General features: G+C 49.1%; 2 protein-coding genes and 1 pseudogene across 7 annotated transcripts; all 3 read left to right on the top strand.

Moving 5' to 3' along the window:
* The first annotated feature begins 38,656 nt into the window (after positions 1–38,656).
* Positions 38,657–39,517, top strand: LOC307062830 (methylsterol monooxygenase 1-like; annotated as a pseudogene). The gene has a single exon. The product of its transcript is annotated as a methylsterol monooxygenase 1-like (transcript).
* A 25,108-nt stretch (positions 39,518–64,625) lies between these two features.
* Positions 64,626–90,218, top strand: ELMO2 (engulfment and cell motility 2; the record flags this gene model as incomplete). Of its 3 annotated transcripts, XM_079720100.1 has the most annotated exons (21): positions 64,626–64,703; positions 65,017–65,057; positions 65,522–65,594; positions 65,969–66,019; positions 69,395–69,576; positions 71,127–71,226; positions 72,330–72,481; positions 74,971–75,049; positions 76,210–76,245; positions 78,193–78,243; positions 82,181–82,303; positions 82,619–82,753; positions 83,350–83,454; positions 83,639–83,747; positions 84,089–84,225; positions 85,620–85,783; positions 85,895–86,007; positions 86,195–86,302; positions 87,054–87,136; positions 88,765–88,842; positions 90,018–90,218. In XM_079720100.1, the coding sequence occupies 21 exons, from the start codon at positions 64,626–64,628 to the stop codon at positions 90,216–90,218; spliced, it is 2,199 nt and encodes a 732-aa protein (XP_079576226.1). The 3 variants fall into 3 exon arrangements, with proteins under 3 accessions (XP_079576226.1, XP_079576228.1, XP_079576227.1); XM_079720102.1 differs by lacking the exon at positions 76,210–76,245 and having other exon boundaries at positions 71,133–71,226; XM_079720101.1 differs by lacking the exon at positions 76,210–76,245.
* A 6,971-nt stretch (positions 90,219–97,189) lies between these two features.
* On the top strand, positions 97,190–105,395 carry SLC35H1 (solute carrier family 35 member H1; the record flags this gene model as incomplete). Of its 3 annotated transcripts, none has more annotated exons than XM_079719430.1 (9): positions 97,190–97,312; positions 97,695–97,845; positions 98,767–98,830; positions 99,454–99,556; positions 100,071–100,239; positions 100,316–100,399; positions 102,709–102,884; positions 104,003–104,132; positions 104,461–105,395. In XM_079719430.1, the coding sequence occupies 9 exons, from the start codon at positions 97,193–97,195 to the stop codon at positions 104,592–104,594; spliced, it is 1,131 nt and encodes a 376-aa protein (XP_079575556.1). In that variant the 3' UTR covers positions 104,595–105,395. The 3 variants fall into 3 exon arrangements, with proteins under 3 accessions (XP_079575556.1, XP_079575555.1, XP_079575554.1); XM_079719429.1 differs by having other exon boundaries at positions 97,193–97,312; positions 99,484–99,556; positions 100,134–100,239; XM_079719428.1 differs by having other exon boundaries at positions 97,193–97,312; positions 99,484–99,556.
* Between the last annotated feature and the right edge of the window lie 37,548 nt (positions 105,396–142,943).

The following is a 142,943-nucleotide window of genomic DNA, read 5'->3' as shown; positions in this document are numbered from 1 at the left end:
TATTAAGTATAACGTAAAAGTATTGAGATACACTACAAATATCAATGGAAGAATCCATTCGTGGATGAGTAACTGATTTTGAACAAAAGGACCAATGGGAGTACCTCCCAAGTATCTGACCAGTTCAGCTATTCATACTCCTATCCCTTCAAAATTTTTAACCAGCACACCATTTAGTACCCTAAGACTGGAGGAACAAGGAGAGGAGTACAGGGGGAGGGATGAATGTGGGATAAAAATAAGATTTCTTTAGAAGCCCACAGGGGAGCTCTTCTCCTGTCACCTGAGGGGTCCAGCTTAGTCTGACCAGTTGGGATGTGAGCTGTGACGGCCTCCACCTGCTTGTTGCTTGTTGCTTGTCAATTACCTGGGCAAGGAGCACTTGTCACCTCTCTCTCCACCATCCAGGGCTCCTTCCCTCGCCTCAAAGAGGCTATCACTTCTGCCTTATAAGTCCAGTGTCCTAAGAAAAATAAATGACCTTGACCATGCTGTGGTTATTACAGAATTCAGACCCATACTTTTGGTGATAATGAATCTCATATCACCTAAAAAATCTCTCAGGAACTGTTCTGTTTTAAAAAAAAAAAAAAAAAGCCATTTACATTTTTAACAGTTCCCCAGCTATTTCTTAGGCAGACACGAGCCTCAGCAGCATGGTTTTTAAGGAAGGTGTGATGGTTTGGAGAATATGAAGCTTCCGTCATCACGAGATGAAAATGCCTATCACCACCCAGGGCCAATACTTTACCGAGGAATATCAAGGTGAAATTCAGCCAAGCATTTTCAGGGACTTTGCAGATGGTCCCACGGAAGGAAAAATTTTACCCTGGGCAGTTTTAAACTAACAAAGAAAGCTCTCCTTACCCAAAAACACAAGGTGATCACAGGTATCCAGCATCACATCCCGGTACAATTCTCTGTCTTCAGGGCTCAGATGAGCCCACTGGTCCGGAGAAAAGACCACAGCCACGTCTCTAAACTTTACTGACTCCTGAAATAACAATTTATTCTTTATAGGTGTACATGCTTTCCTGTGGCCCTTGGTAGATATCTTTCAAGTTGTCCATAATAGGGAGGCAGGCAGAATATAAGGAATGAATATATACGTACATATACACGCACACACACATATACACAATGGAAACTGTAAGAAATAAACTTTGTCCTTGTAGGGTCTGGAAGGCAAAATTACCTATCCTCATGAAAAAGTAACAGCTAAAGAAACATACGTTTTGTGTATGTTTGGCTGAGGAGTCAACGAAGTGAAGCTACCATCTGCAGGATTATGACTGCCAGCCTCTGATCAGACTCCCAGCCAGGTGGAATAATAAAGACACTCCTGCCCGACCATTGGACTGGGACGTCGTTCTCTTCCTGCCTTCAGACTTAAACTGAAACACCACTCGAATCTCAAGCCTGCCAGACTTCAGACTGGAACTTACACCATCGGCTCTCCTGGTTCTCAGCCTTTCAGACTTGGACTAGAACAAAACCGTCGGCTTTCCTGATCTCCAGCTTGTTGACTGCAGATCTTGGTACTTCTCAGCCTTCATAATTACATTATTCTCAGCCTTATAATTAGTCATTATATCTATATAATATACCAATATCTATCTATATGGATGGATATATCCTGTTGGTTCTGTTTCTCCAGAGAACCCTGATTAATACAATCACTTGTTCAATGCCATACAGTGTGGATTGATAGAGATTATATGGGCTTGAGGCATCAAGGGAGACCTTCAGAAATGAAATCAGTTTGAACTGTACTTTATATGAAAGGACAGACACCTTTGGTTCTAGCCATGATGAAATAGTTGCTCTGAATTACCCTCTCACTGTGAAAGGGCGGAAAAAGCTAGATAAATATACAACCACTACTTTTACACCCCGGAAAGCAACCTATTCAGGGTTGTGATCCTTGACAGAGGAAAAGCACGTCATCCTGGCTTTCTCTTTGATGGCATTTCTAGAGCCACAGTGCAGGGACATAGAACCCAAGTAGAAAGCAGTGACCTTGCTGGATGTAGGGATTGGGCATCAGAGTTTGGAGCTTCCAAAACAGCTGGGATTTGGAGGGCAGGGTGCTACACAGGGAGCCTTAAACGCTTGTATGAAAATTTCCCTTGGGTCCTTGGCTGTCATTGGAATTGTGCCTACACGGGGCCAGGCTTGTAAGAACAGCTGCTGGGATACTGAGTCAGACAGAAGTTTTGAAGGTCATGCAGTGCTGGTAAGAAAGTGGGATTCCAGCCAGAGTGGAGAATAGGGTGATGGGGCATTTTGTTGAGGCCATGCACCTGGAGTTCTATACCCAGTGAAGATATCCTTTAAAAACTAAGGCAGATATAAATGTATCAATTTGGACTTGAAAGCTGAATGACCAATGACCATAACAGAAATGGAAAACTTCTCTACCAGAAGAAATAAGTCTTGTTAATTTTTCTTGTATCAGTCTGTTATGGATTCATAGTGGTCCTCGGAAAAAGATACATGGAAGTCCTAACCCCCAGGACCTCAGAAATGTTATCTTGCTTGAAAATAGGGTTTTTACAGAAGTAATCAGGTTAAAATGAGAAACAGATGGGCCTTAATCCAATGGTTTAGGAAAGGGAAATCTGGATACAGAGGCTGACATGCACTGAGGGACAACTATGTGAAGAGACACGGGGAGAACACAACGCGAGGATAAGAGCAGAGACCAGGGTGACGCACCCACAAGCCAAGGAACGCCAAGGACTGCCAGCAACCACCAGAAGCCAGGGGAGAGGCCTGCAAAAGATACTCCCTTACAGCCCCAAACAGCCAAATGTTATTAGGCCTGTAAATTGGTATTTGGGAAGGAACTCAGAAGTAAGTGATTCACCTGTGATGTCACCTTTAGAAATGAAAGAACCATGTTTCTCCTCTTCCTCCTTCTGTTCTCAGGGCAAAACAGGCTCCAGAGAGCTCACTCCTTAAAACTGAGGGCAGAAATAAGTGAGATCAAGCACCCAAGTCCCCCGTCCCCACCCCAAATCACATACCACATACACTACCACATACCTCAGCCACATACACAGAGGAAACCAGGAACGCACGACAGCCTCCCAACCTGGGCCTGAAGTTTCCCCTCTTCTCCTGGGCCCTACAAGGAGCCCACACACGATGCTGCAGTAGCTGGGATTTCAGTTATATTGGGCCTGTCCCCACGTGCCAAAGTGTGCTACTCTATTTCCCAGATCTGCAGTGAACAAAACTTCCTCTGCCTTGCAGTGAAACAGGGCGTGAACTCATCCTCTCAGAGAGGTCAGCCACAGCACGGCCAGCAAGCCTGGCACACACCTGAGCCTGCTTATATAGAGTTCAGACCATCACACCCAGGATCTTCTCATTTCCCAATCAAAGCCAGTCACTGCCTACAGGACTGGGATACTGGGTCAAACAGAAGTTTTGAAGGTCACACGGTGCTGGTAAGAAAGTGGGATTCCAGCCAGAGAGGAGAATGGGGTGATGGGGCGTTTGGTTGAGGCCATGCACCTGGAGTTCTATACCCAGTGAAGATACCCTTTAAAAATGAAGGCAGATATAAACGTATCAATTTGGACTTGAAAATTAAAGTCATGAAGTCATTGGTCATGACCGTAACAGAAATGGAAAACTTCTGGTCCTGAGTATATTGGAAACAGGAAGGATTAGGGGATGTAGGATGGTCTGGTCAAGGTTTAGGGTGGAAATTCCCCAATGATCTTATTCATGCCTGCTGTGTACCCCGATCATGATGTCATATAACACACTCCACTTGACACTCTTCCCACTTGGATCTTTGAGATGAGGGGTCCCATGTGGTGCCCCTCCCCCACGTGAGGCAGCTGCGGGAGGAGGAGAGGCAATTACCCGCATTTGGCAGGGAAATGGTGTCAAATAGCACCTCCACTTTCCCATGGCCCATCAGTGACGTGGAGGAATCCAGCATGTGCTGCCTGCCCCACACGGGCTGGGAACGATGGAAGGGCGTGGTCCACAGAATAATGACCGTCACCACCCCCAAGGGGGCCACATCCTGATTCCCAGAACCTGTGAATATGTTACCTTACATGGCAGAAGGGACTTTGCAGGTGTAAGCTAAGGATCCTGAGATGGGGAGAGTATTCTGGAATATCCAGGCGGTCCAGATAGAATCAAAAGGGCCCCTATAGGGCTTCCCTGGTGGCGCAGTGGTTGGGAGTCCGCCTGCCGGTGCAGGGGACGCGGGTTCGTGCCCCGGTCCGGGAGGATCCCGCATGCCATGGAGCGGCTGGGTCCGTGATCCATGGCCGCTGGGCCTGCGCGTCCGGAGCCTGTGCCCTGCGATGGGAGAGGCCACAGCAGTGAGAGGCCTGCGTACCGCAAGAGAAAAAAAAAAAAAGGGGGGCCCCTATAAAAAAGAGGCAGGAAGATCAGGTGATGAAGCCAAGAGCCCAGGAACGGTAAGCAGCCTCTGGAAGCTGAAAAAGGAAAGGAAATGGATCCTCCCTGGAGCCTTCCAAAGGAATGCAGTCTTGCCAATACCTTGGTTTTTTCACTGATTTCAAACCGATTTCAGACTTCTGACCCCCAGACTGTAAGATAACAGATTAGTGTTGTTTTAAGGCCCTTGTGTTTGTGGGGGGTTTTGATAGCAGCAGGGGAAACGTGCAGAGGGCCAGAGACTGAGAATGGCCTAGGTTGGGATGAGGCGGGCATAGAGGGTGGATTCATGGACCAGAGGCCGTGAAGGGGGAGGTCAGGTCCAGATGCTCACTCCCTCTAAAAGCCAGGGGGACCAAACGCTGCAGCAGGACAGAAGCCAAAACCGAAGCCCAAGCAAGGTGAGATGCCCCAGGCAGAGGCCAGCCGGATCTGGACACTGAATCTGCCGGCACCTTGATCTTGGACTTTCCAGCCTCCAGAACTGCGAGAAATGTTTGTTGTTTATAAGCCACTGAGTCTATGACATTTTGTTCTAGTAGCCCCATCAGACAGCACCCACCCCTGAGCCATCCGCCTGCTCCTTCCCTTGTTTGGCCTTCATGCAGGGAACACTTAATTCAGAGGCACAATAGGAGGAAAGGAAAAGAGCACATGTGGGGAGAGGATGTGCCTGAGAGCTTCTCTAAAATCAGAACCTCATTTCTCAATCAACTGACAACTTCAGAGGAGTCTGTTTTTAAGAACGAAGATGAGCTATTTGTAATGAGGTGGAGGGACCTAGAGTCTGTCATACAGAGTGAAGTAAGTCAGAAAGAGAAAGACAAATACTGTATGCTGACACATATATATATGGAATTTAAGAAAAAAAAATGTCATGAAGAACATAGGGGTAAGACAGAAAGACACAGACCTACTTGAGAATGGACTTGAAGATATGGGGAGGGGGAAGGGTAAGCTGTGACAAAGCGAAAGAGAGGCATGGACATATATACACTACCAAACGTAAGGTAGATAGATAGTGGGAAGCAGCCGCAGAGCACAGGGAGATCAGCTGGGTGCTTTGTGACTGCCTGGAGGGGTGGGATGGGGAGGGTGGGAGGGAGGGAGATGCATGAGGGAAGGGATGTGGAAACAGATGTATATGTATGACTGATTCACTTTGTTATAAAGCAGAAACTAATAAAAAATATATATATAAAAAAAAAAAGAACAAAGATGTGAGATTACCTTAGAGTCGTATAAATACATGTTTTCTGCCATCATCTGTGGCTGAGCAAGTAGAGTTGGATTATACAGAAAGTAAAGACGGTGACATTTTGCATCTACTGGGGCCATTTTAGCCGGCTGCAGGAAGATACTGAGAACCTAGCAGGTGCTAAGCGCTTCCATACTCGTGATCTTATTTCCTGACAGTCGCCCTCTAAGGAAATCATTATTCTTATTTTGGAGACAAAGTAAGGGAGGACTCAAGATATAAGCGATTTGCCCAAGGTCACATAGCACTGAGGGGCAACACAGGGCTTCACCCGCTGATCTGTCCGACTCTAAAAGACTGGGCTCAGGACTTCCCTGGCGGTCCAGTGGTTAAGACTCCTCGCTTCCACTGCAGGGGGCATGGGTTCGATCTCTGGTGGGGGAACTAAGATCCCTTGTGGTGTGTAGTATGGCCAAAAAATCGGGAAAAAAAATTTTTTTAATTAAAAAAATAAAAGACTGGGCTCTTTGGCACTCCCCTCAAGGGCATAATCTTGGGCATAGTTCACATTTCTGAGGCTGTCCCCTCCTCACCTGGCCACATTTTTTCTTAGCCAGGCTCATCAACTCCCTGCACCCACTTATTTTTTATACTTCGCGCTGCACAGTTTTTAAAAATAGATGTTATTTTCTCTTCCAAGGCTTCGCTCATGGAGCCAGGACTGTACCTTTTATCTTTCTATACAAAGCCTTTAGTTATAGCATCTAGCACTTAATATGCCCCCCAAAAAAGGGTTATTTTGAGAGCCTCCTACCACGCATCCATTGTACTAGCATGAATTATTTTTATTTCAGCATCTTGAAATCCCACTGGTGTAGGTACAATTAACTCATTTTAAGGAGTAGAAAATCCAAACAGATTAGTTTTCTAAGATCACACGGCCAGTTGTAGTACTGATGGGATGTATCCCAAAGGTCTTTGAACCCAGGGCTGGAGATCTTGACAGTTGCCACCAAATTCTCCATCATTGTAATTATAGAGGCAGAAATCATGATAATTTGTTTAATATTAACAAGCTTTAGGGGCTTAGGTACCTAACCTTGATGTACTTCTGTTTTCTCATCTTTAAAGTAAGGGTGTTGGGTTCTTTCACATTGTTTATCAGGAGCTTGATACAAACATACCTGAGCTTCTGCAGGTGTGACCTGAGACTGCACAAAAAAGTGAAGACCTTTTGAGTCTCTTATTTTTTATTTTTAATAATTGACAATTTATTCAGATATTTATAGATTCATATGTAGTTGTAAGAAATAAGAAAGAGATCCCATGTACCATTAGATCAGTTTTCCCTGGCTTAATGGTAACATCTTGCAAAACCACAGTACAGTATCAAAACCGGGATATTGACATTGATAAAATTCTCCATTCTTTTTCAGATTTCCCCAGTTTACTTCATGTGTGTTAGTTCTATACAATTTAACCACATGTGTCGGTTCGTGTATCCACCACTATAATAATGTCAGACATTTCCATCACCACCGGGATTTCTGGTGTTGCCCTTTTATAACCACACCCACTTCCCTCCACCCCCCTCCCCAATCCCTGGCAACCACTAATCTCAGGTGCTAAAATTTTCTCATTTCAAAAATACTATAGAAATGGAATCATATAGTATTGGCTTTTATCACTCAGCATAATTCCCTGAAGAGTCATCTAACCTGTTATATGTACCAATAATTTGCCTTTTGTTGCTGAGTAGTATTCCATGGGATGGATGTACCATAGTTTGTTTAATGATTTACCTCTTGAAGGACATCTGAGCTGTTTCCAGTTTGGGGCTATTACAGATAAAGCTATTATAAAAATTAGTATATAGGTTCTCGTGTGAGCATAAATTTTTATTTTTCTGGGATAAATGCCCAGGAGTAAAATTGCTGGGTTGTATGACAATTGCGTAGGAGAAATTGCCAAACTATTCCAAGTGGTTATACCATTTTACGTTCCCAACAGCAATGTATGAATGATCCAGTTTCACCACAGCTCTACCAGCATTTGATGTTACTATTGTTTATTTTAGCCTTTATGATAGGTGTGTGGTGATACTTCATTGTGGTTTTAATTGGCATTTTCCTAATGGCTAATGATGTCAAACATTTTTTCATGTGCTTATCTTCTATCTGAATATCCTTTTCAGTGAAATAACCTTGACTTTTTCCTACTTTCTAATTGGACTATTTCTACTGTTGAGTTGTGAAATGTCTTTACATATTTTAAATACCAACCCTTTGTCAGATGTCTGGTTTGCAAATATTTCCCCCCAGTCTGTAGCTCGTCTTTTCATCCTCTTTACAGGCTCTTTTTTTTTTTGCGTTACGGGGCCTCTCACTGTTGTGGCCTCTCCCGTTGCGGAGCACAGGCTCCAGACGCGCAGGCTCAGCGGCCATGGCTCACGGGCCCAGCCGCTCCGCGGCATGTGGGATCTTCCCGGACCGCGGCACGAACCCGTGTCCCCTACATCGGCAGGCGGACTCTCAACCACTGCGCCACCAGGGAAGCCCTACAGGCTCTTTTTGCAGAACAAAACTTTTTAATTTTGATGCAGTCAGTTTATACATTTTTCCTTTTATAGATCATGCTTTTTTGGGTGTCAAGTCTAAGAATTCTTTGCCTAGTACTCAATCCTGAAGACTTTTTTCCTAAAAGTTTTATAGTTTTACATTTAAGTCCATGATTCTTTTTTTTTTTTTTTTTTTTTTTTTTTTTTTTTTTTGCAGTACACAGGCCTCCCACCATTATGGCCTCTCCCGCCACGGAACACAGGCTCCAGACGCACAGGCCCAGCGGCCATGGCTCACGGGCCCAGCCGCTCCGCGGCATGTGGGATCCTCCCAGACCAGGGCATGAACCCGTGTCCCCTGCATCGGCAGGCAGACTCTCAACCACTGCGCCACCAGGGAAGCCCCATGATTCATTTTGAATTAATTTTTGCATAAGCGTATGAAGTTGAGGTGAAGGTTTATTTTTTTGCCTGTGGATGTTCAATTGCTCCAATAGCATTTGTTGAAAAGGTTTGGTTTTATTTTAAAAGTGCATGATGATCTTGTAACTTACTCCATGTTTATATTTTTCATAAAATCATGGCTTATATTATGTGACAAAATAAAGTTGATCATCTAAGATGATGTGTCAAGTAAATCCTGTGGTTTTCTTTATTTGCTGCATAGATCCACCAATTCCTTAGGGCATGTAAATCACAATGTGAGAATAAGTGCTGGATGATATTGAAGGTTCCTGTCAGCTCTGATAATCTCTTCATGTCTCTGTCTCTCTCTGTCCCTCCCAGTCTCTCTATCTCTGTCTCTCACGAACTTCTCTCACTGAACTACCATTTATTGATAGGGTTGCCATGTATTCTGATTTAACCAAGGCAATAAAAGTTTATGCTGCTTGGTGAAATTATTACTTGTGCCCCTTTTCGGTCTCAAAGGTATCCTGGTTAGAGCAATAAATTATACAGTCACCTTATTTATTGAAGACCTTCTGTTAAGCACTTTACTCTTTACACACTTTACCCTTAGCCTTAACAACAGAGCTTTGATTAAGATATGCACTAGCCCCAGAATGTAAATGAAGAATATAAGCAAGAAGATTTCAAGCATCTTGTAGAGAGGTAGGGCTTCTTATGAGACTTTAAACTCCTTGGGCTTCCCTGGTGGCGCAGTGGTTGAGAGTCTGCCTGTCGATGCAGGAGACACGGGTTCGTGTCCCAGTCTGGGAAGATCCCACATGCCGCAGAGCGGCTGGGCCCGTGAGCCATGGCCGCTGAGCCTGCGCATCCGGAGCCTGTGCTCCACAATGGGAGAGGCCACAACAGTGAGAGGCCCACGTACCACAAAAAAAAAAAAAAAAAAAAAACAAACTCCTATAGCTGTGGACTTTAACCAGCATAATCTAATTATTCTGGTTATTGACTCCTTCCCATCAATATACATGGTGGCAATAAGTTCTGGATACGTATAATGGTTTATTGGTGTTATAATACATGATATATTTAATGACTTATGTGATATATTCAAATTCTTATCCCTCCTTAGCAACATGTGGTTCCATATGCTTTGCAAAATTGCATTGAACATAGGACATTAACATAGCATTTTCATCAGCCTTTCTAATTGCATATGGGGTGCATCCTTCAGCTGATTTGTGTCTCTTTCACAAGATTAATCCTTGCCTTTAGCATCCCTCAGAAGTCAGAGTTTCAGATCTAGACAATGTGCAGCCAATTCCACATGACCATATCATCCAACCCAGCTTTGGAAATTAATTATCCATCCAGTTCCTCTCCATTCTGGCATAATGAGGTAGCACATCATCCTGTTAGACTCACGTTGTGTGACCTCCCCCTACCCTGTCGGAGTGTAGGCATTAATTATGTAACATGGTCACATAAATCAGATACTTACCCATGTTTCCCAACTTTTTGGCTACCCTATATATTTGTAAATGGTTTACAATGAACATTCCATAAAGGAGTAGAATTTGACCTGCCCTTTAATGGACATATCAGCAGCAGTTAGGAACATGGTCTCAATTTTTAAAAGCACAATTAAAATATGGGAAAGTGAGGAAGGAAGTGGGTGAAGAGGAAGTAATCCTGAACATGACTGTCATCAAATTGAAGGGGCTGAGCAAGCATTCACTGAATTGGATGGAACTGACCTGCATGTTATGAGAGTTCAGTGTCAGGAACTTATAGGAAATAAAGCCTATTTCCAGCTATAGCTTATCTGTATTTGAGTATAAGATTTTTTTATATATTCTGACACAAAACAAGAGGAAATGTCTTCCTCTAATGGAAGAGTGGAAGAGACATTGAAGAATGGGGATGAAGCTGGAAATGGAGGACGGAAGATCAAATTCTGAGGGACTGCCTGAGTTTACGATCTGTGAAAGAAGAGAAAACATCAGAGGGTGAAAATAGCCTGTGAAATACGGTAAAGGCTATAACCGTTCCGAAGGAGAGTTGGAAAAGGAACTGCTCAGATAAAGTTTGAAGTCTGTGATGACCTGCACATCATCTTAATCATGGAATCAAAGTTAATATTACCAAAAGTGGGACAAGCTGACATCATGTGTGTGAAACTCATCTGGGATAATTTACTGAGAAGAACATAACATCCATTATGTTATGCCAAGAAATGTATAACCTGAATTTAATTGTGGGGAAACAGTCAGACAAATCCAAATGAAGGAACACTTCAGAACAAGTCTGTCCTCTTCAAAGTTACCAATGTCATAAAAGACAAAAAAGGCCGAGGAACTAGATGAAAGAGGTCTAAATGTCATGACAACTGGATGTAAGGACTCTGAATCAGATGCTAGATCAGAAAAAAAAAAGTTATAAAGGACATTATTGGTACAACGGGTGAAATTTGAATATGGTCTACATATTTGATAATAATAGTATATCAGTGTTCACTTTCTTGAATTTGATTTGTGGTGGTTATGTAAAAGGATGTTCTACTCTTAGAAAATATATGCTAATTTTAAGGGTGACAGTTCGTGTTTGAACTTACTCTCAAATGGTGAGGAAGATGAGAGACAGGAATTGAGAGAATGCAATTGTGGCAAAATAATAACAATTGGTGCTAAGTAAACATTTTACAGGTGTTCATTCGAAATGAATCATTCCTGCAACTTTTCTGTTAAGTTTGAAAATTTTCAAAATAAAAATGCAAAAAGAATAAGAAAATTATTACCCACTTGTTTAATGACAAGGTCAGAATAACACACCACTTTTAGGGTCCTATTTTAATAAAGGTATCACCTAACATGGTCATTTCTGGGAGAGGAGATTATGAGTACTCTCCTTTGATCAAATCTTCATTAGATTTATGTGTATCTGCCGTTTTAGCCACAGTTTTGGTGTATTACTTTTGAAATCCAGTTTTGAGTGGAGGTGGACAAATTATCCAACTCACCAAGTAAAGCAAGAGCTCTTCTGACATTCTCTAAGGAAGGGGACGCTGAGACTTATGGGAAACGGAGTCCCGAATTCGATGGATTACCGGGAGGAGAGCGCAGGGAACTGGCCCCTCACGGCTCCTTCTGCGCATGTGCAGTTCTCCTCATTGTTCGCCCGCTCCCTGGTCTCCAGCTTCGTGCGGCAGGTAATTCCGGAGCCTTCCGGTCTACGCATTGCTCAGTGAGGGGTCCTGCACGAAGGATGTGCGCTACAGGTGAGAACCTAGTTTGGAGGGGTTTTTTTTGCTGAGCTTGGGGTAGGTTTTGTGCCCACACCTGGTGCAAACAAAAAGTTGCGCGAATCCCACGCAGGCTGAGACCCTATATAGCACTTGTTCCTGAGTCTGGTCTGCATTTGCCGCTAAAGAAAGCCAAGTGACAGAGCAGCTTGGCTACGGACCTACAGGTTCCACGAAGAGGCTAAGGGAGAAGCGCGGGTTACTAGGTCAGAATGAAGTGCGCTGAGAAAAAGCATCCAAATGGTAACGAGCTGTTTCCAGAAGCTCCTCGAATTTGCATGTGCCCTGGCCAACCATTCATTATCGAGTCAAATCCAGGACACCGGCGGGGGTGAGAATAAATTCTGATAACATTTATTATGTGCAGGCTGATTTAAGAGCCCTGAATTTGAACTAAGACAAGTTCAAATTCTAGCCTGGCCACTGGGTCTCCATGGACAAAATGATGAGCCTCTAAGTCTCAGTTTCCCCATCTGCCAAAGGAAGTTATTCCAAAAACCTGTCTCAGAGTCGTTTTGAGGATTGAATTAAGATAACCTGTAAACACTTAGCAGTGGTCCTGGCATTCACTAAGCACCCTGGAAATGTTAATTGCCTTTATCACTGTTCTTTTCATTAAGATCGTTGTTGGTTCTCATAGACCCCCTGGAAAGTCAGTATTACCCATCCCATTTTTTTTTTTTTTTTTTTTTTTTTTTTGCGGTACGCGGGCCTCTCACCGCCGTGGCCTCCCCCGCCGCGGAGCACAGGCTCCGGACGCGCAGGCCCAGCGGCCACGGCCCACGGGCCCAGCCGCTCCGCGGCACATGGGATCCCCCCAGACCGGGGCACGAACCCGCATCCCCCGCATCAGCAGGCGGACTCTCAACCACTGCGCCACCAGGGAGGCCCTACCCATCCCCTTTTTTTTTTTTTTTTTTTTTTTTTTTTTTTTTTTTTTTTTTTTTTTTTTGTGGTATGTGGGCCTCTCACTGTTGTGGCCTTTCCCGTTGCGGAGCACAGGCTCCGGACGCGCAGGCTCAGCGGCCATAGCTCACGGGCCCAGCCGCTCCGCGGCACGTGGGATCCTCCCAGACCGGGGCACGAACCCGCGTCCCCTGCATCGGCAGGCGGACTCTCAACCTCTGCGCCACCAGGGAAGCCCCATCCCCTTTTAACTGACAAGAAAACCAAGACTCTGGAGGGGAAGTCTCCAGGCCAGTAATTGAAGGAGCTGGGATTACAAACCTCAAACAGTTTTATTTCCAAATCCCGTGCTGGGTTTTGTCTAGCAGCACATCCTTCACAGGACTAAGCGAGTGGCACGTCCCTAAGAGCCACAGGGAAGGAACTGGAGTGTACAGGGACTGAGTCTTCTCCAGAAGCTCTGGAGATTCCTTGGTATCTGTTCAGAGCCCTTGGGTTACTGCATAATTGAGGCTTCTAGACTCTCCTCTCATTGTTCATCTGTCCTCTGCCCGCAGCAGTTTACAGACTCCCAATCCAGATTTTCTGGCAGTGGTTCTCAAAAGAGTATGTATCAGAAACAGCTGGAGGGCTTGTTAAAACCCAATAGCTCTGTTGGGCCTCACCCCCAGAGTTTCTGGTTCAGGAGGTTTGGGGAGGGGCCCAAGAATTTGCATTTCTATCAAGTTCCCAGGTGACACTGATGCTGCTGGTTGGGGACCACTCTGAGAACTTCTGTTGTAGAGGATGATGAATTCATTGCAAGAGAGAGTTGGGACTGGGGCTGAAGATTCCAGTTGTTTGAATTTACCCTCCCCCCGCCCCAGCCAGGTACAAATTTTCCCTGGATCACACAGCTCTTGTGAGGAAAGAAGGAGGGGGTACCAGGAGCAGGACTCTCACCTGGGAGACCCTCACGCTACCCAGACACGCTCACCACAGCTGCAGGGCAGAGATCCCAGAAACAAGCAGGTTCTCTGTTTGCTGGCTTGGAAGCAATTCCTGATCCTTCTGCCCTGAGTAACACCGCCACACCAGAGGTTGTGGAGAACCATTGGTCCATGAGGTGTGGGCCAACTTTTCAAAGGGAGGGGGAATTGGGCTGAGGGTGGTGGACAGGAGGCAGGCTTCTCAGGAAGAGGAAATTCTGAGGACGGTTGATGAGGACACGTCTGGGAGGAGGGCTAGGGAGGCACTCTCTCCACTCCTCCCAGAAACTCCTCCCGGATGCCCTTAATTCTCCAGCCCCTCTTCCAGGATTTTGCACAGCCCTCAAGCCACACCCATCATCACATAAATTTAGAGATATGCCCCCCCATCCCTGACTTTATCCGGGTACAGGAAGAGTTTTCAGGAGTTCTGTAATCCTGCCTCAGTTGGGGGCCTGAGGAAGTAATTAGCTTGGGGTTAAATACAGGGTTTCTGGAGCCACACCACCAGGGTTCAAAGCCCAGCTCTACGGCATTACTTTAACTTCTCAATTTCCTCTTCTATAAAATGGGATAATAATAGTACCTACAGCTTGCTCTTTAAAAAAATTTTTTTAATTGAATTGCTTTATTTAGTTTGTTAATCCTTGTTAGGATTTTTGCATCTAAGTTTATATGGGGAAACAAGTGGCTAAGTTTTTCTCCATTTATCCTAAACTGACATTGGCCTCAAGAGTACAGGAGCCATACAGATTGAATTGGGGAAGTTTATTTTTCTGTTTCTGGCATGTATTCTGTAGATTATTGTTTTTCTTGAAGGTTTGGGGAAAATTGCTTACACAAATGGACTTGGACTTCTGTAGGTGTGTGTTAAATTTTTAATTTCTGCTTTAATTTATTTTTTGTTTTGGGTTTTTTTGTTTTTTCTATTATATATATATTTTTTATTGAAGTATAGTTGATTTACAGTGTTGTGTTAGTTTCAGGTGTACAACAGTGATTCAGTTATACATATATATATTCTTTTTCAAATTCTTTTCCCATATAGTTTATTATAAAATATTGAGTATAGTTCCCTGTGCTATACAGTAAGTCCTTGTTGTTTATCTGTTTTATATACACTGGTGTGTAGATGTTATTCCCAAATTCCTCATCTTGCTCCATTTAAGGAATAAGTGAGGTAATATATGTAAAGGACTTAGAACAATGTCTGTTACATAGTAAGCACTATGCAAGTATTGTTGGTATCACTAATATTATTATACCCACATTCTTATCATCTAGCTTTGTATTATTCGTAAGTGGTGGAACCAAAAGGCGCATCCAGGGCCCCTGCCTCCCCAGCCACTGTTCTGCCCACCGCATCTCAGTTTAGTCAAAACAAGTGTCTTAGTAAAACATCCTTTGAAGACACTGGAACCAAAGGAGAATAAATCCCTTTTTTAAAAAACAGACTTGTTAAAGCACCCCTATCCCTGTTGTCAGAAGTTCCTATTAATTCTTTAACTTCACAGAGTTAAAAATATCAGTAGAATTTCTATCAGGTTTTGGTTGTTGCATCATTTTATACACTTTTTAAAATGGAAATATTCAAAACATACAACAGTAAAGAAAATAATATGACTCTGTATACTTGTCACAGCTTCAGCAATGATCAACATATATATCCTCCCTGCTACCAACATGCACACACGTATGCACGCATGCATACACTTTCCTCCTCCACCTTCTTCTACTGGATTATTATTATCTCGTTGCGGAGCACGGGCTCTAGGCGCACGGGCTCAGTAGTTGTGGCACGCGGGCTCTAGAGCGCAGGCTCGGTAGTTGTGGTGCACGGGCTTAGCTGCTCCGGGGCAGGTGGGATCTTCCCAGACCAGGGCGTGAACCTATGTCCCCTGCCTTGGCAGGTGGATTCTTAACCAGTAAGCCACCAGGAAAACCCTCTACTGGATTATTTTACTGTAAATCCCAGACATCAAAAACTTCAGAAATGTAACAGGTTTAATAACAGCCAAAAGCACAGCATGGCATCGTTGCTATGCTATCTGGGTTTAACCAGGTCTTTCTTAGTTGGATTTTACCTTATTTTATATTTGTCTGCTATTAAATCAAGGAAGACTATAAATTGTAAGAAACCAATAAGGAAAAAATATTTACTCTCCACAATGAAAAGCCTGCTTCTTTTAGCTCCCCCTGGTTATACCAGGGTTGCCAGAGTCCCCTCAGCATGCCTGCGCCTTCTGAAGGGTCAGAGACAATCTCCCACCATGTGACGGTCAGCTAATACGTGGGGATTTCTAGGCAAGTGCTATAAGGACCTTCAAGGTTGATCATATTTCTCACAATTTCTTTGCTCTTTCCCTTTCCTTCAGCTCTGCCTTCACAGTTCTCTAAACTTTTCCAGGAGCAGGAGAAAATGAACACAGCCCAGGTGAGTTGTTTACTTATTACTCAGTATTTTTCAGTGACATCTAAGAGTTGCTTTGCATTTTTAATAACCATGCTTTCTTGTCAATTGTCCTTCATTTTTTCGTTTCCCAATGTTTTCCTGTTTTATTATTTTACTTCCCTTCTTTCTTCTTCTACTGGTTTTGAAGGTCTACATTTTATTTTTATTCCATTATTACCTTTGATGTGTTTAACACATATGTGAACACATTTTTCTACCAACAGCAGGAATCATTTTCATCTGTAGTTTCATCCAAATAAGATACACTCCTCCCTTACCTCGGGCTTTGTGGAAATGCTCTAAATATTTTTTTTCATTTTCTCTTTACATAATAATTATGTATTCTTAGAATTCTTTGTTAACAATCGTATCACATCTTCTAGCTACTTAAACAATAATTATTTCAATTCTAATATACATTTCCCGCTTATTTTTGCTGTCCCAAGTTTGAAGATAAAGTGACAGAATTATAGTAGTATAATAATCAGTTATAATATTACCTACAATTTAGGGCTGCTTATTATGCTCCAGTCACTCTTAAATTCCTTACCTGGATTAGCTCATATAATTCTGATAACAGCATTAGGAGGTAGGCACTTTTATTATCCCCTTTTCACTGAAGTAAAAGTAAATAACTTCTCAAGAGCTTGTAACTGCAATCATTCTAAGGATGCATCATTAGAAATTTGGCCAGGTGGAGACCTGGAGTCCAAGTCCACTGCAAACTTTCCACCCTTTGTTGGGAGTAAGTTATCCTCTGCTTGTGTTCCAACCAGCCCAAGATCTTGGAATGGGAGACCTCTTAGGCCTAAGGTTGCCAGATAAGACATAGGACGTATAAAATAAAGTAAATCTTGCATGGGACATACTTATACAAAGAATGTAATTGTTGCTTATGTGAAATTCAGATTTAACTGAGAGCCCTGTATTTTTATTTACTAAATCTGGGAACCCTACTTAGGTAGAAAGACAGTGTGAGGTGCCTTCTGCCGACCTTCTGCTCTGGCAGCCCCAGCCCATCCAGAGGACCAGCCATTCTGTCTTCAATGGCTGATTTTACTACCTGACTCCAGATGGCCTATTGTTGAACTGGGCATGGCCTGCTTCAGCATCACTGTCAATCACTGTAACAGCTCTTCTTCCAAAGTTTCAGGAATCCTCAGGCTTGGTACCCACGATAGGAAGCTTTATCCAAAAATGTAAAATCTTTTTTTTTTTTTTTTTTTTTTTTGCAGTACGTGGGCCTCTCACTGTTGTGGCCTCTCCCCTTGAGGAGCACAGGCTCCGGACGCACAGGCTCAGCGGCCATGGCTCACGGGCCCAGCCGCTCCGCGGCATGTGGGATCTTCCCAGACCGGGGCACGAACCCGTGTTCCCTGCATCGGCAGGCGGACTCTCAACCACTGCGCCACCAGGGAAGCCCCCAAAATGTAAAATCTTTGCCTGCATACCCTTCATAAATAACTTCCAAAAGATGTTTCCTGTTGTGTTAGCTCCATGCACGCTTCCCTTTCATAGTCTATAAGTCACCCACCCTCTCTGGCCGTACCAAGAACCAGTTCCTGTAGCTCTGTCTGTCCACCACGAGTTCGTATGGCATGCATTCTTTCCCAGATTCTGCTGAGTTTTGATAGAGGCCTCTGGAGCGGTCTACAGAATCACTATGTGGTTATACGCCTTCTGAGTCTGGGTATCTGAAAGGGCCTTTATTCTGCCCCACTCCATGAATGAGTGACTGGTTATAGAATTTGGGGTTGAAATCCCTTTCCTTCAGAAGATCATAGATGATCTGCATTATCTCCTAGTGTTTGGGGAGACTGAGAAGTCGTGTGGCAGCTTGATTCTCATTCCTTTGTAGTAACCGGTTTTATTTTTTCTTCTTGCAAGTTTTTCATTATCCTTGGGCTTCAGATATTTCCGCAGGCAGTGTGTCTGGCTGCCTGTCTTTTTTCAGAGTGCCTGCTTGGTAATTGGATGGATCCTATGGAGATGAAGACTGACTTGCTCTGGGACATTTTCGGTTCTTTCTGTGATTATTTCCTTCCCTCCACTCTCTTTGTTCCTGCCACGCAGAAATCCCATGATACGGTCAGTGCCTCTCCACAGTCGGCCCTCTGTGCTCCTTTACTTTCATCATTTCCATTTTTCTGTGTTTTTATTCCGTGCGTTGAGAGATTTGCTCATTTTTGTCATTTGGGTCATTTTGTATTCAAGTCTTATCTTAAGAGTTTTTGGTTTTTTTGTTGTTGTCCTAAGTCAGCAAAAGAATATTTAATATCTGTAACCTTTTTCTGTGTACATAGCCAACTTTTCTCCTTTTAGGGAAATAAGACTCTCTTATATGATTTGCAGACACCAATGGGAATACTTAAAAATTATTCTCATCAGTATCTTTACTTACATTTGTGTTCATAGTCTTCAATCTTTTGGTCTTGGTACTTATCTTTCAGGCTGTTGCTTTTTACTGGCATTAAATTTGTTTAGCAGTCTTCAAATCTGTTATTGCTGATGCTTCTTTCTCAGATCGTTGTTTTCCCTCCAGCATCTGGACCCTTTGCTGTTTTCTGTGTGAGGAGAAAGGTAAAGGCCTCATTAGATCAATGTAGGCAGCTGATGTGTGAGGCTCAGCAAGGCAGAGGTCTGTTTCCTTGGCAAGATTTTCCTTTGAACGAAAGGACTGACTTGGGGCCTCTTATACGGATTATTGGGTTATGTGTACAGAACAGGCTTCACTTAGGCTCTCCAGAGAGGGACAAAGCTTGAGGGGACCCCCTTCCGCTTGCCAAGGGGGGTAGTGCCTTACCTGATGGCAGAGCATGATAGTCTGTTTCCCCAGAGTTGCCTTAAAGCAAAAGCTGTGACCGAATCAGGGGACTAAGCACAGTACCCTGCTGCTCTCTTTGGATGCAAAGTTCACGCAGACACCTACAGGCAGTTCCTTGCTTTTTTTTAAATTTTAATTTTATTTTATACTGGCGTAGAGTTGACTGACAATGTTGTGTTAGTTTCAGGTGTACAGCAAAGTGATTTAGTTATACATGTACATATATCTATTCTTTTTCAGATTCTTTTCCCATATAGGTTATTACAGAGTGTTGAGTAGAGTTCCCTGTGCTATACAGCAAGTCCTTGTTGAAGTTTCTTGCTTTTTACAGGGAATGTTCTCCTGAGTGTTAACCCTCAGCCCACCCCTCCTGGGGGTCAGGAGTGTGGCAGCCCTTCCGTGACTCACGTTCCCTGTTCTTCAGCCCAGAGCCCATCTCGGCTTCCAGCTGCAGCTGCTGCTGAACTGGGAGGTCTCTCCGGGCTCTGAACAGAACTTGAGACTTTTGCGCGTTCTATGTTTGCATTAAGGGGAGAGCACAATGCCTCCAGTATCTGCCTCCTACTCTATATCTTCCAGAGACTTCCTCTGATCTGAGAAGTATATTGGTGTTTTTATGACTCTCCCTGCTGTAGTTTTGGAGGCAGAGGAGGTTAGGTTGTGCAATCAAAGCTTTTTCTCCTCCATGAAGCACACCCTGAAAAAGCTGAGATTTAACCCGCCTCTCCCTTTGTGACCTCACTCTACCTCGTACACACATTTTTTCATGGTTCCTGTAATTTATTACTGCATGTCTATGTTTATGTAGAAAGTACCATCATTCTGTAAACTCCTTAAAGACAGGACCAGTGTCACACATACACAATGGAATCCTACTCAGCCGTAAAAAAGAATGAAATCATGCCATTTGCAGCAACATGGATGGACCTAGAGATTATCATACTAAATGAAGTCAGAAGGAGAAAGACAAATACCATGTGATATCACTTATATGTGGAATCTAAAATATGACACAAATGAACTTATCTGCAAAACAGAAACAGACCCACAAAGAGAACAGACCTGTGGTTGCCAAGGGGGAGGGGGAGTGGGGGAGGGACGGATTGGGAGTTTGGGATTAGCAGATGAAAACTATTAATATATAGGATGGACAAGCAACAAGGTCCTACTGTATAGAACAGGGAAGTATATTAAATATCCTGTGATAAACCATAATAGAAAAGAATGAAAAAGTATGTATATATATGTATAACTGAATCACTGTGCTGTACAGTAGAAATTAACACAACATTGTAAATCAACTATACTTCAATAAAATAAATTAAAAAGACAAAACAGGACAAGTGTCTTACCTTAGCATCCTCGATGGCTAGGACAATTGTAGGCCTATAGAGGAACTCAAATTGTTTTATGAATCACCAACTAAAGATAGAAGCAGAGTATTTCTGCTATGATTTCTCTTTCTCCAACAAAATACAGGTAGACTTCATTTTATTGTACTTTGCTTTATTGAGCTTTGCAGATAGTGCTTTTTTTTTTTTTTTTTTTTTTTTTTACAAATTGAAGGTTTGTGGCAACCCTGCATCAGGCAAGTCTGTTGGTGCCATTTTCACAACAGCATTTGCTCAGTTCGTGTCTCTGTGTCACATTTTGGCAATTCTTGCAATATTTCAAACTTTTTCATTATTATTGTATTTGTTAGGGTGATCTGTGATCAGTGATCTTTGATGTTACTATTATAATTGTTTTGGGGCACCACGAACTTTGCCCATATAAGATGGCAAACTTAATCTATAAATGTTTTGTGTGTTCTGACTGCTCCACTGACCAGCTCTTCCCCCATCTCTCTCCCTCTCCTTAGACCCCCCTATCCCCTGAGATACAACACTATTGAAATTAGGCCACTTAATAGCCCTACGATGGCTTCTAAGTGTTCAAGTGAAAGGAACAGTTGAATGTTTCTCATTTAAAATCAAAAGCTATAAATGATTAAGCTTAGCGAGGGAGGCATGTTGAAAGTTGAGACAGGCTGAAAGCTAGGCCTTTTGTGCCAAACAGTTAGCCAAGTTGTGAATGCAAAGGAAAAGTTCTTGAAGGAAATTAAAAGTGCTACTTCAGTGAACACGCAAATGATAAGAAAGCGAAACAGCCTTATTGCTGATATGGAGAAAGTTTTAGTGGTCTGGATAGAAGATCAAAACAGCCACAACATTTCCTTAAGCCAAAGACTAATCTAGAGAAAGACCCTAACTCTCTTCAATATTATGAAGGCTGAGAGAGGTCAGGAAGCTGCTATCTAGGACTTTCATAGCTAGAGAGGAGAAGTCAATGCCTGGCTTCAAAGGACAGGCTGACTCTCTTGTTAGTGGCTAATGCAGCTGGTGACTTGAAGTTGAAGCCAGTGCTCATTTACCATTCTGAAAATCCTAGGACCCTTAGAATTATGCTAAATCTACTCTGCCTGGGCTCTATAAATGGAACAACAAAGCCTGGATGCCAGCACATCTGTTTATAACATTGTTTCCTGAATATTTTAATCCCACTGTTGAGACCCACTGCCAAAAAAAAAAAAAGATTCCTTTCAAAATATTACTGCTCACTGACAATGCACCTGGTCACCCAGGAGCTATGATGGAGATGGACGATGAGATTAATGTTGTTCTCATGCCTGCTAACACAACATGCATTGTGCAGCTCATGGAGCAAGGAGTAATTTCTTTAAGAAGTACACTTCATAAGGCGATAGCTGGGCTTCCCTGGTGGTGCAGTGGTTAAGAATCCGCCTGCCAATGCAGGGGACACAGGTTCAAGCCCTGGTCCAGGAAGATCCCACATGCCACAGAGCAACTAATCCCGTGCACCACAACTACTGAGCCTGCGCTCTAGAGCCCGTGAGCCACAACTACTAAGCCCGCGTGCCACAACTACTGAAGCCCACGTGCCTACAGCCCGTGCTCCGCAGCAAGAGAAGCCACCGCAATGAGAAGCCTGCGCACCACAATGAAAGAGTAGCCCCCGCTCACCGCAACTAGAGAAAGCCCGCGCACAGCAACAAAGACCCAAAGCAGCCAAAAATAAATTAATTAATTAATTAATTTAAAAAAAATAAGGTGATAGCTGCAGTAGATAGGTATTCTTCTGATGGATCTGGGCAAAATAAATTGAAAACCTTTTGGAAAGCATTTACCATTCTAGATGCCATGAAGAACATTTGTGATTCATGGGAAGAAGTCAACATATCAACATTAACAAGAGTTTGGAAGAAGTTGATTCCAACCCCCAAGGATGACTTTGAGGGGTTCAAGACTTCAGTGGAGGAAGTAACTTCAGGGGTTACTTCAGGAAAGTACTTCATCTTTCCTGGGAAAGATGCTGCAAAGATTGTTGAAATGACAACAAAGGATTTAGAATATTACACATACTTAGTTGATAAAGCAGTGGCAGGGTTTAAGAGGATTGACTCCGATTTTGAAACAAGTCCTACTGTGGGTAAAATGCTATCAAACAGCATTGCATGCTAAAGAGAAATCGTTCGTGAAAGGAAGAATCAATCAATGTGGCAGAATTCATTGTTGTCTTATTTTAAGAAATTGCCATGGTCACCTCAGCTCTCGGCAGCCACCACCCTGATCAGCCACCAACATCACGGCTAGACCCTCCACCAGCAAAAAGGTTACAACTTGCTGAAGGCTCGATTGTTAGCATTTTTTTAGCAATAAAGTGTTTTTAAATTAAGGCATGTACGTTGCTTTTTTAGATATAATGCTATTGCATGCTTAGTAAATAGCATAAATATAATGTTTATATGCACTGAGAAACCCCCCAAAATTCGTGTGACTCGATTGCAGTAGTCTGGAACCAAACCTGCAATATCTCTGGGGTCTGCCTGTATAACATGATGGACGGTATGTGGTAGAGGACCTTTATAACATTTTCTGGTCAACTCTTTGCAGTGAATATGGTAGAATCAGTACCCCCTACATATTTCCCGTGCCATCTGGTCTTGAGCACTGCAGACTGAGCAGCCTTGGGCTATTACAGGGATCGGTGTTGTTCGAGGATGTATCAGTGGACTTCACCCAGAAGGAGTGGCAGTTGCTGGACCGTGCTCAGAGGCTCCTGTACAGGGGTGTGATGCTGGAGAACTACGGGCACCTGGTGTCCCTGGGTAAGCCCAGCTTCCCGTGCCGCTCCCGACAGCATGCATTTCCTGTCTTAGGAACCAAGTCACTGTAGCGCATCATGCATTTTGGGTTTGAGATTTTGGATTCAAAAACCTTTTAGGGAACTTGAAAGGATATTGTATTCTCACCTCCCTAGTGAAAGGGTCCCCATCATTCTACAGCTCCTAAAGCTTCTCCCTTCTGATTCTTCAAAGGGCTTGACTCCTAAGTAACTTTGCCAAGTCCCATGTCATTTCCCACAACAGGTCACTGTGTTTCCAAACCTGAGCTGATACTCAAGTTGGAACAAGAAGAAGAACCATGGATATTAAAGGGACAACTCCCAAGTGAGAGCCATCCAGGTGAGTTAATGAGGTCATCTGGAAGGCAGCCAGGGGAAACTGGATCCAAAGTGGCCAGTTCAGGGGGTAGTATCTTTGAAATGGCTTTTAGGAATCTCTTTTAGAGGCTCCAAACTTTTAGGAGTGACTAAAGGCAGATGACTACCATACCTTAGATATTAGGCTTCCATATATCACTCTCATATATAAATACTCTTTGTTTTCTGTTTGACTTTTATAGAGAGAGATTCGCTTGGTTTTTGCAGAATCCAGTTGCTGCCTTCCTCATCCTAGACCTTTATCTCTCTGTTTTTCTCTCTGTTCAATAATGGCCATCCTTTACGTTCCCTCCTGTGCCAAATGTTCTGTGAATATGCATTTGTTGATGGATCATTTTATTCAATAAATATTTACGAAGCACCAGCTATGCACCAGTCACGTTCTAAGTCACAGGAGATACAAAAGCGAAGTCTCTGCTCCTATCAGTAGATCCAAATAGCAGATCCATATATAACATGTCTGGTAGTAATTGGCACTCTGAGAAATTAAAGTCAGATGAAGGGGATGGAGACCTACAGGGAGTCCTTTTTCAGAAGGAAGTCAGGGAAGGCCCCTTTGAGGAGGTGGACATTTGAACAGGAGAGTAGAATGGAATCTTGAATGAAGGGATGGAGTGAGCGACGGGTTATCTGAGATTCCAGATCAAGGAACAGCAGATGCCAAGCCTCTGAGACAGGAGCGTGCCTGGTGTAGTCAGAGAACAGCAGGGAAGTTGGTGGGACTGGAGAGGGTTCAGTGAGGAGAAAGCAGCAGATGATGTCAGACAGTTAGCTAGAGGCAAAGCTTTATAGGCCTGGTAAGACTGAATTCTACTCTGAGTAAGATAGTAGGTAAGAGAAGAGGTCAGGGACTGCACCCTTGAGCATTACATTTGGAGGTCACGGAGACATAGGGCTCTAGCAAAAGAGACCAAGAAGGAGCACCCACTATGGTAGAGGGAGAATCAGGAGTCAGGGGTTTCCCAGGAGCCACGTGAAAAAGGTGTTTTTTAGAAGGAAAGAGTGAATTCCCAATATGCAGATGCAAATGTAGTCAGCATCGCCCTTTTTTTCCCCCTGCAAATTATCCAAAGGCCACAAGGAAAAAAATTTTAATGTCAATTCCATTTTTTTAAGAGGTTGGAGGCAACTGAAATCCCAAACTTTAAAAAAAGTGGAAAAACTGCCAAAAGCAATGAAAGTCAGGCTTGTTCGCAGAAATAGGAAGTATCGTAGCTGTGGAAATAGTGTTAGAATATATTATACAGACAGTATTTACTTGCCAATTTTACCACAAATGGAACTTAAAGTGTTGAGATTTTTTTTTAACAGTGGGATAGTAGCATTACTCTGAAGGATATCTAGGTTCTGAGTAGAGCTAAGGACGTAATATGTGCTAAGTGAAGACCATGAGAGTGTATTTGTTGTTGGAAACACACAGTTGATGGAATTAAATACCCTGGTCTGATAGGAGCTGACAGTACTGTAGGCTTGTGGGATGATCAGTTGAACATGTGTTGTGAATTTAGGTATAAAAATCTAGTATAAAGTCTAAGTATGAAAATTCAATATCAGATTTTTCTTGCTAGCATATTGGCTTCTATTTGTTTTATCTGCTACAGAAAATCTTAAGTTTTTAACCATACAAACAATGTTATTGCATAAAATGAAAATAGTAGAAGATAATAATAATCACTCATAGCCAAAAATTTTTAAGACAAAGATTAATAAAGGTCCTAAGACCAAGTCGAATAGCCAGGTGCTTGAGTTCTCACAAAAAAAGAGAAATCAGAGAGGAATAAAAAACGACGTGAAAGTAGAATTAAACAACAAGGTTTTACTGTATCACACAGGGAACTATATTCAATATCTTGTATTAAACTATAATGGAAAAGAATAAAAAAAAGAATATAAGCATATACATATGTACATGCATAACCGAATCACTTTGCTGTACACCTAAAATTAACACAATATTGTAAATCAACTATACTTCAGTATTTTAAAAGTGAAATTAAAAATCAGTATTGTGACAGGGCACAGTCAGTTGGTACAGTACATCAGCAGATTGAAAGAGGGAAAAGTAAAGTTGTCAATCAAGACAAATAACTATTGATTAGCTCTGATAGAATCAAATGATATGCAAACATGGCTTATCTATCTCTGCTCTGACCCTTCCCTTGATCACCCTTTAGTCTTCCTTGTCTCCCTACTCAGTGTCCCTTATCTTTGCCCCATTCTTTTAATACCCTCCATCCTCGGATCAGTTGTTTTCCTGACATCCTTTGGACTCACTTCACCACTCCTTGTGTTTTATTTCAAACTCTCTGCCCATTTTGAGGTAATTTTTGTAACAAGCCAAAGCTTCTTGTATTAATTTTCAGCTTTCTCTCCCTTTTTCTACTGCAATATGTGTTTTTGTTTTTGTTTTCATGTACCAACTAAAAGAGTAGGATAAATATATGCTTAGGAGTTCTTTCATCCCAGGAGACTGTGTCTGAAAACCTAAGAATTAACTCAACTTAGGGCATTTGTATACAAGCCTATTCCTTAAGAAATGTGTTAAGATTTATAATGTATGTTAATATTTTATATTTCTAGAAGTCCAAAGAACCAATAACATGGAAGAGATAAGCCAAGAAAATGAAGACAAGTATTTGAGGCAAGGTTCATTCATCAACAACAAAACATTGACTGAGGATAGAAATAAGACCTTCAGAGAAACACTTAATATGACCACAAATCTAGTGCCCTCAAAAAAAATATCCCATCAATGTGACCCATTTGTAACAAACTTGAAAAGTGTTTTTGAATTAGTTATTAGTAATAGAAGCAGTGTGAGAAAAAAATCTAATGATTTCAATGGATGTGGATTCCTTACTACTGTGCATGAGAAAACCCATACAGGGAACAAGCCCGGTGAAAATGATCAAAAGGGGAAATCCCACAGACAAATTGAGGACTTTATTCAGTGTCAGAAGAATTCAGCTTTGGAGCAATGTCTTGAATATAATCATTGTGAGAAAGCTTTTCACAGAAAAACAGCCTTTGTTGCATGTAAGAGAGCTCATACAGGAGAGAAACCCTCTGAAGGTAACAAGTATGGACAAGCCTTCCTCCAAAAGTTAAAGCTTGGTGCTTGTCCAAGAACTCTTAAGGAAAGGAAACCACATGAATCCAGTAAAAATAGGAAATCCTCATGCTTGAAGTCAAAACGTGCACATCAGAGAGCTCACTGTGAATGTAACAAATTGGGGAAATCTTCTGGCAAGAAGTCGAACCTTACTCAACATCAGAGAATGCACACAGGAGGAAAACCTGTTGAGTATAACAGAAGTGAGGAAGCCTTGCAGAAGTCATCCCACACTCAAAATGAGCGAACTGATACAGAAGAGAAAATCTATGATTGTAACCAGTGTGGGAAATCCTTCCACAAAAAGCCACACCTGACTCAACATCCGAGAACTCACACAACGGAAAAACCCAGTAAGTGTAATGATAGTGAGAGAGCTGTGAAAAAGGAGTCCTACCTCGCTCTAAAGCAGAAAATTAACACGAGCGAGAAAAGCTTTAAAGGTAGTAAGTGTGAGAAATCATCCCACAAGATGTTGAAACTCAGGCAACATCAGAGAACGTGCTCGGGGGAACCAAATAATGAGTGTAGTGAAAGTGAGAGCGTCTTAAGTAAGAAATCACACCTCACTCAAAATCAGAGGGCTCACAAAGGGAAGAAAACCTATGACTGTAATAAATGTGGGGACAGCTTCCCTAAGAAAATGGACCTTTCTCAACATCAGAGTATGCACACAGGAAAAAAGCCCTATGAATGTAGTGAATGTGGGAAGTCCTTCTTTGTAAAGTCCAACCTCACTGAGCATCAGAGAACTCACACAGGAGAAAAACCCTACAAATGTCGTGAATGTGGAAAATCCTTCTGCCAGAAGTCAGCCCTCACCGTACATCAGAGAACTCACACGGGAGAGAAACCCTATAAATGTAATGAATGTGGGAAAACCTTCTGTGTGAAGTCAAACCTTACTCAACATCAAAGGACCCACACAGGAGAGAAACCCTATAAATGTAATGAATGCTGGAAATCTTTCTGCGTGAAATCCAACCTCATTGTACATCAGAGAACTCATACAGGAGAGAAGCCCTACAGATGTCCTGAATGTGGGAAAACCTTCTATGAAAAGTCAGCCCTCACAAAACATCAGAGAATTCACACAGGGGAAAAACCCTATGAATGTAATGAATGTAGAAAAACCTTCAGCCAGAGGTCAGCCCTCACCAAACATCAAAGAAAAAAACATAAGAAGAAAACTCCCACCAACACTCTCCACATGCAGAAGCCATCCTCTGCAGTTCATAGCCGTTGAACATCAGCAAAATTATAGGACAGAACCGTTTAGATGTCAACACATGTAGGAAAGTCTTTATCAATAGGTTAGAGCCAATTGGAATTAGAGAAGTAATATAGGAGTGAAATAGGAGCTCTCTATGAATGCTTTGATTGTGTGAAAGCTCTCAAGAAGTATTCAAAAATATGGAGGGCAAATGTATTATTTTAAGGAATATGGATAAAAATGTTCTTGTGGGAAAATGTTCTTGTGGAAATAGAAGTATTTCAGATGTGATACCAAACTTGTTACAAAAAAATAATAAAATATTCAGTTCTTAATAGAATGTGAAAGTGGAGCTTTTGTCAGGAATAAGTTAAGGTCATTGGCACAGCAGTGTTAAATATATATGTGAAGACCTGAAGTATATGGATAGGTATATAGTGCATGAGTGTATTATATAACATGAATTACGTGTATGTTGGATTTACATAGGGAACCCACCTCTCTCTGAATCTCGACAATACAGTATATAAGTGAAAATTGAACGGTGACATAACGTGTGCCTCAACAATTGTACTTCTAGATACACCCTAAAACAACTGGGCATTCTAAAGGGTGTTTGGAAATACTGGGATGATTAGTTGTCGCTATGATTGAGGGTGCTTCAGGCATTTAGTGTGTGGGAGGACCAAAGATACCCAATACCCTGCACCATGTCAGAGAAAGGACAGGAAAAGGGGCTCATCCAGGGTGCCAGCAGCGCCATCACAGGAAAACCTTGCCCTAAAGAAACTCTTGCACATCTGCACCAACAAACATGTACAAGAAGGCTCATTGCAACCTTTCAGAGTTTTGTAATGACAATTGAAAAAAAGAGAAAGTAGCAAATGTCCATTAACAATAGACTAGATAAATATTGGTATGTTTATACAATGGGAATAACATACACCAATGAAAATGAACCTCAATACCAAGATTGTTATCTTAAAACAATAATGTTTAATAAAAAAGGAAAATATAAATACCATGTTATTGCATTTATATAAAGTTCAAAAACAAAGAATTCAACACACTGTTGAGGGATACATATATAAGCAGTAAAACTACAAAGGAAAGCCAGTGGATGGTTAACACAAAATCTAGGATAGCAGTTACATCTATGGAGGAAGGAGGGGCTTACAATTAGGGAGGAAGCTTTATGTGGGAAATAGACCCACACAAATATGCCCAACTGGTTTTTTACAAAGGTGCAGAAGGAATTCAGTGGAGGAGAATAGACTTTTCAACAAATGATGCTGGAGCAGTTGGACAGCTATAGGTGAGTAAATGAACCTCAACCTCTTGAGGAGGAAAGTATGGGCTTTGGATTCAGACAAACCTGACTTTGAATGCCAGCTTTACCACTTACCACTGTGTGGTTCTGGCATTAATAACCTTTTCTCATAAGGTTATTAAACCTTGCTGAGCCTCGAACCCAAGCCTAGAGCTCATCAATGACAAGTTAGGGATGCTGGGGAGATAGAAGGTAAATGAATGGGCTACATTTAATTTACTAGGGTATGTTCCCAAAATGGCCAGCAGAGGGCTCTAGTCGCACATGAAAGACTCCACCACGTCTCTGCTCCGGCTGAAAGCGGTCTGCCTTCCAATCCCCACTCTCCTTATTTCAGCCACCCATTTTCATTAACCCACATTAATGCACAGTGCTGGGGAGACATTTTTCACAGTTACGTGTGTCACTGCGTTTCTGTCAAAGAAACATACCAGATAATTTAAATTATAATACTGCTTTTTTCCTGCCTGCTTTAGTTTTTTTCTTAATGGAATAGACATGCATTCTCAACAGGGGCAATATTGCCCCCAAGGGGGTGAAAGTTTGTTCTTGGAGCCTGAAAAAATTCTTAGCTATTACAATGGTTTGTGGCCCTCAAAGGACCATATTACATAAACAGATATGCAGTATATCTGTGGTATTAAATTTTTATGGAGAGGACAATTAGGAAAAATAATATCTAAAAAGTCCCCTTGGAGGAGCTATAACTTAAAAAAATAAAGGTTGGGAAACACTGGAATAAGGGGAGATGAATCAAGAGAAGACGCCATCGTTGTACCACACCTGAAGTTAGGGACACGTAGCATAATTCTTTCTCCTATAATTTGGGGACTGCCATGGCAGTGTCCAACCTCAACAATTCCTAACTGGAGGTCTTGTCATTGTTCAGAATGTCCCTCTGTCCCTTTCCGACTCCTCCGAGAGACACCACTTTCAGTGATTCAAGAGGAGTCTCTCCTGGGAGGACTTCTTCAGAGAGGCCGCATGCCCTCACCCTCCCACCGGAGTTGCCAAGATTGAGCAGAGGAGGGCCAGATGGCACAAGCAAGCTGAGTGAGTAAGCAGCCCTGACCCCCATTTCATCCACCTGTTGCCTGCTCCTTGGCTTAAACCTATGGCTGAGGGAACTCCCTGGCTGTCCAGTGGTTAGGACTCCAAGCTTCCAGTGCTGGGGGCCCAGGTTCAATCCCTGGTCAGGGAACTAAGGTCCTGCAAGCCACTTGGCACTGCCAAAAGAAAACAAAAAACCTGTGGCTGCCTGCAGTGGGAAGTGGGTCCCTTATGACCAGTTGACAGAGGAGGAAGAAGCCTGAGCTTGGTATATGGAGGAGGTGCCCAATTTTGATGGTAGATGGACATATCCATCCATCATGGCCTCAAACTGAGAGCAGCATAGTTACCAGGAAGGGCTCAGATCCCTTAGGAATGAAGGTTGAAGGTCACACCACCAGGTAAGCCACCATACCCAGCAGAGGTGCCAAGGGTGAGGGAACCTAGAATTGACAGTAGAGATTAGAGCTTTTCGGAGCAGCTGCCCCAGCTCAGCACCTACCTCTTGTTACACAAGGGAAAACAAATTTCTCATATGTTTAAACCACTGTGCTTCAGCTTTCTGTTACACGCATTTCTGGCTGATGCAGTATTCCTAACAATAGCATATGCCTGGGTTTTGTTCTCTAATCCTATTTAGCACACCTTGCATTTTAATAGGACAATTCAGTCCCTTTGAGGTTACTGTAAAAATGGATATATTTTATTTTATTCCTTCCATTTTAATTCGAGCTTACTATTTATTTACTTTGTTATTTCTGTTCCTTTTTCTTGTTTTTGCTGGCTTGATAATATGGCCATTTATTATCTCTTTTTCTTTTATTTTTTTTAAAGTATAATTTACATACAACAAATTGCACACATATTAGGTATACAGTTTAATGAGGGTTTTTTGTAGTTGTTGTTTGGGGTTTCTTTGCCTGGGCCTCATAGCTTGTGCAATCTTAGTTCCCCAACCAGGGATTGAATGCAGGCCCTTGACAGTGAGAACATGGAGTCCTCACCACTGGACAGCCAGGGAATTCCCTCTGTTTTTCTTTTAGATTTTGGTGTTCTATAGAGCTAGCAATTACCTTTTCTTTTTCATATTCAGAAAAAAATACATAATCACAATTATATAATCTTCCATTATATGGAAAACACCATCAATTTCTTCACATTAAGATGACTGATTGTAATTCTTTTACATCATGCTCCCCAAGCCCCAAAGAGATTTAAATGCTTTAATTTTTTTCCTCTCCACCTGTCCGTCCCCAAGTACCAGGCTGAGATCCTTCAGTATTTATAGTCACATATTATTATTAGTCTTCCTTTAGGATTCCCTTTTCCCCTCAGAAGTCTGAAGATATTATTACATCATCATTTAGTTCCAGTATTGCAGATGAGAAGTCCAGTGCCAGCCTCATTGATTTTCATTGTAAGTTACTTATTTTCCTTCTCTGGAGGTTGGTAAGCTTTATATGCATACTTGGTGTTCGGTTTTTCTTTTTTTTGGTGGGGGGTGGTTTGGAATTCAGTGACTCCTTAAAATCTTCTGATCAGGTCTTTGTTGGAAAAATTTCAGGGAAAATTTCCTCCATTGTTTTGTTTCATTATTGCCTGCCTCCCACTTCCTCCATTTGATGAATTTCCATTTTTCCAATAATAATAATTCCAATACTGAATAATTCAAATAGACAGATATTTGGTTGTCTCCATCATCCCCCCAACCTCTCTGATTTCACTTCATCATTTCCATCTCTTTAAATTTTTGATATGTGTTTTATGTCTCCATTTGGTATTCCACATCCAGTTGCACCAGTAACCTTCCTCTCCTTTGATCCATCTCCTGAAATGTTTAGTCTGAATATGAGATTTTCCTTCGATCCAGAACATGAGTGTGTGTGTGTGTGTGTGTGTGTGTGTGTGTGCGCGCGCATGCATGCATGTCACACTGTATCTGTGGCTCCTTCGGGTGTCGTTTTCATCATCAGTTTCTGTTCAGATTACCTTCTCTCTTCTCCTGTAGGTTTGTACTGGCTGTTCTCTGTGATACACCAGTTCTCTCTCTTTCTCATTTCGAAGACCCCGCAGGTACGTTGGTATTTTCCTTCGCTGGCTTCCCGGGGTGCGTGTTCAGCTGCTGGGGATCTGCGGCAGGTCAGGCTCTTGAGTCATGGACCGCCCAGCAGTCTTTGCTCCTCTGGGTCAGCAGTGCTCCGGCTGGTGGGTCGCTGGTCCCAGAAGGACTCCCTCTACTCCTTAGTCTCCTCAGCTGGCACTTTCCCAGGGTAGAAAGGATTGAGCACACCGATTTCCTCCCCCTCAGCTTTCTGAGCAGTGGAGCAGTGAGGCTGAAGAATACTCACAGGGGCAGGCATACAGCTCCCTCAGGAAGTTCTTGGATTTGCATAAGCCAAATGTTCCCAGATGTTACCTCTTTCCTTCTGACCATCACTCCTGGGGCCTGGGCCTCTGGTGGCCCGGCTCTCACTGAACTCAGACTAGCCCCCAGAGATCACTAGATCTTGCTTCTACCCTAAAACCTCAAAAAATGCTGGCCTCAAAAACAAAAAAGCTGCTGGCCTCAAAAAATGTTCAGTAGCTGGTTTTAGATTGAAAGATGAGGGCAGCAAGGATGTATTCAAGCAACCATTTCCCCAGAATTCAGAGGATACTTCCATATACAGTAAGTCCCCTACATACGAACCTTCAAGTTGAGAACTTTCAAAGATGCGAACGTGCGTTCCATCACCATCAGGCGGGAGTGAAATTGCAGCTCACCCTCCATATCCTACTGCTGACGATCCTTCAGCTCTGCCATCTCCCACCTCTTCTCCCTCCTCCAGTCAGTAACTCTTCTTGCCTGTTCACTTGATGCCAGCCCCTGTATGCCAGCTGTTGTGCGGTACTACTGTACTTTTTTTTTTTTTTTTTTTTTTTGCCGAACGCGGGCCTCTCACTGTTGTGGCCTCTCCCGTTGCGGAGCACAGGCTCCGGACACGCAGGCTCAGCAGCCATGGCTCACGGGCCCAGCCGCTCCGCGGCATGTGGGATCTTCCCAGACCAGGGCACGAACCCGTGTTCCCTGCATCGGCAGGCGGACTCTCAACCACTGCGCCACCAGGGAAGCCCACTACTGTACTTTTCAAGGTACTGTACTGTAAGATTAAAAATGTTTTCTTTATTTTTTGTGTTTGTTTTTTACGTACTATTTGTGTGAAAAGTATTATAAACCTATTACATTACAGTGCTGTGTAGCCAGTTGTGTTAGTTGGGTATGTAAGCTAACTTTGCTGGACTTACGAACAAATTAGTCTTATGAACTTGCTCTCAGAATGGAACTCATTTGTATGTAGGGAACTTACTGTAGTCAAAAGGCAGAAATACTATAGGCCATTTCACAGACTATAATGCAATAAAACCAAAAAACATCAACCAGAATAGCCAAAGAAAAAACAAAAACCTCACCACCACCAAGATCCCTATAGACATGAATATCCAAAATTCACTCTTTTAGCTACCATCAGGTTAGAGAGAAAATCAGAATAGAAATTATAAATTATTTTAATGAATAACAATGAGAACACAGAATATAAAAATCTTTGAAGTGTGACCAAACAGAAATTCAAAGGAAGAATTACAGATTTAAATAACTTTATTAGAAAAACAAATAAAAGATTTAAAATAATGAAGAGGTCCCAGGGAAAGATAGCAGATGGAATATTCAAGTCTAATTTTGGTCCCACTGAGACACCTATTAAAAATAGAGTAAAGGGATCTTATTTTCACCTTTATATTTTATAAAATTTCAAATCCCCAGAAAAGGCAGAAGAATGCTACGATAAACATCTCTATACGAACCATTTAGATTCACCAATTGTTATGATTTTGCTGTATTTGCTTTATTTCTCTCTTTTTATACATATATACACATTTTTTTCTGAATCACTTGAAAATAAGCTACCAATACTATGACCCTTCACTCGTTAGCATGTATCACTTAAGAATAAGGGCAATCCACAAACTCAAATAAATAAATGTTTCTTCAAATACAGAATGTACATTTTTATACATACATGAGCATTTACTAAAATTTATCATCCACTTGGCTATAAGGAAAATCTTGAAAAATTCAATAAATTAGATATTTCATAGGCTATCATCTCTGCTCATCATTCAATAAAAATGAAGTAAATAGTTTTTAAAGTCACCAAAATATGCTAACTACGTGGAAATTAAGTCTAAGAAACACACTGTTTGGGAACACTTGAATCAAAGGAAAGAAAAATGAAATTACAAATTATCTAGAAAACAAAGAAATGGAGAATTCTTCATTGGAAAACTTATGGGAGATAGAAAAAATTTCAAAGGAAATTTTTTAGCCTTAAGTAACTTCATCAATAAATAGAAAGAACTTGATACTTTATATGATTCAGTTTAAGCATTGCTCAGATCCATAGCCACACCCTACACCGTACTCTTCTCCCCACCTGTCACCCCTTACTCTCTCTGTCCCCAGGCACTGGCCTGCTTCAATGAACAGCTACCACCTTGAAAGGCTGACTTGTATCTTCCCTCTTAGAGAAGAAATGAGGGCATCTTGTTCTTGTATGTGCTCCATAGGTTACAAGAGGGTGAAAGCAGATCTGAATGGTGCAAGGGGTAGAATTGCTAGCCTTAGGTTATGCACCACCACAGATCTCTGTGGCATTCCCCTCTCAACCCCACTACTCACCAACCTCACCCCTAAATCATTTGCCTTGACTCCTAGATGGAGAGGCTCTACAGGGAACAGCAAGCTATTCCCTGGTCATTAAGCTAGGTCATGGCCTCTGCCATCAGCTGCACTACAGACTGAGGAACCCCACAGTAGCACAGACAGAAAGGGAGAGACAGACCACTATATGCAGTGGCCAGATTGGTCCAGGAGGCTCTGGCTTCCCCAGAGGCCAGGTAATACTGCCTGGATGCATCAGGTTAATGCCCTGTGGGGCAGACTTTGAACCACAGGAGATGGGGGACAGGAAGGACCCAATGGATAAATTCTTCTCACCGTCTCCTCTTGAGGGACGCTCTAAGACAGAGGAGTTCATACAACCTCTCTGAGGATGTACTGTGAGCCCAAGGAATTAGCCACACTGATTACAAAACTGTGAGCCTCTCAGGAATGCAGCCTCTTACCTTTGCTCTCCTCCCTCCCTGCCTCACTTCTTCCTTCAACCTGGTTTCTGTTGTTCCACAAACCCGGTGAAGTGTTAGCATGTAAACTCTTGACACAGGCTCTATTTTCTGGGGAACCCAGGCTAAGACAATAGTCTCCTTGAGAAATAGAAAAAGAACAAGAAAATAAGCTGAAAAAAAAGTAGGAAGAGAGAAATCATTAAGATGGAAGATATTTTTTAAATAGTAAGAAAAAATAAATCCCAAATCTCTTCTTGGAGGACAACCATCCCAGTATACCAGTCAGGATTCTACAGTGAGTTCTATATTGCAAAAGAAGCTGATTCTGATGATTAAGGAGCAAGCAAGTTTTTAAAAGAGATATCGAGTAGCTCACAATGTCATTGTGAGGGCTGAAAAGCCAGACTCAAGGTTAAGCAATGCCCTGAACCATACCCAGTTCTGCCCGATGAGGAAACTGCTGCTGCTGTCACCACCCTCCCAAAGCCAGGACCTTGACCTTGAAACCACTGTTGGGGCTGCACTGTCAAAGCTCATTGCCTGTGCCATCTGGACCCATGGAAATGGAAACTCCATGTAGAACCTGATTCCCCGTGTAGCTCACTTCCCATTCATTCCATGAAGGTCAAATACACACATCCTAATGGTGAGGGAGGCTGAGAATTTGAGTTCTGATGAATAATTTCTCCAAATATAAAAGGGCTATTCAAAAGATGATGGGAAGTGATGAATCAGACAGATGTCTACTATAAGCAATAAAATAGATGCACCTCTCAGGAGGCAGATAAAAGATAAGTGAAAGGGAACAAAAATGTTTAAAAAATAGTTCTGGCATGACCGATGATCTGGAATAGTGCTGTGCAATGGGAATATAATGTAAGCTGTGTATATAATTAAAATTTTTCTTTGAGCCACATTAAAAAGTAAAAAAGAAATATATGAAGTTAATTTTAATACTTTATGTAATCCAATATATCCAAAATATTATGATTTCAACACGTAATCAATATAAAAGTTATTAAAGAGACATTTTTCTTTCTTTTTTCTTATATCAAGTCTTGGAAATCCGGTGTATATTTTAAACTTACAGCCCATTTCAATTCAGACCAGTCACATTTCAAATAACGTAATTGTCACCCGCAGCTAGTGGATAGTATAGTGGATAGTGTAGAGATTGAAGAAATAAAATCAGAACCCTATTTCACATCATTTAAACAAAAATAAATCCCAAATGAGTTAAAGACAAATCTAAAAAATCAAACCATTAAAATCTTAGAACATCTGTAACACTATACCTACTTAGCCCTCAATCAGATCTTGTGACCCATCTGCAATGCAGATGGCAGATAAAGGGTTAATATCTATATATACAAAGAGCATCTGCAAATTAGTATCAGAATTAAGCTGGCTAGACGCTCTCACTAGACTATTCATAGAAGAACAAATCCAAATGGTGAGTAAACCTAAAAAAATGTTCAACTTCACTAGGAGTCAGGGAAATGCAAATTACATAACAATGAGATATCACTTTACTCACATCACACTAGCAAATCATTCGGGAGCATGATAACACCTACTACAAGCTGGGAAGGGCCTCTCTTCACCACATTCCAGTAGCGATGACCTTGTTGGAGAGCAATCTGGCAATGTATATCAAAATAAAACAACTCCACATATTCTTTGACCCAGCAATTTCATGCCCGGGAATCCATCCCATTGAAATAAAAGCACCAGAATATATGTGGCTGTGGTTATTCACATCAACAATCAACATGATTGCAATAAAACCCTAAAAACAAAGTGTATACTCAGAAGAATAGTTGAATACTTTGTGGTACATTTATATCAGGACATGTTGCACAGCCATTAAAAAAGAATTTCTTAAACCTCTATCTAGTGACTTGAGGGAACTTTTATCTTTCATCTCTGCAAGATGCAGAGAAATGTACTATAAACTGCGGTTCTATTTCTGTAAGAGATATGGACAGAAATCTACATAGGTGTATACATTTGCATCTGAGTTTATGAGCATGAAAAAATATAGAAGAATATAATCCATCTGCTAGCAAGGCTACCTGGGAGGAGGAAAAGCAGATGGTACAGATGGAGAGACAAACAGGAAGGGAGGAAAGAAAATATGAGAATAGGAGAAAAGTGAGAAGGGGGGTTAAAAGGAAAAAACTATTATTTCAAATAAGGACAATTTTTGTAAAAGTTATCACGTGTGTGTGAAAAGGGAAACCGTATCTCCATATAACTCTATTCTATACATCTTGTTAATCATGGTAACACCTTACATGACTTTCTGACTACTCGTTCTGTGGATTTCTAACAGGTAAGTTAAAAGTTTCTCACAAAACTGTGGATTTGTTGTTTTTTCTTGTAATTCTATCAGGTTTAGTATTATATGTCTCAATTCTATGTTACTAGGCACATATAAGCACAAAGACTAAACTTATTGGTAGATTAAATATTTCATCCATATCTATTTTTGTCTTTTCAAATCATACTGATTATTTTTGCCTTGAAATCCATTTTGCCTAATGCTAAAATTGATGCTTTCCCTTTGCTGGCATTTGCCTGGAATACCTTTTTCCATCTCAGTGTTTTCAGTTTTTCTATATTGCCCTGTTTTTGCTGTCTCTTATAAAACATCACACGGTTTGACTTTTTAAACTCAATTCAAGAGTCTTTGTCTTTTAACAGTGAATGTAATCGATTTACATTTATTATGGTTATTGATATATTTACACATGTTCTACCAATTTACCATGGCTTTTCTATTGCATGTGCTGTTTTCATGCTTCCCTTTCACCCCTGCTTTTTGGTTAGTTGATGATTGAGGACATTTTGTTTGTCCTCAATTAATTTTTCTTCTGATGACTTGGAAAATATATATTCTGTTCCTATTATCTTTATATCTTTGACACACATAGTTAAGCATATTCTTAATCAACATCTAGAGTTAATTAACATCTGTATCTTCCCACTAAATAAAATGAGAATCTTAGCATGCTTTTACTTTTCTCTCCTACCTCCTTCCCAGATTTCATACCTCTCAACCCCATGTTATCATCTTAGCTTTTAGTTAATTATTATAAGTAAAGATATTTATTTAGACTTAAAAATAAACCTTTCCCAGCAGCGTGCAGAATTATAAGGCTGTCTGCAGAGATTTGAAAAATGGCAACAAATGAAAGTATCAGCATCTTTAGTTCAGCATCCTTGGCTGTGGATTCACTTTTACCTGAGAATCCTCTGCAGGAACCATTTAAAAATGCTTGGAACTATATGTTGAATAATTATACAGAGTTCCAGATGGCAACATGGGGATCCCTCATAGTTCATGAGGTCCTTTATTTCTTGTTCTGTTTACCTGCATTTTTGTTTCAATTTATACCTTACATGAAAAAGTACAAAATTCAAAAGGATAAACCAGAAACGTGGGGAAATCAATGCAAATGTTTTAAAGTACTTCTCTTTAATCACTTTTGTATCCAGCTTCCTTTGATTTGTGGGACCTATTATTTTACAGAGTATTTCAATACTCCTTATGATTGGGAAACAATGCCAAGATGGTACATGCTTTTGGCAAGATGGTTTGGCTGAGCAGTGATTGAGGATACCTGGCACTACTTCCTGCATAGGCTCTTACACCACAAAACATTATATAATCATATTCATAAAATTCATCATGAGTTTCAGGCTCCGTTTGGAATGGAAGCTGTATATGCACATCCTCTGGAAACCCTAATTCTTGGAACTGGATTTTTTCATTGGAATCATGCTTTTATGTGATCCTGTTATTCTTCTTTGGGCCTGGGTGACCATTCGTTTGATAGAAACTGTTGATGTCCATAGTGGTTATGACATTCCTCTCAACCCTTTAAATCTCATTCCTTTCTATGCTGGTTCTCGGAGTCACGATTTCCACCACATGAACTTCATGTTTCGACATTTACATGGTGGGATAGACTTTTTGGAACAGACTCTCAATTTACTGCCTACAATGAGAAGGTGAAGGTTGAGAAAAAGACTGAATAAACATCTCACATAAACCTTCCTGAAGATACACATTTCCTGAACTGAAGCTAGTAGCTAACATTGCTTCTGGGGAGGGGAAATAAACATGTCTTGGTTGCTAAGTGATAAAAAGAACATTAACAACTTTTAATTATCTTCCTAGTGGGAACTTTTATATGTTTAAGTACAGTTTCCCTGAGGAAGCTTTAAAGGCCATGTTGCTAACCTCACAAAAAGGATTTAAGTAATGGAAGGAGTATTAATGTAGGTCTTTTCCCCAAGTTGTACTATGGGCCTGAAGCTGAAATTGGTCTTCAAACCTTTTATTTTATTTTATTTTTTAAATTTATTTTTATTTATTTATTTTTGGCTGCATTGGGTCTTTGTTGCTGAGCGAGCGGGCTTTCTCTAGTTGCAGTGAGCGGGGTCTACTCTTCGTTGTGATGCGCGGGTTTCTCATTGTGGTGGCTTCTCTTTGTTTTGGAGCATGGGCTCTAGGCGCGCGGGTTTCAGTAGTTGTAACACATGGGCTCAGTAGTTGTGGCTCGCGGGCTCTAGAGTTCAGGCTCAATAGTTGTGGTGCACAGGCTTAGTTGCTCCGTGGCATGTGGGATCTTCCCAGACCAGGGCTCGAACCCGTGTCCCCTGCACTGGCAGGCGGATTCTTAACCACTGTGCCACCAGGGAAGCCCTCTTCAAACCTTTTAAATATATAGTGGCCATTTCAAGAACTCTTAGTAGCATTGAACTTTAAACACTTTTTTGGAATTTGCTTAAAGATCAAATGCCATGGGTTGAACCACACCAATCTGTATAGTGTGAGTGAGTGCTAACTCTGAAATAGACAGCACCGGGAATTTCTACTCTTATCTGGAGCTGACCAGTTTGGGGTGATTCTCTTTCTTTGAGAAGTCCTTTTTGATTACAATGTACTACTCTTATCTATAAATTAAGGCATTTCTGAATTGATGAAAGACTATTTTAGTCTAAAGGTTTTCAGGTTACTTGAATTTTTTAAACACTGGGCTTTATTTCTGCCACTTACCCTTTCATTTTTGTGTACCAAGTTTTCATTATACTTAAAGCTGTATCTTGAAACTTTGTGTACTGACTTGCTGTATTTGCACTTGAAGCTATTGAAACAAATGATTTTGTTTGATTAAATAAATAAATAAACCTTTCTGGTTTCCTTGCTTACCTGTGCTTCTTATATCACACATTTTCTTCCTAAATTCATTTTCTCTTTGTTGGAGTATATCTTCTACACCAGTGGGTTCTCAACCAGAGGCTATCCTGCACCCCTTCCCAATGTAGGGGTGTTTTGTATTGTCGTAGTGATTGAGGAGGAATGCTACTGGCATTTAGTGGACGGCAGTGAAAGACACTAAGCAACCTGCAGTGTGTGGATCCGTCTTACACGATGAACAATTGTTCCACCCAAAAATGCCAGCAGGACCCTGTTGAGAAATGCTGTTCTGTATGGACTGTGAGTTGCAAACTTTTTTAGTCTGCTTGTGTCTTAAAATATCTTTATGATGCCCTTACGTTTGCTTGATAGCTTGGTTGGGTAAAGAATCCTAAATTCACAGTATTTGGCCAGAGAAATTTGGAGATATCATTCTGTTGTTTTCTTGCTTACAAAGTTGCAAATGAGAAGACTGGTGATTGTATTCTCATTCCACCCTAAATAATTTTATTTCACTTCCTTTTTATCCTTGGTGTCCTGAAATTTCATCATGATGTAATTAGATGTAGGCCTTTGACAGTCTTCTTATAAATTACAGGACACAATTCCTGTGAACTGTAGAGGACCTAAACTAGGTCCTCTCAATATAAGAGCTCATGTATTTAAGTTTTAAGAAAATGGCTTGAATTATTGCCTTGCTTCAGGGATTCTCTCCTTCCTTTGTTTTCTTCTCTTATTCTGTAACTCATGTTAAGCAGACAGTGAACTTGTGCATCTCTTTCTTAATACTTTGTTCATACTTCCCATGTATTTCTTCTTTTGCACTGCATTTTGGGAGACTTCCTTAGCTTGATCTTCTGGTTCACTAACTAACTCTTCAAACTATTTTTTCCCTTCAACCCATCTATTGAATTTTTATTTTTAAAAGAATTATTAGTTTTATTTTAAAAAGAAAAAACTTTTTCATTTACAAAACTTTGGGGTGCTTTTTAAAAAAATTGATGTGATAAGCTCTCTCATGTGACCAGGCTTTTCATGATACTTTTCCTATAGTCTGGTTCTATTTGCTTTCTTAACTCTGTTTCATCACCTGTTAACCAGGAGTAATAATACCTACCACTCCATTTCATTGTGATGATTAGAGTTAACATAACACGATGCCTGGTATGTACTGAGCTAAATACCTATTGGCTGAATATACAAAGCAGAATAATAAATGTAAAATACCTGGCACATATATAGTAGGCCCTCGTTAAATGGAAGCATGTTACCATTATTATTATTATCTCTGTTAGTATTTGCTGAGACAGTGGCATTCAAGGATTTTACATTCTTGGTTTCAACCAGGTGAGAACACCGCCACATCTCCCACGCCCAGATCCACGACACGGACTGCTTTGTAACTTTGCCGAGGCACGAACTTGAACTACAAATTGGCAGGCTGGTGAGTGGGAGTGGGAATCTGCCCAGCATCTGTCTCCCAAAATGGCTTTTTATGTTTTTATTTAATATGTGAAACCAGTTAACCCTCACCACCACCCTGAAAGGCAGATGTCATTATCCCTATTTTATAGGATGATAAACCTGAAGAAATTACAAGCTCTATTCACAAGGCAGTGGTTTAGGCATCTGGGCTCGGCAGTCAGACAGATGGAGTTCTTTCTGAATCAAGAAATGGATGCTCTGAACCTCGGTTTCTTCTGTAGAGTGGGCCTTACAGGGCCTCTTGCGTCAAATCCGTTGGAATGCCACTTGTCACACATCATTCAATGCCAGCACAAAGGCCACTTCCAAGGATTAGAACCATTCGGGCTGAACTCTTGCCACATCCTACCACTTCCTCTGTTCCTTCATTCACTGGAGGCATCACGCTTTGCTGGGAATCAGCTAACCTGTGGGTGCTTCTGTGCCCACCACCGGAGTGGGGACAACCGGAGAGAAATATGAAGTGACTTCCCCAAATCTTAGAAGTAAGGCTGCCCTCTGGTAAGTAAATGATAAGACAAACCAAAACACGGGCTAGAAACAGAAATATAGAATGTCACCTATTCAGTTATCAAGCTATTGTCTCTCAGCTGAAATCCAACTTTCCACACGCTGCTTTGTGGTGCTGGCGCTGGGATTCTGAGAACTGCACTGCGGCTTTGCCAGCAGCCCCCTTCTAGTCTCTGCTGAGGGGAAGGGGGAGTACTCACAGGAGCTGCAAGACTAGAAGAGGAAAAGGACCTGCTCTTCCCCATTTTTTTTTTTTTTTTTTTTTTTTTGCAGTACTTGGGCCTCTCACTGTTGTGGCCTCTCCCGTTGCGGAGCATAGGCTCCGGACGCGCAGGCTCAGCGGCCATGGCTCACGGGCCTAGCCACTCCACGGCATGTGGGATCTTCCCGGACCAGGGCACGAACCCGTGTCCCCTGCATCGGCAGGCGGACTCTCAACCACTGCACCACCAGAGAAGCCCTAACCCATTTTTTTAAAAATTTATTTTATTTATTTATTTTTGGCTGCGTTGGGTCTTCGTTGCTGTGCGCGGGCTTTCCCTAGTTGTGGATAGTGGTGGCTACTCTAGTTGCGGAGCACGGGCTCTAGGCATGTGGGCTTCAGTAGTTGTAGCTCACGGGCTCTAGAACGCAGGCTCAGTAGCTGTGGCGCAGGGGCTTAGTTGCTCTGCGGCATGTGGGATCTCCCCGGACCAGGGCTTGAACTCATGTCCCCTGCATTGGCAGGCGGACTCTTAACCACTGCACCACCAGGGAAGCCCTCCCATTTTCTTTCGTGGGATTCCTGTGAGCATCACACCAGCATCACTCATTGACCTTGGCAGTGGCCATTTCTTCCTGTAACACCTGTTGAATCCAGTTTGCAGGTTTTTAAACACTTACAGAAGGCTTCTTATGCCCCTGTAGACACCAGCACCTGCCGTGCAGCACCCCGTCGTCAAAGGTCTGCATCCCATACTCATAGCCCCTCCTCTGAGCTCAGACGCCAGCACAAGCTGCCCAGGAACCCCTCCTCAGAGGTTTCTGAAACCACGTCTAAGTTTTAATAACGCCATGTCTTTCCTTTGTTTCTTGAGCCTTAGAGGTGGTAGATGCTTCCTGCAGTCACTGCCTCTGTGAGAACTTCGAGTTCTTTGGATCCTTTTTTAGTTATCTACTTAACAACTTTATACCTAGTTAACAATGCTTTATATTGATTGATCTCTTTTAAATAACTGGTGTGGTTTCTAACTCCTGACTGGATAAACCCTGACTCATACATAGCCTGGAAGGGGTGGACCATCCCCCAGGCCAAGATGTGACCGTACATCTAAATGAAGACATAAAATCTCCATGGAAGTGGGTGAACTTCAAAAGAGGATTGGTCGGGCTTCCCTGGTGGCGCAGTGGTTGAGAGTCTGCCTGCCAATGCAGGGGACGCGGGTTTGTGCCCCGGTCTGGGAAGATCCCCCATGCTGCGGAGCGGCTGGGCCCGTGAGCCATGGCCGCTGAGCCTGTGCGTCCGGAGCCTGTGCTCCGCAACGGGAGAGGCCACAACAGTGAGAGGACCGAGTACCAAAAAAAAAAACAAAAGAGGATTGGTCAGCCATTGAAGACTGGACCAGCGAGAGCCAGCAGGACATCCTCAGCAGTGACAAGAGGACAAACCATCGTCATCTGTAGCCTGGATGACTGTAAAGAGCTCTGCTGGAGGATGAGACCAGCACTCAGTACGGCAACCAGCTAGATTTAGTGCTTCCTTATGTACAGGAGCACATGGCTGCTCAGCATAGTCTCATGAGCAAAGCAAACGGTTAATCTTACATAGGTTTGGGGAAGAGTTTGCTTCGGGATTATGTTGGTTCCAAAAGCAGGAGTGGGGTGATGCCAGCCTTAGAAGCATGTTCCTTTCAGTGAATCCACTGCAGATTGGCTGGTTTTCAAAGCACAGACTGTCACTGATTGGTTGGTTTCAGAGTCAGGATCAGTGACGTGAGTTGCCCTTGACCTGTTAGGCAGGTTTAAGACCAGTTCTGTTGTTTATTGATTACTAAGACTATAGAAAAATCAGTCTTTTCCTAGGAGTGCACAGGCTTTTTAATATTCACATCCCATTTGGTCCTCCTGCTTCCATCTTTGAATCCTGCCAGCCATTCTCAACACAATCTGATCACAGCACCCAAGAGATCTTTTTGCAAAACTCAGATTGGATCGTGTCATTCCCCTGCTTCCAACCCTCTCATGGATTCCTGTTGCACGTAGAACAAAACTGAAACTCGGGCTTCCCTGGTGGCGCAGTGGTTGAGAGTCCGCCTGCCGATGCAGGGGACGCGGGTTCGTGCCCCAGTTCGGGAAGATCCCACATGCCGCGGAGAGGCTGGGCCCGTGAGCCGTGGCCGCTGAGCCTGTGCGTCCGGAGCCTGTGCTCCGCAACGGAAGAGGCCACAACAGTGAGAGGCCTGCGTACCGCAAAAAAAAAAAAAAAAACTGAAACTCTCCACAGCAGAGCTGACAAGACCTGCATTGGCTGGCTTCTCCCTGCCCTTCTCTTCCCTTTGTTTGATCTAACGACCCAGTTCAAGTCAGGATCTCTCCTACCTCCAGGTCTTCCCACATTGCTGGCCCTTCTGCCTGGAACACTCTCCCCTTCACCCTTCACCTGGAAAACTCCTATTCATCCATCAAGTCTCAATATAATCATCACCTCCTCAGAGAGGACCTCCATGGCAGTGCAGTCCTCCTGCTTTAGTTGCTGAAATGTGGGGAAATGAGCCTAATCATTCTCCTATAACATTTATCCCTGTTTATAATAACACATTTTAAAATTAATTAATTAATTAAGCTAGTTATTTGCTTGTTTGTTTGCTGTCTATCTCCCCTGCAGGGCTATGAATGCTCTGAGGGCAGAGACTGCGTTTGTTTTGCTCACCACTATACAACCAGTGGCTGGTGTACACTTAGCACTCAGCAAATATTTGTGGAAAGAACAGATAAACTCTCAAGTAGGGGAGTCTTCCTACAATAAACAGGAGCCCCTCCACATGGTCTCCTCCGCCAGCCAGACCTCCACGGCCAGGCCCTCTAGCAAGATTAATTTTCTGACCACGGCATGTGGGATCTTAACTCCCCGACCAGGGATCAAACCTGCGACCTCTGTAGTGGAAGCATGGAGTCTTAACCACTGGACCTCTAGGGAAGTCCCAAGAGTGGGTCTTCATTTCTTCTACCATGGCCACCTCAGCTTCTCAAGAAACAGGCACCTGCTCCAGACAAACCAGGCCAGTTCAATAACACTCATGGAGGTGTTTAGGGAGCAAAGGAAGCATCGGCCAATATAGGAACCCTCACCCCACACCCAGGCTCTGATCTCTAGGGCTGGGCTTACAATTAGAGGGATGAAGGCAAGGGATGAGGAGTCAAAGGGGCCCTGGGGGGCTTCCCTGGTGGCGCAGTGGTTGAGAGTCCGCCTGCCGATGCAGGGGACGCGGGTTTGTGCCCCGGTCCGGGGGATCCCACGTGCCGCGGAGCGGCTGGGCCCGTGAGCCATGGCCGCTGAGCCTGCGTGTCTGGAGCCTGTGCTCTGCAACGGGAGAGGCCACAGCAGTGAGAGGCCCGCGTACCGCAAAAAAAAAAGGGGGGGGGCCCTGGGTCAGCAAGGCTACCTCACTCTCCCCCTACACCCAACACACACACACACACACACACACACACACACCACATCTGTTTGGCCATTAATAACAACCCCCAATGACCGAATGCCTACTTAGAGCTACAAGCAGAAACTTTACTTGGTTTTACCTCATATCCTCCCTCACCAGCCCCACGAATCAATTTCTAGTATTATCCCTATTTTACAGATGAGGATAATACATTTCAGAGAGGTCAAGCAAACTGCCTGAGGACCCACGGTAAAGATGGCAATACTCAGCCTGCATAGCCATAGCAGTCGTTAAAGTAGTGAAATTCCCACGCATTATCAGCTGGTAAATAGTAGATGCCTCAAACCCCTGAGCGTTTTCTCCACTCCCCCAGCAGCCCTGACCTCTCCCGCCACCTCTAACCCCTTCACCTCCCCACATTCCAGTAACTAAAGGGTTAAAGCAAAGCGGCCCTGGAAGGGGCAGAGAAATCCTCTAGGAATCTTCTCCAGGAGCTGTCTGTTCTGGTCCGTCAGAAGTCAAGCCTCACTGGCTGCTAAGTATTTCACATTATTATTTAGGATGCTCTGCTTCTGTTGTAACTAAGATCTTCCCGCTGGAGAAGTAGATCCAGGGAGCCCAGCTTCGCGTTGGCCAGGGGCTTATCTCCGGTTTGGAGGGATGCAGTGGGCTGTAAGAGCAGTCCCCCGCCCCCTTCCCCGCCCTCACTTGAGTCCAGAAAGCAGCAGATTCACCACCAAATCCTAGTATGCTTACCATTTTCTAAGAAATTATTGAGCCATTGCTGTGTGTCCGCTCTCAGTGAAGCCATTTACAGGGTACTTGCTGGGGCGGGGGCGCGGGGAGGGCGCTTCGGATCTAAAGAATGGCCATTTGGTGGTTTCCAGGGCATGGACGCCAAGGTTAGAGTCCACTTGCTCAAGCCCCAGACCTGCCACTTAAGAGCCGTAGAGCAAATGACTTAACCTCTCTGTGCTTCAGTTTCCTCATGTGAAAAATGGGAGTAATAATAATAATAATTCTGACATCAGCGGGTTGGGGTGAAGGTTCAATTAGATGCAGTATGTAAAAGTCCCTAAGAGTAAATAAAATTAATGTAAAATCCTTAAAACAGTGCCTGTCCCTACCCTAATGGTATATTGGTAAGTGGTAGCTATTAGTTCTGTTTACTAGGTGTGCTAGCCATTTTGCAAATCTCCCTGAATACACTGAATACGGTCCCCTGATGCCCTGCCGCAACACGCGCCCGCGCGCGCGCGCACACACGGAGCTACGGATGCTGGTAGACGATTTCCTACGCCAGCAGAGGGCTCCGGGCTCACACAAGTGGCTGGAGCAGGTCCCTGCTGGGACTGACAGCTGACAGCTCACCAGGGCCTCCACCTCTCACGCCCTGTTCCGCTTCCGCTCACACACATACAAGGTAAGCCCCCAGTTCCTGGAAGAACGATCTTCGCAAATTAAGTTATCGTGAGTTATGTGAGCCCCCAACCTGCAAGAACTGAAGCTAGACTTGCTGTCTGCCTCCTGCCCTTTGCTTCCCACTGAAAGAACCAAGTCACCATGACTTCTCTTAATGACGCTTTAGTCGCCTGGTTTAGTCATTTTTCTTCTCTTTCTGAGGCAGAGAGATGTCTTAAGGGAGACAGCGCAATGTTGCAGGAGAGACCCAGGTCCTGAAATTAGAATTGGATTTTAATATTGGCTTCATCACTCCACCACATAACCCCGGGCAAATGGCTAACTCTCTGTGCCTCAGTATCTTCATTTGTATAATAAAGGTAATAAGAGTATGTACCTCATAGGAATGTGAGGATCGAAGGAGATGAACTTGGGTACAAAACAGGCTGTGTGGCAAGTTTCTTTGCGTCTCTAAACCTCAGTCTTCCTCATCTGTAAAATGGGCACCCTGGGGCTTCCTTGGTGACGCAGTAGTTAAGAATCCACCTGCCAATGCAGGGGACACGGGTTCGAGCCCTGGTCCGGGAAGATCCCACATGCTGCAGAGCAACTAAGCCCGTGTACCACAACTACTGAGCCTGTGCGCCACAACTACTGAGGCTGTGTGCCACAACTACTGAAGCCCGCATGCCTGGAGCCCGTGCTCCGCAACAAGAGAAGCCACCGCAATGAGAAGCCTGCGCACCGCAACGAAGAGTAGGCCCCGCTCGCCGCAACAAGAGAAAAGCCTGCACACTGCAACGAAGACCCAATGCAGCCAAAAATGAAATAAAAAATAATACTAATAAATAAAAGGACACCCCAGAGCACCATTGAAAATTGGCAGTTTTTTTTTCTTTTTTATAAATTTACTTATGTATTTATTTTTGGCTGCGTTGGGTCTTCGCTGCTGCGCGCGGGCTTTCTCTAGTTGCAGCAGGTGGGCTACTCTTCGTTGTGGTGCGCGGGCTTCTCATTGCGGTGGCTTCCCTTGTTGAGGATCACGGGCTCTAGGCCCACGGGCTTTAGTAGTTGTGGCTCACGGGCTTAGTTGCTCCGCGGCATGTGGGATCTTCCTGCACCAGTGCTCAAACCTGTGTCCCCTACATTGGCAGGCAGATCTTAACCACTGTGCCACCAAGGAAGTCCCTAAAATTGGCAGTTTTAAATGAGATCATGTATGTAACAGTCCCCAACATAAGTCTTGGCACATAGTAGACCCATAATAAATATGGGTTCTATTCCTTTTAGCAGATAAATGTAAGTTTTGATTTTTATGAGCCACGATATCAGAAATCCTTCTGATATGGTGGCAGGAATTGTATTTCAACAATAATTGTTTGTGAGAAGGGACATGCTTAACTTATGAGTGTTTAGGAAGATTCAAACATAGCATGAGTCAAGTTCATAGAGACCAGTTATCCATGGTGTCTTTTTATTTGATGGTGCAATACATAAGATATTGACCATGTACTATGTACTAGATATGCTCTAGGTGCTGGGAATATAGCCAGGAACAAGACTATCAACATCCCTGCTATCATGGAGTCTATAAGTAATGTGGAAGTCAGAAAACAAAGTAGTAATATGACATCAAGTGCAATAAAGGAGATTGGAGCAGGATAAGGAAACAGAGTGGGGTTGGAGGGGCTGGATCAGAGAAGATAGGGTGGTCAGGGAAGACTTGCCTGAGGAGGTATTAGAGCATGACCTATTGAATAAAGTGAAGAAGGGAAGCCCAGCCACTGGACTCTTGCTCCAGGGACCTTGACTCTGATCAAAGAAAGGTCTGATCTGATGGGTTTCCCTGGTGGCGCAGTGGTTGAGAGTCCGCCTGCCGATGCAGGGGACATGGGTTCGTGCCCCGGTCCGGGAAGATCCCACATGCCGTGGAGTGGCTGGGCCCGTGAGCCATGGCCACCGAGCCTGCGCGTCCGGAGCCTGTGCTCCGCAACAGGAGAGGCCACAACAGTGAGAGGCCTGCATACTGCAAAAAAAAAAAAAAAAAAAAAAAAAGGTCTGATCAAGAAAGGGGAGAAAAGGATGGAGCTAATGCATTTTGCCTACCTAAACGCCCAAAGCATCTCCAGGCTCTGTGCTTTTCTAAGCCTAGTCCTCCAGCTTCCTGTCACCTCTGTGAATTAGCTACTAGCCTGCCAATATACTCCTTTTCTACTAAAATTAGCCAGAGTTGGTTCCTGAAACTTGCAATTAAAGAACCTGCACTGGCAAATCAGGGGGGAAAAGAGACAAAGTATTGTAAAGCTAAAGTGAATGATTTATTCCTTGGATAAATGTGTACTGAGCAGGGCCAGGACTAGGGTGAAGCAAGTGAGATACCCAGGGCACAAAATTGAAGGAAGCGTTCACTCAACACCCTCCCCCCGCCAAAAATCAGTGGCTTAAAGAACAAGGATTACTTCTCTTTCACATGAGAGGATGAAGTGATCTAGAATTGTTCCAGGTCAGCAGGTAGCTCCATTCAGGGACACTGGCGCTTTCTATTTGGTGATCCTGTCATCCCCTAGCACATTATCATCATCACAAGGCCGGGAGAAGGGGTTTTGGCGGACAGCTAGCAGACTCCACAGAAGTCATTGCCCACGTGGAGCCTATTTTCCAGCAGATTCTATTCTTAGTAATAAAAGGCTGCTGGGGAAACATACTCACAGACCAGGGAACGAACTTATGGTTACCAGGGGAGGGGAGGTGGGAGAGTTAGAGAGTTGGGGATTGACATGTACACATGCTATATTTAAAATAGATAGCCAGCAAGGACCTACTGTATAGCACAGGGAACTCTGCTCAATATTATGTAACAACCTAAATGGGAAAAGAATTTGAAAAAGAATAGACACATGCATATGTGTAACTGAATCACTTTGCTGTACACCTGAATCTAACACAACATTGTTAATGAGCTATACTCCAATGTAAAATAAAAAGTTTTTGGAAAGTGATAAAAATATAAAAGGTTGCTGGGTATAAGCCCTTGGGGGTTCAGGGAGGGAGAGGTGTTTATGGGCTGCAGTAAATGGGGAAGGCAGGAAGAAGTGGGAGAATGTTCCTGAAGAGGGGAACTACAGGAGTTACCCCTGGAGCCTGGGAAAGGTAAAATGAACTTGGCCTCTCATCTTGCAGTGGGGCAGGAAAAAGATCTGCTAGACAAAGGTGGAACTCTCATGCCTTCTCACAACCCAGTTTTGTAGTCAGAAGATGAATTTGGGAATGAGGAAAGCTGGACCTGAGTTCTAGTTCCTGAGTTGACCTTAGGTATACTCCCTAACTTTGCCAAGCCTTTGATTTTTCTTTGTAAAATGATGAGGACGATAACATCATCAACAATCATAATTCAGGCTTCCCTGGTGGCGCAGTGGAGAATCCGCCTGCCAATGCAGGGGACACAGGTTCGAGCCCTGGTCCAGGAAGATCCCACATTCCGTGGAGCAGCTAAGCCTGCGCGCCACAACTACTGAAGCCCGTGCTCCACAACAAGAGAAGCCACCACAATGAGAAGCCCATGCACCACAACGAACAGTAGCCCCCGCTCGCCGCAACTAGAGAAAGCCCGCGTGCAGCAACGAAGACCCATTGCAGCCAATAAATAAATAAATAAATTTTTTTAAAAAAATAATTCATTAATAATTAAAAAGAAGAGTATGAATAATAACAATGTTGCTGTGAGGATTCCACAAAGCAATGGTCTGTAAAAGGCTTTGGTAACCAAAGCACTGTAGACTGGGGGTGGGCAACTTACAGCCACAGGCCAACGCCTATTTATTCTGTAAATAAACCTGCATTGGAACACAGTCACCCTCATGGGTTTACATTGTCTGTGGCTGCTTTCACACTACAACAGCACAGCTGAATAGTTTTGACAGATACTGTATAGCGAAAAGCATTCACTATCTGGATATTTATGGAAAGTTTGCTGGTGACTTCTGCAAGGGCTGTAGTGATGTTAGCTATTACTAAGCCTCAACCTCCGTAAGCATCGTTGTATTCACCAGTAAAAGAGGACTAATAAATACCATCTTCAGTTCCAAGATGTTTTGAGGATCAAATGAAACAATATATGTAAAACTGCTTTTCAGATGCTTTGCAGACTGTGAAGTGCTATATAAATGGCAGTCGTTATTTAGTGTCTTTGCTGAGTATCAGTTTCATTATTTAGTCTCTCCCTTGAGCATCTATAAAAAGGACAACAAAATACCCACCCCTCGGGGTGGTTGTAAGGATCTGTGAGACAAAATGGTTAGAGCATAGACTTTAGAATCAAACAAGCACGAGCTGGCCTCTTGCTCTGCCCATCACTAGTTGTACGATCAGGGGACCCACATAACACCTACATCATAGTTGCTGTGAGTGTAAAGGGACGTGGCACGAGTGAAGCGCTGGAGCAGTGCCCGGCCTTGTTCCGATCTGCAGGTGCAGTGACGAATACCACCTCCCACGGGTCCCTACCAACAGTACAGCTGAGCTGTAACCCTCTGCCTCTGCTCCGCGCCCACGGTCAGCCCTGGGTGCAGGTATAATTAGCTCCGGCTCGGTGGTGAGCAGCCGCGGCTGCTCAAAGCCTCTGACACGACTGTCACCTCCCACTCAGTTCTCCAAACCACAGTTATCCCACTGTTGAGTGCGTTACATGCCTGCTGGGCACCGGGCTGAGTGCCACCAGAGGACATCTGAGCCCTCAAAACCTCTGATTTATCACAAGGAACACGGATTGTGCCAAAAGAAAAGTTTCGGGGAGCGATAGGGGGATGGGGGGAAGAAATGCAGCCTCTTGCGTTTGCTGAGAAATCCCATTCTTCCAAAACCCATAGCCCGCGGCGGGGGAGACAGCCTGTGTCTTTAAGAGGCCTCCGCTAGCAGGGCGGGGACCGGCGGCTCCTCACTCCCAGCCCCGGCAGCTGGTCCCGCCCTCTTTTGAGTGACAGGCAACCAACCCAATTGAAGAAGGAGAGTTCAGCGTGACGGCGAACTAGAGCAATAGGAGCCCGGGTCGGCCTGCGTGGGGCGGGGCCCCGGGAAGGCGGGGCCGGCGGAGGCTAGTGGAGCGGCGGCTGGGAGACCTGGGCGCGGGAGCTGGGCCTAGGTCGGCTCCCTGGTGAGTGTGGGACGCGCCGGGGGTTGGGGCGCGCCAGGCCGCGGGGAGGGCCCTGGCCCGAGGGACGCAGGGCGGAGAGGCCGGGCCGGGAAGTAGGCGGAGGGCTGCGGCCTGCTTCAGCCCAGGGGCCTGGGGGGCTGGAGAGGGCCGGCCTGGGATGCACCGCGCAGGTTCGACAAGCCCCTGAGGGGTCGCGCGGCCCAAGTGGGTCCGCCGGGCCCGAGGGTCACTGGGTCCCCGACCCAGAAGGGTCGACGACCAGGCCTAGAGGAGCAGGGGCTGGGCCGGGTAGGGGTCGCGGGGTAGGGGAGGAGGAGGGTGGGAGGATGGAACCCGGGGGCGAGACGAGACGGTGCGGGGAGGGAGGGGACGGGAGAGGGACCAGATAGATGGGAGAGGGCTTGATAGGAGCCCAAAGGGTGTTTGGGGCTGGGTGGCACCCACCCGAAGCCTCGGAGCCTCCCTTGACATCGCCACCCCCTCCTACACACACAGACACTGCTCATCACCCCGCCCCGTCGATCCGGCCGGCTCAGTGACCCCCCCAGACCGTCTACTTGCATCTCCGCCGCTTCCCTCTCAGTTCAGGCCTCTCTCGCCTCTTAGCTGCATTGATGCAGTGTCCATAACCGATCTGCACGCAGGCACTTGCGCCGCTCCCCAGCGGGCCTCGCACCGTGGTCAGAGGGATCTTTTCCAAATACAGATCTGATCCGGACGTTCGGTTGCTTGTAACTGGCTGGCTTCCACCTCCTGCAGGGCCAGCCCCAGATCCTCACCCAAGCCCTGGAGATGGACTCCCACCGACCTCTCCTCCCTAGTCTCAGTCTACTAACCTCTCTTGCCCAATTCTCTTGTCACACTGGTCTTCTCGTGTTCCTTCTACATACCAAGCCCTGGCCCAACTCAGGGTCTTCACCCTTAGCCTTCCTGCTCCCTGGGCTTATCTTCCCCGCCTGGCTTATTCCAGTCAACTCCTCTTTATCTTTCAAATCTCCACTCAAGTATCACTTCCCCAGGAGGAGTCCCTGGTCCTCGATTCCCCCACCAAGTGAATTCCCCACTTTCATCACCCTCTGTACTTCTCCTTCACAACACTTGAAGAGCTGCAGTTTTACATTTATTTATGAAAATATTCTTGTCTGTCTGTTCCCACCAGATAATAAGGTCCACAAGGAAAAAGATAGTGTCTGCTTTTGCTCCTTCTATCTCCAGCATCTTGCCCAGAGCCAGGCACTGTAAATATGTACTAAATGAATGGAGGACTTGGCTCTGGCAGGAGGAAAAGGTGTGAGTCGTCTCTGATGTCCTACACAAAAACTGTGCCAGGCTCTGTGCTAGAATAATGCTGTCCAATGGAAAGATAATGCAATATATGTAGTTACAAAATTTTTAGTAGTCACATGAAAAAAGCAAAAAGAAACAAGCGACATTACTTTTTGTAATGTATTTTACTTAACCTAATAGATTCCGGAATGATATTATTTTGACATATACTCAATGTTAAAAACATTATTAATATTTCACATTTCTGTGTGTGTACTAAGCCTTTGAAATCTGGCCTGTGTTTTACACTTAAAGCCCATCTCAGCTCATGGTAAACACATTACAGGTGCTCAGTAGCCACACATAGGGGTGAGCAGTGCTAGAAGCTTTATATACCTGTGGCATTTAATTGCCCTTAACCTTTTGAGATAATTATTGTTGTCTGCATTTTACTAATAAACATAATGAAGCTCCTAGAAGTTATGTTGCCTGCCAGCAGTCATCCTAAAGTTTGTGAGTGGAGGAGGCAAGATGAGGACCAGGACCTCCATCTGTTCATCTGGAGTTTGGTCCTTCTGTACCCTATGCTGCCTCAAGGAGGTGCCAGGGGAGTTTGGGGGTGCAGGAAGTGGGGGCTAAACTTCTAGAAAACAATGGCACCTGTGGGTATATGCATATTCGGTTTCATCCATGCAGAGACAGTGTGTCTGGGTGCATCAGTACCACCTGCCTAGGTGGCTCAGGAACAAGTGGATTTGATGCAGTTGAAGAAAAAACCTGCAAGGCCAGTGCTTCTTGATCCAGTCACCGGAGCTCAGCACAGTCAGCACCAACTCAGCCTGGTCCCAGGACCTGGGTAGAAAAATGTACCCAGACCGCAGCATCTTGTACAGGGCCTGAGTTAACAGTCTGGCTGTTCAGTTCAACAGTTGCTCACTGAGTTGAGGTCCCCACTACCGGGAGGCCAGCACTGTTCTAGGCCATTTAGGGTGATTGGGGAGTATAGATCACAGCCCTCATCTTCAGGATGCCTACTGGGTACTTGGAAAGACAAGACCAGACCACAAAATGATTAGATGAGGTGCAGGACACCGGGCAGTGTAATGAAGAACCCGAAACAGTGGTGTGCAGAGGCTGCAGTGGCTGTCCAGGCCATGCTGGGTAATGTGTTTCCAAGTGTGGATTTGGATTCCTCTGCAGGGGTAGGGGAGTACTTCGTAGTTTGCTACAGTTCCCACATAGATGCTGCTTGGCATATTTACTTACCTGTCTGGCTGCCTAAGCAGCCAGAGTTTGTAAACCCATTAGACATACTGGTTTTAACTGAGTCACTAGAAAAGATTTGTTGAGCACCTGTTACGTGCCAGGCATTGTATAGGCCACTGCTCTGGAACTGACTTTGAAGCTCTCCAAGGTTCTTCTGCTAAGAGAATAATAATAATAATAAAAATAATAATTTTATATTGATTTTCCTCCCCAATTGCCTTCACATATGTTCTCTCATTCTGTCATCAGTATACTAAAGCCTGGCAGGTAGGGCTTTTTTATGCCAGGGAAACATGGTTACAGTGCTTTTGCAACTTCTTCAAGTTCACACTGTTGGAATTCTGCTTACTCTGTGTCAGGTATTATGCTTAAATGATTTACGTGTATTATCCCACCCTATGTTCACAGCAACTTCATAGAGTAGGGTTGATTCGAATCCCCATTTAACAGATAAGGAAGTTCTTAGAACTGGGATCCAAACCTAGATCTGTTCCACTCCAGAACACAAGCTCCTTACCTTGTTAAGTTACTCTGACTCGCTAGAAGGTCAAGGTTGGACGAGACCTCACAAAGGTCTCGTCCGGCCTCCTCATGTATATCAGGACCTGAAGTCCAAAGAGGCTTGTGCTCATGGCAGAGCTGGGCAGTCAGGTCTCCTGTGCTGCAGGGGCAGGACTAACCCAGAAGGGAGGGCCGAGGCCTTCTTTGGTTCCTGACTGCTGGTGTGGCCTTGCCAGCTTCTTTGGACCTCAGTTCCCTTATCTGTAAAATGAGAGGCTTGGCCTGATTTTGCAGTGAGAACAATGCTGTGTGGTTGGGGTCAGTATTGAAGGAGTCGGGCCCCCAGCCCGGGGTTTCAGCCATAACCCGGGGCTTCTCAGCCCCATGCACCCCGTCCCCACACAGGCTCTGCCTTCCCGCGGCAGCCGCGGTCCCGTGAAGGCAGACAGTACTTCTGGTTCATCTGTGTTTTCCACTTCGGTTTCTGTTTCAGTTCCAGAAACTGAGGCAAGTGGGCTGGAAACACAGACCCCCTTCTGCATCCATCTCGATGACTGTAGGGCTTTGTGGAGTTCTAGGCAATGGCTCGTCCTCTGTCATTAGAGTTTTTGTTCTCTTTTAGAGGCGGTCAGGTCTGGGGGCATCCTGGAGGGTATTTTTGGTGTGGAATTCTGTGGGCACAGCTGTGTGCCAGGCACGGTGGGCAGGGGAGTAGATGCGGACTCGATGAGTCCCTGCCCTCAGCTAGCAGCCCCTGAGCTGTGGCTCCCAGCCCTGGCTGCCCATTAGAATCACCTCGGGGTGGGGGGGTAGGGGGGTGGTTTGCAGTGACCTGGGGTGGGCACGGAGGAGGCACAGCCAGAGCTGAGACCCACTGGTGTAGAGTCTGCACCTGGGGATCTTGTTTGAAGGCAGGTTCTGATTCAGGGGGTCTGGGCTGGAGTGGGTGATTCTGTGTTACAGGCTCCCAGGCAGCATCGGTGGTGCTGGAGTGCAGATCACACTCTGAATGGCACGAGGAAAGGCTGCACACAGAGAGTTGTGAATCAGTGAGATAGTGACTGTGTAAAAGACGGGAGGGCAGATGAGGGCGCAGTTCATTTTGTCTGAGGGGAGAGGACCAGGAAGGCCACACAGAAGAGTGACTGTCTGAGCTGGGCCTTGAAGCTCGAGTAGAAGTTGGCCAGCTGGACCAGGTGGAGGGAGTAATGGCAGAGGCCCCAGTAAGACTTAGAGGAGCCTCATGTTCGGGGGAACAAGGTGGTCTGCTGGGACATTCGGAGTATCTGCAAGGGCGGTCTGAAGGCCATGGTGGGCCTGGAAGGGGCTGGTGCTCTCCTGCGGAGTCTAAGCTCAGCTCTGTAAGGATAGACCTTGCAGAAGGTTTCTAAGCCGAAGTGGAGAGCTGAGTGCTTCTTAGGGTAGGTGTTACGTGAGAAGAAGCCCAAACAGTTACCCTGTTCCCACGTGCTTCCTCACTGCACTTGTGGCTCTAAGTTAGTGGCTCTTAACTACGTGTTTGGGTGAGTCTTGTGTCCAACAAATTTCAACAGAAGGGAGAAATCTCAGCTGCCATTGGTATGATGGTCCTTCTCGACGTTTCTAGCAGTAAATGTCAGGACTTGAATCTTTGAACCCAGTTTCCCTCCCTGTACCTCAGAGTCTCACCCTCATTCAGGGGTCTGAACTAAGGGAAGTTAAGTCACTTCTCACTGCAGAAGATTTCAGAGGGAGAAGCCTCTGTTGAGATTGTGCTCTTGATTAGAAAGAGGGTGTGACCTCTGGTTGCCTTCCTGGAGCAGCGCTTTCTCTTGCAGGAAACATAAACTGAACTCACCCATGCCTCCCCCACCGAATCAAAAGCAAAAGAGCAGAACAAAAGCACCCTTCAATCCTTATCCTTAAAGGAATGAGGGGGGGCAGAGTGCGGAGCTGGAACCTTCTGGCCTTCCTCCATCTGAATTCCTTACTAATGGGAAGGGATTGTCTTTCACTTCCTTTCCGCTGGGCTCTCAGAATCCAGCTCTCTGGAGCCGTCCCTGCAGGGGTGATTGATTGATGGAGCTTTGTGGGGCCTTTTGTAACTGTGCTGATTTTATAAGCACACCTTCCAGAAGCCACTTAAAGAACACCCATTGGGGCTTCCCTAGTGGTGCAGTGGTTGAGAGTCCGCCTGCCGATGCAGGGGACACGGGTTCGTACCCCGGTCTGGGAAGATCCCACATGCCGCGGAGCAGCTGGGCCCGTGAGCCATGGCCGCTGAGCCTGCGCATCCTGTGCTCCGCAACGGGAGAGGCCACAACAGTGAGAGGCCCGCATACTGCAAAAAAAAAAAAAAAAAAAAAAAAAAAGAACACCCATTGGAGACACGGAAGGTCCTGTTTTTCTCGTTTCCCCGACTTTGCCTTTGAAAACCTGGGCTTTCCTTTTCCTGCCTTAGAGTAGAATTATCTTCCCCAGATCAGTGTGTGCCTCTCTCCTGTTTGGTGACATGCAGAGCTTTCCCAATCATCTTTATGTCTGTAATACTTGAAAGGGGGTGGGAGGGTGGGATGCAGAGTCGTTTAATCAGAAGGGGTTGATTACTTCTTTGCCTTCTGGGCCTGGATGTGGAACCACCGCTCCCTCATCTTGGCTGTTCGCTCTTGAACTCTGTAGTGATGCTGAACAGTAGAGCAAGAGGCTATTTATAGCCCTGAGAATTTTGCAATGTTACTGAATTGCTTCGACCTAATTTCCACTTCCTTTCTAAAGTGAAAATGAAAAGAGTGAGCAAACGAGAGCTGAAAGGGCTCCGCACAAGGAGATCCTTTATCTGGGGACTGTTACCTGGAGAATATTATTCTTCTAGTCTCCTATCTCCTGACGTTTCCATAGGGAGAAAAGCGGAGGGATGTTTTCCCCCATCTTTTAACTAGAGTCAGGGGTGCTAAATCTGATTTTCCAGTGAGACACGTCCTAATGTTAGACGTGAAAACAGTGAAAATGCTGTGGAGTTGGAAGGTGGTGGGTCGAGGAAGGAACACACAACCAGAGTGCTTCCTGCCCGTCCACTGCCGTGTGGAGCCGGCCCTAGTTTGTAGGAGTTGAGGAAGTCAGAGCTGTTGGATTTGAGCAGATGCTCATGGAACCGTAACCATGTGCCAGGCGCTGTGCCAGCCGATGAAGCTTCAGGGTCGGCCTTGCCCCGGGGGAGGAGAGAGCTGTGGGAATATAAAACTATAATGGGGTGGGACAGGAGCCGTCACAGAGCTGTGGACAGAATGCCACGAGAACACGGGCCCGTCCTGTTTCACTTTGCTAGAGAAACGGGGGTGGCGTGAGGAACTAAGACCGGTACAGAGAGGAAGTGACATCTGAGCGGGGCTCTGAAGCTTGAATATGAGCTCTCCTGACAGTCGAAGGAAGGAAAAAAATGCAAAGATACAGAGGAGGAGGAGGAACATGGCCTGCCTCGTAGAAATAACAAGTAGTCCAGGAAGGTCTAGCTAGACTGTGAAGGGCTGGGCGCCACACAGGGGAGTGGGGGTCACCTTCTTTAGACAGTGGGCTCCGTTGTCTGTCACAATGGTGAGCTCTTGTCGTTGGTCTCTGAGCGCCGGTGTGCTTCATCTTCAGGTCCAGCGAACCCAGATCCTCCACTGAGCGCCTGCTGTGGGAACGGTGCCACCTGCTTTCACGTAGCTTTCAAACAGCCAGGCTGGCTGGGGTCAGGTTCTGGCCGTGCCGCTTACTAGCTGTATGACACTGAGCACAGTACTTAATTTTTCTGCGCCTCTATTTCTTTTTAAATTTTTATTTATTTATTTATTTATTTATGGCTGTGTTGGGTCTTCATTGTGGTGCGCGGGCTTCTCATTGCGGTGGCTTCTCTTGTTGCAGAGCACGGGCTCTAGGCACGCGGGCTTCAGTAGTTGCGGCTCGCGGGCTCTAGGGCACAGGCTCAGTAGTTGTGGTGCACGGGCTTAGTTGCTCCGCGGCATGTGGGATCTTCCTGGGTCAGGGATCGAACCCATGTACCCTGCGTTGGCAAGCAGATTCTTAACCACTGTGCCACCAGGGAAGTCCCTCTGTTTCTTGTCTATAAAACCGGGATGATACATCACACAGGGCTGCTGTGTGGATTAAATGAATTAATATGTGTAAAGCCCTTAGAACAGTGTCCTAGCACTGTGTAAATGTTAGCTAATGTCATCATCCTCAGCAAAGGAAGTATTATGTAGAGGGAAGAGAGCCAACTTTGAAGTCCTAACACCCAGTCCTGAGACCCAGTTCTGATGTGATTTCTTTCTTTCTTTTTTTTTGTGGGGAAGAGGTGGGAAGGAGGCATGTGGAAGATACGTTTCTCATCCCATGTGAACTTCAGTTGCCTCGTCTACAATGGGATGACTTCCAGGGTTCGGGTGAGCATCAGCGGTAATGCTGCTACAGACATGTGATCAAATGTAAAGAGGCTGTCTGCACATTACTGTTACATACAGGATGACTTGCCATAAAGTCATCACAAAAGTGAACTGTTTTAAACAAACCAGACTTATCTAAGTGGGTTTTGCTCTTCATTATTTCAGCCAGTGTTAATCAAGGGCCTGCTCAGTGCCATCATCTTGTGCCTGTTAGGCTGCTGTCTCTTCAACACTCCGTTTAGAGCTCCTTCAAAGCTGGGGGGTCACCCTTAGGCTTAGGCTTTTTAGTTGCAATGAGTAGAAACGCAGGCTAGTTTAATTGAAAGGAGTTTTATTGGCAGGAAACGGGAACTTCAGGTACCCCAACTGTAGGAGGTGTAGCCATGGAGTCTGGAAAGCCTTCAGACACAGGCTTTTTCCACCTCTTTCTGGGACTTTGTGGTTTCTGGTTTCTGGCCTCCACTCATCCACACATTTCTGGATTCTTCTTGCTGAATAGCTTCCTCTGCAAGGCTCTTGGTTTTTGCTTCTTGGTATCTTTGGCCTGCCGCGGTACCTGCTCTGAGGCTGACTGTGACCTTTCTGCTCCAGGGCCCATTGTCATCCATCTCCTTTAGTCTGTGTCTTTAAGCTCAGGAGAGAGAATTGGATTAGTCCAGCTAAGGTTGAGTGTTCACCTCGGTCCTGTTGGCTGTGGCATGGGTGGGGAGAGTGCCAGGACACATGGGCTGCCTGGGCATATTGGGAAAGGGCAAAGTCGCTGAGAATGGGGGCTTATAGTATCTCTGGAATAGTCCTGGTGGTTGCAAATCCCCGTGCTTTAAAATGGATATGAATTTTTGGAACATACAAGAATCACTCAGGGCTGACTTTAATAAAGAAAGAGATAGGACTTCCCTGGTGATCCAGTGGTAAAGAATCTGCCTTCCAATGCAGGGGATGTGGGTTCGATCCCTGGTTGGGGAACTAATATCCCACATGCTGTGGGGCAACTAAGCCTGCGCGCCACAACTACTGAGCTCACGTGCCTCAATGAGAGAGCCCGCATGCCGCAAACTACAGAGCCCACACGCCCTGGAGCCCGTGCGCCACAACTGGAGAGAAACCCGAGCAGACTGCGCAGCCTAACGAAAAGATCTGTGTGCTGCAACTAAGACCTGATACAGCCAAAAAAAAATAAGGAAAATAAGTAAATATTTTTAAAAAGAGATAATCAACCTAGGAAATGCCATGTGGTGGCACAGTAAAGTGGAACTATAAAATAATGAACTTTAGCTTTGTTTATCTCCAAAGACAGTATCCAGAAAGGAGTTCCAGGGACTTCCCTGGCAGTCCTGTGGTTAAGACTCCGCTCTTCCAATGCAGGGGACGCGGGTTCAATCCCTGGTCAGGGAACTAAGATCCCACATGCCACACACAGAAAAAAAACAGAAACAAACAAACAAACAAAAACAAACAGAAAGGAGTTCCAAAAAATATGATTTGTTTCTTAGCAGCACCATTGAAATAAGGGTGTAACTTCTTTTGGAGAGGAACGTGTACATCACCCAGACACTCAGTGATGGAGCTGTGACTAGGTCCTCAGTCCTCTGGCTCTGAATCCAGATGCTTCAGCAGGGAAAATCAGCCCAGCCCAGCCCTCTTCCTCTTGCACCTACACTGCCTACTTATTTTATTTTATTTATTTATTTTTTTTTTTTTTTGCGGTACGCAGGCCTCTCACTGCTGTGGCCTCTCCTGTTGCGGAGCACAGCCTCCGGATGCGCAGGCTCAGCGGCCATGGCTCACGGGCCCAGCCGCTCCGTGGCACGTGGGATCTTCCCAGACCGGGGCACGAACCCGTGTCCTCTGCATCGGCAAGCGGACTCTCAACCACTGCGCCACCAGGGAAGCCCTACCTACTTATTTTAAAAAGAAGAAGAAACTAAACTAAATAACAAATGGTCTTAAAGGCCATATTGTGCATTTCCACATATATGAAGTACAAAAGCAGGCAGAACAAATCCATGGTGCTGGAAATCAGAAACAAGTTGCCTCTTGGAGGGCTGGCAGGTGCGGGGTTGACTGGAAGGAGGTAGGAGGGAATTCTGGGGGTTGTGAAAATGTTCAGTGTCTTGTTTTGGGTGGTGGTTACAGGAAGGTACGTGTATTTCTATTTTGTATATATATTTATATATATACACACACACATATATACACATAAGCTCTGCATTTTATTATTTGTAGATTGTATCTCAGTCAAAAAAAATGTTCTGGGGCTTCCCTGGTGACGCAGTGGTTGAGAGTCCGCCTGCCGATGCAGGGGACATGGGTTCGTGCCCTGGTCCGGGAAGATCCCACATGCCGCGGAGCGGCTGGGCCCGTGAGCCATGGCTGCTGAGCCTGCGCGTCCGGAGCCTGTGCTCCGCAACGGGAGAGGCCACAACAGTGAGAGGCCCGCGTACCGCAAAAAAAAAAAAAAAAAAAAAAAAATGTTCTCACAACTGTACAGTCATACCTACTAATTAGGGCAGATCTAGATAAGGATAGGGACTCCTGCCCTAGGCAGGATTCACGGTACCACCCCGGCTTTGCTGTGTCACGGGAGCAGAGCGTCTCCACCAGGACTCCTTCCGATGGGCCCGTTTCTTTTCAGAGGTTTGTTGTGTGTCTAGGCACATAAAAATTACATGTGAGAAATTCTACCTGGAGCTGCAGAAGTTGTGGAAGCTCTCAGGGCCGTGAGACTGGCCCACTTCACCTTTAGGCTTGATTTAGCTGCAGTGAGCAGAAATTCAGGCTAGCTCCGCCGGAGGTGGGGCTGCGTTGGGGGTGGGTAGCACTGGCCAAAGTCAACTCCGTGTTCTGTCACCTTCACTGCTTGTAAGCTGGGTGAATTGGGCACCTTAACCACACTGAGTTTCAGTTTTGTTGTCTTCACATGGAGGTAATCCTGTGCTGCCTACTTCATAAGGCTGCTGGGAGGACTCAACAGAATAAGTGATGGCACATTGAAAACCATCTCTTCTGTGCTGCCGTGTTCTGGAAGTGCTGGTATTTTTGACAGTTGACTTCTGAAGCACCCCATCCTGGTCAGGAAATGGCCAGGAAAGCTTCCCTCTTTCTGAGACCTGTGGGTTTGTAGGGGAAGGGACTTGTACCCCTGTCACCAAAGAGGTTAATACTTAAAGGCTGTGAGAAATAAAGCTGTGTTTGGGCTGAAAAGTTGATGGCCTCCACAAATACCAGCTCAGCACAACTATGCCGCATGTTCCAGAAGAGGCGGGCGGTCTCCATTAGTGAGGCGTGGATTGTGGGCAAGTGGCTAAACCTGGGGGTGCAGGAGAAAGGCCTCTTTCGTGAAGAGAGAGGCCTCTCCTGAAGCTGCAGGCATGGAGTGTAAATACACATTGAAATAATCCATCAGTGGGGTGACTTCCCCTCATCAGACCTTGGAGAGAGAATGCTTTAGCTACTGCCTGGAACACCACTAAGCTCACAGAGTTGCCTAGGATACCAGTCACGTGGGCCCATCTTCCAGACTTGTGCAAAATGATTTATTTTCCTTTATTTTGGAGGGCAGTGGCTCAGAAGTACTTCTGAAGCCTTGTCCTCCGATAGTTGGGCCTTTGTGTGAGGGTGTCCTCACCCCCCTATACTTGTGCTCTCAGCAGCCCTTGCCTTTGGCAATTGGGACTAAAATAGCATTTCCTGTCCCGCTTCTCTTCTCCATTTTCTGAAGTCTGTGTCATCCCACACGGTGGAGGCTCCGCGTTGTGTCCCTTTGCGGGGGGAGGAGTGGCAGCAATAAGTAGGGAGGAAGCAGCAGAGCATGTGGCCAGGCCCTGCTGACTCTGGAATCTTCCTGGGATGACTGCAGAGCAGAGCAGGCTGGCTGCTTCAGCGAACTACTCAGCCAAGAAAAGGCTGTGTCTGTTCTTACCAGTCTCAGGGCATAAGCTTCTCCCTCTCAAGGTCCCAGGACAGGACTTTGCAGTAAATATTCTCCTCTCCTCCGGGGTCCTCCTGGCCCTTCACCTGAAGTGTCACATTGGCAGATCTTGCGGCTGGCTTATCTGCAGTTGATAGATAGGTTTGTCCCTTTTCTACTTGCTGATTTAATCTAAAGAGACAAAATGTCCAAGGAAGGATTGTGGCATGATGTAGAAGAATTCAAACCAAGGAGTTCTATATGTTTCTTTGGACACTCTCTGTCTTCTGATTTTCTAAAATGTATAACAAAAGTGAAAAATGAAGGCAAACTCTGACTTTTTCCTTTTTTCTGATTCTTTTCCCCAGGCAGCTGTGTCTGTGTGTCTTGGAGAAATAGGGCCCATTGGGAACGATGCCACCACCATCAGACATTGTCAAAGTGGCCATCGAGTGGCCAGGTGCTAACGCTCAGCTCCTCGAAATCGACCAGGTAAGCTCTGGAAGGGAGCAGCAGCGATGCAAAGGGAAGGACCCAGGGAGTGCGTGGCGGGGATGTCTTTAGGGGCGGGGACCACCGGCATTAGCAGTAAGAACCAGCAACAGGAAAGCCAAGCCCTGTCCCACCCTGTGGAACGCTGGTCACCATGGCCTGGGACAGGCTTCCTCTCCGAGAAAAGCTCTCAGAGAAGAAGTCCGTGCTCAGGCCCCAGGATGACCCTGCCTGGCTGACCCTCTCATCAGGACCTTGGTACTAGCAGGCTGTGGCTCCTGGTGAAGGATCTCTCTCTCTCTCTCTCTCTCAGAAACGGCCCCTGGCGTCTATCATCAAGGAAGTTTGTGATGGGTAAGTTGAAACTGCCCCTGTTTTGGACGGTGACAGGCTAAAAACAGAGGAGCATTGCCAGACCTTGAAAGGAATTCTGCCCGAGGATCTGCAGTTAGTCGGGTCCCCAGTCCGGGGCTTTTGTGGATCGTTGTCTTACAAAGAAAGTATAGCTGGTGGGGATGTCCCTAAGACCTGTCAATCTTCAGTTTTTCCTTTAAGCCCAGGAATGCCCCCCCTGAGGTCCTGGTGGGATCTGAGACCTGCGCTGAATTATATGTGCCGCCTTTTGTCGTACCAATCTTTACAGAGGCTGAGGAGGTTACTGTTCAACATCTCAACCCAAAGCTTTGGGGTTTTTTCCCCTGTACATCAAAAAGACTGCCCAATCCCTCAGTCAACTCTATTGAAAATTATTTATTTGCAGCTTCTAGACAGGCCCCCAGGCATGGCCACACAGACTGTACTGTTTTTCTCTTACATAGGTGGTCACTGCCAAACCCGGAGTATTACACCCTCCGTTATGCAGACGGTCCCCAGCTCTACATCACCGAACAGGTTAGTACAGGGAGAAGCCAAACCAACACAGGCCTTGCTCTGGAGTGAGCCACCCCGGGGGCTGGCGCTGTTTGCCCTCCTTACATCCAGGGAGCTTCCACTTCCTGGGTCAAGAGCTGCTTCCTGGGCAGATCAGGGAGCATCAGCCCTTGTCCTCCTCTGGTGGCTGGAAAAATGTGGCTTCTGCTTCCTGAGAGGCACTTGAAAAGGATCTTAGAAATTCTTTGCCCAGAAACAATCAGGAGAAGAGGCCCTGACTGAAGAGTCTCAGTTACAGCTACTTTAAAAATGACAGAAAGTTCTTATTGATTCAACTTGCTTGCACAATTTTAATATTTTATCTTAGCTACTCTTTTTTTCTGTTTGCTACCCAGACTCGCAGTGACATTAAGAATGGGACAATCTTACAGCTGGCTATCTCCCCGGTAGGTATTCGGCTTTCCTTAGGAATTCCTTTATTTGACAAGCGTCTGTGAGCACCTACCATGGGCCAGACTCTGTTCTAAAAAGTAAGACTTGGAGGTTAAAAAGTCAATCTTTGCTCTCACAGCCTGGTTGGGAATAAACAAACAAATATAGGGCCTCTCTCAAGGGTCCTGAAAGAAGGTTGCTTAGGGAACTCAGAAAAGGGTCCACCTAACTCAGACTGAGGATTCCCAGAAAGCCCTTCCAGAGAAGGGGGACACTTGGCTCAGATATTGAAGGATAAGCAAGAAGCAGCTGAAGAAAGAAGAAAAGGAAACGTATTCCAAGCAGAGAGATGTGCTTTGTTTAGGGGAGGCGGGAGTGATGGGTGGCCAAGGGCCTGTAGCCATCATCCAGAAGCCAGTGAAAGGTTTCTGGGCGGCCTGCTAATGGGTCGGACTTTATCCAGAAGGGAAAGATCATTATTGTGGGGACGTTGAAAGATTTTAAGCAGGAAGCTATATTATGCTTAGGTTTATATTTTATGAAGATCACTTTAGTGACAGTGTGGAAGATGGGCTTGAAAAAGGAAGGTTGATGGTAGGAGGAGTCTTCAAGAAGCCGATGAGCAGTATCAACAGCCGGTGAAGGCAGTGGCCGTGGTGATGAAACAATGGGCAGGAAAAGTATTTGCAGGTGAACTTGGCGAAGAAGGCAATACACTGGATGTGGAGGCAGTGAGAGAATACAAGCTGGCCCCCTGATTCCTGCAAGAGCAGCCCTTCTGGGTGACTAAGGAGGCACCCACAAGGGTAAAAAGAAAACAGGTGCTAGAAATGGCTTAGGAGCTGAGGGCAGGGAGAGTGTCCGGATGGAGGACGGGTTGGTCTGCAGTGAGCAGAGAGAAGGTAAACTGAGGACAGAAGAGCGGTCCATTGATCTGGGAGATCAGCCGGCTGCTGGGGCAGCTGGGAGGCAGCCAGATCGCAGTGGGTTGAGTTTAAGAGGTGACAAAGCGAGGACCTTGTGTTCGCCACGTTATCTGGAAGCTTGGTTTAAAAGGAAGTAGATAGAGAAGGTACTAGCTCGGGGATACGGAGTTGAAAAGATACGCCTTTTAAAAAGAGGTGGAACGTTCACGTGTGTTAAAATCAAAAGAGTTTGACAAAAATACAGTGAAAGGTCTTCTCCCACTCCTGTCCCTCACCTACCCAGCTGTCCTCCTCCTCTGACCCTTCACGGTTGTTAACTTCTGTTGCAGTTTTTTATGTGTCCTTGAAAATACGTTAAGATGGAAGAGAGGAAGGTTGCCAGTGCGGGAAAGAGGGGGTGAGTGACGGGGGCAGGACCTTGCTGCCCACAGGACAGGGGGTGCCCACAGCCCAGGGGAGGGATTTGCCCTGACGGCTCGGCCTGGAGCAGGACCAGTGATACGGCGGTAGCGTAGGTAGGTTTGTAGAAGGGCTGCCGGAAAACGGAGGGCGTGCTGGCCCCTGTTCTCTTGGTGAGGTGAGAGGCTGGTCCATCCGAAAGGAAGGGAGGTGTGGAGTAATAGCAGCTACGTTGGCTGAACGCCTGGAGTTCCCAGAATACTTTACACATATGGTATCACTTAATCTCGACAAACCCCATGAGATGAGTACTCTTGATAGCCCCATTTTTCAGACCAGGAAACTGAGACTCAGCCTAAATAACCTGCCAGTTGTCGACAGCTCAAAACGCAGCGCAGCTGCCTCTCAAACCCAGGTCTGGGCGACCCCAGGCCAGTGTTCTTGGCACTGCCTGCTCCTGCCCTCCTCCTCAGCTCTTCTCGTCCTAAGGACTTCATTTCTCCTCCCCAAGCTCGGCTAATTTAACGTGACGGCCTGGGAGCTGCGTGCTTTTACAGAAGTGCCGAAGCATTTTACGGGCCTCGCGTGCAGCGTAGCTGACTTTCCCAGAAGCAGGAGGCACAGGAGGTGGCCCGGAAATGCTGTCTCGGGAGGAGAACTGACATTGGAGTTGGAAGGCTCTCAGTGTGATGCAGACCAGTGCTCTTCAAATCATTCCGTCCTGTGACCTCTTCTCACGGCGCACACGTCCCTCACCGTGGAGGTGAGGGAGGGTTTCTGTGTCCTCGCGAGCAGCGTGCCGTTAAAGGGGAGAGATGTGGGTAGGCCCGACTCCTCTGCAGCAGCAGTGCCTGGGCTCCGTCGCTTGCTTAGCACTGGAAGAAAAACGAAGACCCCCGGGGCGCTTGTGCTCTCCAGATTCTTCCATTCCAACCGAGAATATTAAAGTAACACAGGAGAGATAGAGAATGATGGAACGGTAAGCCGTGAGGCACGGACTATAGAGTGAGTAAGTTCAGCAACAGGAAAGACCAGTGAACATGAGAGGAGGGGCGGCCGCCGCGGTCGCAGGAAGGATGCAGGTGCTCCCATGGGAAAGGTTCACGTGCTCGGGGGAGGCTGTCACCAGCCATCATTTTCAAAAAGCCGTTTTGAAATTAGCTGCTTCCAGCTCCTTGGTATTCTTAGTTTCCCCAGGGTTAGCACTTTGAGGAACAGTGATACGAACTCTGAGGGAAAGTGAAAAAAACGCGTCAGGCTTATCACAGTTTCAGATTAAAGGGTCCTTAGAGGTCATCAGATTTCATTCTCCACCCACTGTAGGAACCCCTTCCATAGCACTTTGTACAGGTGCCTGTCCAGTTTTCCTTGACTGCTTCCAGTGACCGAGAGCCCAGTATTCAAGAGACAACCTCTTCCAGTCTGACGGCTTTAGTTAATATCCATAGAAAACTCTTATGGTTACCAAAGGGAAAAGGGTGTGGGGGAGGGATAAATTAGGAGTGTGGGATTAGCAGATACACACTACCATATATAAAATAGGCAAACAACAAGGTCCTACTGTATAGCACAGAGAACTATATTCAATAATCCTGTAATAAACCGTGATAGAAAAGAATATGAAAAAGAAAATACACACACAGAGACACGCATATATGTGTATAACACTGCTGTACACCAGAAACTAACAAAACATTGTAAATCAACTATACTTCAATTAAAAAAAAAAAACTCTGATATTGAACTAATATCTGTTTCTTTGTGACTTGCCATAGTTAGCGGATTGTCATCTCCCAGATCTCTCTTGTATTCCCTCGGTGGGAATTTTTTTATTCCATAGACTAGAGTGGTATAGAAAGGATGCACATGACTGCAGACCGGTCTTGTCATACTGGTGATGCCCTGATTGATCCAATAAACATTCATTTAGCAAATCTGAAGCAGTGTGAAAAGCTACTTCTGTCTCGGGCTTGGGAGTCCACAGAAGGGCCCCTGTGAGCTATTCACAGAGCAGTAACCTGCCACAGGGAGCAGATGGCATGTGTCTTGTCCCTGGTCCCGCAGTCCCGGGCTGCACGCCAGCTGATGGAGAGGACCCAGTCATCCAACATGGAGACCCGGCTGGACGCCATGAAGGAGCTGGCCAAGCTCTCTGCGGACGTGACCTTCGCCACCGAGTTCATCAACATGGATGGCATTGTTGTGCTGACGCGGCTTGTGGAAAGCGGAACCAAGCTCTTATCCCAGTGAGTGTTGCTGAGGTCTCGTTTGGCAGCTCTCAGAGATTTACGACGCTCCGCAGGGCATCCTATGCTCCTTTCCGTTGAGTCAAATAAGCTTATTGAGCTCCTTCTGCATACAGAGCAGTGTGTGCAGCACCAGGGTCCACACAGGGGTATAATTCACTATCGTGGTCCTGAATCTTCTAGTCTAGTTGGGCTCTCACAAATTCAGTGACGGTACAAAACAGTACTATGCTGAGGGACGTGAAGGTCGGGGCTCTAGAAGTCAAGGAGAGAGAGGTCAGCTCACGGCTGAAATCATTTCCAGAAAATGACTGGCCTGATGGAAGTTAGCAGACTGTCCATTAGCAAGTAGAACAGGTGTCTGTGTGTCTGTTCTGAACCACACCCCTGCATCCCTCCCTCTCCAGTCACCTCCCCACTCCACACACAGGCTCCTTATACAGAGACACGCATGGGCCCTCTGTGTTTACCAGAGCGTATCCCCACCCATCCGCTGTCTCCCTGTCACCCATTTTCATGGGGGCAGGGGGGCGTCCAGAACTTTGCGATGCACCGCAAGTGGCTTTGTGGTACTCCAGTGCCAAGGTGAACGTGGCAGGAAACTGCCATGCCACTATCAGCAGTGAGTAAACAGATGTTTCGTTTGTCTTCTAAGCCCACAGAACCTAAGCTGGCAGAGAGGGAGTCAGAAACCTTTGAGTTGATGGATCAGCTACTGAAATTTTTAGCCAAACCGAGCAGCTAGTCTCGGGTATTTGTTTTAAGTCTTGGATTCTCCGGCTGCACGGAAATCTCGAAGCCTTTGGCTGCCATCAGCACTGACCCGGACGTTCCGCAGTCTCCCGAGAGTGCAGGGTTGGACTGGCCTTCGTCTCCGCTTTAAAACGGAGGTGATACCTCCCTTGCCACATGGTCCTGAGGAGTACTGTGGGTGAGAATGGGTCAGAACGTGCTTTGCAAACGGAAATCTAGTTTGTAACTTATAAAGCACTGTACGGCTGTATGAAGGTTGGCGTGTATACAGAGCAGAGACAGAGGGGAGAAAACATTTCAGTCCTCCTTCTATCAGCTCTGTGGTGGGGTTTCGCGTGCACTGTCACCCTGCCCTCACCACAACACCGTGAGGTTAACGCTGTGAGAGGAACTCAGTTTCACAGAGAAAGAGACAGAAGTTTGAACAGATAAAATTTGCACAGTTAGTAAGTAGTTGAACCCAAGTTGAACCCATGGCCAGAGTTCATCCTCTTTCTCCTATGCTCTGCCGCCTCCCGGCCTAAAAGTGAACCTGGGAGGTAAGCTCCCTCGGGTACCCCACCAAGTGCTGGGGTTTGACAAGGCCAAACCCAGAAGCCTTTCCTTCGGTGATTCCAGGGAAGAATCTGCTCCACACCTAGCTTAGGTGTGTGCCAGGCGCTGGCTCACGGTGGCGTTCGCTGACTTCTCAGGTGGTGCTTACGTTGAAATCTGTCCCTATTGTGGCTGTCTTCACACCTGTGTTCCCCAGTTCTGAATCTTTGTATTGTTTTGTGTGTGTTTTGCACATGTCTCAGCTACAGTGAGATGCTGGCATTCACCCTGACTGCCTTCTTAGAGCTCATGGACCATGGCATTGTCTCCTGGGACATGGTTTCAATCACCTTCATTAAGCAGGTGAGGCCTCCAACATTCCGTCTTTCCTCCCTCTGTCGCCAGTTGTTCTCTAGGCTTGAGGGGAGCTGCGGGCAACACAGCTGCTCCAGCGAGGGTCGGCGTTCTATCCCCGAGGCCAGGTTTTTCATCCTCAGGCTCCGGCCTTCCTGTGGCTCCTGGAAGGTGTACTTTGTTACACTCGCAGGGCCTGCACTGAGAAGATGGAACTGGGCTCCCGGAACTGATGATGGTCAAAGTGGAATTGGATTGTCAGTGAGACTCGGGATAGCGTGCAGCCAGCCAGCCAGCACCATTCCTAAGTCTTCTGACCTGCTTCCTGAGCCCTGCCTCCTCTTTGGATTTAAAAAAAAAAAAAAAAGTTCATTTCATTTGCCTTCTGTTTATTAATCTGCCTTCTGTTTACAAATCTGCAAGGTAGCCTGTTTGATTGTCAGATGAACTCAGTGGGGGGGGGGAGAAGATACTTCTAGTTTTATCCTCCTTTCTTCTAGAAGAAGGGGCAGTGTCACCTCAGAAAACTGAACTAAAACCAATGAATGCTATATCTGCTGACCTAGAATTACACCTGTCATTGGCTTGGGACATTGAGAACTTCCCAGTGCTGGAGATACGTAGGCACAAGTGAAATGACCATGTGTCAAAGATGTTATAATGGGGATTGAGAAAAGGGATTAGATTATAAGACTTTGGGGTCCTTTCTGTGTCCCCGAGTCTGCTGTTCTGCGTGTGTATAGGGACAAAATGTATGTCCGGAGTACAGTACATGGAGAGCAAATGAGATCCCAGCATCAGTAAAACCCTCTGCTTTTTACACTCGGCTTTTTCATGCCTGAACCCTTACTTTGAAAACAAAAGATTAAGCCCTTAGGTTTAACGAAACATAGTTGAGTGGATGCTGTAATTTGAAATTGAGTTATCCATGCCTAGGGACTCCCTGGCACATTGGCCAACATAGCAGATACCATTGTCCACCTGGGGACAGCTGTCCAAATGTGGGCAGCACACCTAAGAGTAGAGTCTGGGGGCGACGGGCATCTGAAACCTAAGCCTTCAGCTCTCTCGGGCCCTGAGCTTCCTAACTGACTTGCCCTCTCTGGCTTTAGATCGCAGGATACGTGAGCCAGCCCATGGTGGACGTGTCAATCCTGCAGAGGTCCCTGGCCATCCTGGAGAGCATGGTCTTGAACAGCCAGAGTCTGTACCAGAAGATCGCAGAGGAAATCACTGTGGGACAGCTCATCTCTCACCTCCAGGTGTAAGTAGAGACCCTGCCCCAGCCTCCCTTCCCTGCCTGTTCTCTTCTCCCCTCTTACTCTGTTTAAGTCTTCAATCCTACTGCTTTGCTTGTATTCTGAGATGCTGATCTGCTTGTTCATTCACTCATCACCTCTTGCACACTGCTGCCAGAATTCCTCCCGTCATTCAGACCTGGTCATGTCATGCTCCCGCTTGAAATCCCCTGTAACTCTCCTTGCCTCTCAGGATAATGTGAAGTTTTTCCCAATCTTCCTGTACCACCATGGTACCAGACAGAATTAGGTGCTTTCTCCTCTGTGGGCCACATAGTTTCTGTTTGTACCTATGATAATCACATTTATATAAAATACTGTATTTTTATGATCTGTCTCCCATTTTAAACTTTGAGCTCTCTGGGAACAGGGACCAATCATTTTTGTATCTGTTGTTTTGATTTAAGTAGAAGCTCAATTAGCATTTGTTGAATGAACTCTTGCCGAACTAACAGTATGCTGTTGGGGGTAGCAAGAAGTATTGTATAGGATGTGAATTCCAATCCAGGATCTACTGCAAACTAGGTCTCTGCGCTCAGCAAATTACCTAATCTCTTCTGGCCTAATTTTCCTCACCTCTAGACTGAGGTTAATCATCCCTGCCTCTCAGACTTGTGAGGATCAAAGAAGATAAAATGTCCAGCATAGGGGCCAGCACAGGATAGGTATTCAATAAATTGAGGAGGTTTTTTGTTTTTTGCTTTTGTTTGTTTTTTAAGAAGCTTATCACATCCTAAAACATTGAACAGATAGTAAACAAAAGCCAAAGACAGATAAAGCCTTTGGAGCAGTGTTTGTCTCCTCCCCATTCTTTATACTTCCCTTTCAACCATTCCACACAATTTAAGGGGACTGGACTTCCCAAAACAAGGATGGGGACACTGCTGATTCCTTCCTAACCCTTGCTCCCTTCCAGCATATGGGACATTGACAGGACGCCCTGCTGGTTCCAGGGGAAGCCAGACCTCCCAGACTTGGTTGATTATAGCAGCCTTGTCTTCACTCAGCTGTGCTCTCAGCCTGTACCTTCCCACTAGTCCAAGTAAAAAGGAAGCACAAGGAGATTTACAGCTCTGATTTCTCCTTGTCACTTCTCTAAGGAATTCTTCAGCCTCTGTTTTCATGCTCAAAAGCCAAAAAGGTTGATTGAAGTCAGGGGGACATTGTAAACTCCAGTTGGAGAGTTCTGATTTTCCTGACCTCAGAGTTACCTCTATTTCTTTGTTTCTGAATTGGGAATGACCCAGTTACCTCCTTAGAGATGATAGAGGAGCGTGGCATTTCTTAGGGGTCAGTCTATGAACACTTTCAGCCCATTGCTGTCCTCAGAAGTCATGTCCTCTGCTGCTGGGCTGAGGGACAATTAGTGGCCTCTACCAGACCTCCAAGATGCCCCTGGCCAACCAGGACACCCAGCAGCCCCTCTGGAAAGAGCCACAGAATGCACTTATGACGTGGCAGGTGGAGAGCTCTTGTCAAGTGCCAGGATTACAAGATTCCAGAGAAGCGTTGTAGTTATTTTATTTGTTTAAAATAAAATAAGTTCATAGTCAGAGACTTTAAAAATACAGAAAAGCACAAAAAGGAAATCATTTGCCCATTATCCCCCCTCCAGACATAACCACTGTTAACAGTAAATTGACTGTGCTGCTGAGTTTTTTTTCTATGCATATTTTTAAGAAAGTTGGAATCTTACTGTATATGCTATGCGTGCCTTGACTTTTTTTTATGGACTAATAGATATTGAACATTTCCCATGTCAAAGAACCTTCTGAAAGGGTAGTTCTAAATCTTTCTGTGCAGGAATTCCGTGCCGGTCTGGTGGTTAGGACTCCATGCTTCCACTGCCGAGGGTGCGGGTTCGATCCCTGGTCGGGGAATTAAGATCCCACAAGCAGAGAGGCCTGGCCAAACATTAAAAAAAATATATATATATATATATATATTTTTTTTCACCCCATATGCCTTTGAAAATCCAGTAACAGTTATGGCCCTCACCTAACTGGAAAAAGATATCACATAGTCAGCCAGCTACAAGGAATAATGGTTGCACCATTTCTAGGGTTCCCAGACACTGTAAGCCCATCCCTAACCCCAGGCAAAGAACCTTTATGCTAAAACAGCATTTTTAATGACGGCTTAGGATTTGAATATATATGAACAGAGTCGCTACTGTGGACATTTGCATTATTTACTGTTCTTGCTTTTTTTAATAGTACTTGGATGAAACACCTTGCCAGTAACTCACGCACAGCTCTCTGATGACTATCTTTGGATAAATTCCTGTTAGTGGAATTGCTGGGTCAGGGAGTCTGCCCACTTTTAAGCTTTTGAGGCTAAGCCTCTGATTATTATTTGATTACAGTCTGCGAGTGATTGTTTTAAACCATCTCTAAGGATCGTCTTGCTGGTCAGTCTTCTAACCTCTCTCTGCCTTCTTTCTCCGTTGACACAGCTCCAACCAGGAGATTCAGACCTACGCCATTGCACTGATTAACGCACTTTTTCTGAAGGCTCCTGAGGACAAGCGACAGGTCTGTGGTGGCCTTTTCAAGCTTTTCATCTGGGCTCTCCCAAGAGAAGACTTATCCACCCAGTCATTTTCCCAAGAGTCCTTCCTCCTGTCCCTCTGCAGCCAGAGCCCATCTGAGTGGCTTTGCTAAGGAAGCCCCGGGGAAGATCTAGGAGGGAAGCCAGCTGGGTCCTAGGTCAGGGCAGGGGCCTGCAAACTTTTTCCCCTCAAGGACGAGTAAATACTTTTTGCCTGGTGGCCCTTGTGGTCTACGTGGCAACTATTCAACCTTGCCGCTGTAGCCAAAGCAGCCTCAAACAGTAGGCAGACAGGTGGGTGTGGCTGTCTTTCTAGACACAAACAGGCAATAGGCCTCATTTGGCCTTACTGTGACTACCCCTGGGTTAGAGGATCAGGGAGCAGGGAGAGGAGACCCGCTGGGCCTCCCTGCCGGGTCCCAGGAGACAGAAACAAACGCAATCCTTGCTTAAGGAAGCAAGAGTGGAGGGACTTAGCTTGAAGTTTCATGTATAAAGATCCTCTGATCCAGGTTCTAAACTTTTTTCTTCCCTGTCAATTAGCTGTGTGACATGATGCGAATCGCTCTGCTTCTCTAAACCCCAGTTTCCTCACCTATAACGTGGGAGCAACAACATCTGCCCCATTCACTTCATAAGGATGTCATGAGAAAAAGCCAGACCCCTATTTTACAAGTGAGGAAACCAGGGATCAGCTGGGCAGTGGAGCGAGGGCTGACCTAGGAGGCCAGGGCCCCGAGGCTGAGTACTTTTCCTGCCACTGCTGGGCAAGTACTCTAACCGCCCTGGGTCTCCGTTTCCCTTTCTGTAAAATGCAAGGGCCAGATTAAAGATCGCTATGAGCCCTTCCAACACGACTGTTCTAGATTTCTCTGGTCAAAGCCCAAGTGATGTACAAAAGAAAGACTTTGTAATTCTCGGTCAATACCGTGGGCTCAGTAAGTTGTAATTCCTGCGGGATTATGTACCAAGTTCCTGGAAGATTCTGGTGGGAGGACCAGGAGCATCTGTGGTTCTGTCTGTCCTTGTCTTTCTTGGATGGCTGGCTCTGTTCATCTCTTCCTCCCTAGTCCTGTTTTGAATGTAAGCTGAAAGCTCATTCTTCCATCTGCTTCTCTCTGTGCTTTTTGCTTTCTGCCGGCAGGACAAGCATCTTAATCCTCTAGACCTCCCTGTCACTGTAAGTAGCACTGCCATATGGAAAGGGCCCCGCTCTTTTCCAGGTGGGGAGGTTGAAGCTGGGTGAGAATCTCATGATCTGATCTAGTTGTTCAGGGAGCTCCAAGACACAGGAAAAGGTTGTGTGCTGTAAATCTCATTTGTCAGGACACTTAGGGAAGTACCACAGATCAGAGTCGCATAAAGGATTAAGGGGACGCCTGCCCTGAGGAATGCGGCCCAGTCTCTCCTTTGTAACCTGCCTTCACATGGGTCTGTGGCTCAGCCAGGAAGATCAGATTCAGAAATAGCCTGTGACTTTCATCTAGTTGATGCCAGATGCATCAGATGCCAGCTTGCTGTAGCCAGGAGTAAAGGTAAATCCATGCCCTTTTGGACGCTTTCTAGATCCTAGGGATTGGAAAAGCTTTAGACAGTTGACAGAAGGGAATTTGGATACTCGTTTCTTGGTTAGAGGGAGTTCAAAGAGGTCAGCTCTATGAGGATATGAAAAAGGATGAGTGCTTCCCCTGGCACCGCAGAGAAGCCTTTGGTTGAAGGCCTTTATATTCCAGCAGCAGACCACTGTCAATTACCCACTTTGTGAGTTGTGGACAGCAAGATTTAATCGTCAGTCAGCCTCCTGTAGCTACCAGAGAAGTTTCTAGTCCACCTTCCTCCTCTACCAGTCAGTGTGTGCTCAGGGGACGCAAAGTAAAACTTAATATTCCTGGCAGCGTCAGCCACTGGAATATGGCTAGAAATCTAGAAGCGAGAGAGAAAGGCCTTCCAGCTCTGAGAAAAATGACAACACTCACGGATATTGCCCCATAGGAGAAGTGTGACAGCTCCCTCAGGCCCATTGATTTAGAATTATCTATGAAATTAAATTAAGGCAGCAGTTTAGGAAGTGAAGTCATACTAATTAACATTGTAAGAAGTGGTGGCTGACATTGGAAGGAAGAGACAGAAGAATTAGGAAAAGCTGTCAGAAAAAAGCATAATAATCTGGGCCCATTTTGTTTAGGGGAAAATAGCTGCACATTTCAGAAGCCCCATAGGGTATTACAGTGTCACAACACAGAATAATAACTGTTGTGTTTTTTTGGGTTTTTTTTCCTGATGAAGCCAAGTCCTTGGCAGTGATTAAATTATTATAATCATTGTAGTCACTTCAGAAATACAGAAGTGTATATATTTTTAGAAGATTAGCATAAGAATGGTCAAAATAGCAGTTCTGAGAGGACCCTTAAAGCTTCATTCCCTGGAAGATTGACAACGTAGGATACTTTATTTCCTGAGTGAGCTAAATAAAGTGTTACTGTCAAAATCTGAACCAAATAAATAAAAAAGGTGACCCTGTTGTGAAAAATCACTCCAAAGCACCCAACACCTTGTTCTCTAAACTGATCAGAATCATAGACCACCTACTGTTTCAGAGCATCCCACCCCAGCTCCGTCTGGTGGCGTGGTGCTGGGGGTGGGTGGGTGGGCAGTGGAGGAGGATGCTGGGGCCCAAGCCCTCTTGGTTGGTTTGGAGTCAGTGTTTCATTAGAGTCCCTTCCAGCCTTGGCAGTGGTTCCAGCCTGGGATGGTGCATGTGGCTTGGGAACCATCATGCTGCTCTGTGCCCTGTGCTCGTTGTCCATCTCCTGGCATTCTTGTAACACAAGTGTCTCGTCCTGAAGCAGTCTTTGTCCCTCTTTGAAGATGACACGGTTGATTGTACCATTGGGAAAGGAAACCCTGTTTGCATTAATGTGTACTCACGAAAGAAAATGTACAGGAATTTTTCGGAGTATAAAATACGTATTTGAAGGTCTGTGAATTTTTTTTCATTTGCCCACTTTTCATTTGAAAGGAAAAAAATTAAGGGAAAAAGCCCCAGAGCAATGACATCACCTTCCTCTTGATAGTTGTCACAGCTGCATGCCTGCCACCTTACCTTATGTTCGCTTCTTCTCAATAGGATATGGCCAACGCATTCGCACAGAAGCACCTTCGGTCCATAATCCTCAATGTAAGTTCCCAGACAAGCTATATTTTATTACTGTTATTGTTTTGTTACTATTAACTACAACTATCACTCTTATTATAGTTGTGTTATTTTTATTGAAATCACTATGGAGTGGGATGGGCACTCAGAGGGACCTTACCGGTAGGTACTAAACACTTCCTAAGCTGGAAAGCTTATGGTTTCTGATCCACTGTAAGCAGGGTTGTCTCTAGGAGGCTGTCCCACCAGGAATTGCAGAGCCTCTAAGGAGGTACTTAGCCAGCTATACTGTTTGTTGCCTCACAGCTCCACAAACTTTTATCCAGAGGGGATGTATTAAAATAGGCACAGGAGAGGAATTCACTCAACTAACACCAGTCATAACCCTGAGTTGTGCGGGGCGCTGGGAAGGATGCCTGGCCTGGGAGATTGCAGAGGAGGAGCTGTCAGTCCTGCCGCGAGGGAGAGGTGTCAGGAGGTCTTAGAGGCGGGTCTTCAGGGAAGGCTGAGGATAAGCCAGCCAACCAGTCAGAAAAGGAATTCCTGCATGGGGAAGGGGGCCACCTAGGAGGAGCGTGTGGTCCGGTAGAGCTTGGGGTGAGAATTTGTGACAGGCTGGAGAGGTAGCAAAGACCAGATCAAGTAGGGCCTTGGTCTTTCTCCCAAAAGCAATTGAGAGGCTTTAATCAGGATCGTGAAATAACCAGGCTGGCGTTTTAGAAAGATCACACTCCAAGATCCGTGTTTCCTGAGGGGTGTGTGAGGGAGGAGGGTAGAGCGGGAGTTGGGGGGGTGGTAGGGAGGCATCTGGAGGGAGGTCTCCGTCCCTGTTCTGCAGTGGGGATGTGGGCGGGGAGAGAGCTGAGGTGGGAGGTGAGGGCCGGGAAGGAGAGTCAAGGAGCTGGGTTAAAAGGAGGCCATTTTATCAGTTGTCCAAAACCAGGTGCAACTGGGAGACCCCAGTGTAGGGAACAAAATGAGAAATCGAGAGTCAAGCGTGAAAGGCTTCATAATTCTGAACATGAACTTTGGAGTCGGCAGCCCCCGCTCTGCCTTTAAGCAATCTTTGATCTTGAGCAGTTCACTTAACTCCTGTGGGCTTCAGTTTGCTCATCTGGATGTGAGGACCGAATGAGCTGATATATGTACCCAGGGCTTAGCAGGGAGCCTGGCACTCGGTGAGCGCTCTGCTCACATGGGCAGTTCCTTCACCGTAAACAAGATACAGAGGTGATAGAATTCAAGAAGTAACCGTGGGCACCTGTGAGGTGGAGCGATCCGCTGCTCTAAACAGGCAGAGCCCACCGGACTTCACCTCGCAGAACGAGCTCCTGCCTGCGGGCCATCTCCCTGGTCACGCAGCCCCGCTGCCAGCCCGGCAGGAAGGACCTGGCCAGACGCTTCCGCCCTCTGCCTGCCACACGGGTCCCCACATTCTTGTCTCCGTGTCCAAGCGGTTTTCTTGGGCGCCATCCTCTGCATGTGTGGGAGTGGGTGCCCTTCTCAGAGAACTTTAATGAATTTCGAGGCTTATTATTTACCTGAACGGGATTAGAAGTTCAGCTCATTTCTGGACAAGCCTGGTGAACAAGCAAAGATTCCATCCACTATAGAAGACAGTTCGGTGTCAGGACTCAGACTGAACCCGTCTGCTAGGAGAAGGTTAATGCATGCTCACTTAAGTCCCGGGACTGAACGGAGTTGAGCCAGGGAGCCGAGGCCTCGAGGTACTTGACAGTCAAATAAGACTTCATCAGACTGGCACTGTTCTTCTTTAAGCCACTGATGACTCGAGGAATTACCCTCCCGCTGTGACATCTCTGAGATTAAGAAACGGGGATTAAAGTGAATGGAAACCAGTATCACATTAACTTTAACCCCTCTTCAGAGTGGTCTTATGAATTCTGGAGAGAGGTGAGGAGAGAGGAATAGGGAAAGACGGGTAGGGAGACATCAGAGCGGCAGAGGGGGAGGGGCGCAGAGAAAGGAAGAGGCTCAGAGGGAGGTGGAGGGGCAAAAGCAGCCGAAGCGGAGAGAAGACTCTGGGCTGGAAGAGACTGGAGGCGGAGGAGGGGCGGAGCAGACCTTGAGAAGGAAGCTTGGGAGGCGGCGAGAGGCTGATGAGAGAGGTCACGCCGCGGAGAGGGCTCAGGGAGGAAGTGAGGGCAGGGCGCACACGCTAGGGGCCGAGCAGGAGCAGCGCCGTGCCCTAGAACCTGCTGTAGTCGGGGAGGTGTGTGCAGAAAGGGTGGCCCAAGCCACGTATGGCTGTTGAACACTTGAAATGTGTCTAGCGTGGCTGGGGAACTGAATTTGTAGTTCTTTAAAGTTTCAGTTTAAATTTAAATGCCCACGTGTGGCTTGTGGCTACCGTATTGGGCCTTGCAGATCTAGGGAAAGAAAGAGACAGAGAAAGGAAGAGCTCTCTGGAGTTGCACCGGTGGGCAGAGGAAGTCTAGAGCAGCACCGTCCAGTGGAAATATGATGCGAGCCACTTGTTTCATTTAAGTGTTCTAGTAGCAGCATTAACTAAAAAAGGAATAGGGGAAATGAATTTCAATAATATAATTCATTTAACCCGGTATATCTAAAATACTATGATATCAACATGTAATCAATAGGAAAATTGTTAATGAGATATTTTACATTTTCTGTTTTCATACTAAGGCTCTGATATCCAGTGTGCATTTTACATTTACAGCACATCTCAATTTGGACTGGCCACATTTCAAGTGTTCACCAGCCACAGGTGGCTAGTGGCTACCAGACTGGACTGCACAGATCTAAAGAGCTTGATCCCGAACCAGAGCAGGCTCTAGAGAGAGCTGATCTAGAGTTAGAAAGCTAAGTATTTTAGAGTACAGCAGAACTTTCTGATATCTTCCACTGCTACTCTATCGTTGGATGTAGCCACTAGCCACTTGTGCCTCCTGAGCTTAAAATGTGGCTAGTGCGACCGAGGACCTGAACTTTTAACTTGAATCAACTTTAACTGACTTAGATGCATGTGGCCACATATGGCTAGTGGCTACCACACTGGACAACACAGCTCTAGAGATGAGCTAGACCGAGTAAGAGAACACGAAGGGCACAGAGGGCGGTACGTGTGGGAAACTGGGCAAGAGTCTCCTTTGGGCAAGAAAAGACCAAGAACGACAGGATTCTAGGTGGTGAGTGAGACAGAGGGAGCGAGGAATGCAAGGGAGCAGGCAGGGAAGAGCAGGAGGCTACTGCGGGCGAGGGAACAGGACACCAAGAGACAGGACGGGAGCCAGCGTTGGTCAGCCCGGAGGACAGAGGGGGGAGGTGGCATGCAGAACAAGACAGACGGAGCATGAGAGGTGGAGAGGGACCTAAGGTTGGTGGGCATCAGGGAGGAGGTGGTGAGCTGAGTGGGTGGGGAGGATAGAGTTAGAGGAGGGGAGAGGGATGTGGTGTGGGGACATGGGGAGGGGGACATACCCAGAATGAGCAGAGGGAAGGGGAGGGACACCAGTAGGAGAGAAGGGGGCCGGACAAGGAGCGTTAGATGCCCCTCTTTGTGTAGGCGTCTCGAGAGGATTTTCGGAACCTCTCTACCTGGTGAGGCCATCCAAAACATTTTATTTTTCTAAGGGAAAACAAAAGAACTGTACTGTCCGGTTCTACACGCGACTCTTCACGCACACTCTGTTGTCTGGATCGATGGGAACGAGGTCCAGCCGCTGATCTCCCGCATCGTAATGTTGCTTCCCCGGCCAGGGGCGTGCACAAAAAAAAGATGGTGCCCTTGAGGCCTGCAGTGAATCACCTCTGCCTGCATCAGACCCATTCATGTTCCATCCCCTTCTGGAACTTGAAGTCCTTGTGTGGGGGAGGAAACCCTATCCCCTGCCCAGCATACTGTCTTTTCACCAGCATGGATGTGACTCTTCAGTAAAAATCAGTTCAACCCTCCGCTCCCTGCCTTTGCTCTTTCCAGCATGTGATCCGAGGGAACCGCCCAATCAAAACCGAGATGGCCCATCAGCTGTACGTCCTGCAAGTCCTGACCTTTAACCTGCTGGAAGAAAGGATGATGACCAAGATGGACCCCAATGACCAGGTAGGTTCTAAGCGGGACCGAGCTTTCCTGGCTGGCATCGTGTGCTGTTCGATGTGGTGCCTTCCGCCCTGTGTACTGAGCACCTGCTGTGTGCCAGGAACTGTGCTTAGTTGTGTCAGCTTTGTGCCTCACCATGAGCCCTTTCTGCTGGGTGACTGGGCCAAGCCCACCTCTGTCCTGCGATGCTAGAGGTGATGCCTCCTCAAAGATGGATCGGGGCCAGAGTTCTGCCAGGAAAAGCTCTACCCGCTCTTTCTTTTCCTTGTTTCCCTTGATTAGCCGATTCACCTGCTGACTGTCTATTTCACCTCCCAGGCTCAAAGAGACATTATATTTGAACTGAGGAGGATTGCATTTGATGCAGAGTCTGACCCTAGCAACGTCCCCGGGAGTGGGACTGAAAAACGCAAAGCCATGTACACCAAGGACTACAAGATGCTGGGATTTACTGTGAGTTTCCCAGAGCATGGACACTGGTAGACCTTCTCCCCTGACAGGGAGTCAGAGGGCCACCCAGACAGAACCCTGACAACCCTCTCTCAGAACATGACGGTGGCCCCGGAACAGAAGACACTAAGAAGCTGGAGGGGCCTTGACGCTTGGTTTGCTTTGGCCATGGCAGGTTCACAAGCTTATGTGCCACATTTGGCCCCTTGAAAAAACCCATCTGTAGGAGGGCCCAGGAGGTGTGCCAAATGAGTGGAGAGGGGATGTCTCATCAAAGCAGCTAGGTTCTTTGACAATCTGGAGTGGATATTTTGTGATAGGCTACAGCTTGAGAATGGAGCTAATTCAGCTAAATACTTATTGGGCATCTGCTCAGCACCCAGCAGTATTTAGGCATGGGGGATGTAAGATGAATCAGCCACAGTCCAGTGGCCGTGAGCTCACGGCCTCGTAGTAGAGATGGGCACGTGACAAGAGCTACAACAGAGGCAGGTGTGACATGCAGGCGGCATATGGTGGAGGGGTGATTGGGGTCCCCCTCAGGTGAGCTCGCACGCAGGGTCTACCGAGTCTCAAATCAGGTGTGTTTATTTCTACAGAACCATATCAACCCAGCAATGGACTTTACCCAGACTCCTCCTGGAATGCTGGCCTTGGACAACATGCTGTACTTGGCGAAAGTCCATCAGGACACCTACATCCGGGTAAAGGCTGGGGAACAGCTTTCTCTGTGTTGATGCCACATCGCTTGCCTCCCTCCCTCACCCTCCCTCTCTCCCTCCTTCACCCCCCCTCCCTCCCTCACCCTCCCTCTCTCTCTTCTTCTCCCTCCCTCCCCCTCCCTCCCTCCCTCCCTCCTTCACCCTCCCTTTCCTCTTCCCCCCACAGATCGTCTTGGAGAACAGCAGCCGAGAAGACAAACACGAGTGCCCCTTTGGCCGCAGTGCCATTGAGCTCACCAAAATGCTCTGTGAGATCCTACAGGTTGGGGAACTGCGTAAGTCTGTGTGGCTCCCCCCTTCCTTCAGCCATTCCTTGTACTCAGGAGCCTGGTGAGACTCGAGGGTATAGAGTTAGGTGTCCATGGGACTGGACAGCCTTATTGTACTTTTTTTTAAATTACCAAGAGAGCTGTAATCCGTCTACAGTTGTTTATGGGAGTCGTGGCTGTGGCTTGTTTGAGCTGGTGATTTAGCATGTTCAGTAGCTACGCCCCCATCCACTACCCGTCTTGGTCCTCAGTCTGGTTTTGTTCCTCCAGACTTTGGTGTGGAGGATCCCAGGTTTCTGGACGTGGGCTCCCAGCTTCATCCTCTCCCTGTTTCTCTTCTTCCACAGCAAATGAAGGGCGCAACGACTACCACCCGATGTTCTTCACCCACGACCGAGCATTCGAAGAGCTCTTTGGAATCTGCATCCAGCTGTTGAACAAGACCTGGAAGGAGATGAGGGCAACAGCCGAGGACTTCAACAAGGTTGGTGTCACAGAGCTCTGAGGCCTGTGGGCTGAGACCATCCCAGGACAGTCTGTGACAGCTGGCCAGAGCCTGGGGAATACCTGAGCTGGAGGACAGTGTGGTCTGCAGCGCTGAGTCATAAGTCAGAGGCATTGAGAGCATCAGTCCCCTCTGTGACCCTGAGCAGGTGTCTCCCTGCTGGGCCCCTCATTTGCCCAGTGGACCAGTACTGGCCCTTCCCACCTTCCTTCGGGGGCAGGAGGATAAACAAAACAGTGATAGCTGTGGGTTACTGAGCACTTACTCTGTGCAGGCACTGTGGCAGTTTTGTGAACTGCAGATGTTATGGAGACATCAGGGTGGATCCGCAGTGAAGTGAGTGTCAGGGTTACTTACCAGTAGCCATTTCTGGATGCTTTCTGAGTCCACTCTCTGACAGCAGTGCTAGACCCTCAAAAGCTGATTATCTAGGAGTTGGCTCTTTTGAAGCTGCTCATCTCATTGTAAAATATTTGTGAAGTATAAAGAAGAAAAAGTTATCTATAATTCCCCTATCCAGCGACAATGACCATTTTTATGTTTCCCTCTAGTCTTTTTTTTTTGGTTGTGCTGGGTCTTAGTTGCGGCAGGCAGGCTCCTTAGTTGTGGCATACGAACTCTTGGTTGCAGCATGCATGTGGGATCTAGCTCCCTGACCAGGGATCGAACCTGGGCCCCCCTGCATTGGGAGCACGGAGTCTTATCCACTGCGCCACCAGAGAAGCCCCTCTGGTCTTTTTTTTTGCTATAGATTTTTCCTTCATTGGTGGGGAGCTGACTGGATGTGTAGATGGTGTCCTGCTTTTTACTTAGCTGTTGTTGTTTTAAGGGAACTATCACATGTTTTGAACACACTGCAGTGTGCCAGGCACTGTGCATCCATATAGCGTCTCACTCATATGCTTGTGGCAACCTCTGTCGAAGATGTGTCTTCCTTTCTCTAGCTTTAAGGATGAGTAGGTGGGGCCCTGAGGATGTGAGTGACTTGCTCAGGATAAGATTAAGGCACAGAGTTGAGATCTGAACCTGCTCCTCTCTGACTCCAGAATGTATGAGAAATAAAACACTTGTCTGGACGTCCCTGGCGGTCCAGTGGTTAAGACTGTACGCTTCCCCTGTAGGGGACACGGGTTCGATCCCTGGTCAGGGAACTAAGATCCTGTATGCCCCATGGTGCAGCCAAAAAAAAAAAAATCCATTTGTCACCATCCATCATTTGTCCTACGTAACTAAGAAGAGATAATAGTAGAGAATCAGTGCTCTTACTCGCCCAGCGGATGCCTGTGGTACCCACTGTGCTCAGGACCACGGAGGGCAGAGCTGGCATCCGTTTATCAGACCAGGGCTGAGGCGGCCGCCTTCTTCTCTCTCAGGTTATGCAGGTAGTCCGGGAGCAGATTACTCGGGCTTTGCCCTCCAAACCCAACTCTTTGGATCAGTTCAAGAGCAAACTGCGGAGCCTGAGCTACTCTGAGATTCTGCGACTACGCCAGTCCGAGAGGATGAGTCAGGATGACTTCCAGTCCCCGCCGATTGTGTAAGTGCCGTGATGGGGGAGGGTGGGGGGGCTGTATGCCAGCTCTGCCTCCCTTCAGAAGGCCTGCTGTCCCCGTGACCTTCTCCTTACTCCGGTGCATGTCTACCGCAGGGAGCTGAGGGAGAAGATCCAGCCCGAGATCCTTGAGCTGATCAAGCAGCAACGCCTGAACCGGCTCTGTGAGGGGAGCAGCTTCCGGAAGATTGGGAATCGCCGGAGGCAAGGTGAGTTGAGGGCCTGGGCACTGGGCCATCTGTCCCTACTGCCCGGAGCCGCCGCACTAGGGGGGCACCTGCCTGGGCAGTCCCTGCGGGGAGCAGGCAGGGAACGAGTCGTCTTTTTGCCCCTCGTGTGCCCAGGCCTCTCCCGGAACTGTCCTTGCTCACCTGCCTGGCTTCCCTTGTGTTCCAGAGCGTTTCTGGTACTGCCGCTTGGCCCTGAACCACAAGGTCCTGCACTACGGTGACTTGGACGACAACCCTCAAGGGGAGGTGACATTCGAATCCCTGCAGGAGAAAAGTAAGTTCATTTCTCTGTGTCATGGTAGCTGGACTTGCTGTCAGGAGACCTGAGTTCTATCTAGTCCTGGCTGCTTCAAACTGGTAATCTGGCCTTGGGCCAGTTATTTCTCTGAACCCATTTCCCTGTTGGTCAGAGGTCATCTCCACCTGGCCTACCTCAAGGGGCTGTTTGGAGAATTCAGTAAGATCACAGGTATGGGTTTTACAGATTGTAAAGGGTGATACAAGACTAAATTGAAAGGCGGTGGTTAAGAGCAGAAGCTCTGAAGCCTGACTGCCTGGATTCACATCCTGGCTTTGCTGTTAATTCTAATTAATGACAAGTTAATTCTCCCCTCTGCCTTGGATTCTTCTGTAAAATGGGAATAATAGCCACATTTCCCTCATCAGAGGATTGAATGAGTCCTATATGTAAAACACTTAGAACAATGGCTGGTAGGGGGTAAGAGTAATTATTAGCTGCCTTTGCTCTGGTGGCTGTTGTCATCTTTATCGCCATGAAGTGGAAGTGAGGTGAGTGTCTGAGGCCCCTTCCTTAGGCAGACAGTGCAGAAGCCCTGAACCCGCCCCGAGTTAGACTTGACACAGCGCAGCAGGCCAGAGTCCAGGCGAAGTGACCACGGAGCGGGAACCGTCCCTGAGCTCATACAGCCCTGTGGGTCTGGGGGCTGGACCGTCCCTTCCAGCACTGATGCAAGGACCAACTTGGAGCATAAAGCTTCCAGAAACTAATTCCCCTCATTTATCAGTTCCTGTTGCAGACATTAAGGCCATTGTCACTGGGAAAGATTGTCCCCACATGAAAGAGAAAAGTGCTCTGAAACAGAACAAGGTGAGTGGAGAGGCAGCCCAGAGTCTGAGCTGCTGTCACAGTGATACGTGGAGCGTAGTCGGTGGTGGTTGCTTTCTAGGTGTGTGACCTCTCGCCCCCGTGCTGTCTCATGTTAAGTTCATCCTGAATGTTTTGTTAAGAACAATTTGAACGGACACCAAGATAGATAGAACCCCCATAGACGCCTCACCCAGCCTCATCAACCAGGGCAAAGTCTACCCATCCACTGTCCCTCTTCCCTTATTACTTTGAAGAAAATCTCAAGTATTATATCGTTTCTTCTGTAAATATTTAGAATGACTCTCTAAATTATAAGGACTCTCTTAACATAATCACAGTACTATTTGCACACCTAAAAGGAAATAAAAAGTTGTTATTTAGTATCAAGTATTCCATTGATGTTTGATTTTCCACTAATTGTCTTAAAAATGTCATCGTTTCTCTATATAAAAATATATAAGTGTTTATGTGTATTCGCATGCACACATACACACATGCACACACTCATACCCACTTTGTTTGCTAAATCAGAATCCAAATAGGGTCTCTGCACTGTGATACGTCTTTTAAGTTTCTTAATCCATAAGTTCCCCCTCCATCTTTTGCAGCTCTTTTTTTTCCCTTCTGTTTGCAGTTTATTAGTTGAAGAAACCAGGTTGCTTGTTTGGTAGTTTCCCAGAGTCTGAAATCTGCTGATTGTCTCCCTGTGGTGTAGTTGAGCCCATTCCTCTGTCCCAGATCTGTAAATTGGTAGAGAGATCTAGAGGCTTGATCCAGTTGAGGCTTGACCTTTTTATTTTGGCCAGACTCCTTCCTAGATGGTATTCTGTTCTATCAAGAGGCACATAATGTCTGGTTGTCTGTCTTTTTTTGTGATGTCAGCAGACTCTGGATGCTCAGTGCCTCATTTCATTAGTAAATTAAGGTTTGCAAACTAGTGATATTCTAGTGCACTCATCCCTTTTCATTTATTAGTCGAGCTACTTCTCTAAAGAGAAACTTGCCATCATCTACAGTGGTTTCCCAGTGGTACAGTTTATAAGAAGGGAGGGTAAACGCTTGATTCTTTTCTTTTATGTACCTACTTTTAAAACAAGGACTTAGTTCCCTGGTATCATCCAACAGTGACCTATTTTGTGCATGTGTTTTGCTTTGTTTTTTAGTGGTATTGTGAACTCATGGATTTAAGCCTATTATATTTGTTTCAGTCATTACAGTTATGTTGTTGATGCTCAAGTTGTCCCATTTTTGGCCACAATTTGTTTCTGTTGTGGTGGTTTTTTTAAACTGTTAAGACTTTCAGTTTAATTACCCAGATATATATGTAAGGTAATATACAGTCGTGGACTCTGACATCAAAGGTTCCGAGTGTTGAGAAATGATTTTTCTCCAATCTTAGAAAGTATCACGACATCCTAGGCATGACTTAGGTGGGTTAATGAGGGTTGATTACCGGTGCCCTCATCTCCAGCCACATTTGTGCATGAGCCCTGGGACCTTGATGACATCACATCTGAATCAGCATATTTGGTGGTGGTGCCAAGTCACTAGGACTTTGACCAAGCTCTTGGTATGTACGGCTCAGGCCATTCCCTTGCTCCAAATAACTGAAGCCCTTTCTCCTTTAGGAGGTGCTGGAATTGGCTTTCTCCATCCTGTATGACCCCGACGAAACCTTAAACTTCATTGCACCTAATAAGTATGAGGTGAGCAGCGTGGCGCTGCCTTGGGCAGCCAGGCCTTCTCTGTGCCTGCAGCTGGAGGGGAGGGGTGGGCAGAACAGAAACATCCCCCTAAAGGCAGGGGCCCCGGTGGGTGACGAAGGCTGCTGACACCAAGGATCTGCCACGCTGGGGGTCCTTCCCCCTGAGCTGGGCTCTCCAGGTCACTCTTAGCAGCAGTGGTAGGTTGTCGTTAGAAAGACAGGATCAACTAGGGATAACTTATTTGCCTGGAGCTAGGAAAATGCTCCTCTTTTCAGTTTCCGCATGGCCACCCACCCAAGTGAGCCTGACAGATCCTCCCTCTCCAGGGCTCTGGGGCACATGTTGTATTGGATCTGACCTGGGCTTTGAAGCCAGGTGGATCTGGTCCTCTTTACACGGGGACTACAGTTTCAGCTGTAGCACTAGAAGATTCTAGATATTGAAAAGCAGCTGTGGTTGAGAGCATCCATGTCTGGTGAGCTCTGAGAGCCAGTGGAGGGAACTGGAGGTGGGGCTTCTGGAAGAGGAGACCCTTAGGCAGGGCCTGAGCTGCCAGTGGAGTTTGATTGGGAAGAAATGAAGAACTAGCAGGTGGGAGACAGGTGAGCAAAGGCAGGAAAAAGATGGGACAGGAGTTAGGGAGGGATGGGCTGAGAATTCTCTGTTATTCCCTCTTGTCATGAGACCCTCTAGTTCAGTTCTTCTAGTACTTATTTTTAACATTTATTAACGGTTGTTTTTTTTTTTTAACTTTTTTTGAAACAAAATTGAGATTCTACAGAGATTCCTTTTGTTTCCTGCCTTTTCACCTAATATGTGCTCCCCACCACCACCATTACAAATTTCCGGGGCAATTTCAGGTTTCTCTAAAGAGAAACTAGTTGGTGTCCCTGTTCTTAGTTCCTGTTTTGCTGTATTTATTAATTGCATTTTTTAAAATCACACTTCATATTATCTTAGGGAGTTTAAATGTAAATCCCTTATAAAAATCGAACTGTCTTTTGAGAAAGTGAACGATCACCTCCCAGTTTACCTTTGCTCTTATCCCAGGTAAGTCCTGCCTGTACTGAATAGGGCCCAAAGAGGCTGTGTGAGCCCTGTCAGCAAAGGGACTTTGGCAGGACCTCCCGCTGACCAGGGGCCACCAGTGACATTTTGCAACTTGCTTCCCACAGTACTGCATCTGGATCGACGGCCTCAGTGCCCTTCTGGGGAAGGACATGTCCAGCGAGCTGACCAAGAGTGACCTGGACACCCTGTTGAGCATGGAGATGAAGCTGCGGCTGCTGGACCTGGAGAACATCCAGATCCCCGAGGCCCCGCCGCCAGTGCCCAAGGAGCCCAGCAGCTACGACTTTGTCTATCACTACGGCTGAACCCAGAGCCGGAGCCGACGGTACCCAGCAAGGGACTTGCGGCCCAGGAGGAAAACTCACAGTCTGGTGCCTTGTCTTTTGCTTGTACAGAATCTATAGTGACCGTGGTGGCCAGTCAATGCCAGTCACTCCTCAGACCCACCTCGGGCCACCCAGAGCTTCCTCTTGGTCCCTGTCCACTCTGAGTCGTGAAGGCAGGGTACTCTGCCGTCCCCATCACCGGGGAGCCTGGGGTCGGGCCGTGAGGAATAAACAGCAGACGCCCTTGCCTTCCAGGCCAAGAAACTGCTTCTTGAGCCAGAGTTAACAACGGCCACTCACCTTTTCTTCCTGACCCTGCTCGCCAGTTGCTTGGATCCCCACGCGGGCGAGAGCTGGCCCAGGAAAGGCTGCCCCAGAGGACAGACGTGCTGGGCATGTTGAGAGCCTTGGAGAGGCTGCCTTCGGGTGACCCGGGCCTGTGTCTCAGATCTAAGTGGAAGCCTTGGCCTTTGCTCAGTAGCTGCCTTGCCCTTGCTTTTGCCGTCTTCGTGAGGGCTCACCTGGCCTCGTCCAGGGCCGACGTGCTGCTGAGGTTCACCTCTGACATCTCTGGGCTCCGGAGCCACTGGATCCTCTTGCCCATGCAGTTGTCTGGGCAGATGGACGTGTCTCCCTACAAGCTCGGTCTCTCATCCTGGCAAGTCAGAGACATGCAGGCCAAGTCCCACCCTCTTAGTCTCAAGGAAGAGCCCAGATGAAGCCTGGGTCTAGACTGTGGTGAGGTCACTAGATTCCACTCCCCTCCTGCCACATTTATATCTTTCCCTTCCTCGGGGAGAAAGCTCCCACCTCACCTGAATTGCGGCCCCTCCGGTTTGCTTTCCTTTGGCCTTCCAGACCTCGGGAGGTTAGCCTCCCTTCCTCCCTCCCCCAGCGCTGTGGTTTCTGCCATTGGCCATGATTTCAGGGAGCCGGCTGGGGCCAGCGGAGGCCACAGCTGTGCCAGTGAGGCTTCCCTGGTGCTGCAGCACTTGTAAACCACACGCACAGCCCGTCTCCTTGGACACGTGTGGACGCAGTGACATTCAGTATTGGTAGCCTAGCGTGGTGGGTACTGCCCAATGAAGAGTGTACTATATATTTTCTTTACTATAGGCCATACTTATACAGACATGTATATATATTTATATAAGCTCTACCTATCCTAGGATGGAACGTTTGAGGGAAAATAAAATGGGAGGCCAAAAAAAAAAAAAAGGTAACACTTCCAGTTGTGAGCCAAGATTGTAACCCGAGAGTGGCCAGGAGCTTCCTGTCAGTAACCATGTTTTCAATAAATACTCTTTCATGTACAAACTGGTTCCCATTAACAGCTGTTTCTCTGTACTTGCTCCCTGCCCAAGGGAGCTTTCACCTTGACAGGGGTTCGTTTCACTGTGTCTGGGAGACGTTGGAGAGCTCCAGCTAGAGCCCCCAGCCGCCTTCCCAGAGCCCCTTCCTCCTCTTCAGCGACTCTGCCCCACCAGGCACATGCCTGCACACACACGTACACACACACACACACACACACACACACACACACCCGCTGGTTAAGGATGCTCACAGACTGTCACACCAGGACAAAGTGCTTTCTACTCAGGCCCGCCAGGTACAGCAGGGAAAGGCATACTGTACACCCCCGAGGACGTGGCCTCCCTCTCCTCCCTGCCAGGGACACAGCCAGGGAACAGCTCGAGTACTAGTGCCTGACAAAGAAGACATGTTCTTCACCCTGTGTGTGGCTGGTGCTTAGTGCCCAGCCTGCCAGCTGGTGTTCTACACTGTCTCCGTCGCTCAAACCTCAGCCTTGGTAGCTGGGAGGCTTGAATGAGGGCGGTGATGAAGTAGATACTTTATCTTGCCTCTGAAGGAGACGGGGGCCGAGGACAAGCGCTTTCAAAAGGCATAGAAAGTACATGCAGCCTTGAGGACTCAATAAAGCCAAGAGCTTGGGTGCCATTGTAGGTGTTGGTAAGTGCTGAATGAACGAATGCCTGGTGATGCCAGCTGGTGGGGGCGGGGCAGCAGCAGTTTGCATAAAGAACTGCTTACACTCTGGCCTTGAGCCTTCTGTTCAGAGAGGCCAGGGAGCCCAGCTGAGCCACTTGCAAGGACTCCTGTTTGCAGCCAGCCTTAGAGCCACAGATCCAGGAGGGGCAAAAAGTCCCAATCTAGGCTTCACTCTGCAACCCTAGCCTGCCCTGGCCTAAATGGTTCTCTCTCTCTTGACCTGCTTTGCCCCTTTTAATCCATCCTGAAAGATGAGTAAGACCTCAACTCCCTCGCTGGCATTTTGGGGACTTGCAACTTGCCCCTTGGCTACTTTCCAACCATGGTTTTTGTTAACTCTCCTTATAAACAAGTGGACTCCAAGCCAGGCTCCAGCCTTCTCCTCGCCTCCTTATTTCCTCTTGTCTGGGATGCTCCCCCCTTACTCAACTTAATGAAATTGAGATCATTCTTATAAAGTTTTCAGGCACACGGAAGATGTTTCACAAATATTTATTATTTATTCCCTTCCATAGATCTTGTAAGTCCTAAAATGTAATGCCTCTGACATCACTCCCCAGCTGGCTTGAGCTCCCAGAAGAAAAAGCCCAGGAGAGATCCAGCTCGGTGTTTCCATGGTTGCCCAGCACTGGGTTGGAATACGGTAAATACTTAATTTGTAAGTAGGTGATTGTTTTCTGGCTGCCCGCGATGCGCAGGGCTCTGCAGCAGGCACCGAGGCTCCAGACCGAGACCCTGGTTGAGCGCAGGAAACACAAACAACACCGAACGAGGCGGGGCTCGGCGTCGGGCCCCAGGGGTCTCTAGGGCAGCGGAAGCGCACAGCGCTGTGCCCCGCAGACTGCACAGGAGGACCGGCCCCCGAGAGCCGCCCCGCCCCCGACACCGCCCCCTCTCGGCCCTCAGCGGCTTCCGGCAGAACTGCCCCCCCGTGGCGACGCTCGGCCTCGCACTTCCGGCAGGAGGATTCGGGCCTGGAGCTTCCGCGGCCGAGGTGAGTGGGCGGGCGGCAGCCCTTCCGCGCGCTCCCGGGGTCGGCGGGTGGACACGGGCAGGGCTGGGAGCGGGGTCTCGGCTTGGCAACGCGCGCCGCGGCTCGGGGCCCCCCGGGGAGCTCCTCATCCCGGGCCTCAGTGTCCCGGTCGTAGAGGGGCCCGGGCCTCCGCGCGCGCGCGCTCCCCCCGGCGTTTCCCGAGCACCCGCGACGTGATCCAGGCGGGCATCACGCGGACCCGGCCCTGCCCTTGGAGAGGCCGCGTCCCGCGGTGGGGTGGGAGTCGGGGATGGGCAGTGAACACGTGGACAAACAAGGAAACGTCAGGTAGTGGGAGGTGCCAGGAGGATTAGGAGGGCTCCCTCTCGCCCGGGTTGTTCAGCCAAGCACAGGTCTGTGGAGGAGTGTACCGGGCAGAAGGAACAGCAGATGCAGAGAAGGACACAGGCTTGATGTGTTGGACAAACGAGGGGCCAGCGTGGCGGGTGGGCGGGAGGGAAGATGAGGTTGCAGATATGGGCAGAGGCCAGAGGGTGGAAGGCCTTCCTCTTGGGCCTGCTGAGGAGTCGGGGTTAGCCCCCAGAGGGCCTGGTCTGCTTTCTGTGCTCAGGCCACCTCTGGGGCTGCTTGGTGGACTCCAGGCTGTAGCGGGGGAGAGGAAGCAGGGACGCCAGTTAGGAGCTTTCTTAGCTTTGAGAAGGTGCTCCGCGTGGGCTGGCGTGGGCATGGGGACTTTCTGCAGGTGGGGGACCTGGACTGGCTTGTTGAAGGAAGGGTAGGATTTGAACGGTGGAGGGAGGGCATGGCAGTGTTGGAGCAGGAACCCCACTGGAAGCCAGAAGGTGCAAGAAGTCGATTCACAGGAGGGTGCAGACTGCCCTGGCACGGGAGCCCTGGGGGAACCACAGGGAGGGAGTGCCAGGAGAAAGCTCCCTTAGTGCCAGCACGCCCCGTGGTTGCCTGTGGGACATCAGCAGCCGATCTCAACAGGGAGCAGTTTTGTCCGCAGGTAACAGTTGGCGACACCTGGAGACATTTTTGGTTGTCACAGCTTGGGATGAGGGGGAAGGGATGCTACAGGCACCTAGTGCGCAGAGACCAGGGATCCAACGCACAGGACAGGCCTTCTCCCAACAAAGAATTATCTGGCCCCAAATATCAATAATGCCAAAGTTGGGAAACATTGGTATAGAGGAAAGAGCAGGGGCCTGAAGTTCTGTTAGATGTAGGTTTGGTGCCCCCGTGCTGCACTCTCTGGCTGGGGGAGAGGAGTCTGACTGTGAGGGCTGCCGGCAGAAGCAGAGAGGACCGTATAGGAGGCCAATGCATTGTGTAGGGCAGGGAGCATGGTGACTCGGATGTAGTGGTGGAGGTCAGGAGATGGGACCTTATTGGGGATATTTTTTCAAGATAGAGGGGACAGTATTTGCTGATTGAATGTGGACTGAGGGAAAGAGGAGTCAAGGGTGAGAACAAGATTTCTGGCCTGAGTAACCAGGTCATGATGCCCCTGGCTGGGGTGGGAAGAGGAGGTTTGGACGGAGGGTGGATGACTCCTGGAAAACAGGAGGCAGCCCTGGACAGGCTGTGTGTGAGACACCTGATGTTAGACATTCAACCGAAAAGGACAAGGAGGCAGTTGGATATTCTTGTGGAGTTGAGGAGGTCGGAGAGAGGGATCCACACTGGGGAGATGTAAGCTCACATTTCAAGGAATGGGACCACATGAGATCACCTAGCACAGCGGTTCTCAACCCACTGGATACAACACCTTCTTTTGAACGACAGTTATTTCGGTAACAACCCCCTTATTATCCGCAAAGGAAATTTATGGTTAATGAAAATGGCCTACACATAATTTTTTTTAAAAAAATTGACGATCCCCTAACCATAATATAAAAGAGAAATAAAAGGAAAGTAATTGATAATAAAATGTTTCAATATGTGAGTTCCTGGGCCTGCGGTACTAGAAACTACGAAGAAGCAGTGGGCGCTTTCGCCTCTGGTAGAGCCTCTGGGGGTGTGAAAGCCACAGTGCAGGTGGCTGCAGCCATGTTGCGTTGGCAGCTTGAAACCATGCCTGCTGTGTCCGCAGATGAGGTCGTTTTTCCAAACTGGGAACTCGTGGTACCGTTTTATCAAAAACAGTTCAATCTCCCCTCAGTGTACATGGTATAGGTGGTATTGGACATTTTAGTGCCTAGGAGACCCATGGAAAATTTGCTCTGTGTCACATGTGAAACAGAGTTGGGTTGTAAGTTCAGGGAATTATAAATAGATCTTTCACCTCTGTGGATGTTGAAGTTATGCAGGGTGCCGAACAGTTCTTGGTTATGTGGACCGTCCTCCCATATTCCCGACTCACTAAAAGCTAGGAGAGTCTCCCCCAAACAGCACAGGTTTCCAGAGCTTCCTGAAGAGAGCCACAGCCTAGGGTGTCCTCTGGGCAAAGCCTTGTGCCAGCTCCCAGTTTGCCTTGGGTGAGAAGACATGGTAAGCCAGGTTCCAGAGTACAGAACTGAATGTGATTTCTCCTTTTAGAAAGGACCAGGGGTGGGGGAGGTAAGATATGTCTGATCGGATAGTTCTAGGAAGGCTTCCAGAAGGAGGTGGCCTTTCAGCAGGGGGGGAATGTCTCAGAGGAGGAGATGAGGCAGCAGGTGGGTCACACTGATCCGGGGTCCGCCTGGTCTCCCGGAGCCTGCGTGCTCTGGACACTCATTAGGCTTGGCTGGATTGATAGGGAGGCAGGGAGTGGTTCCCTCTGGCAAGACCCTCAGGCAGGCACTGCCTCCCTGGGAGTGGTTGTTAGAGGCTAGGGCGTGGGAGGTGTGGCTTTTCCGGTTCGGTTTTTGTTTTGGTTTGGTTTTTTTTTTTTGGCATGAATTTATTTTTCTGGTAAAGGATGTAAACTATGGCACATAGACTTAGCTCAAATTCTGACTGACTGGTAGTCCACGCCCTAGTACTGACCAGTTCGTTTTCAACGCCTTAAAGCCCAGATCCGTCTTCTGAAAATCACGTGCCCTTTCTTGCATCGAGCCATCAAACCATACAGGGAACGCACAGTGTGCCAGGTGGGTGTAAGCTGACACGGACACTGTGGCTCCGGTGTGCTCGGAGCGCACAGCCCCTTGGGCGACACAGCCTCACACAAGCACGATGAAGGAAAAGTAGGGGAGCCGTGGGAACAGCCTGTATCTCAGGGGGGCCCGTGGGGGGGCGGTGCCCCCTGAGGAAATGCCATTTGAGCTGAAGATAAGTAGGATCTGCTGAGGAAGGAATGAAGCGGGGAGCAGACCGTTCAGCCCCCTGGGGCAGCAGGAAAGAGCGCATGTGTTTGGGGAAAGGAAAGCCCTGTGGCAGGGCGAGGACACCGAGAGTCCGGCAGGGCGGAGCAGGCCTTCTTAGCCGGGGAAGGGTTTTGGTCTTTATCGTAGGAGCCTGGGAGCTACTGAAGGGATGCAGTGTTCTCTGACATGATCAGATTTACATTTTTAAAAGGTCACTTTGGTGGAAATTCATGGAGAACAGCTTGAAGTGACAGGAGAGTGGACGTGACAGGGAGCTGTGAGTCCTGCAGTCCTGTCCGCTTCGCTCCACTCCCCGCGGGCCGGGGCTGGGGAGGACACGTGGGGTAGCCCTCCCCCTGCCAGAGCCACCGGAACGGCCTTTTCCTCTTTCTAGCCTCAGCCCTGGGGTCCGGCGAGTCGTGTACGCAGTTGATCATGGAGAGGGTCGGCTCGGGCCACCAGCCCCTTAGGTGAGGACAGAGTCTGGGGCTCAGGGGATGCTTCCCGATCATGGAGGCAGCGAGAGCGCCAGCCAGGAGACGAGCTTGTTGAAAGTCGCGGGTGCAGCTCGACTGGCCCTTCCTGCGGGCCCTGCGGGCATCTTCAGGAGAGGTCCGCCCCCACTGACCAGAGCCGGGGAGCTGCAGCTTCCACGGATGGGGAGGTGGGCCCTCGACGTGGCCTTTGTGTGGAGGGCGGTGTTGACTCTGGGGCTGGTCCTTCTCTACTACTGCTTCTCCATCGGCATCACCTTCTACAACAAGTGGCTGACCAAGGTAACGCGGGGGCCTCGCCAGCCCGGCCGGGTAGCAGATGGCTGCGGCCAGGACTAAAGCGCCCCCCAGTATTTAACAGCAGGGAGGCACGGGCTTCAACTAGTCACACTGGAAGCCACTCACACCAGTGACGCGACAGGGCCACGCCAGGGATTCCCCTTAAATATTGGAATGGAGGGGAAGTCAGGAGAGGGGGAGACACGGAGGATGAGCTGGGGAGACGTGGGGTTCCTAAGGCCCCTCGTACACTGCGGCGCCCTCGTGAGCTGCTGAAGCAGCGCCCCGCCACCAGGTAGAGGCGAGGAGGGAGTCAGGAGCCAGGGGGCCGGCGGCAGGCAGTAACAGCGCCGCCGTCTGTGCTCTGTGCTTGGGCTCCGTACAGAGCTTCCACTTCCCCCTCTTCATGACCATGCTGCACCTGGCCGTGATCTTCCTGTTCTCGGCCCTGTCCAGGGCCCTGGTTCAGTGCTCCAGCCACAGGGCCCGCGTGGTGCTGAGCTGGACCGACTACCTCAGAAGAGTGGCTCCCACAGGTACGTGCCCGCGGGCTGGTCCGGGGAGGGCCCTGGAGGCAGGAGGAGGGAGCCCGGGAAGCCAGAGGCCCGGACCAGAAGGAAGGAAGCCTCCGTGGCATGAAGCTTAGGCTCTGCCCTCTTCGCTCCTCTCCGCCACCTCCCACACCCGGCCGCTGCCTCTTACTCCGGGCCGCGCCGCGGGGCGGGGATGGGGGCCGTGCAGCAGTGGCCGGTCGTTCCCGGGCCCTTGAACACACACACTGAGCAGGTACCAAGGCCTGGAGACAGTAGTGAGCAGGGCACAGGGTGCCTGCCCTCGGGCGGCAGAGGGGGCGCCCGGAGGCCACGGGGCACAGGGGAGGGTTTCCGGAGCAGGGGCAGAGTGGGCGCAGACCTGGAGGGGGAGCTGAGGGGAGGCACTCGTGTGCCTGGGTGAGGTTGCTGCGTGGGTAGGTCTGAGAGGGAACTGAAAGTGTCTCGAGAGGCTGAGGACTCAGCGTTGGTAAGAGGAAGGGGGAGAAAGGCGAACCGAGAAGGTGGCCTGGCCAGAGCCTGGAGGGCCAGGTCCTCCGAGAGGAGTGTGTGTTTCATCCTGAGGGAGGCGGGAGCCACTCTGCAGAGTCTCCAGTCGGGGAGCATCAGGGTCCGATGAACACCCCTCCCTCCTCAGGGGGATGCTCCAAGTATTCAACAAGTGGGAGCAGCAGTGGCCGCAGCCAGTCAGGTGGAGGATTGCCGCCCCCTCCCCTTGGTGGGGGGGCAGGAGTTAACCCTTCAGTTGCTGGGTAGAAAGGAAGGCGGGGAGGACCCCAGAGAAAGGCGGGCCTACAGGCCAAGGCAGGGGGCACTTAGGCGCCTCACAGAGAAGTGTGCTCACCACTGGCACACCCGTACGGGCCTGCCCTGGCTGCGTGTCCGGTGGGGCCCGTGTCTCTGCAGCACTGGCAACGGCGCTTGACGTGGGCTTGTCCAACTGGAGCTTCCTCTACATCACCGTCTCACTGTGAGTACTGGCCACGCCTACCACCTCCCTGGGGGCTCACTGTCCAGCAGCGTGTCTGTGTGCCCGGCCGACGGGCCAGCCATCACACTGCCCTCTGGGACCCAACCCCCTTGCACTCTCCGCGCCTCCCTGGCGCCCAGCAGCTCGCCTGGAAGTTGCCAGCCTCTGCAGTAAGCCAGGCATGGAGGGGGTGTTGTGCCTCCCTCCCAGGCGGCCTGGGGAAGCGGGGGGCTCAGACGGAATGGTGACAAGGCAGCGGAGAAAGGGGCACGGAGGGGCTGGCGGAACAGTTATTTTCTTACCTCAGATTTTGCGCTTCGGCGAGCACAGTCTCTGCCTTCTCTCTTTCTCCCCTTCTCTCATTCTTCCTGCCTCATCCTGGTCTGCACTGAGGGGTCGGTAAATAACAGGACTCAGGAAGCTCAGTTTCTCCCTGGTGATAATCAGAGGCCTCTTAGGCATAGATTTCTTCCGATTAAAGGTCAGGTATCAGCCCAGATGACTCAGGCTGCCTTACTTTGGTCTTTGTATCCAGATTGCCCTGGTGCCCTCAAGGAAGTCAGGGTCCCCCTGACCCTTTCCAGCCCACTGATTGTGCTGTGGGTCCGCGCTCCCAGCTCCAGCGGTGTGTCATGGGTAATTTTCCCTCGCAGGTACACAATGACCAAATCCTCGGCTGTCCTCTTCATCCTGATCTTCTCTCTGATCTTCAAGCTGGAGGAGCTGGTGAGGCCCCAGCTTTTCTTGTGTTCCTCCTGCCCCCACAGATGCTAAGAATAACGAGGGGAACCCGAGCAGTGGTTTGTCACCGCGTGTGACCGAGGAGATGAGCCCAGCCCAGGTGGCGGTAACTCGCTGAGGAAAGACCTAGACACAGGGCGCTACTGAGAATACTTAGAAACTGGTATGGCAGGAGCAGGGTTCAAGGGGCAGTGGGTCCTGCAGGCTTCCCACTGTACAGCAAGAGCCCTTCGCTTCCTGGGTCCGGGGGGCCATTGGGGCCACGTGGGGACCTAGGACAGCTGTAGGGAAGCACTGCCGTATTTCAGGATCTCGGTACATGCTAGCTGGATGTCAGCCCTGATACACCGACGGGCAGGGGCTGGCCAGGACCCCAGGGCGGGGCAGGTAGAAGGGTGTCTCGCCCCAGGGGCAGCCAGGGTGGCTGCTGGCCCCCAAACTCCGGATGTGATGAACTTGAGACCCCCAAGGTGGTTGCAGCTGCTCCCCATCCTTTCAGCGTGCGGCGCTGATCTTGGTGGTTCTTCTCATCGCCGGGGGCCTCTTCATGTTCACCTACAAGTCCACACAGTTCAACGCTGAGGGCTTTGCCTTGGTGCTGGGTGCCTCATTCATCGGGGGTATTCGCTGGACACTCACCCAGATGCTCATGCAGAAGGCGGAACTTGGTGAGTGAGGGGCCCAGGCACCAGGCGGGGTGGAGGCGGGCCAGGCCCGATGGCTCACCCGTGTCCCTTTCTGCAGGGCTCCAGAACCCCATCGACACCATGTTCCACCTGCAGCCACTCATGTTTCTGGGGCTCTTCCCTCTCTTTGCCGTGTTTGAAGGTACGTGGGGTCGTCCACCTCGGGGGCACCTCAGTGCAGCAAAGCTCCCATCCCCTCTCCAAGCTTATCACTGTGGTAGCTGCAGAGGTTACGGAGATCAGAGATGGTGGTCCCTTCCCTGGCAGTGCCTGGTTTGGGGGCTGGACAGACACTTAAACCAAATGGCTGGAATCCAGCACAATCGATGCTACGTAGAAAGCACATGTAGAATACACCAGGCGGTGATGACGGTGAATGCAGACAGCCCTAAAGGTATGCCAGGGCTGTTCTGATCAATGTAAGCGCATTAACTCCTCTAATACTCCCCCCAAAGCCTGTGTGCCAGTGCTGTTGCTGCCCCATCGTGCAGGTGAAAGAAGCTGAGGCAGAGAGGAGTAGAGATAGCCTTGCCCAAGGTCCCATGGCTCATAAACACACCTGAATTTGGATCCAGCACCTGGCTCCGGCGTCTTTCCTCTTAACCATGATGAGTTCTTTCTTTTCGAAGGAGCACAGGGTCATGCATTGCTCCAGGATGGTGGGGTGGAAAGGCAGGTCAAGGCTTCCCAGACAGTGCATTTTGGAGAATGAATGGGATTTTGACAGCCTGATGGAGGCGGGCGTCCCAGGAAGGGGGAACAGTAGGTTCAGACGTGGGGAGACGTGTGGGGGGTTGGCCTTGGCCGAGTGCACATTTCTGGGGCAAGGGAGGGGGGAGGGGAGAGGGCGGCGCACAGGAGCCCAGGCAGGTGAGCAGTCCCCTTTGGCTGGCGTCTCCCAGAGCAGAGGCAGGATGATGTGTCTAGGCTGGGGGGCTGGGGGAGGGGGAGGCAGGGGCCCCACCGCCTTCCTTTCCCCAGTGTTTTGGGACGGGTCTTTGTCCCCTATCTGTTGATCCTTCCTCTCTGAGTGCCTTCTGTCCTCGGGGTCATTACAGAGAATTCCGCCCCACATCCATTTAAGTTCCAAGCAGTGAAGTGTCTCAGACCTCTCGGAGAAAATTATTCTGCAGCTCCGTCGTCCAGGAAACTTCTGCTCTGCAGCCTCCTTTTTTCTTCCCTTTTAAAATCTCTCTCCATTCCTTCCTTATGCCCCCTGCACCAAACGCCACACTCTCCCTCCCTTCCTGGGTGTTTACACCATTCCCCGTCTCTGCAAACCCTCACCCCAGAGCCCCTGGTGGTCATCACGTAGCAGAGCTGCATGGATTTAGCTCCTTTAATCTTTTCTGGTAAATTAATCCCCCAAGCGCCTTCATCACTTATGTTGCTCTTCCCCGAATTCCCTTCAATTTGCCAACGCCTTTGCAGTACTGCCGAGCCCAGCACCAGACAAGATGTCGTACCTCGGGAGGCTGTTTGCCCGGGGGGACTGTCACTCTGCATCTCTTTGGTGCTTCCCCCCAAAAATCTCACAGGACTCGGCCAGTTTCCTGCTCCCCCAGGTGTCCATTTGCCGAGTCTGGGGTTCAGCTTCACGCCTGCTTCTATACCAGGGGCCTTTCCTGCAGGGAAAGGAACCATTCTCTCAGATGGGCAGTGTCGGAGGGCCAAGGGTCCTCTGAAAGTCTAAGCGCAACTTGGTGCGTGGAGGCCTGTGTGGGTGTCTCTGGAACAAGGGACTGTGGTTTTCTCATGTCTTTGTACGCTTGTGTGTTTACTTTTTGAGAACTGTTCATCAAATTATATTCTCCGGTCTAGTCCCAACCCTTTCATTTAATCAGTGGGGGAACTGTGGTCCAGAAAGGGGGCATGTCTCGGCTAAACCCCACAGCTATGTAACTAAATGGAGAAGGTTTGTACAGATAGAGTTTCATCCCTGTTTAGAGGTGACCCACCTGAAATTAAGGTACTCCTCCAGTGGCCCAGGACATTGACAGTCCTCATGTGATGGGCTGTCCCGTCTCTCTTTGTCCCACTGGGTATCACAGCTGCCAAGGCCACATGAAGTCACCCTCCCTCACCCTTCCTCCCCCAAAGACGGGTAGGTACACGACGTATGAAGGAGCAAGGCGCTTCTGCCCGATTTCCTCTGCAGTGCCAGCCCCCTCTACTCTAGCCCAGAGGCTCAGAAGCCTCCCCATCACTCCCTATAAGGATCTCTGGCTTGTATTGCCCCGGGGCTTCCCTGGTTTCCCCAAGTCTCAGGCCACCTCCGTGGGATTCTCTGACACCTTCCGTCCCTGTGCTCAGGGCCTCAGACAGGCAGCAGGTGCAGTGAGTGTGCAGCGCAGCAGTGGCAAAGCTCACCCGGCTGCTGGGTAGGGTGAGGCCGCCCAGGCAGGCACACCCAGGACGTGGCCTCCTGCTCTCTCCTCCCATTGCTTCCAGGTCTCCATTTGTCCACATCTGAGAAAATCTTCCGTTTCCAGGACACAGGGCTGCTCCTGCGGGTACTTGGGAGCCTCTTCCTTGGCGGGATTCTCGCCTTTGGTTTGGGCTTCTCTGAGTTCCTCCTGGTCTCCAGAACCTCCAGCCTCACTCTCTCCATTGCTGGCATTTTTAAGGTACAGTCTTGGAGGTGACTCCAGCCCTGTCTTAGAGGGGAGACCCCTGAGGGTGTCCCAGCTCCTACATCCCAGAGCCCTGCAGAGAAGGGATGGAAGTGCCTAGTTAGGGTGCTGTGCACTCTGCTGTCACCTGCACTCCTTCCGTCACCATGGCCCTGTGAGGTGGGGATGCACATCCCTGCTTCACAGATGGGGAAACAGACATGAAGAGCTGCTCGTACCCAAGGATATACAGCTAGGAGGTAGCCGAGTGGGATTCAAAGCCAGGTCTTACTCCACTAGACCTGGGATGCATTTACGGTTTACCAAGAATACCAGCTCTGGTCATTTGGCAGTGGCCTGGAGCCAGGACTGAGAAGCCCCCAGTCAGGCTCATTAGCGTAGAGGTCTGTGATTGATTGGCAATGTGTGCCATGGGCACAATAAGGGATGGTTTTACCACGCGTGCCTTGCGCTCGCCAATCCTGCCTTTACTGCTGTCCAGCAGCACCCTTACCCTCTCCTCTCATCACTTCTCCCCTTCCTTCCCCCACCCTCTCTCACCCCTTCCTGCTCAGGGCCATGGACCAGGCAGACACTGATACTGGAGCAGTGTGGCCTAAAACCAGAAGTATAGGGTTCCCCGAGGGTTTTGCCAACCAAATGATGAGGCATAAGCTGTGCTTCTCAGAATGAATCATCTGACAGGTCCCATTTGCAGTCAGTGTGTACGAAAAACCCCGTGACCAATGTGTGTCCTGTAGAGCCCAGTGTGACTTCACTCCCCTGTGGCAGCAGAGGCTCTCCATCCGCAGGTGCCCTCTGGAAGGGCAGCTTCCCTCGTTCCTGTGGGCGTGGCTGTGGGCTTGCTACCCTGTGCTCCCAGCCTGGATTTGTTTGCTAATCCTGACAACCCTGTGAAAAGCAGCTCCTCCTGCTGCATCTCAGTAACACGAAGGGGGAAAAAGCGTCACAGGCTGGTTCGCTGAGCTTGGGGAGGCTTCCGCCTTTGCCTTGCAGGCCAGCCTGCCCAGGCCCCTGGAGTTTTGGCAGGTCTGGCTCTACTCTGTGGGTGTGCCCGGTGCCCCTGCCCTCCACCTCCACCTCCTCCTCCTGAGCACGTCCCCTTCCTGCAGGAAGTCTGCACTTTGCTGTTGGCAGCTCATCTGCTGGGCGATCAGATCAGTCTCTTGAACTGGCTGGGCTTTGCCCTCTGCCTCTCGGGAATATCCCTGCACATCGCCCTCAAAGCCCTGCATTCCAGAGGTAACCAGAGCCCGTCTCCTGATGACATTCTCCCCGTGACTCTTAGCCCCACAGGCTCCCCTCCGCCAGCCCTGCCAGGAGGAGGCAGGGGGCTCTTGACTCCCCAAAGCCGTTGCAGTCTGGTCTGCACAGTTCAGCTGCCTCTGCACCAGCTATCCCTCTCATTGAGGAAGTTTGCCTGGTGATTCACCACCGCCACTCCTCTGAGAAGTCACACGGATCATCTCCAGGGGGTGGGTGAGGGGCTGGGGGCCTCAGCACATGCTCACATCAGGCCACACCAAGAAAGCTGGTACTGGGTCTGTAACTGGGCTTCCTCTGTCCGCAGGTGACAGCGGCCCTAAGACCCTGAAGGGGCTGGGCTCCAGCCCCGACCTGGAGCTGCTGCTCCGGACCAGCCAGCCAGAGGAAGAGGACAACGAGGAGGAGCAGGGGCACTTTGTGGCCCAGGGGCAGCAGTGACCAGCCAGGGCACCAGCTTGGAAGCAGGCTGCTCCCCAGCCTTCACACCTGCCGGCAGCTTGGGGACCCGGGTGGCCCCTCCCAGCCGCTGGGGAGCAGCAGGCCGGGGTCTTCCAGGCTGGCCTCGAGAGCACGTGACCACGTGGTGGCCCAGGGCAGGGAGCTGGTCAAACGGGTGAGCGCCAGGCCAGCCTCAGACCTGGCCGGAGCGGGGCCCTAGCGGTGCTGGCGTCACAGCCGCTTGCCAGGCTCTGAGAGCCAAGGTGGTGATTTCAGAGGTATAACGGGTTTGGACTGTGGGGCAGTTAGGAACAGGAGATGGAGAAGATGGGGCCTCATCGCCTGGAGAGCATCTTTTCTCAGAGAGCAGATCTATTTATAGTTTGGAAATAAAGGGTTTACGGTCCAACGGCCACCTTGTGTTGCCTGGAGGTATGGGGGCAGGCAGGTTGGCGTGGGCCTGGCCTCTCCCCTCCTTCCCCTGCCTGGGGCCTTCCTGGGGGGACTGGTCATACTCCAGGCCTCCCATGTCTCTCGTGCTCCTGTTTGAGCCCCAGTGCCCTCTCTTAGGGCCCCACCACACCTGCAGGCAGGAAAAAATAGGTACTGAGTTTCATATTCTGGGGACTCTAATGCTTTCACAGCCTGATTTGAATATTGACTCTGTCACTAGCTGTGTGACCTTAAAGCAAATTACCTAACCTCTCTGTACCATGGTTTTTTCATCTGTGAAATGGGGATAATAATTATCTCAGAGTTGTTCTGAGGATCAAGTCAATATTGGTAACAGATTAAATGTCATTTAAGTATGTATTTTGAAATTTCTTTAACAGCCACAGGACCGAGGCACTAAATGAGCGGCCATGCTAGGATTCACGGCCAGGACTGTGTGCCTACGTGCTTGTCCATGGACCATACACAGAAGGGTTATGGGACCTGGGCCTTCTGCTCACCTACCTTGGGCAAGTCGCACCACCCCTCTAGACTGCAGTCCTCTTTATAAAATGGAGAGGGAGGAGGTGAGATCCCAGCTCTGATGTGCGATGGTTCTGAGGCCTGGTCTGCTCCTGTGAGCTGTTCCCCTGCCTTGTGAGAGCTGCTGGCCCATGGTCCTTCCGGGCACAAGTGCTTTTAGGCACTCACAGCAGGTGGCGCCATTGCACCATGCTTTGGCTCCTGAAACTGCCCGACCTGCCACCACTATCCACAAACTCAGGCAGGGGTCATGGGAGGAGGACCCACCCTGGTGTCTTCGGGTAGAGAGACTAGAGAGACTAGGACGGGACTTGTTGTGAATTGTTCTAATCAGATCAGAGCCACACCAGCCCAGTCCATCAAGCCTAGGAGAGCGTTCATACTTTAGAAATGGGTCAGCAAACTTTCTCTGTAAAGGGCCAGATAGTAAATATTTTCCATCTGGGGGCCATATGGTCCTGTCGCAGCTGCTCAGGTCTGCTGTCGTAGCAGGAAAGCAGCCACAGACAGAGATACAGAAGCAAAAGGGCATGGCTGCGTTCCAGTGGAAGCTTGCTTATAAAACCAGGGTTCAGCTTGTCGGCTGGAGCTTGCCAGCCCCTGCTGTGGAGGAGTCCTTAACAATGACTGAGCCCCACTCTCCGTCTTACGGCTAGGGAAACTGAGGCCCAGGAGGGCGCAGTGACTAGCCTGAGGTCTCCAGAGCCTCTGGCTCAGGAGGAATTAGAACCAAGGTCTCCTGCTACCAATTCAGCTTCACAATGCAGACTTCTGCAAATAGAGGTGTGACACCCAGGGCTCCCCTGAGGCGGTGTCTTACCTGGTTCCTGCACCTCTGCCCCCCTTGGATTCTGCAAGCTCAGAGGCTAGGACTAAAGGAAGCTGGCGTTCTACACCGGATGACCTGGGGAGAGCCAGCAGGCGGAAGGAGCCGGGGTCCTCCCTGCCTCTGCCAGAGAGGCTGCTTGGGATGCAGGATGCTCTGGCGGTGGGGAGAGGCTGCCAGAGCCCCACTGGCTCAGGTGGATGAGAGCTTCCTGTCTGCTCCCCCTTCCATCTCCCTCTCCTCGCGCAGGGAGCAAGGTGCTGTCTGGTGCAGTAATTACAGGGTTTAGAGCGGGGGGCCCCACTACCTGCATGTTGGGTTCAATGACAGCCCCTCACTTAGCAGCAATTACCAGCCAAGCCTGGAGGAGGGCTCCCTCTCCTCCTCCCCCACCCAGCCCTCCCAGTCACCTGGACTCCAGGGCCAGACAGCCTCACCCTCAGCTTTGAGCCCTGGAAGCACCCATGCTGTCTGCAGCCATTGCATCTCAGGGCTGCAGTGTCGCCATGGCAACTTGGTGCTTGCACAGGTTGAAGGAAGCTGAGGATGTGACTTGTCTCTCCAAGGCTGTGGCATCTGTCCCCATGAAGCCTCCAGCTCCAGGGCTTCTGCTGAGGAGGGAGGAGGGGAGGAGGTGCTGACCTACAGGTTTGAGTTGTAAGTGCTTACATGCCCACCGCCTCTCCCAGGGGCCTCCAGTGGAAGGAAGGTTAATGCCCCCAGTATATGAGCGTGTCTGCAGTCGGGGGGCGTGGCGGGGGTGAGAATGAGCTGGGCTTTGCCCGTGGGAGAAAGTTGAGACATCAGGCTGGACCTAGAATACCTTCATCTTAATTCTGGTACCTCCTCTGTCAGGAGGGCTCAGGGGATCACCTCCATCTGTTTCTGCTCCGTTCTGCTGAGAAAAACCTAAACATTCCAGTGGCTTGAGAGCAGTTACGTGGCACCGAGAGAATTGTCTTCGTGGTACTTGCCACAGCCTGCTGCATCAGGGACTAGTGACGGACCGCGGGGGATCCCCACCTTGCGGTCCAGAGAGCTGAGGGTGGGGACTCCCAGATCATCCATTTGGGTCGACAGCATTCAGTGAGCGCTGGCTGTGTGCCAGACACCGCCTGGCCCTGGGATAGAGACATTTGTCCTTGGAGAGGCGGCAAATGGGGCCACCATTCCTTCCAGCCCAGGGAAGCGTTGAAGTGCAGGGGATGAAGGAAATGGACATTCACCGGGCACCTCCCAGGCCTCTCACGTCGGTTTTGTAATCGCTAACAGCCCAGTGCAGTAGGAATTGATTGTACCTATTTCATAGCTGTGGAAACGAAGCTCGTAGACAGTTAAGCACAATAGTGCCTAAGAACACAGCCTCAGCACTCCACTGGACCTGGGTTCACCTCTCCCCTTGGCCCTGAGGTGAGCTGTGCGTCTTGGGCATGTCGCTGACCCCCCTGAACCTGTGTCCTATATGACTATATATATATATATATATATATATATATATGTCTCCTAACGAAGCTATTGTGAAGATGAAATGAAATTGTGTATGTAAAGCAGTTAGCACATACTGGGCACATAGTAATAACCATTCAGCAAATGTCAGCCAGCAATGGGGAGGTGAGGTAACTTGCCTGGGAGACAAAGCAAGTGAGAGGAGGAGCAAGCATTGGAGTCCTGGCCTCCTGAGGGCACCATCCCTGCTGCAATGCCTGGGACAGTGGACACTTAATACATACTTGTTTCATGAAGGAGTTTCCAATAGTGGAAACTAAAGTGAGGGTTTTTCTGGGTTTTGGGGACCAGTCTAACTTCTAAATGATTTGCTCTACAAGAAAAGGCTGTCCCTCACCACCACCCATCCCTGCCAGCCTCCAGCCTCCCAGCCATCCCCTTGAGCCTCCACCCTAACCACACAGCACCGACATCAGCCAGGCCGGTTTGACCTTGCTCTGTAGTAACCAATTAGCTTGACTTCTGTTCCCATGGTTATGTACACTTCCATTGGCAACTAGTACATTTCCCCAGAAACAGGCCCACAGCCCTGGTCCTGCTGGCATCCTGCCAATGGGTTCATCTTTTTCTCCTGGATGTCTGATGAGAACTCTCCTGCTGGGCCAACAGAGGGACAGAACAGAGAAGCAGGAGAAAATGCATTCAAATGCATTCAGTAAATGTTTCTGGAGCATCTACAACACGCCCTGCCCAGTGAGAGCTGCTGGAGATACAGTAGGCATTAAGATGCTGTTGCTGTCCTCAAGGAACTTTTGCAGGGCTTTTCAATCTAATGGGTCCCCTGGGAAATATACTCAGAGGTAAAGATTAAAGTGTAAGGTGGTGTTTAGAAAATGGTCTTGGGAAAAACACCTGTGGAAGGGAGGCAAAGGAGGCAGGTCTCGGCAGAGGGAGAAGTCGAGCTTTGAGGCAGTTCTTTTTTTTTTTTTTTTTTTTTTTTTTGGCGGTACGCGGGCCTCTCACTGTCGTGGCCTCTCCCGTTGCGGAGCACAGGCTCCGGACCTGCAGGCCCATCGGCCATGGCTCACGGGCCCAGCCGCTCCACGGCATGTAGGATCTTCCCAGACCGGGGCACGAACCCGTGTCCCCTGCATCGGCAGGCGGACTCTCAACCACTGCACCACCAGGGAAGCCCTCGAGGCAGTTCTGACAAAGGCCTCAGTCAACCCCATGGGGAACTTTGGAGCTGGGATGACCCTTCAGAGTTGTCCCAAGTTGGGGTGAGAAATTCAGGCCTTTGCACTTCCACATTGATCTGTCTTGGAATTGGGCCTACCCTGGAAGGAGGCACGTTTTCTTCCAATCAAGACAGTCTCCAAAGAGGGCTGACAGCTGAGGGCTGCCTTCCAGCCACGCTGGGGTAGTAAGTCTCTCATTCCCTATGGGGGGATCTGAACAGCCCATCACGGCATCCAGCACACATAGGGTCCACAGTCTGGCTTCAGTGACGACCAGGGATCCCTGAAGAGGGAAGGAGCATCTGGCACTTCCAGATGGCATCTGGCACATCTGGCACTTCCAAAAATATATCATTTTTCTGGGGGAGGGTTCCTTGACCCCCAAAAGATTAAGAACCACTAGTCTAGGGAAAGCCAGACTTGTCCAAAACTTCAAAACATGATCAGAGATGCACACTATTGGTGCTCAGTGAATATGAGTGGATGGATGGATGCCACATAGAAGAATGTGTGGGAGGCAGAGAGAAGGGAGCAACCAGTTCTGCCTGGGGCAGGAGGAGAGCAAAGATTCCCAGGGGCAGCTGACCCGTTGGAAGTGAGACTTGAAGACTGAATAGGACTGGCCAAGCAGACAAAAGGAGATAGGCTTACCAGACAGGGGCAAGAGCAGATCAAAGACGCAGGTATGAGCGAACATGGGGATGGTGTCTTTCAGCACCGTAGGGGTTAGTTCACCGTGGCTGGCCACAGGTGCACTTGGGTGAGAGGAGGGGTAGCGGACGTTTTCTCCTTTGAAAAGCCCACAGGTTCCAAGGAGGTATCCTGATGGGAATCGCTTCTTGAACAAGCAGGTATCTCCCCTCCCACCACTAACACTTAACAATTGCCCCAGTCTCCAGGTGGGGGGAGGGGGAGGTCCTAAAGATAATCCCACGCAAGTGAAGAGCATCTGGTCATCTACCACCTCCTTTCCCATCCTTCTTTGCTCCTGCAGTCCATTCCTGAGAGGTCAGTGTTACCAGCCATCCCACTTTCCAGGGGAGAAATGGGCTCCAGGGGCCATGTGATTTGCCCAAGGTCACTCACCTCCCTGGCTCCCAAGCGCAGCCAGGATCCCTCTCTGCAGACTCACACCTCCCAGTGCCCTGTTTTCCACTTCTCTGCTCTGCAGCCCTCCGGTTGGAATGTGCACAGTCTCACCTGCCTCCTGGGATTCAGCCCCTCTGGTTAGTGGGGGCAGAGGACCAAGGGTCTGGCGGGGGTGGTGGGGCGTTGGTGGAGGGGGATGCAGCAACCCCCTGGCCATGTTTTGCTCTGGGAGGAATCCCCACTGAGCCAGAGCCTCCGTCCCGTTCTAGGGCTACCCCATGAATCAAACATGCCCCCGTGGTTAACTCAGTAATGCTTTTATTAATAGTTAATTATTCAATGCGCACTGGGGAAATGAGCCTCACTCAGGCCTTGTAAATTAAGGCAGTGATCTCGTGAAAGAAGCCAGTGGGAGTTCATTACCCCCTCCAGGCGCTGCACCTCCTGGCTCTCCATTTAGCGATGCTAAATAATGGGGGGCTGGGGGGGCGAGTAGGGGACAGGGACCTTCTCCGGTGGAGGGGAGAAGGGGCGGGTGAACATCCTCTGGTTTCCTCCGAGAGAAAGGGCCCCAGGAGGGTGTGGCGAAGGATCAGCTGGGAGATGTGATCCTGCACCGTGGCAGTTGTCATCGGCCCGTGTTCCTTGTCACTGCTGGGGACTCGCGTCCAGGGCAGGGCCACCTGTCCCAGGTGTGGGACTCCCAGGCGGAGAGGAGCCCATCTCAGACGCTCCCATCTCTGAGCCGCAGGCCTCCCTCCTCCTCGCGGCCTTTCTCATTTCACCAGTGTCAGGCTTCCTGGGCGAGGTTTTTGTTGTGGCTGAAGCCAATTTCCCGTCCTGAATTTGCAGCTGAGCTGCATAAGGGGCTTGTTCTAACCTGGTTTGGCTTTTCTAAATTTAACTTTCTTCCATGTTTTGTTTCCCTGGAGACAGAAACCCCTCTTTATCTTCCTGGGAAATGAAAGCCAGCACCTGCTTTGAACCTACTATGTGCCAGGGCCTGTCCCCCTGGTTTATGTTGACTCATTCTGATGTTCAGCTCTGTCTTTGGGACAGTGACTCCGCCTCCCTCGGTCTCCATTTCTTCATGTGAAAATGGAGATATAATACTCCCTATGTCTGGACTAATTGTGATGATTAAATGAAGTAATAGAGGTAAAGTACTTAGAACCCTGCTGAACACATAGTAAGTTCTCTCTAAGGGGTAGCTGCTATTACTATCTTCTTCACAACTGCGCTGCCATTTTACAGATGAGCAAAGTGAGGTTTTAAATCCGTGCTTGGGCTTGTTCAAGGACGCTTGACCCAGAACTTCACGTTGCCAAAGCTCATCGCTTTCCTTCCATGGAGGCAAAATGGGGAGCCAATCTTTTCTCCAGAAAGCACATTGGCCAAGTCCCAGGAGCCAGGAAAGATCTGCCCTTCTGTTCCTGCGTGCAATACAGAGCCTCACCAAGGCTGAGACACTGGAGCACTGGGTCCAAACCCTGCCATACCTGCTAGCTGTCCCATTGGCCCCTGCAGCCTCAGTTTCCACTTCGGGCAAAACGGGCTCCTGGTAGCACCTACCTCCTTGCATGGTCATAAGGATTTCTGTTTGAAAGTGCCTGACGTAGCCTTCTCTGAGAACTCTCTGCACCCGGGATAACAAAAAACCTCCCCCGCCCCGGGTTGTTGGAGGCACCCTGGAGATGATAGGCGTCCGTCAAGCAGGAAAATATGAAACAGGTGAGCTTCTGGTGCTCTCCGCCACGGCCACTCAAAGGCAGGGATTTTCAGAGAGCCTCTGGGGGTTAAACACTGCCCCCGTGGATGTGATGGTCCCTGGCCTGACGAGGGTTTTCCTGGGACAGGTGATGCAGAGGGTTGGGGACAGATGGCCTCCCAAAACCCATGACAGCTGTAAACTGCCTTGCAGGTGAAGGTCGGCTTCTCTGCTGTGACCTCCCTCTCCCCCAAACTGCCAGAGCCACACATGGGCAAAGAGTCTGAGGTGGGGATTGAGAAATACGGCTCCAGGTTCATCTGTAATATGTAGCGTCAGATTTAAATGTCACTGCTGCAGGCGGCTGACCCGGGTTCCCACACAATGGGCCGCGAGGGGCGCCTTCGCCGCCTCTTCATCTTCCTGGCGGTAGCTGACCAAAGGGAGGGAGATTTGGTTTCTTAAAAAACTAAACACTTGTTGAGCACTCTGGCGTTGCCTGGGCAACAGCCGAGGGGGGAGAGAGAAGCATCTTATTGTTGAAAGTTATTCTTGCTCTATGTCAAAGCGTTGTTCTGAAAAGACCCGAATTCTCCAAGCATCCAGGCTGGTCCTCTCTCTCAATCTCTCCCCCGGCCCGGCCGGCCGTGCAATCCCAGCTCCTGTCCGCCCTCAGCCCCCAGCCCCACTTCCAGGTCCGGGGCTGTGGGAGGGGTCCTGGCCATGCTGGACATCAGGATCCTGGAGGCAAGTTCCCTCCATACTCTGTGCGTTCACCCCCAGGCCCAGGGGGCTCGTGGAATAAACGCACAAGCAACAGGCCGGCAAGGAGAATCCCTGCTGCCCCACCGTGGGCTGCCTTTCCGGCACCCGACCTGGGATATGGACACAAGTGTGGCTCCGTGACTGAGGGGTCAGCTCACAGAAGTGCCTAAACTTGATCGGGGTGGGGGTGGGGGGAGTCCTGGCCATATAATCCAGAGGTGGGCATCTTGGTCCTCAAGCCCAACCAGGGGCGAGACAAAGGTGACCTTGTGCCAGGTCACTGCTCGGGGGCCATGGCTGAGTGCAGCCGCCAGGATCCTTGGAGACAGTGTAAGTGGCACCCCGTGCCCCTCTACCCCTCTCGCGACACTGTTTCAGAATTGTTTACTCGTCTCTCTTCCTCACGAGACCGTCAGCTCCCTGACAGCAGAGCCGCATCTATTCATCTCTGTGTATTCTTGTAAGCTGCCGCAAATCCTTTCAGGAGCAAGGTAAATTCTGAAAATCCAGATGAGATGTACGTGTATTTTTAATTAAAACATGTTTACATAGTGAATACATACACATGATGCAAAATTCAAAGTTCAAAAGAATGAATACCCATGTCTCCTGCTGCCCAGTCTCCCTTCATGGGGACAGCCATGGTTTCCAGCCTCCGATGTATCCTTCCAGAGATATTCCACTCATATAGAAGCAGATGGGCATCAAATAAAATATATTAGTCACATCTCTAGCTCCTGTGTCTAGCACAGGGCCCAGTATACGGTAGATGCTTGATAAAAGTTTGTCTGATAGATGAACACACAAACAGGTGATGGATGGATGGTTGGATGGATGGATGGATGGTTAGGTGGATGGATGGATGGATGGATGGATGGTTGGGTGGATGGATGGATGGTTAGGTGGATGGATGAATGGATGCATGGATGGATGGATGGATGGGTGGATGGATGGATGGATAAATGGATGGATGATTAGTTGGATGGATGGTTGGATGGATGGATGGATGGTTGGGTGGATGGATGGGTGCCGCTCTTGTACTGTTAGTTCCCTTTTCACCCAGATGTCTGGGTTCCCCAACAGGGAGTTCCTTGAGAGAAAGATGGAGGCCCAGCATCAGACACGTTTGGTCTGAGGGGTCCATGTTCTTCAGATGGAGACATTTAATAGGCAGTTGGATTGTGCTTGTATCAGGTAGGTGTCTTATTCGACTGCTAATAACAGAGATCCAACTACAATGGCTTGAGTCCATAAAGGTTTTCTTTTCCTCGTGATGAGAAGTTTATAGGGGTTCAGCCCTCAAGGATACCAGAGCTGAGGTCACTGTGATGTCCTTGACCTTTCTCTCGTGGTCTCAAAAAAGCTGTTGGGGGAGGGGGCTCCAAGCATCATATCCAAGTTACAGGGAGGAAGAAGAGGGGCAAAAGGATGCTTCCACCTCCTCTAAGAAGCCTGTTCCTGGAGGCCCCACCAAATGACTTCTAATCATATGTCCACGGCAACCCTTAGCAGCAAAGGAGGCTGGGATGTGTGGCTTTTAAGATGGGCATGTTACTCCCCCAGATAATATTGGGGATCTATTAGCAAGGAAGAAGAGGGAGCTGGATAGAGTAGGCAACTCACAGCCCCTGCCACCCCTGCCCAGGGTGGAGACTCTGGGCCCCGGGAAAGGACACAGCAGGAAGGCACATCCCAGAAAAGAGCACAAACTAAAGCACAGAGGCGTGAAAGCTCACGGCACATTCGACCTACATCCTGTGCACTCTCGCCTCAAATATCTCCGAATAGTACCACTTCTCCTGCCCCTGGTCCTGGCCACCGTCATCACCTGGGTGACTGCAGCAGCCTGGCACCTGGCCTCCCCACTCCCTCTCTGACCCCATGCTCAGCGCTCCGTTGCCTGCCCAGCATCCCCAGTGACCCCTGCATCCATAAATCAGAATGCATGGCTCCCTGCTTACCTCCCAGCAGCAGCCTGACTCGGAATGAAACCCCAGGTCCCCACCCAGGCCCTCAGGGCTTTCCTTGACGTGGCCCCTGCCCTCCCTGTCCTCTCCCACCATCAGTCACCTTGCTCCGTCTGCGCCCCTCCCACTGCGGAGCCCTTCTCTTGCCCACCGAGGCCCGGAGTCGATTTCACTCCGAACCTTGTGGCAGCTTCTCTGCCTCCTTCATGTTGCCACTCAAATATCACTACCCCAGAGACCCCTCCCCCAGCCCCACCCCTCTTCTACCTACCCGCCTCTCCTCACCATCACACTCTACTCCAGGACTTAACCCATTTGGGCCCACGGACCCCTGGGCCTCTGGAGAAGCCTATGGACCCCTTCCCAGAATAACGTTTTTAAATACATAGAAGATATGTAGAATTACAAAGGAAGCCTATTATATTGAAATGCTGTTTTCAAAATATTTACAAAACAAATGCACGATACTGCACGGTGCGTCTCGATTAACGCATTAGGTAACAAGATCTAGCAGCACCTCTATTAACTCCCACGAATCTGAAGCAGTGATGAGTGTCAATGATATCGTGAAACGTCTGCAACCACTGTAACGTGATAGGAAAGATCTGATTTCTGCTGGTGACAAAGTCACAGGCATTGCCAGTACTACACGGTGTGTTGCCAACACTTTCAACTGAGGAGAAATGCTATATTTCAGTGAATTTAGTGAAATAAAAATGTAAATTTTACCCCTTTGATTTCACTGACCCCCCTGTATTCTGTCTGTAACTCCTTCGGAGGAGTCTGGTTGGTTTTGGTTTTGGTTTTCTTGAAAGCCCCTTTCTCTGCCTGACGTTACACATTTATCTGTTAACTTGCTTACTGGCAGTTCCGCCCAGGAGGGCAGGGATTTTATCTCTCCTGTTCTCTGCTGTATCTTCAGTACCTAGAACACTGCCAGGCACGTAAGTAATCAATAAGTATATATTTTAAAATAAATGAACAAGCAAGGGATGAGGCTGGAGAGACAGGGAGGCTGGAGGCAGATCTGGGGGGCCTTGAATGCCACACTCAGGACATGGCTGTGACCGGCAGTGATGGACTCACCCTGGGAGGGAGCATGGGCCTCGGAGAGATCACTGTCCCACGGCAGCCAGGCTGACAGTTGGGATGACTGGGGAGGTGAGAGATGGCCGAGGCCGCCTTCCAGAGGCAGCTTTCTGGGGAGGCTTGGGCATCAACCACTTAGCATCATTCGTGAATGTCGCAGCGACTTCACTCCCTGCCTTCCTGCCTCCTCCTTCCGTCCCCCACCCACCCCGGATGTTAAACAGGAACTCTGGAGAAGCCATGGTTTCTCAGTGTTTTCCGGGCAATAAAGATGCGCCAGACAACGGGACAGGGCCCACAGGGCTGAGGAGGTAGGCACGGGGGTGGGCAGGTGAGAAGAGGTCCCAAGGCAGCTACTGCGGGACGGGGGTCCTGGTGTGTCAGACCCTGGGGTCAAGCTGTTGAAGGGTCACCCCTCCCAGACTGTGGCTGGCTATTCAGAACCAGGGATTTTACAGCAACCTGAAAATCCAGGGAAAGACCAAATTTCTGGAATCAGCCAGCCTTCGGCCGCTTGTTCCTTAATTGCACACAGTTGAACAGGTCACACAAATGCTCCACACCTCCCTCTCCACATCTCAGAATGGGGTGGGGTGAGGATTCAATGGGGAAAGTGATGGATCTAAAACAGCCAGCTCAATGCCAGGTGCGCAACAGATAACAAACGCTTGCCTTTGTCACTGTTAACCCCTCTACTGCTAGTATCCCTTAACAATCCACTTTATCACCCTGCCCATACAGGGAGGGGGAGGATGGGGGAAGGTTACCAGAGGAAACAAGTCGGTAGTGGAGAGAAAAAGCAAGTTCTGGAGTCAAACAGATCTGGGTCCAAATCCAGCTGTGTGACTTTGGGTAAGGCGCATCACCTCTCTGAACCTGTTTTCTCATTCAGAAAACAAGGATGGTACCTTCCTCTCATAGTGCGGTGAGGATTACTGGACGCGGATGATGTGTGGAGGTAAGCGCTCAATCAGCAGAGCCGCTGAATACGTGATCACAGCCTCAGCCCTGTGCCCAGTGAGGATGAGGAGACAGACAATGGTAATAATCCCCTGCTTTTGTCAAGAGGTCTACACTTTCGAAAGCACTCTTTCCCATCCATCATTTCATTGGAGCCTCACTTCAGCACCTCAGGATGAACAGGACTGAGAGTTTGATCCACATTTGACAAACGGGGACACAAGAGCTCAAGCGGCGATGGACTCAGGGAAGCAATCTGCTCAAATGTCACACAGCCGGTGAGATTCCGGGATGGACACGAAGCCAGGTATCTCAACTCCTGTCTCTTTTCAGATCAGCCACTTAGGTATTCATCCACTCAACAGACAGTCCCTGAGCTAAGCTCCAGCGATAAGGCAGTAAATGGGCAGACATGACTTCCACCCTCAAGGAACTTGGAGCCTGGTGGCTCAGGACACAGAGACCTTTTCCGAGGCTGCACCAATCGCAAGGAAGACCAAGTTCTGCTCAGAGACGCAGATCGGGAAGCACCCTGAGTTCAGAGTCATGGCTTTGTGTCTCCACCTTGGGCAGTGAGCAGGCCAGGAATAGAAGACTTCTCTGCCCTCAGGGATGAAATCCACTCGTTAATAAGCCCAGATACTGGGAATTCCCTGGTGGTCCTGCTTCCAGTGCAGGTTCGATCCTTGGTCGGGGAACTAAGATCCTGCAAGCTGCATAGCGTGGGAATGAATGAATGAATGAATGAATGAATGCCCAGAGATTTGCACCAGGATCCCAGCATGAACAAGAGTCCTAAAATAAAGGTTGCCATAGCCAGATGCGTTCAGGAAAAGCTACACATCTCCCACCCTCTCTGAGAGTCACACTGCTTTGGCACATACTACATGCTCCTGGGAAAGTCCTGCAGAAAAGAACCCTGTTTAACACGATGCTTCCCAAATGTGCTTAACCACGTGAACAGTTTTTTTTCAAGCCACACCTACTAACTTGGGAATTAGGAACAGGGCAGCAGAAAGAGCACCGTGTCTAGAGCCAGTTACTTGGGTTTGAAGCCCAGCCTTAGATGCGATTAGCACTTGGTAAACTGTGGAAACATTATAACCCAGGAGAGGGGACGTGACTTGCCCAAGGTCACTCAGCATCAGACCTACAATCCAGGTCTCCACGCATATGAGAGGCGTCCTTAGGGCATGTGCCACTTTGCTTCCCCTCTGACAGGGGCGGCCTTGACAGCCTGCTGGGTGGGTGTTATTTGGGTCTACTTGTCCATGCAGTGCCTTTGTACAGATTACAGAAAGGTGCCTCCTTCTCCTGGATCCACAAAAGTCCATGTGAGGGCACATGGATGGATAAAGCATTGCATGGACTGAATTTTAGCCCCAACTTGCTTCCTTGGCCAACTATCCTTGTGCAGGTTACAACCTGTGCAACTGTACATGGCAACGCTTAGTAGCCTCTTTCTCCTCATTCCTCTTCACTCCTTCCACCCTGGTCCCCTTTGTGGGAACTGCACCCTCCCCTTAGGGTGCTGGGTTGAGGCTGGGTGAGAAAGCCCAGTTGTTGGGCTGCACGTCCCAAGCTCCAAAGTAGCATCGGCCAAAGATGCTGACTTAGCAAACTTTAATTTATCGCACAGGCCAGGGGTGCGCGTGAAGCAATTAGTGAAATAATGGTTACGTCGCACTAAAAATTATTTATAGAGTCACTGTGCACACAGCTGTGATTAAATTAGACAACCAGGGGGACTTTAACTGCCAACAGAGCCGGCATCCAAGGCCTCGGGCTCCAGCTGGCTGGGGATGGGGTGGGGTCCCTTCTCCTGTCCAGTCACCCCCTGCCGGGCAAGTGAGCCAACCCTGACCCAGGCAGGGATGAGGAGGGTCTTCATGGGCAGGGGTGTGGAGAGGCATCTCCGTCCCGGATGTCCTGAGCTGCCAGGACCTTTGAACATAAACAAGTCAGGGGCTTTCACATATCTGACACTTAGCAGTCTCTGAAACTCTTTCAAAGAGAGTCTTCTGTGGACCCCCAATGACTGAAAGGAAGGTGGTCTGGGTGAATTAGAAAAGATGGGCCTGGAGACCTATGGGCTTGACATTGACCCCAACTGTGGGCCCTGAGAGCACAGAGCCAAGCTGGAAACCAGAGATCAATCCAGCCCTCTCTTTTTACAGGTGGCAAATGTGAGGGCCAGAGATTTCATCTCCTGTGTTCTCCCCACAGTGTCAGAGACCTTTGTTCCAGCCCTGGGTCCTGGGTAAGCCTTTACCCCAATCCGTGTACCCCGTGAGAGTTAGTGTTGGACACAGGGCTTCTACAGGGGGGAACAGATATTTTGAGCACCTATGGCATACCGGACACTGTCTATATTTATATTTATTGCTGATTCATGTTTATCTTTATATTCTTATTTAGCTCCTTGCAACATTCCTGTAAAGTTAGCAATCTTGTCCCTCTTTACAGATGCAGAATCTGAGGTTCAGAGAGGTAAAGATATTTGCCCACAGCCACACAGCAGGGGAAGGGCAGAGCCATTTTCTTAAGGTCCATCAAACTCCAATGATGGAGCACTGTGGTGCTTTGAGTATTTGGGGGGGTGTCTCCTGGGTGCGGGGTGTGATGCTGAAATGTCATAACAGGGTTTCCTTTACACTGGACACAAGACATGCATCATCTTGTTTCATCAGCAGCCCCTTGGGTGCACATGGGGAAACTGAGTCACAGAGCACTCCATAAAGGGCCCCCAAACGCCAAGACTGTGAGCATTGGGGTTTGTGTTCATCAACAGCCCTCCACCTCTTGCTGAGATGCAGTCAGTACACCATGTAGGAGCCACAGATCTTTGCCCAAAGGCTGGAGCTACCTGTGCAATTCCAGGATTCTCTCAGGGGGCTGAGGGTGCTGGTAGCCTAAGGGGTGGCAGCCAGGGCCAGGCGTGTGGGTTGCAGTCAGGAGACCCTGAATCCCAGCCTGGCACCAACCCAAGTCCCACATCCCCATCTGCGCTAAAGATGGATGCAGAGCATTTCACAAGAGTTCTGGCCACAGTCATCCTTTAGCAGCCCGTGTCCTTTCTGAAACTCACTGGTCCTCGCTCCAAACAAGCCCCTGGAGGTGCAGATCAGTGGGGTGACAGAGCAGGGCCCCGAGGCTCAAGTCTCCCTCCCCCTCCTCCTCCCTTCCAGGGCTTCCCCAGCCCCTCCCCACTCCTCTCCCTCACAATTCCCCGGAAAGCAGGACCAGCTCGCTCTCCAGGTGTCTCCTGCCCAGGGGCACGCGCTCACGGGTCTGCAGGAACCCCATGCCTGGGACCCCAAAGGAGGAGGGCTACGTGGAGTGAAGACAGAGAATTGAGAGAGGAGCTGGATGACCCTGGTGCCCCCAAGTTTCGGGCAGGTCCGCCCGCAGGGAGGAGCCTCTGACAGCACAGGACACATTGTCCTCCGCACCGCCCCTCTACCACTGCCCAGCGTGGCTCCTCGTCCAAGTCAGGGCTGGCCTCTGGATTCGCCTGGGTGCGCACGGTGTCCGGTCCCCTCTCCCGGGCCTGTCCTGAGTCCCGAGGCTGCTGTCTCCTCCGGCCACTTAGCATGCAGGCCGGGTTGTGCAGGCTGCAGCAACCAAATGAGATTAGCTCGCCAGCTAAAGCAAGTCCCCACTCGCGCCACCCACGGCCCTGCGCGGGCCCCCAGCTGTTCTGGTGAGCCTCCCACAGCCTGGTGGGCCCAGCCTGGCCCCTGCCACCTCGCCCCCACCCCCCATGCCCCATGGAATTCGGGCCAGCCAGGGGCAGGTCAAAGTGGATGAAGGGTCCTGCCCAACTTTATAGCCCCGCTTCCTCTCTCAATGGCCCTTCTGGAGTCAGCTGGGGGAGGGGGCCAGGCAGAGGGAGACAAACAGGATTAAGGATGCTTCCTTGCTTTGTATCCCTTGCCGATTCTCCATCAGACCTCCTGGGGGGAGCGGGTAGGAGATCCCAGCCGCATCTCCTCCCATTAAAGCCCCGAGTGGGGGTGGGAGCGGCCGGGAGTGGGGAGCGAGCAGAGGAGGGGTCCAGTCCAGCTGCACTCCCTCTACCTCGGCTCCCCTGGGCCGCTGGGAGTCAAGCATGAAACTCTGGCCCAGCCCTGGGCCTCCCTGACCGTTCTCCTGGCCAGGGAAGGAAGAAGGACCCAGCTCAGCCACTCAGCTCTAATCTAGATGGAGTCCCTGCCCGCTGGGCCCCAGGAAGCTTCCAGGGGTCTGTGAAGGAAATTGGGGGAAGCCTGGGTTCCCAACCAGGCCCCCTGGGAGAGGTGAGAGATGCCTTTGATGTCAGGACTTGATGTCAGGGTGATGTCAGGGTGGAGGTGTCTCTAGAAGGGTTGAGGGTGCGGCAGGGACGGCCCCACCCAGGGCTCCTGCCGAGGGCTGCAGCTGCCTCGACCATGCCCCAGGCTCACCTGGCTCTCTGCAGCCATTTTCCTCCCTGTTCCCGTCTCGAAGGCTACTTGCCCAGCCAGGAGTAACCCGCTCCTGAGTCCACTCCACTCCGGAGTCCACTCCGGTGGTCCTGAGCTGCCTTGGGGCTTCCTGCCTGGCTGGGGGCCCATTGCGTTGCTCCCCTTAAGGTCTGAGATTGGCACCTGAGATTGCCGAGGATGGCAAGTCCCTGCCACCTCCCCCATCTGCCTAGCCAGCCCAGGTGGATCCAGATGCGCTGAAGGGGGCCCAAGGTGAGGGAGGGGCTCCTCTCCTCCCCGGAGGGAAGAGGGAAACGCTCCCAGCACACACCTCTCTCCCCCCACCTCCCTGCCCCTCCCCCCCTTCTCATTTCCCAACTTTTCCCACCCCCTCAGCAGATTGGACAGCCAGCTCTCACCCTGCACACCTCAACTTGCACTTATTTCTACCCATCTCACTGTGCAAATCATCAAACCTCTCCGAGCCTCAGTCTCCCCATCTGCAGAATGGGGGTGACCCCTACTATCTCAAGGGCTGCTGTGGGGCCCAAGTTAGATCTCAACTGTGCACGCCCGTGTGAATCATGGAGCGATCTGAGGGATTTTTCATCCTAGGTGACTGGGAATCCCCGTGCCTTCTGGGTTTGCTCCTTTTGCCCACAAGAGTCTCTCTAGGCCTTCGCCCCAGCCATGCGGATGCTCCTCAGCCTGGTTCATCTGGAGTGAGTACGGCCCCTCTGTGTCGGGGAACAGGGGTCCTTTCCAGCCTCTGGCCCTGGGCAGAGGCAGGAGGGAGCCTTGGGATGCAGGGAAGCAGAGGCAGGAGGGTGTGGATTAGAAACCCATCACAGAAATGACTTTCTTATCACGCCGCGACCTGAACTGACAGGACCAACTCTGGAAATGAAATTGCCTGCCCCCTCTCCTGCCTCCCCGCCCCACCCCTTCCATCGGCTCCTAGTTCTCTCCACACTCCAACCCGCATCTCTGGAGGCCCTGCCGGGAGAGACCAAGAGACAGAGAGACAGGAGAGAAGCAAAGGTAGAGGGGAAAGTGGGGTGGGGAGCCCAGGAAACAGGAGAGGCTACAGCTGTCTGGGCAAGGGGTTGGGACCCAGTATATAACCCTCTATGGCCCCCATGGTACCTACCAGCCCAGCCCCCAGGCCTGATGGCAAGCCAGAAGCTAAATGTTGCTGCCTCCCGGCTGAGCTGGTCTGGCTCCCCCTTCCCCAGACAGCGTCTCCATCTAGAGCCTGAAAGTGTAGGATTCTCTCATTCACTGGCACCTTGGCCTTCAGCCAGGCTGTGGTCCCCTCCCTCACATCCCTCTCTCCTCAGCCCCTGCTCTCCCCCTGCCATCTCCCCCTCCCCCATGTATCCACCCATCACTGGTCTGGTGCAGACTGCCTGGTCAGTCACAGGGGCCAGGGAACCCAGCAGGGGGAGGACTGCATCCCAGGATCATGTGGTCCCAGACCTTCCCCCACTCAGCCCATTCCCCCTCCACACAAACACGCACGCGCGCGCACACACACACACACACACACACACACACACACACACACACAGCGTGTGTTGTTGAATCTCAAGTTCATGCATTATCAACTCCAGACACCTCTTAATCCAAGCCCCATTTTACAGGTGGGGAAACCAAGGCCCGGGGATGGAGTGGACCTGTCCAAAGTCACATGACAAGGAAATCCCTCTGCGCCCAGCCAGTCCTTCTCTCCCAGGAAGTCCCCCCCTAGAAGCCCCCACTGGCCTCAAGACTCACTTCCCAGACTTTCCCGGTCCTCTTAACCTCCCTGCTCACCTGGGCCTCCCAGGCCTGGCCAATTGCAGGGCCCCAAAGTTAATACATCAAGGTGACTTTGGGGACAAGAATCGGCCTCTTTCTCCCTTGTCCCTCCCATTTACATAATCCTGGCTGGCAATATGATAATGATGTTTGTTAAAGACAGAGCACAATAAATTAATACCGTTAAGTTGTTGCTACAAAATGCAAAGTAGGTAATTTACTGCGGGGGAGGAACGGAGCCTTTAAATTGTGATGGATTAACTTTCCCAGCAGCAAATGTGTCCCCCCAGGGAGGGGGTTGGGGAGTCAGGGGCGGAGCTGGGTTGATGGTGGGGGGCCCCCCCGCTGATTGCTGCCCAGGATCTGGGCCTCAGGGGTCCAGGTCCCGATCTGAGGTCTCCACTGGATGTCAACCCCTTCCCCACTGTACAGAAGGGGAAACTGAGGCCTGCACGGGGCAGGGAGCTGTAGAAGCCCACGGGGAGACAGTGGTGGTGATCAGGGACTTCCTGTGACAACCCACACTCCTCTAGAGAGGGAGGCTGCGGATGCTGCATTTGTGGGACCCTCAGGAGGAGCCCCTGTTACAGACGACCCTTTCTTGAGGGTGACTAGAGCAGTCCCCCCAGGCCTGGTCCAGCCCCAAAGATGGCTGAGCCCCCAGCCCAGCAGAGGCCTCAGCCCCAGAGGCAGTTGTGGCCCAGGCGCCAGCTCCTCCCTCCCAGGGTCCACACCATGGAAAGCAGGGAAGGATGGGGTTTCCTTAGGGCTGAGGAGGTGGGAGAAGGGGAAGGGTGCACCAGGAACTGAGGGTCAGACCCTGGCCTGATGCCCTGCCCCGCTCCCCCCAGACACTGCCCTTAGGTCCTGGGAAGGGAGGGGGCTCGAGGAGGAGGAGGGGAGGGGAATCAGGAGGCGAGCAGTTATTTCTGTCTGCGGGGGAGGGGAGGGAGTGGGATAATGGCAGTGGGGAAGGTGGGTGGTCCGTGGGAGGGGAGGGAGTGGGAGATGCTGGCAGGCCAGCTGAGAGGCCAGTGTGAACTGGGCCCACACCAGCGCCTCTCAGAGGCAGCCCCTCCTTTAAGGCTCAGGCAGCTCCTCCGTCCCCAGGAGAAGTGCTGCAGCCCCAGCTCTGGGCAGGCCGCTGGGCGGTCTCACAGACCCCGGCAGAATTCTAATTTCCCATTTATCTCTGCAGCTTCTCCATCTATATTAAAGGGGTGACGCTCTGCAGGAGGCTCCCAGGCTAATTGGATTTGGACTTCCTCTCACTCCTGGGCGAGGGAAGGGGTGGGAGGGGTGCGGGGCGGCTCCGACTTGGGGAGGGATGCTGGGGACCTGGGCTGGAGCTGGACTCAGTGTGGGTGGCTGTGATCCTGGAGTCCAGACCCCTGGTTATATCCTGACTGCTGTGTGGCCTTGAGCAAGCCTCTGCCCCTCATCTGGGATGATGATGATGATGATGACAATAATAACGACCGCAGCAACAACAACCATCACTTACACAGCCTTTCCTAGGTACCAGGCACTCTTCAGAGTGCTCTATGTGACAGCACGCCTCCAGTCTCAACAATAGCCCAGTGCGCTAAGTATGTTCCATTGTACAGATGAATAAACTGAGGCACAGAGGCATTCAGTAACCTCCCCAGAATCTGGATAGTACCCACAATGAACATTTCATGTTTGTCACATACCTGGAGTCCCAAGTTTAAAAGCCCAGTTACACCTAAATAAACCGGGGTTGGGGGGGGGGGTGCTCCCTGTGCCCATTTTGCAGAAGGGGAAATGGAGGTCTGGTCCACAGCTGCTTTTAGCTTTAGGATTATGTCACTCTCATGAAGGCTCCCTTTCATTCCCTCCCAGGGTTCAGGGCTGGCATTTCCAGGGTAGAAGGCTGGGTTTTCACATGGTGTATTCGGTGCCAGTGTCTGAGGTAGGGCAGGGGTCCATGTGCCCAGCACCTGCTCTCCCTCCATCCATCCTACCTCTCTCCTTCCCTGGACTCAGGTCTCAATCCTAGTATTCTCTAGGCCTGCTCAGGCCCCTTGTCCCACACAAGGGCTGAGTTGGAGGGAGGGCCTCACCTCCTGAGCACAAATTCATTCCCAGATGGACCCCAGAGGCAAATCACACCCCTCTGCAGGTCCAGAGTGGAAGGATGAAGAGGTGAGAGTGCCAAACTCCACTGGATCCTGTTCCCTAGTGACCCTAGAACGAGGTCCTTTACACGAGTTACCTCATCTCATCTTTAAGCCAGTCCCATAAGCCATGCCACTCGCTCACCCATTTTACAGACAAAAAAACGGAGGCTCTTGTGAAGTACTCTGTGCAAGGTCTCATGGTGAGGACCTGGTTGAGCTGCGATTCAGACCCAAGTTTGTCTGAATCCAGAAGCTGAGCTCTTAACAGCACGCTTTTCCATGCAGGGGGAGTCAGGACTCAGAAATGCCAGCGATGGAGGCCCTGCAACCAGGGCCGGAGAACAGGACTCCAGTGGAAGGAGCCCTGGGCTGGGAACCAAGGGACCTGGGCTGACATCTCTACTTGGCCCCAGACTCACTGTGTGATACTTTACTTCTTGGTTCAATGGCAAAATGGAGATGATAATAGTGCCTACCTTATGGGGCGTTTGTATCACAGGAACTATTAAAAAAGCAAAGCACTTATCACAGTGCCTGACCCATAGTAGGTGCAGGATCAAAGCTAGCCATCATTTCCATCATGAATTCATTTCCATCATGAATTCACACCAGCCTCCCAAGACTGAGAAGCACATGGGAAAGAGCTTTGCCTGCTCCACAGTCTCAGAGATTGTCAGTGCTGGAAGCATCAAGTTCTAGGCCCTATGTTTCAGATAGGGAAACTAAGGCCCAGGGTTGCAACAAGCGAGTGGCAGGGCCAGGACTCACCCCTAGGGCTCCTGGTGGCTTCCCTGCTCCAGCCAGGGGGACACTTCTTTTTCCATTCTCCTTTTGCCCTGTGTGCCCACATCTGTCCATCCACACGTCCCTCCCGTAGGAGGCCAGCTGGATGGCTGACCCTGGCGGCCCTTTTTAGCCCAGCCACGCTGGCAGGAACCTACCTGAATAATTGCAGAGACCCCCCCTCTGGAGGTGCTCTTGCTGTGTCCCCGTCCAAATGGAATTTTGCCAGGGCCTTGATAAATCTTCTTGTGGCCTCCACCCGGCCTGAGACATAGATTTCATCTTATTGAGAGGTGACACTTCTGCCCTTTGGTACCAGCTATCGATTTCAGGCGGCACCCGGAGGGGACAGCGATGAAGAACCAGGTCCTGGTAAACCCTCTTCTGCCCTCCATCCTTCCCTTAAGCACCGTGGGGCCAGCCTCCTTGAGACATGGTCACCTGCCCTTCCAGAAGCAGTGCCGGGACCCCACTTCTATTCCCTGGCTCTCAGCATTTCCATGCACGCCTGCCTGACTTCCAACTGCCAACACCTGAACCTCTTTACCTGAGGTTTGCTCGGGCCTTCGGAGCCAGTTTGCTGCCCGGATGGCAGACTGGAAGAGCCATGGGACAATGTCCACGGAGTAGCTCGTAACTACTGACTCTTTGGGGGGTAGATCCTCTGAAGTATGAGTTCTGTGCTGGCTCCCAGAATTCCCCAGTGGGGTTAAGCTCCACTTGCCCGCAGTGGTAATGGGCTTGATCATCCCACCTCATTGGCTGTCTCCCTTGCCCCCTCACTTGCCCACCCTCCTGCTCGTGTTTTCTGAGATGACCTCCCCAATCAACCACTTGACCTTGAATGCTTTTCTTTGGGTCTCTTTCTGCAAGAACCCAAAGTAAGACACTCACCAAACATTTTTTAGCAGCTCAAGAGGTAATGCACTGTAGTCAGCAACGGAGATACGGGAGAGGTCTGACATTTACTGAATGCCTACTATGTGCAGGGACTGTGTGTTTCTTGCTCCTGGATCAATTATTCATGCAAGCTGAATGACGTCTCTGGAACGTTTTGTCCCAGTTTTACAGATGAGGAAACAGACGCCCAGAGAGGTGAAGTCACTTACCTAAGGTCACACAGCCGGCAAACGAGAGTCGATGTCTAAACTCAGGCAGCCCACTCTCTTACCCACTAGACAGAGGTGTGAAATGAAGCCAGGATCCACTTCCAGGTATGACCAACCGCTCAGTTGGGAGAATTTCTCCCAAGGGCAGGGCAGGCAGCCTTCTGCAAGGTGCTAAGGACACCACAATAAGAAGGCACAGTTCCTGCTCTCACAGGGGCTGGAGATCTGGTGGGGGAGATAAACGCATGAAAGGCAATATGGCTGGGACCCCTCCCAGAATGCACTGCAACATCTGCCCTACAAGGTCTTCTTCTTATAGAATCTTGGGATATTTGTGGTAGCAGGCAGCTGAGAGATTGTGTATTTCAGCACTTTCATTTTATGGACGGGGCAACTGAAGCCCAAGAGAGACGGGGACTCGCCCAAGGCTGTCATCCAGGGCCAGGGCTCTTGTATTTGAATTCTGCTGAACATCACCCCCTAGCCCCGACCCCCAGCCCAGCCTGTGTCTTGGTCTTACCCTGCAATTTCCCAACAGAGGATCCATCGTAAACAATTCGCAAAACTCAGAAGTCTCAACGTTAAAAAAAAAAAAACACAGGTGTTACTACATAAAATGTTTAAATTTCTGTACAATCTAAGGAAAAAAATATACAGATGTAGGAGAAAATATTTGCATATAGCAGGTTAAGGGTTAATAACCTTAATATACACAGAACTTTTACCAATGAATAAGGGAAAAACAGGCAATCAGAAAAAATAATGGGCAAAAGATATGAGGAGGGAACACCAGGCTAAGGAGTCGATGCCAGAGCTTTGGACTTCTGAGGATCCCAAGAGTGGTAAAACTGTTATAACTCATCAAATAAATGCTTATTCATTATTAAAAGATCCATTTGTAGTGTGGGTCGCACATTACTGCTTGTTAAACCTGTTAACGTGCTGGGAGTCCTCCCAGCTGCCTTATTTACAGTTACAATCGCAGAAGAAGGTGGCCAAATGCCAGAGCCATGGCCCCAGTGCTGGGACCCACTCCCTGCCCCCCCACTCCCAGCCCTTTGCCTGTGGTCCCTCAGTCCCAAGCAAGGTGGCCTTTGAGTCAAGTTGCCTCTGCAGCCTGGATGGGGCACACCCAGGAGGAACATGGCTGGGGAGTCAGGACACCTGCCCCTGCTCCTGACTGTGTGATCTGGATGTCAGTTTTCCTGTCTGTAAAATGGGTGGGTTGGCACCAATGATATCAGAGGTCACGCCAACACTGATGAGCCAACATTCGGGGGGAGTGGGGAGTGGCAGGGGGAGATTTGGCACCAACCATCTTCCCTGCCCCCACCTCTATGCAGAAGGGCAGATGCTGACCTAATCAACTGGAACTCAAGGAGTCCTTTTACGTGACTTAGGACAGAGATCCCACTTTACAGGTGGAAAGTCAGAGGCCCAGAGAAGAAGAGCAGGGACTCACGTAAAGTTCCCCAGGCCCCCAGTCAGGAATAGAGCCCCAGTCCCTGGATTCCTCCTCTTTCTCCCTGAAAGGGAAGCAGAGGCCACAGACAGCTGTAGAGTTCTGCGGCTACCGGGAGTTCCCTGCCTCCCTGCCCTCATCTCCCAGCCTCCTTCTCCTCCTCCCTGATTCCATGGAAATCCCTCTCCCAGGACCATAAGCATCCTTGCAGCGGGAGAGACTTGTCAGGTGTCAGGCCAGCAGTGTCCCCCCCAGCCAGCCAGACTCCCTTTGTCTCTGCTCTGAAGACAAGCCCTGGCCCTGAGTGAGTGATGCACCCTACACTGCCCGTGGCTATTAGCCACGTGGTCCTTCAGGTTAAGCATTGCCCGCTTCAGGAAGTCTCCAGAGGGGCACCTAAGTCCTATCGAACACCTGCTCCGTTTCATCGTGTGCTTGATATCCTTTATCTTGATGACTCCTCTTCCATCACTCTCAAAAGGAGCCAGTGTGTGCCCGGTGCTGGTGGTGAGGAGATCAGGACTTGGGGCCAGATTCTGCCACTTCCTGTGTGACTCCAGGCAAGCCACGTAACCTCTCTGTGTTCTTCAGTAAACGGAGCTGTCATAAGGAAACATTTAGAGAATAAATGAAAGGTATTAGCACAGTACCTAGGACACAGGGGGAGGTCAGTAAAAAGTTGCTGCTATTGTCATCTGAAAAATGGGATTAATAACATCTACCTGAGGGTTCTTGAGAGGAGGTAATGACATGATGGATCTAAAGCATATGGCAAAATATCAGGGGCTCATTTAGGACCATCCTGGGGCGAGACCAAAACTGGCGGCGGTGACTCAGGCAGAGATGCTCAGCTCGTGGACAAGGGGGTCCATCAGGGTGGCCCCAAATGCTCGCCAGGGAGATGACCACCTCCTCAGCTCCCACCTGGGGCTGACCCCAGCCCTGTCCAGCCTTGGGGTGTGATCCAAGCCGGGCACACCAGCATCAAGGCTGGATGAGAACGCGGAGCCCAAGAAGACACACATGATCAATACTAAGCCAATCTCCTACAAGATTATCCTGGCCTCTGATATCCAGTCGTAAAGAAAATCACTCAGCACGCTAGGGAGATGTGAAAAATGCCACGGATTACAGTTTGGGATGTTCCAAGTGAGAGTAAGTGAGTTCGGGATTGTTTCCTGCAGTAAATAATTCATCCACTTTAAACTTCGTTTTTTCTTACCAGTGTCTTCCCTCCCTGCCTCTCCCGCCAGCTCCCTCTCAGGCCTGATTTCTCCAAGGCTCCCACCCCACCTCTATCCAGGGCAACCCTGGACAGGAGCTCATTTGTATTATGAGCTCCTTGCAGCCAGCAAGGAGCTCATAATACAAATGTTTTGAGGCTGTTAATGACACTCATCATCATTCTCTGCTAATTAGTAACACTGGCAAGAAAAGCTTCTTTGTGACAGAGGCTGAGGACCACCCAGGCAGGAGAGCCTAGTTGGGGTAGCCATGGGGAACGCTGGAGCTATGCTGGGGAGCCGGGCATGGGGTAGGGCACCAAGGAGGGTCAGCTTGCTGGACCGAGGGTGGTCTGGCCAGAGACAGCTCCTACCATGAAGGACTCCTTCCTCTCCTCCTATCAGATGGCTTGAGGGGGGGCTGGGACCGGGCCAGGAGGCAGGAAAAGAGGTCTGGCTAGTGATGGTCCCTTCACCACAGCTATAGGCACTTCACAGCCCTGAGTCAAAAGCATTTAAGAATGAATTTAATTACCAGGCGGCATGGGTGACGGGGGTGCGGATAGATTGGGAGTTGGGGATTGACATGTACACAGTGCTGTATTTAAAATAGATAACCAACAAGGACCTACTGTATAGCACAGGGAACTCTGCTCAATATTTTGTAATAACCTAAATGGGGAAAGAACTTGAAAAAGAGTAGATACATGTATATGTATAACTGAATCACTTTGCTGTACCCCTGAAACTAACACAACATTGTTAATCAATTGTACTCCAAACTAAATTAAAAAAATTTTTAAAAGAATCAATTTAAGAATCAATTCTGAGGGCTTCCCTGGTGGCGCAGTGGTTGAGAGTCCGCCTGCCGATGCAGGGGACGCGGGTTCGTGCCCCGGTCCGGGAAGATCCCACATGCTGCAGAGCGGCTGGGCCCGTGAGCCATGGCTGCTGAGCCTGCGCGTCCGGAGCCTGTGCTCTGCAACCAGAGAGGCCACAACAGTGAGAGGCCCGCGTACCGCAAAAAAAAAAAAAAAAAAAAAGAATCAATTCTGAGACCTGGGGCTCAGAATTGGCCGATGGTGGGCACCCGTGTGGAATCTCTTAACACACCAGCAGCCGGGTCTCCAGCAGATGACCGCTCAAGAAGCAGAGCACAGGGAGGTGCTCGGCATATCATCTCCAGGAACTCTTAGCTTGGCGTGCGGAGATGGAGAATAACAGCCAACATTTATGGAGATTTTACTATGTGCTAAGAACTTATACAGATCCATTGATTCCTCTCAACATCCCCATGAAGTAGGTAATTTTCTGGGTTGGGGTTTGATTTTTTAATTTTTTGATAGGTACTCTTTTTTATCCCCATTTTACAGATGAGAAACCTGAGGTACAGAACGATCAAGTAATTTGTCCACTGTCACAATAAGGCAGAACCAGTAGTGGACTCAGGGAGCCTGGGTCCAAAGCTCTCCTGTTTTTACCATAAAACCTCTAACAGGGAAGTAAAAAGACAGTTTTGGCTCATTGTGAACCATGCTAGAATAGGGTACACTTGGGGCTGCAGGAGCACAGAGGAAGCATGCCATGCAGTCTTGGGTGATCAGCGAAGGCTTCCATGAGGAGGTGAGGTCTGAGAGAGCCTTGAGGGGTACATAGGAGTTCACTAGGGGAGCTGGAGATGGAAAGGAATTCCAAAAGGAGAGGGCATCGTGAGCAAAGCAAGGAGAAAAGAAAGGGCAGAATTCAAGTGGTCTAGTGATGTTTGAGGATAAGGAGTGGGGTGGGGAACCGTGAGAAACCAAGCTGAGGACACTGGAGGTGCCGGATGCTATGCAGAGCAGGAAGAGCAGCAGAGAAGAGCTGACTTTAGGATGAAGGGGGGCGTTGTAGGGAGAGACACCTGGGAGACTGGTGATGGGCCAGGAAAGGGCTGGCCAGGGATTGGAGAGGAGGAGGCCAATTCAATAAACGATTTGGAGGTGAAAGAGGGCAGAATGAGTGATGGATTGCAAGTGGAGGGAGGATAAAAGAGAGGGAGAGTCCAGGAGGTGGGACCAGCAGGCTCCAGGCAGGCAGACAGGAGACCGCCTTTCTCCCCAGGCACAGGGGAGCCCTGCCAGGCCTCTTGGGGAGGGGGCACAGCAGGCCACTTCAAGCCCAGCTTGGCTGGTAGGGGGCCCAGCCGCCAGCAGCTGATAAGGCAAGAAGTGCCCAAGCCTGAAAGACCCCCCAGCCAACTATATCTCCTCCTCTGGCACCTTAAATCCCACCTTTCCAGCTTGATTCTCTTGGGTAAAGCATTGTCTGCTCTCTGATGGGGAGATCGTATTATGCCTTGAACTCCCCTTACACAGCGTGGTAGACAAATTACATATCATCTATTTTCAGGGGCCACTTTCTGGGGTTCCCCCAGGCAGAATAAATTCTTCCCTCATCGGAGGTGCCAGAGTGCCTTGTATGCTTGCACAGCCCTGAAGATGTTAGAGTGAGTTGCTTTTATTTTTTCTCCTCTGTTCGCTGCATTAGCCTGGGAGTTCCTGGAGGGGCGAGGTGACAAGGGATCTTTTTGTTTGTGTTTTTGCAAATGAGGACAATTTTGCATGAATGCAATTTTTTAAGTGTGTCTCCCCTTCTAGAACTAACCCTCTGAAGGGGGTCTCTTGTCTTATTATATTTATCATGCAGTAACATTGACTCTTTTTTGGTGTTCAGCTTTATACATTTCAACACTTATAGATTCATGTAACCACCGTCTGAATGCACTTTGAATTCACATAAATGGTATTATGCCACAGATCCCCCACTGGTTTCTTTTCTCTTTTCTTTTTTCTTTTTTTTTTTTTTTTTGGCCGAGCCTTGCAGCTAGCGGGATCTTAGCTCCCTGGTGACCAGGGATCGAACGCAGGCCCCAGCAGTGAAAGCACCGAGTCCTAACCACTGGACTGCCAGGGAATTCCCCCCATTGGTTTCTTACTCCTTTCATTTTGTGTTTTAAAGACCCATCCATGTCTGTCACTGTGTACACGTCTCTAGCACTAACAGCTGCCCAGACCTCTGCGCTGTGTGCCCCTGCGCCCTCCTGCCCACTCCCCCGGGGACGGCACTGGGGTTGCCTCCAGCTCCCCACACCACAGACAATGTTGGCATGAGCACCCCCAGACTTGTCCCTTGTGGACATGCTGAGAATTTCCCTGGGATATACATCCAGCAGCAGAACCCCTGGGTCCTAGGGTCATCGTATAAATAACGATCTCTAAATCCCACATCACTCACAAGGGTGTCCCAGCCCATCTTGGGAGACGACAGGCCATGTAGAGCCAGGATGCACCAATAAGGCTATTACAGGTGTTAAAATGTTGACACCCTTCCACTCTGGTGGCTAAATAGCTACTTCCCTGTCTTCTGAGTCTCCCAAGGGCTCAGCCCCCCTCCTTGACCTCCAGCTCCTCCTGGAGCCCCTGGCTTTTCCCAGGATCTAGCAAGTAATGGGTTATACCTCACCCAGAAAGGGCCTCCAGGGTCCTGCTCCGGTTCCCAATGTCCATTCCCCACTATTACATATTTTGAATATTATCCTTGTCCATAACCTTGTGTAGGAGAAAGAGCCTAACAAGGGCCCCAGGGGTTGAAGATCAAGTCCTCCCCAGTCAGTTTCTGGCCACACCCTCCCCTTACTGGATTCCCACAGCACAAGACCAGCACTTTAAAGATTGCCATGCCCTCCAGAAACATGCTTGCATAATCCCACAGCCACCCTGAGAGCTAGGGCATGGTTCTCCCCATTTGACAGATGAAGAAACGGAGGTCCAGAAAGTGGGAATGACTTGCCCAAGGTCACACAGTGAGTAAGGAGCAGATCTGGGACCCAAGAGTGTCTGAAGATGGAGACAGACTCCAGCGCACTCCTGCTTTGAAGGGGTCTCTACTCCACACCACACGCAGTGAAACACACACACATCCACCTCATGCATCTTTTCTGCACGAGTATGGGAGAGGTGAGCTGAATTGCTGTTGACGTGCTGGCAAAATGCTAGGTTTTGTAGACATTTAATTGAACACTCATGAATTTCGATTTTGCAGTTTTCATTTTGTATTTTGGAGCTAGTCTTTTTTTCTCCTTTTTTCCTTTTGCATCTCTAAGTTTTCTGTAGGCCCTTGACAAGAAGATCAAAGGCCCTTCTGAATGCCTGAACGATCACATGTGGTACTGAGTCCTGCTAGCAGCTGGACCCCAGTGTGTCCCTCCGTCTCAGTGATGGGCCCTTGGTAGATAGCCAGGCTTCAGCTGATCTGGTGGATGGGGGACACAGGGGTCAGTCAACCTGGGGTCCTGCCCTCAAGGGGTCTCTGTTCTGCCTCGGAAACTCAACATTCCCAAAGGCAAAGGCTCTCTAATTCCAGGAGGTGTGTGCTCAGGCTGGCCGTAGGGAGTCAACACAGTGATTCTCTGAAGCTAGCAGTTGGGGCAAGGGTGAGGGATTCCTGGTGCAGAATGGAAGTTATCGGCAGGCGGATTCTTTTTTTTTTTTTTTTTTTTTGCGGTACGCGGGCCTCTCACTGTTGTGGCCTCTCCCGTTGCGGAGCACAGGCTCCGGACGCGCAGGCTCAGCAGCCATGGCTCACGGGCCCAGCCGCTCCACGGCACGCGGGATCCCCCCAGACCGGGGGCACGAACCCGCGTCCCCCGCATCGGCAGGCGGACTCTCAACCACTGCACCACCAGGGAAGCCCTAGGCAGGCTTTTTTTAAGGTAACGAGGAACAGGGAAGAGCGGGGGCCTGGGATCCCAGGATTCCAGGCCTAGAGCCCTGGTCCAGATTAATAACAGTGTCAGCCAGTATCTAATGGACACCTTCCGGGGGCCCAGGTACTGTACTCCCATCATTTTATTTAAACTTCATGATATCTGTGGGATGCAGGCAGGGCAAAATATTTCATACCAAGTACAGCATGTGTGGGTCCATCAGAACATTCACCACTGATGCTGGAGCAAGTCCTTGAGGTGCCCAGAGGAGCTTTTAGTTTTTGGATTGTGGGCAGGAGAGGCATCCTAGGTGGGACTGGGGTAGTAGCCGGGAAGAGCACTGAGTCCGTTGGCTATTTACAGACCAGTATGGAAGTATAGCAATATTTTAACAAGCTCAGCTGAGTATCACTTCGGGTTATGGGTACTATTATTATCACGTCCACTTTACAGTCAAGAAACCAGGTTTGGGGAGATGCAGTGACTTGCCCCTTTAGTCAGGAGGTGCCACCTGAATTCAGACGTAGATCTGGCTCATACCTTTTACCATGAGGCTCCTAGGTTTAGCATTCTGGCTGTTTTCTCTTTGCCCAAAAAGCCTTGACATAGGCCTCCCGGCTGCAGCCTCCAGCTCAAAGGGCGGCAGCTGAGGCGGGAGGGAAGGAAGGGTTAACTAGGCCACACCCCCGGGGCAGTCATGGCATCACCCTCAGGCCTGGCAGCCCCTGGCACCTACCCGAGTCTTTCACCTTCACGGGCTCCAGGTTAGAGAAGCTGGAGCCAGGTCTGTCAGGGACCCAGCAGCGTGGTTTCCCTTTGACTCCCCTGGAGGCTGCCTGCTCCAAGCCCAGAATCAAAAGCAGGCAGTAGTGGCCAGTGCCTCAGCGTCCCCAGGATGGCAGCCGTGGGCTGCCCCCTTCCACCTGCTCGGCCTGGGCCGCTGCCAGGGCTCCCCTTCTGCCATATTCTTGGGGACCAGCCAGAGCAGGAGATGGGCTGAGAGAGGCTCTGGGCCACAGGGGAGAAGGGAAAACAACGTAAGGTCAGGGCATCAGGGGCTCAGACCCAGGACAGGCAGGGCGTGGGTGGGCTCCAGGAGGCTGGAGTGAGGCACCTCCAGGCCTCCAGGAGGCCTCCCAGAAGCATGGAGCTTCAACATGGAGTTCCCCCCTCAGGGTTTGAGGGGGATCTCAAGGTGAGAGCTGTAGGGGACCGGTGAGAAAAAGCAACGACTTTAAGAGGAATTAGTCAGGAGGAGGTGACAGGCCCATTCTGAAGCAAGATGAATGGGTTTCAGTTGGAGAAAATGATTCTAATTTATAATCTGCTTCTTGCTGCCGCTCGCCAATTAATTCTCTATAGATACATAAATAGGCCGTGTGTTTGCTTTGCTTCAAACATAATAAACATTATACTCTGTCCCCTTCTTTTGTGCCGGTTCCTGTCACGGCATCAGTCCCCACAGCTAATTCCTCACACCTGTCTCTGCCACTCAGGGGAGCGGGGCTGCTGAGGAGGAAGCGCCTGGCTCCAGGAAACTCATGGCACTGGGAGATAAATGACGGATCCAGAAGCTGTGGGCACCTGCAGCAAGGCTGGGCTCCCCCCTAGCTCAGGAGGGGCCTAGGCAGGCAGGGAGGGAGGGGGGGAAGGAGAGGGGCGGAGGGAGGGGAGCCCCCCAGCCTCCTATGCCACAAACTTAGGGACCATCTTCCCACTGAGGGAGGGACGGAGGGAGGAAGAGACTCAGCCATCATCACTCTCTGTCCTTCCGTCATTGGCCTCAGCTCGCTGGGCTTCAGACACATGTGCCTCCTGGCTCTTTCTCAGACACACCCAGCCAGCCTCTGCTCCTGGCTTTTGCACTTGCCCAGAAGGCTCTTTCCCTAAAAAGCCATCTCCTTTGTGTCTTTCTTCATATATCTCACCTAGCAGTGGGATATTTTCCAGACCCCGCCCGCTTCCCAAAACGGGAACCTCCTCTTTGACACTCTTGGTGCCCCTTTCTTGCTTTAAATCTCTACTAAGCACTATCTAATGTACTATTTATTTTACTAATTTATCTTATTTCTTGTCTTCCTTAATTGGAATGGAAGGCCATAAGGGCATCCCCGTGTTCACTGCTGTATCCTCCGTGCCTTGGGACATAGTAGATGCTCAGTAAATATTTATGGAAATGAATGAATGAGGTGGGGATGGGATGGGAGGGAACGGCAGATGGGATCCAAAGACTGAAATGGTTTCTTGGTCCAGCTTATCATCTCACCTGACGACACCCTGGCAAAACCAAGGGGAGGGGAGGGGAATTGACTTGCCCAAGGTGACACAGTGGGTTAGTGGTGGAACAGGAACTAGAGTCCCTGGCCTGGACTCCTCTCTAAGGCAGCTCAGGCCAACTGAGAACATACACCTCACAATAACTCTTCCAGGCTGGATACTGGGAAAACTGAAACTCAAGGAGGTGTCATGACTTGCCCAAGGTCACAATGATGTATTTAGTGAAATGACTGTGTATCTATTGTGCCAGGCACTGTTCTAGGAGCAGTGACCCAGAAGATAAGATCCCTCACAGAACTTACAGTCCAGAGGGAGGAATGGTCATTGGACAATTTAACAAATGAATGTAAATGCCAGGAAGTCACAAGAGCTAAGAAGATAAATAAATCAAGGTGACAAGACGGGCGAGGGCAGGGGTGAGGCGGAGTGGGGGGCACCATTGTACTTGAGAAGGTCAGGGAGACCCCCTAGAAGAAGGAGCCTGAGCAGAAACGCCATTGGCAAGAAGACAACGTCGTGGAACAGAGCAGGGCCAGGATTTCCACTCACACGCGTCTGCTCCAAAGGGTGTGTTCTTCCTGGATCCAACTGTGTTGCTACTAAAAATGAGCATTCCGTGAGGAGTGAGGTGACAGTGAGAAGACCATAAATCAAAGCAAGAAGTACTCACTTGGAGTGGATGAGTTGGGGCCTGAAATCTGAGTGGGAGCAGCCCCTGGGAGCAAGGGCTGAGGCAGAGGCCTCTCAGATAGGGGTACCCTGGGAGCAAAGACCTGGAGGAGGGAGATGCTGAGGCAGATCAACCTGGCTCTTGGGGAAGGTGGGGGGAAGCCCTGATCTGTAGTGTTTGCCAATTTCCACGGTGTAAATAATCTCCACCTGGTCAATTTCAAGGGCTTGTAAAACTGGCTTGCAAAGTTCCTGAAAAATCCAACAGCTGGCTTTGATGAGTCAGTCCAAGCCCACCAGGTATCAATAAGGGGGCTGGCCAGACAACATCCACCTGGGCAAAGAGCAAGGAATTGTTTCCAAAAGTATACGTGGAGCAGAGAATCCTGGACTCATCACTAGAAGGGCCCTCAGCCATCGGGAAATTATCCCCTGCCGCTCCTCCTGCAATTTACAGAATAGAAAACAAAGGCCAAGAGAGAACCAGGAATTTGCCCCAAAACACAGAGAATGGGGGCCAGACACAGGACTGGGAGGAGACCTCAGACTTCTCAGGGTGACTAGCTCCCTCTCTGCTGCTTCTTAGAGGATCAGGATCTATGATGACCCCATCAGGCCTGACAGTCAAAGACACCCATGTGGGGCACGAAGAGGGAAGCAACAGGGGATGTGTATTCCAGGTCCAACGGAGGACAGAAGTGGGTGAGCTTAATGACATCTGGTGGGGTGGTACTTAAGCTGGGTTTTGAAGGATAAATAGGAGTTTTCCAGCAAGACAAATGAAGAAAGAGATATCCAAGGGGGCAGGAATGGCTTCATAAAAGCTCAGAGCACAATTTTTAAAAATATATACTAAAAGTATTTGGTATTACCAGGATATAAGGTTCAAGAAGGAATTAGCAAGAGATAGAGCTGGAGGGACTTCCCTGGTGATGCAGTGGTTAAGAATCCGCCTGCCAACGCAGGGGACATGGGTTTAAGCCCTGGTCCGGGAAGATCACACATGCCGCGGAGCAACTAAGCCCGTGCGTCACAACTACTGATCCTGCGCTCTAGAGCCCGCGAGCCACAACTACTGAGCCCGCGCACCTAGAGCCCGTGCTCCGCAACAAAGGAAGCCACGGCAGTGAGAAGCCCGTGCACCGCAATGAAGAGTAGCCCCCGCTCGCCGCAGCTAGAGAGAGCCCACGCACAGCAACGAAGACCCAACACAGCCAAAAATAATAAATAAATAAATTTATAAAAGAGATAGAGCTGGAGAGGTGATGCCCTGTTCCTGATGCTGAAGCAGTAATGGTTGGCTTTCAGGCAATTGCAAAGAAGCTATTTTAAGATGGGTCCTCCTGCCTTATCAGAATCAGGTGAGTGAGGTGGTACAGCAAGGGCCACTTCCTAGTGGGTGAGGGCCTGCAGGGAGGGAAGGCCAGGCTTCTCCGGTGGCGTGGTCTTCCTCCCTCTACTGGAGCTCAGCAAGTCACCCCATCGTGGGTCTCTCCCCTCAGCCCCCTGCTTATCCCCGTTCCCCTCCTGCTGGCTGCTCTTCTCCAGGCCAGGAATAGAACCTCACATCGGACAATCCTCAGCGGTGTTTAAATTTAATGGGCCCTCCTGCTTTTTTCCTCCTCAGCACCAGGGCTGGGCACTCTGCTGCAGACCTGGGGAGAGGCAGGTGAATAATCCAGGAAGAGTGGAGTGTTTGAAGCATTGGAGGGGAGTGTGTGGCAGGGCTGTCTCCCTCTCCCACCCCAGGGAAGGGGTTCAGGAGGGATGGTTCAGGTGCTCGGGCCCTGTTCTTCTCTCACTGTGTCTTTAGGGACTTTCAGGGGAGCCGTACTCCCATCTCCAGGCAGCCACCTGCAGCGTGGGGCCTCAGGGCTGCAGACGCTGTCTAGGGCCGAAGGGAAGGGAGGGGAAGAAGGGAAAGGCGATGGGCTGCTTTCCCAGTCGGCTCCTTGGACCTGGATCCAAAGAGAAGAAAAAGGACACAGTTTGTGTGGGAGGCAGAAGTTTGGGGTCCAGTCCCAGACTGATGTTCCAAGTGCCAGGTCAGGGGACGGGGATGCAATCAGAGATGGAGGGCTGAGCCAGGCAGGGCAGCTGGAGAGGCCTCCCAGGGCCTGGGGGCATGTCTGCTGTCCATGGTGCTCCCGCAGGCTAGGTCTCGGTGGCTTGGACCCAGACATGGACAAGCTCTCCTGGCCCAGAAGTTTCCCAGGCACTGGGCTCCTTCTTCCACGTCAACCCAAACTATCCCTCCGCAAACAAAGCAGGCTTTCCATTTTCTAGCTTTGGCACCTTTCCAGCCATTTTCATTCCTTCCTTCCTTCACTCATTAACAAATATTTATTGAGCATCTACTATGTGGTATCCACAGGAGTCAGCAGTAAACAAAACAGACTGTCTTTTTTTTTAAAGAAAAAAATTATTTATTTATTTTTGGCTGTGTTGGGTCTTGGTTGCTGCACGCGGACTTTCTCTAGTTGCAGATAGCGGGGGCTACTCTTCTTTGTGGTGCACGGGCTTCTCATTGCGGTGGCTTCTCTTGCTGCAGAGTACAGGCTCTAGGCACGCGGACTTCAGTAGTTGTGGCACGCGGGCTCAGTAGCTGTGGCTCGCGGGCTCTAGAGTGCAGGCTCAGTAGTTGTGGCGCACGGGCTTAGTTGTTCTGCGGCATGTGGGATCTCCCCGGACCAGGGCTCGAACCCATGTCCCCTAGCATTGGCAGGCGGATTCTTAACCACTGCATCACCAGGGAAGTCCCCAGACGCACTCTTTGAATCCTGGAGCTTGTTTTCCATCCCTGCGCTCTCTCCCTTGAGGAGAAAAGGGGAGAAGGGAGAGAGAGCCTGGCTTTAACCCCTGTTCTGTCACGGACTTGCTCTGAATCTCTGGCTGGTCAATTTCCCCCTCTAAACCGTCCCCATCTGGAGCATGCGGCTGATAAACCCACATTACCGAGTTGTTGTTCTCCTTGTTAATCACAGCAAACATTTATTCTAAGTCCTTACATGGATTCACTCATTCACCCAGCCCTGTGACCTAAGCACTGTTATCACCATGCTCGTTTTACCTATGAGGAAACTGAAACGTGGAGAGGTGGAGTCACTTGCCCAGGATGACACAGCCGGTAAGTGGGGTGATGGGTTTTGAACCCAGACAGTGTGGCCCCAGGATGAACGCGATGGGGTGTTTAAGTGCGCACGCAGCGAGGGTTCGGGCTCCCCTGCTGGCTCACAGCCCGCCGGCTCTCTCCCGGGCGGCGGGGCCTCCCCCCACCTACCCCCCGCCCCGCCCCTGCGCTCCAGTCGCCCCGGTGGAGGAAGCCTGGGGTCCGTAGAGGCTCAGAGCGGCTGCGAGCCCCTCGTGAGGGGCCCTGCATCCCCGCCTGGGTCCAAGGTCCCTTCCTGGGAGGGGCTGGGGGCGCCCTGACTGGCCCCCCCCAACGCCCACCGGCGGGCTGGCGGCCTCAGTCCCCGCGCTGACATTTCTTTGGTTGTTCATGTCACAAGCCCTTCAGCCTGCGCAGTTTTACAAATGTGCTGGCGAGATGAAAGGCGCCGGGAACAGCGACTGGAGAGCAAGTTCGGAAAAGCTTTTAACTTCCGGCTTCTAGAGACAAAACGCGTGGAGGGGGAGGAAAGGAGGGATGGGGTGGAGCGGAAAAATAGAGGGAGGGGAACAGAGGAAGAGAGTGGGGGAAAGGCGGAAAGGGAGGGAGGGAGGGAGGAAGGGAGGGGAGGCATTGAGAGCAGAAATGGAGGGAGGAGAGACAGAGGGGGGAGGAGGATGGGGACAGAGAGCGCCAGGATAGGACAGGTGAAGTGGAGGCAGAGGGAGACTGAGGGAAAGGGACAAACAGAGACAGAAAAAGACAGAGAGACACAGAGAGAAAGAGGCAGAGAGAATGAGGGAGGGTGGACAGATGGAGTAGGGAGTGGATAGAGAAAGACAGACACAGAGACACAGCTAGGGGGAGAGAGAGAGTGAGAGAGAGAGAGAGAGAAAGAACAGCCAGAGAGAACAGAAGGACAGGTAGAAAGAGACAAATAAGGAGACAGACACTAAGAAAGAGTCAGGGAGACCCAGAAACACTGAGGAACAGAAGGAGACAGAGGGGGCTTGAGCAGGGGAGACAATCAGACAGCGGGTGAGAAGGCAACAGGCAGACATAAAGAAATGAACAAGGAGATAGAAAGATGGAGAAGGGCTGCAGGTGAAGACAGAGAGAAGTGAGGCCCTGTGGGCTCCAGCCACGGTGTAAGGAAATGTGGAAAAGGAGAGAAGAGCCAGGGAGTGGGGCAGATCCTGGAGCTGAGGGCAGTCTGCCCGCTTCCTTGACACCTGTTCAAACTCTTGAGCAGACCCTGCCACTAGGCGTTCAGGCCGGAGCAGCTGTTCTCAGTTGTCTGTGTGTCGGGGTGGTGGTGGTGATTTTGCCTCTCAGGGGAGGTTTGGTCATGTTGGGACCCATTTTTGGTTGTCACATCGGGGGTGGGTAGGGGGGATTGATGGATGTGCTGGCACTAGTGAGTAGAGGCCAGGGGCGCTGCTAAGCACCCTGCAATGTACAGGACAGCCTCCCACAACAAAGAACTGTCTGACCCAAAATATCAATAGTGCCAAAGTGGAGAAACCCTGGGCTAGAGGGAGGGGAATATTTATGGACCCGGGTGACTACTCAAAAGGAAAACATGCTCAGTGTCTCGGGACGGTGTTGGAAGCGTCTGATATAAGTGAAAGGAGGACTTTTGCAAACCCCCTCTCCAGAATCATTCTAGCCATTCCCCCCACCCTCTCCCACCCTTCCTTATCCCATCCCCATGCCTGGCAGAGCAGCATCTCCCGTATAAGTACACTCACCAGGCTATAATATAATCATGCACAGGTTCGGACCTCTAACTGAGCAACTACAATGCATTAGGCACGTTGCTTGCCTGGGGAGGTATGGCACACCGGTTCAGTATGTGGGCTCTGGTGTGGTTTGAATCCCAGTTCTGCCACAAACTACTTGTGTGACCTGGGGCACGTTTAGAGTTTTTCTGTGCCTCAGTTTCCACATCTCTAAATGTGGGTGTTGATTGGTATGAGAATCAAATGAAATGATCCGTGTAAAGCAATTAGCACAGGGCTTGGCATGTGGCAAGAGCTTGCTAAATGCTAACGATTGTTATTGTTATTTTTTTATTTTATTTATTATTTATGGCTGTGTTGGCTCTTCGTTCCTGTGCGAGGGCTTTCTCTAGTTGCGGCAAGTGGGGGCCACTCTTCATCGTGGTGTGCGGGCCTCTCACTATTGCGGCCTCTCTTGTTGCGGAGCACAGGCTCCAGACGCGCAGGCTCAGTAATTGTGGCTCACGGGCCTAGTTGCTCCGCGGCATGTGGGATCTTCCCAGACCAGGGCTCGAACCCGTGTCCCCTGCCTTGGCAGGCGGACTCTCAACCACTGCGCCACCAGGGAAGCCCTAACGATTGTTATTATCATGTCATTTTATCTGCACAAGGATGCTGAGGGAAGTGGCTTGCCCAGTACCACACAGCCTGCTCTCAGCCCAGTGTGCTTCCTCTGTCCCACTACACAACCTCTTGCTGCCCCTGTCACACTGCAGCAGAAGTTCCTGCTTACCTTCTCCCAG

The sequence above is a fragment of the Hyperoodon ampullatus genome (assembly GCF_949752795.1).
Source record: "Hyperoodon ampullatus genome assembly, chromosome: 14".
In the NCBI taxonomy this organism is placed as follows: Eukaryota; Metazoa; Chordata; class Mammalia; order Artiodactyla; family Ziphiidae; genus Hyperoodon; species Hyperoodon ampullatus.
The sequence above is the reverse complement of the archived record's forward strand: the minus strand, read 5'-3'. Positions and strand labels throughout refer to the sequence as shown.